At 34.0% G+C, this 102388-nt stretch overlaps 11 protein-coding genes and 1 long non-coding RNA gene across 16 annotated transcripts; 6 read left to right on the top strand and 6 right to left on the bottom strand.

Moving 5' to 3' along the window:
- Positions 1–14939: 14939 nt before the first annotated feature.
- LOC116132485 (serine/threonine-protein phosphatase PP1 isozyme 4) lies at positions 14940–17865 on the top strand. Its single transcript, XM_031418152.1, has 4 exons — positions 14940–15467; positions 16280–16839; positions 16928–17145; positions 17815–17865. Exons 1-3 carry the CDS (start codon positions 15266–15268, stop codon positions 17114–17116), a joined length of 951 nt encoding a protein of 316 aa, XP_031274012.1. The 5' UTR covers positions 14940–15265; the 3' UTR covers positions 17117–17145; positions 17815–17865.
- Positions 17866–18927: 1062 nt separating this feature from the next.
- Positions 18928–25158, top strand: LOC116132474 (protein NEDD1). Its single transcript, XM_031418135.1, has 10 exons — positions 18928–19268; positions 19612–19724; positions 20067–20327; positions 20428–20532; positions 21265–21330; positions 21487–21708; positions 22820–23398; positions 23686–24291; positions 24415–24591; positions 24672–25158. The coding sequence occupies exons 1-10, from the start codon at positions 19112–19114 to the stop codon at positions 24777–24779; spliced, it is 2394 nt and encodes a 797-aa protein (XP_031273995.1). The 5' UTR covers positions 18928–19111; the 3' UTR covers positions 24780–25158.
- Positions 25159–25308: 150 nt separating this feature from the next.
- LOC116132477 (folylpolyglutamate synthase) lies at positions 25309–60951 on the bottom strand. Of its 3 annotated transcripts, none has more exons than XM_031418140.1 (16): positions 60817–60951; positions 60613–60743; positions 60463–60528; positions 59799–59908; positions 59388–59448; positions 32874–32957; positions 32694–32750; positions 28993–29053; positions 28681–28727; positions 28471–28548; positions 27699–27863; positions 27323–27607; positions 26794–26872; positions 26407–26559; positions 25983–26143; positions 25309–25743 (listed from the first exon to the last, which is right to left on the bottom strand). In XM_031418140.1, the coding sequence occupies exons 1-16, from the start codon at positions 60845–60847 to the stop codon at positions 25684–25686; spliced, it is 1629 nt and encodes a 542-aa protein (XP_031274000.1). In that variant the 5' UTR covers positions 60848–60951; the 3' UTR covers positions 25309–25683. The 3 variants fall into 3 exon arrangements, with proteins under 3 accessions (XP_031274000.1, XP_031274001.1, XP_031274002.1); XM_031418141.1 differs by having other exon boundaries at positions 60838–60936; XM_031418142.1 differs by lacking the exons at positions 59388–59448; positions 59799–59908; positions 60463–60528; positions 60613–60743; positions 60817–60951 and adding an exon at positions 33367–33501 and having other exon boundaries at positions 25310–25743.
- LOC116132486 lies at positions 31077–31680 on the bottom strand. The gene is made up of 3 exons (XR_004128421.1): positions 31427–31680; positions 31223–31353; positions 31077–31138 (listed from the first exon to the last, which is right to left on the bottom strand). It is a non-coding gene; the product is annotated as an uncharacterized LOC116132486 (long non-coding RNA).
- Positions 39807–41024, bottom strand: LOC116132482 (probable glycosyltransferase At5g11130). The gene has a single exon (XM_031418147.1). It carries the CDS (start codon positions 40961–40963, stop codon positions 39908–39910), a length of 1056 nt encoding a protein of 351 aa, XP_031274007.1. The 5' UTR covers positions 40964–41024; the 3' UTR covers positions 39807–39907.
- Positions 60952–66178: 5227 nt separating the features above from the next.
- LOC116132515 (probable glycosyltransferase At5g25310) lies at positions 66179–67234 on the bottom strand. The gene has a single exon (XM_031418179.1). The coding sequence runs from the start codon at positions 67232–67234 to the stop codon at positions 66179–66181; it is 1056 nt and encodes a 351-aa protein (XP_031274039.1).
- A 6665-nt stretch (positions 67235–73899) lies between these two features.
- Positions 73900–78288, top strand: LOC116132505 (protein YIPF1 homolog). Its single transcript, XM_031418172.1, has 6 exons — positions 73900–74207; positions 74749–74788; positions 74900–74992; positions 76261–76426; positions 77355–77628; positions 77922–78288. The coding sequence occupies exons 1-6, from the start codon at positions 74154–74156 to the stop codon at positions 78111–78113; spliced, it is 819 nt and encodes a 272-aa protein (XP_031274032.1). The 5' UTR covers positions 73900–74153; the 3' UTR covers positions 78114–78288.
- A 1103-nt stretch (positions 78289–79391) lies between these two features.
- LOC116132462 (delta-1-pyrroline-5-carboxylate synthase-like) lies at positions 79392–85589 on the top strand. The gene is made up of 20 exons (XM_031418120.1): positions 79392–79632; positions 80187–80258; positions 80341–80444; positions 80620–80722; positions 80833–80994; positions 81641–81918; positions 82133–82283; positions 82449–82613; positions 82803–82880; positions 83179–83268; positions 83386–83472; positions 83554–83640; positions 83732–83828; positions 83915–84018; positions 84159–84234; positions 84323–84473; positions 84602–84670; positions 84818–84884; positions 84979–85049; positions 85244–85589. Exons 1-20 carry the CDS (start codon positions 79513–79515, stop codon positions 85335–85337), a joined length of 2226 nt encoding a protein of 741 aa, XP_031273980.1. The 5' UTR covers positions 79392–79512; the 3' UTR covers positions 85338–85589.
- On the top strand, positions 85371–90386 carry LOC116132514 (delta-1-pyrroline-5-carboxylate synthase-like). The gene is made up of 17 exons (XM_031418177.1): positions 85371–85374; positions 85613–85791; positions 86438–86715; positions 86930–87080; positions 87246–87410; positions 87600–87677; positions 87976–88065; positions 88183–88269; positions 88351–88437; positions 88529–88625; positions 88712–88815; positions 88956–89031; positions 89120–89270; positions 89399–89467; positions 89615–89681; positions 89776–89846; positions 90041–90386. The coding sequence occupies exons 1-17, from the start codon at positions 85371–85373 to the stop codon at positions 90132–90134; spliced, it is 1848 nt and encodes a 615-aa protein (XP_031274037.1). The 3' UTR covers positions 90135–90386.
- Positions 90387–90507: 121 nt separating this feature from the next.
- LOC116132461 (uncharacterized protein At2g39795, mitochondrial-like) lies at positions 90508–92404 on the bottom strand. The gene is made up of 3 exons (XM_031418118.1): positions 92114–92404; positions 91074–91426; positions 90508–90981 (listed from the first exon to the last, which is right to left on the bottom strand). Exons 1-3 carry the CDS (start codon positions 92375–92377, stop codon positions 90822–90824), a joined length of 777 nt encoding a protein of 258 aa, XP_031273978.1. The 5' UTR covers positions 92378–92404; the 3' UTR covers positions 90508–90821.
- Positions 92405–92838: 434 nt separating this feature from the next.
- On the top strand, positions 92839–96702 carry LOC116132501 (CASP-like protein 5B2). Its single transcript, XM_031418167.1, has 3 exons — positions 92839–93328; positions 94532–94664; positions 95875–96702. The coding sequence occupies exons 1-3, from the start codon at positions 93204–93206 to the stop codon at positions 96079–96081; spliced, it is 465 nt and encodes a 154-aa protein (XP_031274027.1). The 5' UTR covers positions 92839–93203; the 3' UTR covers positions 96082–96702.
- A 1476-nt stretch (positions 96703–98178) lies between these two features.
- On the bottom strand, positions 98179–101902 carry LOC116132472 (mannose-1-phosphate guanylyltransferase 1). Of its 3 annotated transcripts, none has more exons than XM_031418133.1 (5): positions 101710–101902; positions 100389–100512; positions 99669–99731; positions 99313–99552; positions 98179–99213 (listed from the first exon to the last, which is right to left on the bottom strand). In XM_031418133.1, exons 2-5 carry the CDS (start codon positions 100497–100499, stop codon positions 98542–98544), a joined length of 1086 nt encoding a protein of 361 aa, XP_031273993.1. In that variant the 5' UTR covers positions 100500–100512; positions 101710–101902; the 3' UTR covers positions 98179–98541. The 3 variants fall into 3 exon arrangements, with proteins under 3 accessions (XP_031273993.1, XP_031273992.1, XP_031273994.1); XM_031418132.1 differs by having other exon boundaries at positions 100389–100521; positions 101710–101901; XM_031418134.1 differs by lacking the exon at positions 101710–101902 and having other exon boundaries at positions 99669–99778; positions 100389–100523.
- Positions 101903–102388: the final 486 nt, after the last annotated feature.

The raw sequence follows: 102388 nt of genomic DNA, 5'->3' as shown, positions 1-102388 counted from the left end.
TTACACCCGCTTTGGCAGCCTTAAACCCATATCCTCAATCTTAAATTCTACATTTATTGCGTTGAAAAAAGATAGGTTGTTGGTTGGCTTAGAATATGGAAAGCAGCTACAATGAGCAACGAGATGAAAGTGGAAATATTCCTTTGCGTGTTGCCTAATATTATCGCGTTGCTTTCGAAAAGCAGGTTACATCAGTTGGTAGCTTAATAAACAGTTCTTTTTTTGTTTTTTTATCTGTGGATTGAGTGAGAGTCAGTTCCTTTCTTTCCATTTAATCTTTTTAGTCAGACACGATCATCATGACTCTTTTAACTTCAGATTTAGACGCCTTTTAAGCGATCCAGAATCACATTTCCACAAAATTTCACCTGCCACCACCATCAAATTTATTTAATTTCTTCTCAATTATGTTTTCTGAAACAGTTCATTTCTTGACAAATGGAAACCATTAAAGGAAAATGTTCCATATGTGCATGAATCCATCCACCTATAAAACGATTGTCAAAGACAAAAAGAACCCATTGCAAAGATTCTTAACAAATATCTTAATCTTTTTTTTTTTTTTTTTTTTTTTGTGACAGCAACAAATCTCTCGGGGCTTGAGGTTTAACGATCAAGTAAATTCCTCAATCGTCACCCTTACTAGGTAGAGGTGTGTGTTTTCCAAGTACTCAGATTTTTGAAGGAATCGAAACCGGAACCGATGGTTTCTTAAAATTGGAAACATCACTACAACAAAAAGGCTTTTAGCTACGATTTTGTTAGCGCGGTTTCAAAAATTGTCGCCAAAGGTAACTTTAGCGACGAAATATGAAATTGGTTGCCAATAGTTTTGCGGACTTTCTAATCCTCCCACGTATGGCGGGAAGCAAATTGGCGACGGACTTAGCGACGACATAATTCGCCATACAATGTTTTTGCCGTCGAAAATAAAAAAAGCGACGCCTAGTTTTTTCGCAATGAACTATATGTCATCGTGGATACTTTTAAGAGACGAAAATAATACCAAACGTAGCCAAAAGTATTAACTGGAACCAGAAAGTTTCAGTTTCGGTTTTGGGTACCCTATAAAATTACGACCCCCCAAAAGTTTTTAAAATGGTAAAAAAAACCTTAAAAACTTACAAAACCCCCTGACACTTGTTAACAAAAATAAAATTACAAACTCATTACTTTGTAAGGTAGATTCTCAAAAGTCAAACCAAATTACTTAAATATTATGAAATAAATATAAATGTATTCACATTACTTTTTTTACAAAAGTTTTTATTAACCCCTACTCTTTAATTTTATTTATATTAGTCTCGGTCCTCGGTTCTGGTTCTGGTTCTTAACTATAGGAACCAAAACCGAAACCGAAATCGCACAGTAACGGTTCCAAAAATTTGGAAACGGACCTACCCATGACTCTGGTTTGGGTAAAAACCAGAACCAAACCCAGGTACCCACCGATTCTAGTTTCAATCGGTTCTTTGAACACCCTTACTAAGGTCTATGGGGACTCGAACTCAAGAGTTTATGAAACATTTTTGCTCTTTATTATCAAGTCACCCAATAGTGGTTTCAAGCCACCCAATGGTGGTTAAATATAATATGCACTTGTTAATTTATGAGTATTCTTGGTTTTTATACTTTGGGCATGCATTTTTCAGGATAAAACCAAGACATTACACTTTCTCTATGATGACACATACACTTAATTAAATCTCAAATAACCTTAAATAATCAGAGACTTCCCTTTTCGGATATTTTCTTTTTTTTCTACATGGGAAGATGAGATTAAGAAGCAATAATGTAAGAAATTCTAATCAAAATAAGAATCTAATACTAACACTCATCTACTTAGAAAAACTAATCTAAATAAAATAAATAAACATGTTTAGTTTAATTCTAACAAATAAAAGGTTATCACTAATATTTCTCTAATCTAGCAACAAAAATAAAGCATATTAATTAAGCATGCAACAATAATTAAATAAAGTTCTCTTTTGTTTAAGTCGTAATAACAATTATTTTTTTTTTTTTTTTTTTAACTGAGGGTGTTTAGTCCATTTTCGTGTACATCAACTAATTTTCAAAAAAAATTATCTTACACAATCCACCGACACCCCTCCAGATAGCTAATGGACAAATGTAATAGTGTTGCGTCTAACGGAGAATCGAACCTAGTACTGTAGGTAATACATTCTTATGATCATTCGTTTTAGAATTTTCTTACTTGGAAACTAAAATTAAAGACACAAGTGTCAAATAAACATAAAGTTTTGTCACTCGAGGACAAAAAATAGTGGATTAGATGAGGTGAGATCAAATTATCCATAATTATAAATATATTAAGGGCTAATCTGATTCTCATTCATTTTTCTTCAAGTTTAATTAAAATATATATGTCTCGTTGATTAAGTTTTGTCAATAACTTCTTTGGCAATGATTTTTGAAATTTTATAATTAATTTTAGAATTTCAAAGTAAACTTGGACTAACTTTTTTTTTTTTTTTTTATAATCAAGGTGTTCAAGAATTTAGTTTGGACTAACTAAGTCAACACTTAGAATAACTATCTGTGACAAATTTGAGATAGAAATTAAAATAATAATATTGTATTATGATCCAGTTTGTTGATTACTGATTTCAATGATTCAAAATATAAAAAAAAAATTATTTATTTCAATATTATTATCCAAATAGGAATTGGGTCCATGGGCAATGGATCGGTCACTTTAAGATGGGCTTTGTTTGCTCAAGCGGAAACGACGTCGCTTCAAATACCCATTCCCACTCTAACAGGAAGAAGAAAAAAAAATCTTCATAGGCAGCTCCGTCGCATAGGAGATGCAGCCATCTCCATCTCATGTTGGTGAGCAAAGGTATCAGGTAGAACAGGAACTGGGGGTAAGAACGGAATCTACCCAGAACTGCATTGTGCGGGTAGGTTCTGGTTCCAATTTTTGGAACCGTTACTGTGTGGTTCCGATTCCGGTTCTTGCATGTGGAGAAACCGGAACCTGTAAAAAGGGTACTTGTTTGGAACCTGTAGGGGGCACCCGATTTGGAGCCTGTTTTGGAACCTGTTTGGAACCGTTTTAGAACATGTTTTGAATCTGTTTGGAATCTGTTTTGGAACCTGTTGGAACCTGTTTTGGAACCTGTTTTGGAACCTGTTTAGAACATTTTGGAACTGGACTATAATAAATATTTATAAAATGTAAATAATGGGGGAGTTTCTATTATTTAAATATAAAAAAATTTAAATAGAAAAAATTAAATTTTTAAAATAACCTAATTAAATAAATATATGAATACAATTATACTTATTACATATAAATTACATCATATTAAAAGCTTTAATATATTATTACATTATTAAAGTTTTGATCAATTAAGTGAATAATTGGAATTATGATCCAATTAAAAGTGTTTACATTTAATGTTATAAAAGAATATTTTTGAATAAAATAGTATATTGATTGAGTAATAATATATTTAGTTATTTACTTCAATTATCAAGTTCTAAGTATATCAAATAAATTAGTAATAATTAATTATATATGATAAATTGATAAACATTAATAAATTTATTTACTAGTTAAATATCATACTTAATCAATTATAACATTACATATAGTTAAATGATTACTTAATTAATTATAATTTTATAACATTACTTAATTGATTATAGATAAATTATTATGCATTACATTAATTGATTACTACTTAATTAATTGACTTATAAATTAAACATAATTAAATAGTTAATTAATTGATTTATAATTAGAAATTTTTTAATTATAGCATTACATTATAGATTTATAGTATAATTACATATCAATTATAAATTTTATTATAAACATTAATACAAACTTATTAAATGATTAAAAATTATAATTTAATATTACATTAAAAATTTATAGTATGATTACTTAATAGTTAATTCACTATAACATTACATTATAGTATGATTATATAATTAATTATAACATTACATAATTAAATAATTACTTAATTGATTATGTCATTATATTATAAATTTAGTAATTACTAATTTACTACATAAACATAGCATAATACTTAATTAAATGATAAGAAATTTAATTAATATAACATTACCTTATAAACATTTCATTATAAACATTAATTAAGCATTACATTATAGTTAAATAATTACTCAATTAAATTATAAAATTATATTTACATTATATATTATGATCACTTACTTAATATAGCATTATATAGTTAAATGATTACATAATTACATAATTAGTTATGAATTTATAACATACATTATAAACATAGTAATTACTATATATTATATACTTAATTAAACGATTAAAAATAATAAATATACATTACCTTATATATTTATAATATAATTACTTAATCAATTATAACATTCCATTATAAACATTAGTATATTAATCAAAGATTTGAAATAATTATTATATATTAAATTATAGATTTATAGTATGATTACTTAATCATTATAACATTACATTATACATTATAGTATGATCATAATTAATATAACATTACATAATTAATGATTACTTATTGATTATGAGTTTGATATATGTTTTAAACATTAGTAATTACTAATTTACTACATAAACATTAGCACAATACTTTAATTAAATGATAAAAAAATTAATTAATTAAACATTACCTTATAAACATTTCATTATAAATATTAATTAATATTACATTATAGTTAAATAATACTCAATTAAAATAATATTATTATTACATTATATATTATGATCACTTATTAATTTTATAGCATTACATAGTTAAATGATTATTAATTACTTAATTAGTTATGAATTTATAACATACATTATAAACATTAGTAATTTACTATATATTACATTACTTAATTAAACGATTAAAAATTTAATTAATTATAACATTACTTATATATTTATAATATGATTATTTAATCAATTATAACATTCCATTATAAACATTAGTATATATCAAATGATTTGAAATTAATTAATTATATATTAATTATAGATTTTAGTATGATTACTTAATTCATTATGACATACATTATACTATTCTAGGATGATCAATATAATTAACATTACATAATTAAATGATTACTAATTGATTATGAGTTATGATATTATGTTTTAAACATTAGTATTACTAATTTACTACATAAACATTGCACAATATTTAATTAAATGATAAAAAATTTAATTAATTATAACATTTCATTATAAACATTAATTAAGCATTACATATAAAATAATTACTCAATAAATTATATTTATTATATTAAATTATATTTATGATCACTACTTAATTATAGCATTACATAGTTAATGATACATAATTATATAATTAATTATGAATTTATAACATTACATTATAAACATTAGTAATTTACTAATTTATTATATTTATTATACTTAATTAAGGATTAAAATTTAATTAATTATAAAATTACCTTATATATTATAATATGATACTTAATCAATTATAACATTCCATTATAAACATTAGCATATTAATAAATGATTTGAAATTTAATTAATTTAATACAAATTATAAATTTATATTATGATTACTTAATTCATTATAACATTACATACTATTATAGTATGATCATATAATTAATTTAACATTACATAATTAAATGATTACTTAATTGATTATGATTTGAATATGTTTTAACATTAGTAATTATTAATTTACTACATAAACATTAGCACAATACTTAATTAATAATAAGAAATTTAATAATTATAACATTACCTATAACATTTCATTATAGACATTAATTAAACATTAATTATAGTTAATAATTACTCAATTAATTATAATATTATTATATTACATTATTAATTTTATAACACTTAATATAATTATATAGTTAAATGATAATAATACTTAATTAGTTATGAATTTATAACATTACATTACAACATTAGTAATTTACTATACTATTACATTACTTAATTAAACGATTAAAAATTTAATTAATTATAACATTACTTTATATATTTGTATATGATTACTAATCAATTATAACTTCCATTATAAACATTAGTATATTAATTAAAGATTTAAAAATTAATTAATTATAATATTAAATTAGATTATAGTATGAACTTAATTCATTATAACATTACATTATACTATATAGTATGATATTATATCAATATAAACATACATAATTAAATGATTACTTAATGTTATGACATTATATTAATAACATTAATAATTTACTAATTTACACAATACTTATATCAAATTATTAAATTTTATTAATTGTAACATTATATTATAATTATGGTATGACTATTTAATTAATTAAACATTCTATTATAAATAATTTACAACTTAATTAAATGATTAACAATTTAATTAATTATAATATACATATAATTAAATAGTATATTACTTAATTAATTATAACTAAATTCAAAAACCCCCGGGAAGGAGATAATAGAAACTTCAACAAATTCACCAACTTTAGGAAATTCAAAAACAACTTCAACAACCCTTTATCACACAAAATATGTTAAACCATTTTGAACCCTTTGACATTCCAAGAGAAGAATATTAAACTCAATAATCACAATACTATTCTAGAAAATATAGTAAAAAACTTAGTGAAATTCATCTTCCAAATCCAACATAATGTCCTTTCTAAATCCCCAATCAAAGAACAAAAGTATAGGAAAAGAAAATTTTCTTATCATAATAATAAAAATAAAAGAATAAAAAAATGTTGGAAATGTAAACAAGAAGGACACGATGTTTTAAATGTCCCACTAAAAAAAAAAGTAAAAACTTATATAGAATTCCAACATAATTAACACCAAAAGTACCTTTGAAACACTACCACCTCAACGATGTTTTACCCCTCAATTAATAAGCCTAAGTCAAGACAATTCTAACAAAAACTTTAACACAAACTTCAATAAATCTTTAAAAGATCCTCTATATATTAAGAGTCGGTCTTTACTAAATTGCAATAATAGTACCCCAATGAAATCAATAAATATGATATCAACATAGACCTAAGTCAATAAATGTTATCACCAAATCAAAAGAATTTTTATTAGATATTATTGACAAATTCAGGAAGAAGACATTAAAAGGAATATTTATTAAAACTCAAAGAATTAATTTTATCCGAAGAAAAACAAAAGGAGTAGATTCTTATAACTTAAAAGAAATAAAAAGATTTGATAAACCCACACAAGTTCTTTAAGTGATTTACAAGAAGAAATCAATATTCTGAAACATCAAGTTAAAGAATTACAAAACGATAATATTGAAATCAAGACAGAGTTATTATGTTTAAAAGCTCCAAAGAAACTGTAGGACAATCATCAACCTCAAAATCAGGATTACAGATTAAAGAAAATGAAGAGCATTTATTAATGAAATTTCTAGAATTCAATTTAAAAAATGACATGTTTACTTAGGATCAATATAATCATGAATTAGATATATTACACAAGCTTAGTAGACACTGGAGCAGATCAAAACTGTATAAGAGAATGATTAATTCTAACAAAATATTATGAAAAAACAAAAGAGAGATATATGGAGCAAATGGTCAACAATTAAACATTAATTACAAATTATCTAATGCTCATATTTGTATACAAAATTTTTGTATTTAAAGTACTTTTATTTTAGCAAAAGATCTTGATCAAGATGTTATATTAGGTACACCTTTTATTACTCAAATTTATTTTAGTGTAACCAATCAGGAATTACAACAAATATTTAGGAAGTAATATTTGAATTTGTTAATCCTCCACTAATAAAAGATATAATAATTTAAAAGACTTAACAATATCAAAATAAATCTCATTAATTATAGAAAAAGCAAATTCATTTCTTAAAAGAGAATTGAAACATGAAAGGATAAAACAACAATTAGAAACTCCAAAAATTCAAGAAATTATTAATTTAGAAAAGCGATTTTTACAAGACATATGCTCAACAATTCCAAACGCTTTTTTGGATAGAAACAAACATGTAGTCGTCTTCCTATATTAAAAATTTTGATGAAAAAATATACCAACAAAAGCAGACCCATACAGATGAATAAGGAATTACTCGAACATGTCAAAAGAAATCAAAATTTACAAGCCAAAAAATTAATTAGACCAAGTAAATCTCCATGGAGTGTTCTGCCTTCTATGTCAATAATGCGGCAGAAAAAGAATGAGGAGTTCCAAGATCAGTGATCAATTATAAACCATTAAACAAAGTATTGCAATGGATTTATATCCCATTCCAACAAAAAAGATTTAATTAATAGACTATATAATGCAACAATATTTTCAAAATGATATGAAGTCAGGATTTTGGCAAGTCCAAATAGACGAATTAAATATATACAAAACAGCATAATGTTCCTTTTGGTCCATATGAATGGAACGTTATGCCTTTCAGATTAAAAAATGCACCATCAGAATTTCAAAACATTATGAATGATATCTTTAACCCTATATACACTTTACAATAGATATATGACAGATGTCTAGTTTATTCAGAATCAATAGATCAAAATTTAAAATATTTAAAAATATTTAAAGAAATATTAAAAGAAATGGATTAGTTGTTTCAGCCACAAAAATGAAATTTTTCAAGCAAAAATCAGATTTTTAGGCATGAAATTTATAAGGAACTATTAAACCAATGATAGGACAATAGAATTCGCAAATAATTTCCCTGATGAATTAAGAGACAAAACACAATTACAAAGATTTTTAGGATGTCTTAATTATATAGCAGAGTTTTTCCAAGACCTTAGAAAATTAGTGAACCGTTATCAAAGACTTAGAAAAAATCCTCCTGCATGGTCTGAAACCCATAATCAAATAGTTAGAGAAATCAAATCGAAAATTAAATTCCTTCCTTGTCTTAGTATATTAGATCCATCAGCTTATCCTATTATAGAAACGGATGCCTGATATAGGTTACGGTGGAATATTAAACAAAAATTAGATAATAAAGAAAGTCTAGTTAGTTTCCATTCTGGAGTCTGGCTCGGTGCTCAAAAAAATATCAACCATCAAAAAAAAAGTTTTATCAATTGTTTTATGCATTACAAAATTTCAAGATGATTTGATTATAAAAGATTTTTGATTCGAACAGATTCTTCTACATCAAAATTTATTTTTGAAAAAGATGTAAAAAATTTAGTTTCAAAACAAATTTTTGCTAGATGGCAAGCAATACTGTCTTGTTTGATCTTTGAAATTGAACACATCAAAGGACACAATAATTTTTTACCGATTTTCTTTTCGTGAATTCTACAGGGAAAGAAAAAATAAATGATAAAGAGGTAAGTGAATTTGTAATACTATTTAATTAAATAGTTATAATTAATTAAGTAATATATTATTTAATTATAATATAAAATTATAATTAATTAAATTATAATTATTTAATTAAGTATTGTAATATTATAAGGAGGATACGAAGGTATCAGACAATTCTGAACTCCAAGCAAAATCTTCATCATTATATCGCTGCCGTCTTTGTCCTGAGAAATACACTCATCAAAATGTTACCATAATCTCTTTATATGTTGCGATCTTTTAGAATTATATCCGAAAATAATTTCTGAAAAAATTCAATTAAAACTGACCATTTGGTCTCTTGATTCTTCACCAAGAGAGAGTGCAATTGCACGGTCTAATATCTTTATCTCTTTCATTCTAGAACGGTCATCCTGATGACAATAGAAAAAACTAGTTAATTAACCATCAACTGAACCACAGTAATAATCTAGCCATTACCTTTATTCTGCATTAAAAAAAAATATATAACTGTAGATAACTTGCTACTGTAAAAGAGAATCCCAAAAGAGGGCATTTATTATTTGATTTTTTTTTTCCAAAAAGAAAAGATAACTTTCATGCAAGAATATTAAAATGTGATTTTCAAAAACCCCTGGAAGATCAATGAAATTATTTATATTTGCAGAGGAAGAAAAGAACCAGTGATTTTGATCACGTAACATGGTTGCCGGCTTGCAGCGCTATAAAGCACTAAGTTAATTACCTTAATTAAACTTAAACCAGCTTTTCCATTTTAATTTGGGCTCTTTACAGTCTGTAAAGATTTAATTTGTTAATATGGTAATATTTTAAAAAGTGATTAATAAAATAATATCAAAATTTTTAAAGAAATAAGTTCAAAAATTGTTTACCACGGATCGACGTGGTGTATGCCAACCATGCTTTCTTCTCCGAGAAACTGTGGTTGACGGCCATCGCTACTAATACTTCCCGCCACCAGCACCGCCGCCGCCGCCGCTGCTGCGAGCTGAACCACTGCTCTAAAAAGCTTACTCAGCCATTTCATAAAGCGAGACTCTCTCTGCGTGTGAAGAAACAAAGTCCCGCTTACCATAAAACATTGAATCCAATTAACCCCCCCCACCCCACCAAGCAAAAAATTTATCTCAATATATAATCAAAGTTCTCCAAAATCAAGTATTATTTAAATAACTACAATCTTTAAATATTATCATTACTTATAAGTACTTAAACATTTACATTATCATTATCAACATATTAAAAATTAGCCTATGTTACATTATGCGACATATATAAATATACGCTTTTTTTTTTTTTTTTTTTTTTTTTTGTTACCAAAAGTGTCCGAGCCAGCTTACGTCACCTCAACTAGTCATCAACCCTGAACAAGACTCCGAAACAAGGCAACTACTAGTCTATGACTAACAAATTAATAACCGTTTGTTATTTGAACCTAAAACTTTTTTTTTTTTTTTTTGTTACCAGGGGTGTCCAGGCTAGTTTACACTCACCTTGACTAGTCCCCGATCCTAAACAATTTTCAAAATAGGGTAAGTCCTATGGTCGTAATCAATAATATTAACAATTGTTCTTGTGATTCGAACCTAAGACTATAAGGGGAACAAATCCCTTGGCCCAAGTCTTCACCATTGGCCAACCCATTGTGGTTTTATGCTTGATATTTGAACATGCATATAATATTATACGATATATAAATATAATAATTCCAAATTCAATGAAACCTATATGTGTGGAACTACATGTAGAGTATGGTTGACAGATGAAGAAGGAGGAGCCATGAAGGTACGTGGAATGAGAGGTATTATAGGTTTCGCCGGAATACAGAAACGAAAACGATAGAAAGATAGAGACAGAGAGGGAATGAATGGAAATGAGTGGAGAGAAAGAGAGAGAGAGAAGAGAACAATGCAATAGGCATCGTTAAATGAGGGAGTTGAAAAAAGCAAGAGAGAGGAATCAACAGGAGAGAAAGGAAGTGAAGAGAAAGAGATTCTTGGCTTGAGAAAGGAAGGAAGAGAAAGTAGAAAAGAGGGAAAAAGAACGAAAACGATCACCACACACACAACAAACAAAGAAAGTTAATGTGGGCAGAGAATCTGCTGAGATGGAGAGGTTTATATTAAAGTAACCTGGGACGGCTGGTCATATTCTAAAGAAATTTTCAAAACACCCCATCACCAATCGGCTTCAGTATCGAGCTGGATAGAATTTTCACGTCCCCTTTAATCGGCGAGTAAAAGAGAAAGAGGGGGGTCGAGATTATTTCAAATGATCAAAATATTCTCTTAAATTACAAGCCAACAGTGAGATTTTGCAACAAGAGGACTGTGTATAGGATTCTTGCAAAGTCAAAATACTTGACCTGTGGACAATGGATTTTCCTTTTTGATACCAATACAAATTTTATTAAGTTTCGGATTCACATATATATATTTTCATGGAAAGTCTATCGTTGAATTATGCTCCAGGTTTATTCTCTTTTTGCTGAGTGCATGGAACATGATTATTGGGAGAGAGACAAGAATTTCTCATTGGAATAAATTGGTAAAGTGATCAAGATGTGATCATAAAGTGTCCTGCATGATGGTGATCAGTGAGTAAACTTGAGGTTCCAAACTTTCCAAAAGGTTTATATGCGTTTAAGTTTACATAAAACATTCACTTGATCTTTCATCTTCTTAATTAACAGACCAAAAGCTTCAAGCAAACTCTACACATATAGCTTTCATTAAGCTGACAGATTTCTCCAGAATAATAACATGTTTTAAAAATTCTCTTGTGGAAGACAGAATAAAGTGCTGCATTAATTTTAGACATTAAAGGAGGAAAACTTGAGATCTGAATTAAAGAAGTTCACCATTTTCAGAACTATAAAAAGCTTTATTTTCATTTTCCCAGTAATTAACTCTGATCTATCTGTACCATCTAAAGGGGGAACTATACCTAAACACAGGAAGCTCCAACTTTCAAGAATAAAGCCACACATTTTTTTTTTTTTTTTTTTTTATACCAATATAATAACACCAGCTTGGCAGCCTTAAACCCATATCTAATCTTAAATTCTACATTTATTGCGTTGAAAAAAGATAGGTTGTTGGTTGGCTTAGAATATGGAAAGCAGCTACAATGAGCAAGACGAGATGAAAGTGGAAATATTCCTTTGCGTGTTGCTAATATTATCCGCCGTTGCTTTCGAAAAGCAAGGTTACATCAGTTGGTGCTTTAATAAACAGTTCTTTTTTTTTTTTGTTTTTTATCTGTGGATTGAGTGAGAGTCAGTTCCTTCTTTCCATTTAATCTTTTTAGTCAGACACGATCATCATGGTCTTTTAACTTCAGATTTAGATGCCTTTTAAGCGATCCAGAATACATTCTTTCACAAAATTTCCATATCCACCACATAATTATTTAATTTCTTCTGCTAATTATGTTTTCTGAAACAGTTCGTTTCTGACAAATGGAAACCATTAAAGAAAAATGTTCCATATCTGCATGAATCCATCAACCATATAAACAGATTGTCAAAGATAAAAAAGAACCCACCTATAAAGATTCTATAACGAATATCTTATATCTTTTTTTTTTTTTTTTTTTTTTTCAACCTTCGGGACCAACTTGTACATACTTCAACAAATATCTTAGGGTTTGAGATTGACCATCAAGTAAATCTCTCAATCGTCACCCTTATTAGGGCCTAGGGAACTCGAAGTCAAGAGTTGTGAAACATCTTTTGTTCTTTATCATTAAGCACCTAATAGTGGTTTCAAGCCACCCAATGGTGGTTAATACCTAATATCGGACTTGTTAATTTACGAGTATTCTGGTTTTATTTTTTAGCCATGCATTTTTCAGGATAAAACCAAGACATTACACTTTCTCTTATGATGACACATACACTTAATTAAATCTCAAAGAACCTTACATTAACTAGAGATTTCCCTTTTCGGATATTTTCTTTTTTTCTACATGGGAAGGTGAGATTAAGAAGTTAATAATACTATATTTACAAAGATTTTCATATAAAGTGAGGTGGCAAAAAATGAATGAAAGGGTTTCACTCTCTTCCATTCATTTTTTGTCACATCACTTTATATGGAAATATTTGTAAAATTTATTTGTAAGTGTAGTATTACTCTTAACAAGCAAGCATCATGATTGAAATCTAGATGAGTAATGCCACATTTACACCACTCTTTTATACCATTTTTATTACATCATGATGTGGCATATGCCACAACCACACAAATTTTATTATAATATTAAAATAATTAAAAATTTGTGTGATTGTGACATATGACACATCATAATGTAATGAAAATGATGTAAAAATGTGATGTAAATGTAGGATTACTCAATCTAGATAGACAATAATGTAAGAAATTCTAATCAAACTAAGATTCCTAATACTGAAACTCTTCCATTCATTTTTTGCCACCTCACTTTGTATGAAAATCTTTGTAAAATTTCTTTGTAAGTGTAGTATTACTCTTAAAAAGCAAACATCTGGATCGAAATCTAGATAGAAAATAATGTAAGAAATTCTAATCAAACTAAGAATCCTAATACTAACACTCATCTACTTAGATAACACTAATCTAAATAGAATAACTAAACATGCTTGGTTTAATTCCTAACAAATATAAAGGTTTATCACTAATATTATCTCTAATCTTAGCCAACAAAAATAAAGCATATCTTGTTTTACAGTTAAATGCATACATATCTTGTACTTGCTTATTTGATAGCTAAGTACTGAAAAAAAATAAAGCATTAATTAAGCATGCAACTAATTAAATAAAGTTCTCTTTTGTTTAAGTCGTAATACCAATTACATTTTTTTTTTTTTTTTCAACTGAGGTGTTTAGTCAATTTTCGTGTACATCAACTAATTTTCAAAAAAAATTATCTTACAACAATCCACCGACACTCCCTCCAGATAGCTAATGGACAAATGTAATACGTTTGCGTCTAACGGAGAATTGAACCTAGTACGGTAGGTAATTACATTCTTATGATCATTCGTTTTAGAATTTTCTTTACTTGGAAACTAAAATTAACGACACAAGTGTCAAATAAACATAAAGTTTTGTCACTAAGTAGATGGATTAGATGAGGTGAGATGTCAAATTATCACTATATTATAAATATAATTAAGGGCTAATCTGATTCTCATTCATTTTTCTTCAAGTTTAATTAAAATATATATGTCTCGTTGATTAAGTTTTTAGTCAATAACTTCTTCTCGTGGGAATGATTTTTGAAATTTTTATAATTAATTTTAGAATTTCAGAGTAAAATTTGGACTAATTTTTTTTTTTTTTTTTTAATAATCAAGGTGTTCAAGAATTTAGAGTTTGGACTAACTTAAGTCAACACTTAGAATAACTATCTGTTGAAAAATTTTGAGATAGAAATTAAAATACTAAATAATATTGTATTATGATCCAGTTTGCTGATTACTAATTTACTTCAATGATTCAAAATATAAAAAATTATTTATTTTCAATATTATCTATCCAAATAAGGAATTGGGTCCATGGGCAATGGATCGGTCACTTTAAGATGGGCTTTGTTTGCTCAACGGAAACGACGTCGCTTCAAATACCCCATTCCCACTCTCAACTGGAAGAAAGAAAAAATATCTTTATAGGCAGCTCCGTCGCATTGGAGTTGCAGGCTTGCAGCCATCTCCATCTTCTATATTTTAAACAATAAACCTTCTCTCAGAGAATTAAAAAATTATTTTCAATTTCTCTCTCTTTTCCCCCCTCTTTTTTTCCAAGAAAATATTATATATTTATTCTTTTTTTAACTTTAATTTGTATTAGTCATTACCCCACCAACACAAAAAACACAGCAACGCCAAAAGCTATACAAAACTTTGAACTAAAAAATCTCTCTTTGTGATCATCATCATTATTTAATCACGGCCCTTTGAAGGAGGATCTGATGGCAGCACAAGGGCAAGCAACCATGGACCCTAACGTTCTGGATGACATAATCAATCGGCTCACGGAGGTCCGATTAGCCCGACCCGGCAAGCAGGTCCAGCTCTCAGAGACCGAGATCAAACATCTTTGTGTTGCCTCTAGAGACATCTTTATTCGACAACCTAACTTGCTTGAACTTGAAGCCCCGATGAAGATTTGCGGTAATCTGTTTAAACAAATTAAAAAAGTTTCAATTCTTATTTCTTTTTGCTGCTTTTTTCTTAAGTGGGTGTGTTGGTTTTGTTTTAATATTATCGCATTGGTGTTTGATATGGACTTATTGTGTTATAGTGGAATCGTAATTTGTTAGCATAATGGGTACTTTTTTTAAGGAAAGAAAAAAAAGAATTGACTCTATGAAGGGTAGGGATTTTGTAGACAAGTAATATAGCCTACATTGTTATATAATGCACTATGGATATGGTTAGGGTTTTCGTTTTCAGCTGAATGAGCCATGTGTTAGTGGGATATTGTTGTTTTTTGTATTTTTAGTTTTAATGTTAACTTGTGATTTAATATTCTTGAATCTTTCTATGTGCACTGTTTGATTTGTGAGAGACACCGAATGATTTGGAGCTGAAAATCTTGGAATCATAAGCATTTAGTACAAATATGTGCTTTTGGTGTAGATAACTAAGATTGTGTAGATAAAAGTTGTAAATTTGGGTGTGGTGGAATGGGGTTTTTGATGATCTGATAAGTTCTTATGAAGTTAGGGGATATTGATATGCTCTACTAGTGAGTAATTGTACCAACAATCATTTTCATTTATTTTTGCTTGGACTCTCGCGAGTGTTGGGTGCAAGACAATCTCTATTTCAAGTTTCAAATCTGTTAGTTGTAAGAATACCATCCAACAAATTGAATTTTAGTAGACATGTCAGTTAGCCCCAGATTATATTGATAATTCATAACTATATACAGGTTATGTGGCTTATTTGATTGTCCCTGATATTTCTTTCAAAATCTGCAGGTGACATACATGGGCAATACAGTGACTTATTGAGGCTTTTTGAATACGGAGGCTTTCCTCCTAAAGCCAATTATTTGTTTTTAGGGGACTATGTGGATCGTGGCAAGCAGAGTTTGGAAACAATATGTCTTTTGCTTGCATATAAGATTAAGTATCCGGAGAACTTTTTTCTTCTACGAGGAAACCATGAATGTGCTTCTATTAATAGGATATATGGATTTTACGATGAGTGCAAACGGCGGTTTAATGTGAGACTTTGGAAAGCCTTTACTGACTGTTTCAACTGCCTTCCTGTGGCGGCTCTTATAGATGAAAAAATATTGTGCATGCATGGTGGTCTTTCTCCTGACCTGTCAAACTTGGATCAAATTAGAAACCTTACTCGTCCTACTGCTGTTCCTGACAATGGTTTACTTTGTGATTTGCTCTGGTCGGATCCTGGAAGAGATGTTCAGGGATGGGGAATGAACGACAGAGGAGTTTCATACACCTTCGGAGCTGACAAGGTGTCAGAATTCTTGAAAAAGCATGATTTGGACCTGGTCTGTCGTGCACATCAGGTGGTTGGCTTTTCCACTCATTCTTTTCAGTTTCTTTTTGGGTAAAAAGGTTGCATTGCCTTATGCTAATTATTTTTTCTTATTATAGGTTGTGGAGGATGGATACGAATTCTTTGCCGACAGGCAACTTGTTACCATATTTTCAGCTCCTAACTATTGTGGTGAGTTTGATAATGCTGGTGCAATGATGAGTATTGATGAAGAATTGGTGTGTTCTTTCCAGATTCTTAAGCCAGCCGAGAAAAAAGCTAAGTTCTTGATGTCAACAAAAATGTGATGTTTGGTAGCTTCTCAGGCTTAACCAAGGTTAGCTGAACATTTCTAATTATTGCATTTGTTCCTTTATCTTATTTTTGATGTAGTTGATCATGGGTTAATACATTTCTTATTAAGTTAGTTCCAGTGGTTGCTCATACTTTCGTATGGGTTAATCTCATAGCCCTGCTTTTTTGTATCAGTATTGGCATTTACTCTTTCTTATTAGTGGGGTGGAAGGAGGAATTTGGAATTATTAATTTTTTTTAAGTTGATTACTTGATTTCTATCTGAAGTAATGATATCAGTTTCCGTGTGTAATGCCTTCCTGAAAGCACATACTGAAGTAGAAATGCAGATAGGAACTTGGAGAAATCATGTATCATCATCTCCTTAATTTCAATATATTGTCTGATTAACATCATTGTATCACAGTTGGCACTTCAGTTAAAAATTATAATGATACTCTAATATATTACTTTCTTCTATGAAAATGCAAATTTAGTTAAATAAAACAGATTACTTGAATGACTCATTTTTGCTCAAAGTACCACATTTCGCTCTTGATTTGTTCTAGGTGCCTCATTTATTTCAAGATTTTGAGGAGGATCATGATTTAATGTTAATGAGAATGTATGGCTTTCTTTAGCTCATAAATTTGATGCTAATTAATCCCTCAGTGCTTCTAACTGCCGGTTCTTCTCTTTTGCATGGAAAAAGAGTTGAAAGTAAAGAATACCAGCTTCTGAACATAACACTTGAGAGTTGAGGGGAGGTACGTGGATGTGGTGCTTGGCTTTATAGGCAGGGAAATCATCTACAACTCCAGCAACAAATGCTTTTTGTATGGGTGGGGCAGGGGAGGGTGGGTTGTGTAGAAGCCAAGAAACTTTTAACGTTTATTTTTTCTCCCTTCATTATGGTAGTAAACTTATTTGCAGTGCTTGTATATATAAAATCTAAAGATGGCAGCATTTGCCTCCTCAAGAAACTTTAGCTATTCAAGACATCTTCAATAGTACATTGACCTGTTTGTATCTATTAGTTTACGACATTTTCAGATGTATAGTCGATTGCATATTTTGTTTCCATGATGGTAATTCTTTGAGTCCGCGAAGTGAACGGCGACCTCAGAAGTTGGGATTATAGGCATGACAATCATAAGCCTTGGATGCCAAATTGAAATCCAGATGCTTTGGACATTTCCATTTTGTCTGTTTGCTGCTACTGAATCTAAGTCGGCCAACAGGCCAGAGGTTCAAAAGTTCTCAAGTGATGTCTTCTAAGCTTCTTTTGTTGCATTTGTTCTGCATTTTCCAAAAATTTTCAATTATATTCTTTGATAGAACAGTGTCACATCTTTGGCCAAATAACTCCAAAGAGACATGACGAATTGCCTTTCACCATTAAATATTTAATGTTGATCAAACTGACCAACACAGTGCCGTATTGCTCTACGTCATTGTCCAAATTTTGGCTATGAAGCACAAAATTTCTGAAAATATTGTGCCTTTTCGGCTATTGGTTTGGCGAAGTTGTTTCATGGTGGTAGACCGTTAAACAGAATAAATAATTTTTCATGAGCCTCCATCGAAGTTTAACCCGATTTCCCTTCGGAGCTTACTAAAGTGCTATCAAAGGGACTTGATCTGATCTCTAAATTGATTATGAGATAGTTAATTTTGAGAATATAAAGTTTAATCTCTAATGAAAATTATAAAATTTCTAAAATAGTGAACAAAATAATAATTTTGAAGGAGGAGTATATAAAGGAGAGTGGTGAAGGGCTCATAATTAAAAGGCGCCCACATTGATTGCCTCTTTAGTCTTTACTCAACTCAATTTAAATTTTTTGGCTCTCTTTCTCTCTCTTTCAGGTAGGGTTTTGTTTCCATTTTTAGATAAGCAAAAAAATTACGAAACGAAATAGAATTATTTGTCAAATACCTATTTCTGTTCAAAATTTCCAATCCTACTAATTTCCGAGAAAATTTTGTAAATATTTCTCTAAAAAACGATGAACTTAGCGGATCCATCAATGGCACTGCTAGCGGCGAGCGGCGGCGACACTGTCAAGCTCTTCGATGTATCGCTTGAGCCCGGCGATCCCTTCATTTTCAGTTACACGCCCTCTCCTGGTTGCCTTGTCAACTCTGTCAACTGGAACCACACCAGTGAGTCACTTACTCGCCTTTGATTTCGCTTCCGGATTACATTTCTTACAAATAATAATATAGTCAGATTTAGAGGTTTGCGCGTTTAGCTTTAGCTAAATTTCGCGAGTTTATTTTATTACTATGTCGTTTTGAGTCGAATTTACATTCCTTTTTTTTTTTTTTTTTAATTGAACTCAATGGAGCATATACTAGTATATTAGACTTATACTAGTAATGTTTTAGGATTTCAATCTAAGTATGATATTTGGATTAGTTTCTATATTCGTGATTTTAAATGGAGGACTAGCTTTTTTTAGTTTATTATTGTTATTTAATTTTAATTGGGGAATGATTCTTGCAGATTTAGTTGTTGCAAGTGCTGGAGAGGATAAGAAGATATCGTTGTGGAGGAAAAATGGGCAGAGCATGGGGACAATTCCTGTCTCTGGGACTGATAGTGGAGACAATATTGAGGTAATCGACTTTTAGGTTGGATGTGCTTTTGATCTTGATGCTTAACTAGGATCTACTAGACTTGTTATTCACAAATTGGATATCTTCATTTCTCACTTCTAGAAGAACCAAAGTTGACACTGGAGGGTTTTATATTTATACTTCTACTTGCAAATATTTTGTTTATTCAAACAGAAAACAAAATATGACCCAATATTATGTAATGCTCCTGGATTTGGAACGACCATTGAATTTTTATTTTTTGATTTCCTTAAATTTATCTTCCATTAGCTGCCAGTTTAAGCTTTTCATGATACATTGATGAATCAATTTATTGCTGTATTCTTTTTTTTAAATTTCCAGGAATCTATATTAGCTATTAGCTTTAGCAACAAGGGATCCAGATATATTTGTTCTGGTGGAAGCAGTCAAGTTGTAAGAATATGGGATTTGCAGCGGAAACGTTGCATCAAGTGGTTGAAGGGCCATAATAATACTATAACAGGAGTGATGTACAATTGCAAAGATGAGCACTTGGCTTCTATCAGTCTAAGTGGGGATCTTATTCTTCATAACCTTGCTTCTGGAGCAAGGGCTGCTGAATTAAAGGACCCTAATGAACAGGTTGTTTAGCTTCTTGCAGCTGGGTTCCTTTTTTATCTGGTGTTTGTGATTTAGTCTCTGGTTTCCAAGCTAATTTTTTGTCTGATGATTTTAAGGCCAGGTACTGAGGGTGCTTGATTATTCACGGATTAGTCGACACCTTTTGGTGACTGCAGGTGATGATGGGACTGTGAATTTGTGGGATACAACTGGCCGTAGCCCAAAGGTTTGCTATGTTACTTTCTTATTGGATTGGATAACAAGTGATACATTGGAAATTCGTTATGGTTAATAAGTTGTATGCTTCAGAAGGATATCATGTCTAAACTTAAACAATGTTGGAGCTACTTTCATCAAAAAAGAAAAAAGAAAAATCCCAACTACTGTGCTGGAAAATTCTTCTTGATACTGTGCCTTTACTGATTAAAGAATGGCAATTTTAGTTGATTGGAGATTGTGCTGTATGGAAATATTAAATATATAATAAAGAACATCTAGAGGCAAAAGAAATACATTTTATTCTTTTTGGAACTAGCAATTAAATAGAATATATTGATCTTCTGATGCTGAATTAGGTGGCCTGTTGATTTGGAAGAATTCTCATGTGGCCACCAGCTTTCCTGAAATAAGGGGAGATTCATTGTTTAATGCTCACGGATCCATCCAATGCAGACTATAGTCAAGTCGTCAATATATATTTATGCTTTCCTTTTCTTCTATTCATCCCATTTGGCTTTGATCAAATCATGGTCAAAAAATGGGGTGGCTATAAATTGGAGGTTAAAAGGATAGCTTTGAGCTCACTTCTGCTTTTTATTTTTTATTTTTTAAATGGTGGCATGACTTTTTTGTTTACTGATACTGAGTATTCATTAGATTCTTGTTTCAGCAGTGCTATATTTTTATTTCAGGTAGTAAAAGACAATTTATGTAATAATGATCACATTTCTGTTTGCAGGCTTCTTGGCTGAAACAGCATTCTGCTCCAACTGCTGGGATTAGCTTCTCACCATCTACTGATAAGGTCTTGTCTTATTTTATTTGTTTGGCCTATTTGACATTAACTATTGCAGAGATACAATTTTTTTTGCAAACTTTGGAACTGTAAATCATTTTTGGGGTCAGAACTCAGTTAAATTAAAAAAATATACTAATTTCTCAAATGTTCTCCTTGCAACAGATAATTGCTAGTGTTGGGCTGGATAAAAAGCTATACACTTATGACTCAGGGTCTAGAAGACCATCGTCTTGCATTACTTATGAGGCACCTTTCTCTTCATTGGCCTTTAGAGATGATGGTTTGGTACTGGCAGCTGGAACTAGTAATGGTCGAGTGGTGTTCTATGATATTCGTAGCAAACCACAGCCTTTTACCGTTCTTCGCGCTTATGGTGTTTCAGAGGTAGGCTTCTTTCCTATATATGTTCTAACTAAAGCCGTAAAATTGGGAAATGGATCTCTATTCAGTTGTTTGCATTGGCTTGCAAGATGTCATTCATAATCACTTTAAACTTGTGTGTATGATTTAAGTGCATAAGTTATGTGTATGGGCAATGTTGCTCAAATTCTTCTTTTGTAAACTAAAGTTTGCTCTTACCTTGGTGAATGTATGAATTGTAGATTTTCTTCTTTCTTGTTGTACATCAACATTTTGATTGTTGGTGTTGAATCCTTCCTTATCATTGACAAGCAGTAATGCCTTCTAAGTCATTTTGGTTATGCAGAGAGTTGAATCCTCTTGTGTGAGTCAAAAGTAACAAGATGAGTAGAACTAAATTGTATGTACTGACTCATCACAGTGCAATGCTTCTCTCTAAGAGATTCATGTTTTTCATTTTTCATTTCTATGCATTCTTTCCTTAATATGTATTAAAAATGAGGAACCAAAAAAAAAAAGGTAATCAAAAGAAAAAGATAAAGAAACATAACTAAAGCATAATATGTTTTAAAAATGTTATTAAAATGTTATCTCATGGATGATTTTCAATAAGTTTAAGAATGTTATTAATATCATCATAGACAATCAGTGGTGGGGAGTTTATTCCTTGGGAGAGAAAGCAAGAAAGGGGAGAAGTCATAGAATAATAGAAATGGGAGAAAATTAGAAGAATCAAGGAAGCGAGATAGACCCCCTATAGGAGAAAGAGAAGAAACTGTGGGAGAAATCTTTATTTACAATTCATATTTTCAAGTCATCCAACAATAATGACTTTGGCCTTTATTTATAGAGCCAAATCATAAATAAAATAAGGAAACAAATAACCAGTAGATAAAATAAATCTATTGGAGGATATAAAATCTTCGAAGTAAGATCAATCCAAACAAGGAAGTCTTCTTTTATTTAAACTAGGAAAGAAAATAAAAACAAATCCTAGAGATTGCAATAAGTCCCTAATATCTCTAGGTCGTCCTACATCTCATGGTTAACCAAAGATCCAGGTTACTGATGTAATTATTGTTGCTTGTTGAGTTTGTAATCTCTGTTAATACTAATTATTTGCAGTATTTATCAGGCTGTTTCTAGTTTATGCTGGCAAAGATCAAAGCCGGTTATTGTTAATGAGAGCACTTGTACCACCGAGACTGCTCTTTTGGGGGGTGCTGCTGAAGATTCAATTCTTATGCCTGACCCACTTCCTTCAGTGACATCATCAAGCCTTTCATTGTCCACAGCAGTACCGGGTTCTCGTCTTATTGGCCGTTCAGGCACAACTGCAGAATCATCTTTGCTTTCAGTGAATAGTAGTGGTTCTGTATCTAGCACATTCAGCTTCTCTTCAACAGAGGATACACCACAACGTGGCCATCTCAGGGCAGGTGGACCATTGGCAAGATTACATGCTCCTCGTTCTAGTTATAACTTTAAGGATGATATGGAGGTATTTTCCCCTCTTGTGGATGTTCAGCCAATTACACCCTCACTTGATAAGCTGTGGGATAATCATGAGGGACTGAAGAAAGATCATCTACCTGTTGATAAGAAGCCCTCATCCCTTTTGTTTCCTTCATCCAGTAGGAGATTCCCTTTTGCAGAGGATGGGGCTAATGATCATCCAATTTTTGATTGGAAATCCAGTTCAACCTCTAAACAGGTTTAGTACTCTTTTGCATTTTGTACTTGATACATGCAATGTGTGATATTTTTTTCTTTCTTCTGGGTGTAAATAGTTAATATCAATCTTGATGTTCATAGAGCTAATTCAGTGTAACATTGATTAGTAATTGACACATACTTTAAGAACACGGCATCTTTTTTCTATCTCTCCTTGATGTTTACTTGCATTTTCCAATATCATACCTCTAAACAGGTTTAGTACTTGTTTGCATTTTGTACTAGATCTGGTGTCATTCATGTTTCTTTATTCACAATTTTGTGCAGGATGACACCAGATCTTCCTTTGCTGAATCAGTGTCTACACCTTCTCCATCTTCCAAGGTTGAAGACTCCTCCATCACACCTCCAGAAGCTTGGGGTGGTGAAAAATTACCTGATAAATTTACCAACCTACGTCTGCCAGCTCGGTTTGGGACATTGACTTCTGGGGGTTTGACATCAGGGTCAGCATATTCTGATCTGTCCTCATCACTTAGTCAGACAAATATGAGCTTATTGACAAGTTCTAACCTGAGCTATGAAAACTTGCGCCCCAAGGATGTCTCTTCAAATCAGGAGCCCTCTTCATTAGGATTTCCAGAAAACTTTTCCTCTAGTACAACATCCTTGTCTCTTGGTGCAAAAGGCTTTGTGGGACCAGCTAACCTTGACTTACCCAGAACAACATCTTTGACTCTACCGCGAAGATTTTCAACCTATGCTGAGAGAATCAGCACTACTTCCGCTTTCAGTGATGGCACATCTCCTATAAGTGGTTCACCAAAAACAAAGAAAACAGGAGCTGAAACCAGGGAAGAAATATTGAGTAGCTTGTTGTCAAGATGTGATACATCAGCTGCAACAGAACCAGGAGCTCTTCCAGCTATAAATGTAAGAACGCAAGTTGGCCAGCATTTGTTTTTGGTTCACATTAGAACAGCTTATTTGCTTTTAGACAAAACTGCTAGCTCTCTGCTTCTATTACGTCATAATGGTCCATTGATTCATTAACAGGGAGGAATCTCACAAACTCTAAAGGCTTCACTGCCAGATCCACAGCAGGGAAGTAATTTTACTCTTCAGCTCTTTCAGCGCACTCTTGAAGAAACTCTTGATTCATTTCAGAAATCCGTACATGAAGATATGAGGAACCTTCATATTGAAATTTTAAGACAATTCCATATGCAGGAGGTATGCATGTGTTTAATACTCTCTCCCTTCAGCTTTCAATAAAACAATTTCTGAGCTATATTTATGGAATATTTAAACAGATGGAAACATCGAGTGTGATGAGCTCAATTCTAGAAAACCAAGCCGAGCTGATGAAAGAAATCAAGTCTCTCAGGAAAGAAAACCAACACCTGCGCCAACTTCTGTGAGCACTGGTGAAGATGCCTTGGTTGGTAGTGTGGTTATTTGTTGAAGGTTTCCATGATTTTACGCTCTTCTTAATTGGTGTTATATTATATATAGTTAACTACGATTGTTTTTCTGGGCAATGTTAGTAGCGCAAGGTTGAAAAAAAGAAAGATTGTTTAAAAAGAATGACAAAAATGCAAAAATATTATTAGAGGTAGGATTTATGAATCTGTACAGATGTTTTTAGCCTAATGAAATGAAGCTTATAATTTGGTGCGCAGCAATATTCAGATTATGTACCATCTCGAGTTCATGGAATGTTATGATGGTTTCATCGATTATATTGTTGAGGCTCTTAATATCACTGGGTTGGTTTTGATTTTTGGGTTTATTGCAACGTCAAATTGAAAAGGATTGGGAGTTGAGGATTTTGATTATTCTCTGTGGATTTTCCCAAACCTTGTTGATAATTATTGACTTCAAATTAAGGTCACATATTAGTCTTTCAAGTTGCAATCAAAATCGACAGTATATAGTTTTATTCATTGATATACCTAGGCAAGTAGTCGTAGCAATGTTATGTTAAAATTCCCATTGGCTAAGTTTCTATGTAGCAAAAATGTAATAAAAATAAATTACAGTTTTCTTGGATTGCTAATTTGTAGTACCAAATACATAATTTGTGGTACTATTCATTTTTGCACTGATTTCAACAACAATGAAAATTTTTTGCTTAACAGAACAGAAAATATGTATGTCAGATGCTCAATGATGCTGACATGAATTCGCCAATATCTTCACCGATGCAGCATTCTAAGATAAGTGAAGTTTCTTTATTTATTTTTTTTGGCCATTCTGCCTTTTCAGTTACAGCATGTTACAGGTATCCAAAGCACGTCAAATTAATGAACTTTGACCGTGACCTTACTTCTTGACTAATTTCAGCACATCACCCACGAGATGTAAGGAGCCAGTTACAAGGACCTAGGAAATTAAATAGAAAATTTGTAATATAATCGCATAAATGCAGAAGTGAGAAAATCAAATCCTGACTACAGAGATTTGGACGTGAATGAGAAGCAGATACCTAAAATTTCACAACTGTTAAAGGTTAGAAAAAATTGCTTTCTTTTTCAAATATATTTCAAAAGAAAACACATTGTTTAGTTTCCCAGGCAGGTCGTAAATTTCAAGAAACAAAACATCTGAAAACCTAAAATTACCTGTAAACGAACGGACTGATTCTTTTGAACACTGTCTCTGAGCCACTTAATAGCCAATGGGAGAGAAGAAAAGACTGCACTGTTTTCACAATTCCTGGCAATCATTTCCGTATCCTCACTAATGTCTTCAGCAACATTATCGGCATTCTTGGCCTCCCCTCCTAGAGAGTCAAAAGTAAAAGTTTTATATATAAAGAGCTGCCTTGAATACAATCCCATTTTTTATGCACTTATGTGAACGTATATCGAAGACAAAAAATTAAAAACTGTATATCAGATTTAGAAAACTTAATTGTCAGGTAATCGAAACTTCTAAAGAATTCCAGCCGTTTACAGAAACAAATTCACTAATTATTTATAGTTACAACATGTAACCTATCAATATGCTGTAATGAAAATTGCATTACACAAATCAAATCAATACCTTTATCACCCTGCAAGAGGTTTTCCCATACTCTTTGAAGAGTAAACTGCCACGACAAATCAACTTGAGACTCAGTCGGTGGTAAGGCATGGGATCCGACCTTGTGATAAACTGATATATTTGGTACAAAGAGTGCCTTCTTAAAATAGACACCTAAAATTTCAAAAAAAAAAAAAACATTAAATATACGATCAACATCAAAGGTTAAATTTTTTGCTCCAAATCACTTCTAATTTCTGTTCCTATGGACTTCCCGAATTTCACACATTGGAAGCTTGAGTCCATTTTCTGATCCATCAATTAAGATCTTGAAAAGACTATCATTATTGGTAATCTAGTTCAACAAAAACTTATAAGAATATATCTAATAAAATGCCATACACTAACCATGACTAGCACACGTTTTCATCAGGCGCGGAAAAAGCAGCTGAGGATCTCGCACTGACATACAATTGAACAACAAAATCTGCAAGGATTTTTCAGCAGCTTCTGTTCAGCATTACTGATATGTAACCCAATCAAGCAATAAATTCAAGAAGTAAAATTCATGATGCAACCAGAAAACCACATGATAAAATACACACCATCACAAGCATGTGTATGCATACATGTACCATTGAGGTAATATAATTTCTGGTCTAATAACAGAGGTAAACATACTTCTACAACAAATCACATATTACTAGGAAGAGCAAAGCTCAACTCATATATTAGCTATTTAACAGAACTTGTAGTTTAGCAATTAAAAGGCATGTGATCCACCATCATTGTAAAAGTAACGTGATTTGCAGTCAAACACCTATGTTGTTTCTAAAATTTGAAGCTGAACACCTATGTTGTTCCTAAATTTTAAAGAATATTTTTCTTTTTGCGCTATTGGAATATCCTTGACTGGATGGCCAAATTGTTGCTCTACCTGTGCAGAGTTTTTCCTGGATCTTCCATAATGGACCTGGTGATTCTGAGCTAATTCATGTGAAGATGGTTGAAAGTCCAAGGCTGGTTGTTGATTGTCCTCCTTAATTGCCAGAGAAAACCATTTTCCACATACTTCCATGCTTTCAGGACTATGAGCTCCATCCAAATAGAATACCAGCTCTCCAGTGGTTTCAATGTTCATAAATCGATCAGGGACAATCTGTGCCCGTCCTTGCAAACTAGCCATTGTAAGCCCTTTGATAAACTGTTCAGGCAGCGGACTCTGCTCCATGTAAATAAATAGAAAAGGGGCAAACAAATCAATATAACAGAAAACAAATATGTAGAGGTAATCTTCAACACAAAGAACTTACCGTCTGTTCCAGGTTGCCGAACTCAAGATGACCAGTCCTCTGAAGCCAAGTAGACGATAGTGCAATGGCAAGACCAGCATTAAAATATTGATGCTCGCCTTCAAGTGCAAGTTTTAAGCCATTCAGCAAGCTTGCATCCAATGGTTGAGCTACTTGAAGGGATACCTGTCATCAGTTTGATTTTTTAAGCACTCCACTAAAGGTTGAAACTTCTAATTGTTTTCTATTTGGCACAAAACAACTTAACCTGCTTCTAACAGGATAACCAAGTACAATACTTGACTGGGTAAAGTGTTCTGATCCACTTTGTTAAGGACCCTGAATAAACGGAGGGGCATCACTGGGTTAAGGCAAGACAACTGATAATATGTAGTTGAAAATACTGTGGTAGCATATATAGCAGGGGCGCCTTTCATTAAATAACAAGCCCAAAGTCTCATCTATAATATTGTATATAACTTAGCCATTCATGAAAGTCCTAAATGAATCCCTCACAAGTCACAACAACATAGGATTGATTAAGAATGCAATTATATTTGTGATTTCAACCACTAGGCAGGTCAGCGAACATCTAAAGAAATGCCATTACCGAATCAGTTGCTGTAAACCATCATAACCAGTAGTTTTGCGTTTATGATCCAAAATAGACAACTCGGTTTAGGGTTAGCATCATAGCATGGTTCATCGAATCAATCTTCAATAATTTGGAGCTGAGTTTTAGGTCATACATATTCCATTTCTCCAGCCAAAAGCAGTATCAAAGAATACTTACATCCAGCTTGGCGGCCGTCTCTTCAAGTACACGCATTGCTTCTTCAGGTTGGGACACAGTAAAGGCAGGAACACCATGCTGTATCAGGAAATGCAAAGCCATATTTACAAAGAAATGCAACACAAAGACTCCACGATTGTGGTATGGGAAAAAACATATTCTATTTGCATGTAAGTTATATGCTTTGAGTATAATTTAAATAAAGAACACCTTAAAAATACCAGCCTTCTCCCCAGCAATTTGTCCCAGTGTATTCCCTGTTGATAGCAGCCAGAAAAAGGAAAATGAATTGAAAATACTGTGGACCCAATTATACTTCTAGTAGGAAGATATTTGTTAGCTTAAAAATTTCAAGAATGATTCTATATATACTTTCATGCCACCATTGAAACATGGTTTCATCTCAGAAGTTACAACTTCAAATATTTCCATTTATCCTTACAACAGCAACAGCTGAAACAGATACAGGACATGATGACCACCAGTGCATATTGACTGAAAGTAAGGAAATATATAACAAACCTAAAATCTCCATGTGGTCATACCCAAGGGCAGTTACACCGCATACTACAGGTGTCCGTACCTGTGAAATTACACAACCATATTAGGAAATTCTAGCAATGATAATGCACCCTAGCACAAAGATTCCCATAGCAGATAAGCATATTTCAAAAGAAAATGTTAGCAGCAGTTACACCGCGTACTACAGGTGTCCGTACCTGTGAAATTACACAACCATATTAGGAAATTCTAGCAATGATAATGCACCCTAGCACAAAGATTCCCATAGCAGATAAGCATATTTCAAAAGAAAATGTTAGCTTCACAGAAAATCTACAACAAAACCATTTAAAATATCAGATTAATGTATAAATTCCATCCCCAGCCAGAACTTAAACATACCACATTTGTTGCATCGAGTTTTCCACCTATTCCAACCTCTAATATAGCGACATCTACCTGCACAGAGATTGTTGTAAATATAATCTTTCTCATTCCTCGTATCAGTACAAATAACATTCAGTACTAGTGAACTGACATGGCGAATAAGTGCGTATAGGTTTTTAAATTAAACATACAAACCTGTTCTTCTGCAAATATCTTGAAGGCAAGTAGGGCAAGAACCGAATAAGTAGGCATTGGGCCTCCTCGTAGCTTTTTCCTGCTAAAAAGATAAAACCACCAGAATAAACGCATTAGCAAACCCATTTTCCCAACGAAAAAAAAAGTGAAATATGAATAACATTTTCATTCAGCAATCAATGTATATTGTAACACATAAAACTTAATCCAAGAATGGAATTTATTATTAATTCCACAATGTCATCATGAAATTTTATAACTCCTAAAGAAGCAGCTATTCTCCACCAAAATGCTAATGCTATAAATACACAAGTAATGTATTCAGATTTAATAACATAACCCCCAAAAAAAAAGCATTAATTAACTAAGTGCAGTTTCCTTTTTCTTTGATGTATGCTGAATGTAATAGCCTAAGTAGCTAATAGCGCTAAAATAAAAAAATCAACATGTGGAGAAACAACCTTTGTCTATCATACACCCACCAAAATATGCCAAAATTTCTCTTCACATATGTCAACACTGCAGCATCCAACGCACACACAAAAATTAACTTGTAACCAAATGTTACATTACATTACACAGAACTTAAATACAAATTAGTCTCTGCTTTGGGGAATCACTAACACTGAACAACATAATCCAATGATTTGTGAACTGAAATGAACCATCAGTCAGAGATGAAATGGAAACAGATAACGAGAGTAATCCAGTTCATCAAAATAACCGAACAATAAATTTCTAGTATAAACTGACAGTCAAAAGTAGAAAATTAGGTACTAGGTCAAAAAAAAACCTGCATCTAGGATACAACTAACCATAATAAAAGAAGATACTACTTAGGGAATGGAAAACTCACCCATCCAAACGAAATCTTTCTCGGACATCGATGAGGTGAGAGATGTGAAAAGCCCAGTCCGGAAGCCACATGTCGCAATATAGATTCTGTAAATGGCATGTGGATCCCTAAGAAGCCCCAAGGCAAGAAGAACAGTCTCAAACATCATTACAAAAAAAAAAAAAAAAAAAAAGTTTCACAATTATAAATTTATTCTCTGATCAACTTCTCCAAGAATTTCAGAAAACAACTAAACAGAGGTAAATCATAAGTAATTAAAAAGAAATCCTCCATCAATGCCTATAAGTCACTAATATAGTCATATTCCTCACTTAACCATTTATGTATCTGATATTCATAACTATAACTAATAGAAAAGAGCGCAAAAAAAGAGTCTAGTTTAGGCTTTCCAATTTAATAATTGTACAAAATTTCGATAAGGATACTCCGTTTCTTATTGCTCTACTAAACTAAATATGAATAAAGCAAGATTTCAAAAAAGATTCATCACTTCAAGAAAGCCAAAATGTTAAGGTTGCTCTCAACTCTTAACCTGTAAACTAAATACCAGTAAACACATTTCTTATTTACACAACACAAAACAATTTCAGAACACGAATCAAAACTAGAAAATACACATAAGCTTCAACTAAAAAAAATAATTGAAGAAGAATTCATTTATACCTTTCCTTTAGTGCCAGCAACATGAATAACACTCATTTTTGAAATTGCTTCCTCTAAGTCCAACATCTACACATATAAAAAAACATCACTATAATTTGAAAAAATGAATTTAAACATACAAATTTACAATCAAATGTTTCACCTGATTACCTTGACATACTCGCGAATGAGATCAAGCGAATAAGATCTGTCGCCTGGTTCAATACGATTGCGTTTTGTGATGAGAGAAGATAAAGCATCCAATGCTTCTTCATACGCTGTCGCTTTTCTATTTTCGTTTCCTAAAACAAAATCACTACTAAGCTTCACTAACAAACTGGCCGAGTTAAATTATGAAGTTAGTGATAGTTTTACCTTCTTCCATTTTAGTTTTACCTTCTTCCATTTCGATTTGAACCTGAATAGAATTTGCTTGCAGTTACCAAACAAAACAAATATGTGAAACGTATATATGTAAGTGCGTATGAATGAAAGGTCGGAAGAAATAAAAAGATTGTGTTGAGCTTGTTGTGATAAAACAGATAGAGAGAGAAAGCGGTGGTTGGTTTTGTAGGAGAAGAAGATGACGGGATGAGGGATGGAGGGCTAAAGTTGAAAGTGAAGGTGAAAGTGTGAGGACTTTTAGAATTAGAAATAAGAATACGACGAAGATGAATTTATAGTGTTTGCATTTTTTAAATTTTGAAAAATTTCAAAGTTCTATAAAACCTAATTTTATTTTTTGAAAATTAATTTATTTTTATTTCAAATATGTATAAAATAGGTTAGGTAAGATTGATTTTATTCGTGAAATGAATTATATATTTATGGGTTTATACTAAAGTTAATTTATATGTAAACTTTGGAAAATTAACTTACAATGTTAACCCTTTATGATGTGTTTGGTTCAGAAAATATTGTATTACTAAAAATGTTATATTAATTTAAAGATAGATTACCTTAAAGATTGCTGGGAATGTTTAAAGAAATGAGTTTGGTTGAATAAATTGGTGGATATGTTGTATTAATATGTTTGGTTGAGAGAAATAAATTGATGGGTATGTTATTTAAATTATTAAATTGTCCTCTTATTCAATATTATTATTTGGATTAAATATAACCCCTCTAAAAAAGAAGATAAATCTACTTAGGGAATGGAAAAACTCACCCATCCAAACGAAATCTTTCTCGGACATCGATGAGGTGAGGAGATGTGAAAAGCCCAGTCGGAAGCCACAATGTCGCAATATAGATCTGTAATGTGCATGTGGATCCCTAAGAGACCCAAGGCAAGAAACAAGTCTCAAACATCATTAACAAAAAAAAAAAAAAAAAAAAAAGGTTTCACAATTATAAATTATTCTCTGACAAACTTCTCAAGAATTTCAGAAAACAACTAAAACAGAGGTAATCATAGTAAATTAAAAAAGAAAAACTCTCAATGCCTAAAGTCACTAATATAGTCATATTCCTCACTAACCATTTAGTATCTGATAATTCATAACTATAACTAATAAAAAGATCCATAGCAGATAAGCATATTTCAAAAGAAAATGTTAGCTTCACAGAAAATCTACAACAAAACCATTTAAAATATCAGATTAATGTATAAATTCCATCCCCAACCAGAACTTAAACATACCACATTTGTTGCATCGAGTTTTCCACCTATTCCAACCTCTAATATAGCGACATCTACCTGCACAGAGATTGTTGTAAATATAATCTTTCTCATTCCTCGTATCAGTACAAATAACATTCAGTACTAGTGAACTGACATGGCGAATAAGTGCGTATAGGTTTTTAAATTAAACATACAAACCTGCTCTTCTGCAAATATCTTGAAGGCAAGTAGGGCAAGGAAACGAAATAAAGTAGGCATTGGTGCCTCCTCGGTAGCTTTTTCCTGCATAAAAAGATAAAACCACCAGAATAAACGCATTAAGCAAACCCATTTTCCCAACGGAAAAAAAAAGTGAAATATGAATAACATTTTCATTCAGCAATCAATATGATATTGTAACACATAAAAACTTAATCCAAGAATGGCATTTATTTATTAATTCCACAATGTCATCATGAAATTTTATAACTCCTAAAGAAGCAGCTATTCTCCACCAAAATGCTAATGCTATAAATACACAAGTAAATGTATTCAGATTTAATAAACATAACCCCCCCAAAAAAAAAAAGCATTAATTTAACTAAGTTGCAGGTTTTCCTTTTTTCATTTTGGATGTATGCTTTGAAATGTAAATAGCCTAAGTAGCTAATAGCGCTAAAAATAAAAAAATCAAACATGTGGAGAAACATACCTTTAGTCTATCATAACACCACCAAAAATATGCCAAAAATTTCTCTTCACATATGTCAACACTGCAGCATCCAACACAAACAGCAACAAATGAACTTGTAACCAAAATGTTACATTACATTACACAGAACTTAAATACAAATTTAGTCTCTGCTTTGGGGAATTACTAATACTGAACAACAATAATCCAATGATTTGTGAACTGAAATGAACCATCAGTTAGAGATGAAATGGATACAGATAACGAGAGTAGTCCAGTTCATCAAAATAACCGAACAATAAATTTCTAGTATAAACTGACAGTCAAGAAGTAGAAAATTAGGTACTAGGTCTAAAAAAAAAAACCTGCATCTAGGATACAACTAACCATAATTAAATGAAGATAAATCTATAGGGAATGGAAAACTCACCATCCAAACGAAACTTTCCGGACATCGATGAGGTGAGGAGATGTGAAAAGCCCAGTCCGGAAGCCACAATGTCGCAATAGATTCTGTAAATGTGCATGGGATCCCTAAGAAGACCCAAGGCAAGAAGAACAATCTCAAACATCATTAACAAAAAAGAAAAAAAAAAAAAAAGGTTTCACAATTATAAATTTATTCTCTGGCACAACTTCTCCAAGAATTTCAGAAAACAACTAAAACAGAGGTAATCATAAGTAAATTAAAAAAGAAAATCTCCATCAATGCCTATAAGTCACTAATATAGTCATATCCTCACTTAACCATTATGTATCTGATAATTAAACTATACTAATAAAAAGCGCAAAAAAAGAGTCTAGTTTAGGCTTTCCAATTTAATAATTGTACAAATTTCGATAAGGATACTCCGTTTCTTATTGCTCTACAAACTAAATATGAATAAAGCAAGATTTCAAAAAAGATTCATCACTTCAAGAAAGCCAAAATGTTAAGGTTGCTCTCAACTCTTAACCTGTAAACTAAATACCAGTAAACACATTTCTATTTACACAACAAAAACAATTTCAGAACACGAATCAAAACTAGAAAATACACATAAGCTTCAACTAAAAAAATAATTGAAGAAGAATTCATTATACCTTTCCTTTGGTGCCAGCAACATGAATAACACTCATTTTTGAAATTGCTTCCTCTAAGTCCAACATCTCACATATAAAAAAACATCACTATAATTTGAAAAATGAATATAAACATACAAATTTACAATCAAATGCTGCACCTGATTACCTTGACATACTCGCGAATGAGATCAAGCGAAAAGATCTGTCGCCTGGTTCAATACGATTGCGTTTTGTGATGAGAGAGAGAAAGCATCCAATGCTTCTTCATACGCTGTCGCTTTTCTATTTTCGTTTCCTAAAACAAAATCACTACTAAGCTTCACTAACAAACTGGCCGAGTTAATTATGAAGTTAGTGATAGTTTTACCTTCTTCCATTTTAGTTTTACCTTCTTCCATTTCGATTTGAACCTGAATAGAATTTGCTTGCAGTTACCAAACAAAACAAATAGTGAAACGTATATATGTAAGTGCGTATGAATGAAAGGTCGGAGAAATAAAAGTTGTGTTGAGCTGTTTGTGATAAAACAGATAAGAGAGAAAGCGGTGGTTGGTTTTGTAGGAGAAGAAGATGACGGGATGAGGGATGGAGGGCTAAAGTTGAAAGTGAAGGTGAAAGTGTGGAGTTTTAGAATTAGAAAAAAAGATACGACGAAGATGAATTTATAGTGTTTGGCATTTTTGAAATTTTGAAAAATTTCAAAGTTCTATAAAACCAATTTTATTTTTTGAAATTAATTATTTTATTTCAAATATGTATAAAATAGTTAGGTAAGATTGATTTTATTCGTGACATGAATTATATATTTATGGGTTTATACTAAAGTAATTTATATGTAAATTTGGAAAGTTAACTTATAGTATTAACCCTTTATGGTGCATTTGGTTCAGGAAATATTGTATATAAAAATGTTATATTAATTTAAAGATAGATTACCTTAAAGTTGTTGGAATGTTTAAGAAATGAGTTTGGTTGAATAAATTGTGGATATGTTGTATTAATATGTTTGGTTGGAGAAATAAATTGATGGGTATGTTATTTAAATATTAAATTGTCCTCTTATTCAATATTATATTTGGATTAAATAAACCCCTACATTCAAAAACTTAGCAAAAACAACCCCATAATACAATTTTGAAAATCAACGAATACATCCCCACCGGCCACCATCCCAACCAGCAGCCGTCGACAACCACCCCTGGCCACTAGCATTTGGTAACCCAACAGCACACGGTCAGCAAGTAATGGCCTCTGTGCACTGCTCTGGCCATTTTCGGCTAGATCGTGAAGATCTGGCTAGAAAACGGCAAATCTAATCTGGGTTTAGTCAATGGTTGTTATAGGTAGATCCGTGATTGGTCGTCAATGACCAGATCAATGGTCGTTAAAGACCATATCGAAAATGGCCAGAATAGATCTCGTCATTTTCGACTAGATCTACAGCCATCTAGCCGTTTTCGGCCATCAATATGGCCAAAACGGCCATATCAGAGACCCCTAGCGACTCCCAACACTTCCGACGGTGGTGGTTTGCAATTTATTTTAAATATAAGGCATTATTATCTAAAAATTTAATTAAATAGGGTCAAATTGTACTGGCAGATTAATGTAAATTATTTTTAAACAAGGGCATTATTGCCTAAAATTTTTATTAATAAGGGTAAATTGTAACAAATTAAGATTATCAGGTAATACTGACAACCAATCGTAGTAATCGAGCATATAAGACGACATTACCTCAATCCAACATTACCTCCAAAAACCACATAAGGGGTTAGCCTAACACTCAGAGGTTTGCTCATTTTCTTAAGTTTTTGGGTTCAAACCTTGGGACCATTTACCACAAAATAATACGGCTTATCTAGTCCTGTGGACTTATAGAGTGTTTAATGGACCCTGAAGATTAATTAAGATGCGTGCAAACTGACTCGGATACCCCCAAATTACAAAAAAATAATAATAATAAAAAAACTTGCGATGTTGATGTATATTATAGCATAACAGCATTATTTTATCTCGTGGATTTCCAAATATTTTATGCTTCAACTTTTGTTTGTTCTTCTTTATTATTGGTAATGGTTTATCTTTTCGAAAGAATAAGAATAAGAAATTGGTGGATATGTTGTATTAATATGTTTGGTTGGAAGAAATAGATTGATGGGTATGTTATTTTAATTATTAAATTGTCCTCTTATTCAATATTATTATTTGGATTAGATATAACCCCTACATTCAAAAACTTAGCAAAAACAACCCCATAATACAATTTTGGAAAATCAACGAATACATCCCCACCGGCCACCATCCCAACCACTGCCAGCCGTTGACAACCACCCCTGGCCACCAGCATTTGGTAACCCAACGGCACACGGTCAGCAAGTAATGGCCTCTATGCACTGCGCTGGCCATTTTCGGCCAGATCGTGACAGATCTGGCTAGAAAACGGCCAAATCTAATTTGGTCGTTTCTGTTGATGGCTGTTAATATAGACCAGATCCGTCGATCTGGTCGTCAATGACCAGATCAATGGTCATTAAAGACCATATCGAAAATGGTCAGAATAAATCTGGTCATTTTCGACTAGATCTACAGCCATCTAGCCATTTTCGACAATCAACATGGCCAAAAACGGCCATATTAGAGACTCCTAGCGACCCCAGTACTTCCGACGGTGGTGGTTTGCAATTTATTTTAAATATAAGGGCATTATTATCCAAAAATTTAATTAAATAGGGGTCAAATTGTACTGGCAGATTAATGTAAATTATTTTTTAAACAAGGGCATTATTGCCTAAAATTTTTATTAATAAAGGGTAAAATTGTAACAAAATTAAGATTATCAGGTAATACTGACAACCAATCGTAGTAATCGAGCAATATAAGACGACATTACCTCAATAATCCAACATTACCTCTAACCAAACACACCATAAGGGGTTAGCCTAACGGTCAATGAGGTTTGCTCATTTTCTTAAGTTTTTGGGTTCAAACCTTGGGACCATTTACCACAATAACAATACAGCTTATCTAGTCCTGTGGACTTATAGAGTGTTTAATGGACCCTGAAGATTAATTAAGATGCGTGCAAACTGACTCGGATACCCCAATTACAAAAAAATAATAATAATAAAAAAACTTGCGATGTTGATGTATATTATAGCATAACAGCATTATTTCATCTCGTGGATTTCCAAATATTTTATGCTTCAACTTTTGTTTGTTCTTCTTTATTATTGGTAATGGTTTATCTTTTCGAAAGAATAAGAATAAGAAATTGGTGGATATGTTGTATTAATATGTTTGGTTGGGAGAAATAGATTGATGGGTATGTTATTTAAATTATTGAATTGTCCTCTTATTCAATATTATTATTTGGATTAAATATAATCCCTACATTCAAAAACTTAGCAAAAACAACCCCATAATACAATTTTGGAAAATCAACGAATACATCCCCACCGGCCACCATCCCAACCACAGCCAGCCGTCGACAACCACCCCTGGCCACCAGCATTTGGTAACCCAACGGCACACGGTCAGCAAGTAATGGCCTCTGTGCATTGCTCTGGCCATTTTCGGCCAGATCGTGACAGATCTGGCTAGAAAACGGCCAAATCTAATCTGGTCGTTTCTATCGATGGTTGTTATAGGCTAGATCAGTCGATCTGGTCGTCAATGACTAGATCAATGGTCGTTAAAGACCATATCGAAAATGGCCAGAATAGATCTGGTCATTTTCGACTAGATCTACAGCCATCTAGCCGTTTTTGGCCATCAATATAGCCAAAAACGGCCATATCAAAGACTCCTAGCGACTCCCAACACTTCCGACGGTGGTGGTTTGCAATTTATTTTAAATATAAGGGCATTATTATCCAAAAATTTAATTAAATAGGGCTCAAATTGTACTGGCAAATTAATGTAAATTATTTTTAAAACAAGGGCATTATTGCCTAAAATTTTTATTAATAAGGGGTAAAATTATAACAAAATTAAGATTACTAGGTAATACTGAAAAATTAAGATTACTAGGTAATACTGACAACCAATCATAGTAATCGAGCAATATAAGACGACATTATCTCAATAATCTAACATTACCTCCAACTAAACACACCATAAGGAGTTAGTTTGATGGTCAATGAGGTTTGCTCATTTTCTTAAGTTTTTGGGTTCAAACCTTGAGACCACTTACCACAATAATAATACGGCTTATCTAGTCCTGTGGACTTATAAAGTATTTAATGGACCCTAAAGATTAATTGAGATGCGTGTAAATTGACTCGGATACCTCAATTACAAAAAAATAAAATAAAATAAAAAATCTTGCGATGTTGATGCATATTATAGCATAACAGCATTATTTTATCTCGTGGATTTCCAAATATTTTATGCTTCAACTTTTGTTTGCTCTTCTTTATTATTGGTATTGGTTTATCTTTTCGAAAGAATAAGAATATAGGTTTATATCTCTAATATTTTATAAAGTTAAAATTGAATAAATAATAATATAAACATAATCAAATCTTCCATGGCAATGAAAAGGAACTTATTTATAATCTTAAGAGCACTTCTTACAGTGGTTGGGTGGCAGTGGTGATTAACAATTTGTTTTAAATATAAGTGCTTTATTATCAAAAAATTTAATTAAATATGGGTCAAATTGTAATGTCAGATTAATGTAAATTATTTTTAAAATAAGGGTATTATTGCCTAAATTTTTTATTAATAAGAGGTAAAATTATAACAAAAATAAGATTATCAAGTAATTTTAAAATACCTAAGAAAATTGAAGTAATCAGAATATCTCATATATTACCCACGGTAACTACTATTGATTTTAGAAAATTACCATAATCTTATATTACTGACAATCAATCGTAGTAATCGAGCATTATAAGACGACATTACCTCCAACCAAACACACCATAAGCAGTTAGCTTGACGGTTAATGAGGTTTGCTCATTTTCTTAAGTTTTTTTATTCAACCCTTGGTACCACTTACCACAATAATAGTATAACTTATCTGGTCTTGTGGACTTATAGAGTGTTTAATGGATCCTGAAGATTAATTAAGATACATGTAAACTGATCTGAACACCCCAATTACAAAAAAAATAAAAAAATAAAAAAACTTGCGATGTCGATGTAGATTATAGCATAACAGCATTATTTTATCTCGTGGATTTCCAAATATTTTACGCTTCAACTTTTGTTTGTTCTTCTTTATTATTGGTAATGGTTTATCTTTTCCAAAGAATAAGAATATAAGTTTATATCTCTAATATTTTATAAAGTTAAAATTGAATAAATAATAATGTAAACATAATCAAATCTTCCATGGCAATGAAAAGGAACTTATTTATAATTTTAAGATAGAATAATTTTCCGTTCTAATTTTCAAGAACAAAATTACTTCTAAAAACAGTAGATACCATTTGGTTCTTACACAAAGTCAAATAGTCAACAAAAAAATAAACAATAAGACAGATATTCTTTATGCCACTTCCCTACGCGCGTATCTAATGGTGTGGCGTCTCAGCCACAGCTGATATATCACCATATGAAAAGCATCGTACGGCTGCGGTTCCTCATTCCATACAAAGTGCAGACCCGCCGTCACACACAATCGTCTGACCTCCTCGTACTTCTCATCCCCACACGTGCGATGCAACACCCTCTTCAGTGAGTTGACCTTGACCCCATCTTTACCTTTATTCCACCCAACAAAAACTGCGATCTCTTGCCACCTCAGCACGTCCAACAGCGGCAGATCTTGAATCGGACGGTCAGTAATCACCACAGGCACGCATCCGAAACGCACCGCATCACTAATCCCGGAAACATCCCCCTCCCCGTACTCGAACAAACAAAACTTACTATGTTCTAACATCTCCTCAAAAGTCAGCTCATCGGACGGTCCAGATTCCACCAAAAAGTCAGGATCATCCCTTAGTTCACTGAGCAAACTTGACTCCTTAACCGCGCCGAATCTAACAAAGCCCAGATGCCGTTTTGTCTTGTTGGTTGGCCCGTTTGACGCATGAGGATCCGCGAGTGGGGGCAAGGTGATATCCTTTTGTGGGACAAACTCGGTTCGTGATGTCGGAAAACACGAGATCTGAACCGAGTTTTTCTTCAACTCGAGGACGTTTCTGTTCGAGTTAAAGCCCAAACCTTCACACGAGATATAAAAATGGTCGGCGCCAAGAGTGCGATTCCAAAACGGGAAGTCGTTTCGGAGGCCAGCGATGACTCGGCCAAGGGAACGCGTGGAGGTATGGGATGAGAAGGGGACGAAGAAGAGGTGGGCTTGTTCTGGGTCTTTAGTGATGAAGGGGCTTTCGAGGAGAGAAGAGAAGAAGAGGGACTCGGGTGTTGTGGAGAAGATTAGTGGTCGGGGAGGGGAGTAAGTGAAAATTTTGAAAGATTTGAGCATGTTTTGGTAATTTGGGAAAAGTGTGGTGGGTGAGAGGTAAGGGGTGGCGGAGAGAAGAGGGAGGGAAAATGAGAGAAAAAAGGAGAGCAAGAGGGAGAAGTGAGTTAGAGACATTTTTGCAGGTGAATGAAGAGAAGTAGAGAGGAGGGAGACTAAATAGAAGCAATGGGAGTGTGTCTGATTGTTAGAGCTTAAAGAAACAGAAAGGTTTTTCGTTTTTCGTTTTCTTTTTTCTTTATTTCTATTGGTAGTTATCAAGCCTTAACTACCTGAACCAATGCTGTTTCCAGTCAATATACGTGTTCCATGCTTATGTTTTTCTCAAGAAAGAATGTTGCAACCGTGTGAATTCAAGGCTAACACTGTGATAAAGAAAGAAAGGAATAGTGATAAGGATGGTACTTAAATTCAACTGCATAATGAACAATCTATGAGGTTTAGATGTTATCTTCTCTTCCTTAAACCAATTTGCATAGTTAAATAACATTTTTAAGTTGTAGTTATGCACTTTTTAAGATGTGTCAACAGTTCAGTAGTTTACTGTCAAGGAATTCCACCTGCTCCTTTCGGCCGGGATATATTTCCAACGATGTCGTCGGAACCTTTGCTTCACTTTATTGGCAAGATGTCAAAGATTAAAGGTAAAAACTAATTGCTAAGTGGATATCGAGGTTGTGTTTACACACTACGGCATGTCGGTCCTTTGAGCCTTTGACGTTATATTGGAAGCAAACTTTTATGGAAAATTCTACACTCACAATTTTTTCTTATAAACTTATTTTCACAACTTTAATATGATAGTTAATAATTAGTCAATTCATAATAGATCTCATTTGATAAATCACAGTTAATTAATTATGAGCTATTACATTGAAATTATGAGAAAAAATTTATGAAAAAAAGTCGTGAGTATAATATTACTCTGCTCAGCTTTTGTTCTGAATGATAGGAGTGTGTTTAATTAGTTAAATATATTCAGGAGCGTTGCTGTTGCTTTTAAGAAATTTAGTTATCCAAAATCTTTCATCAATCGTCCGGCTGGGGTAGTTCCAACACATTTTTCAGATTCAAGCAATTTTGGTCGATATCTTAATGGTGATGCTGCAATTTTTATGTTTAGAATTAGAATCTTTAGATCTCTCATGCTTAGAGCTATATAATACAACTACAATTTTGGTCAATGTCTAATTGTTGATGCTGCAATTTTGTTGTTTAGATCTCTCATATTTGGGGGTATATAATAATACAACTATACAATCAGGGATCTTGAGAGCTTAATAATAGCTTTTCTCCTTTTTTTTTTTTTTTTTTTTCAGCGTGATCAATGTTCACAATCACAATGAAGTCACTGTAGAACTCGTCAACTTGTGGAAAGTAACAGCACCAACAACCATACATGCCTTTTAATTCTTTAATTGATTTAACAAATGGAATATTATTATTATTATTGTTGTTGTTGATGCATGATTTTAACACCAACTAATTACACGTGAGAAATGCTGAGCTGACTCAAAAGACACACATGTATATGAGATATTGGGTTGAATAAGAGATGAAAAACAATGTTTAAACTTTAAAATGGTTCGGATGCTCAAACAAGCAAGTCATTCGTCCACTGATATTGTATTAATATGTGAGATCAGGTCACGTCTAGCGAGCTGATTTATAGTGTAAAAAGTATAAGTGAATACAAGAGAGAGAGAGAGAGAGAATGCTATTACACAATGAAATTAGCTAATTTCACAAACAGGAGAAGAGTCTTCTATTTATAGTGGGATGAATTAAGGTAATGATTACTAAATCTGGGAGTGGGTTAGATTGCCGTGTAAATCCTTTTTTATGACCCGTTGCTCATAGATTTTAAACTTGAAAGTCCGGAGGGTACAATGGAGTGGATTAGTTTTATGCATAAATTGATTTAAATCAATGTAAGTAACAAGTATTAAATATTGTATACATATTTAATTTTTAATCGGGGATGGCATGTCTTTCTCCTAATTCCTATTTCCTGCCTTTATCCAGGCGTCCAATATTACATTTGTTGATGCTTGATTTTGACACCAACGACTTCGCATGTGTAAAGTACTAACAAGTTACATGTGAGTTGATTATAGTGAATAGGTAAGGTATTGTGAGCACAGTAACATGCAAAGACGTAAATATAAAGTTGATAAAATGATTTTGATAGTAGTTCAGATGCTTAAAGAGAATCATACCTCCACTGTGAAATAGAATTTAAGGTGGGTCTGATTCCTCATCCAATAAGACCTTGTTGCATGGGAGGATTACCCTCTCTTATAAATTAGTATGCTTGAGCGTGCCTAGTCAGTGTGAGACTGCAATACTCCCACTTAAAATTCTATCATTGTTTAATATAAATTACTTTCTGATCGCTAGACAAGCTTACAAGAGGTCGCGAGCTGCGACCTAGGATTACAAGTGTTTGGTGTTCTAAGTGTTCTTAGAGAATGTCAAGCCAATCTCTTTCTAGTCGTATATCTTTGCTATTTTCTTTGTTGAATGTGTGAATATCTGATCCTGATTTTATAAGGGGGAGCTACCTTTTTATACCCGTTTAGCTCAAGGTAGTGATTACACTTTTGCAAGTGGCCTGATGTCGTGAAGATCCCTCCTACCTTTCCATTCGTTGAGAACTAAAAAAATATCCTTAAATTAAATAAGGCTTGGATAGGTGTTTGAATCAAATTCACCCAAGCACAAATTCTTGATCAAGTTGGTTTGGGTCTGTGATAGCTATATGCCTTTTACCTGTAGAGATGTGTCATGTTTTGGACTGTGGAATGCTTTCCTAGATTTTGATTGGTGCTTGATGTCGTCAACATATTTCAGCCCTTATTTTAGGCATAATAACATTGCTGTGTGATTAATATTACATAAGTGGGGGCTTACATCATAGCAAATGATTCACCAACAATCAGTAGTAATTTCAAATCTATTTTGCAGCATTTGGTGACCTTCCCCTGCTCACTTGAGAACAATAGGCACTTTTACATACAAAACTTGTCTTCAAAGAACTTCAATCGTGAATAATAAAAATTTTTATTACAATGAAATTGATCAAACTATGCTTTTTTATTCATTACAGTAAAGAAATTTAATAGCACTTCAGTTTTTCAACCAATAATTTGTGCATAAATCTGTTTAATCTTCAGATTCAAAGAGATAATAAGCAACAACTGGGCTCCTCACTTGATGCACCCCATCATCCCAAACCAAAGAACCAGAGCTCCTATTCAACGATTTCGACACCTCTGCTGTAACTGTGACAACAAAGGATTTGGTCTCCCCAACATACTTGAAAGACAGAACACTTGGTTGAACTTGGATCCCTAATCCAGGCTGAGTCACAACAGCTGCCTTGTAAGTGGACACTGGTGATCCAACATTTGTAACATTTCTATGGAAGACGCGAGTAATTTATTGCGTAGAATTGGTTGATACAGCAAAGGAAGGGTAGTTCAAGTCCCACACAGCTCCCGTGTTTGCCGCGGAACAACTGCTATTGTCCCCAGTCACAATCCTTAGAAGTGTAGTATTGTAACCTTGTCCACACAACAATTTAACATAATCAAGCACCCNAAAAAAAAAAAAAAAAACACTCTTGCAAAGATCAATTAAAGATAATAATAATAGGAAAATTAAATCGCCTTAACTTGAGGAATTAGATGGTTTATTTATCAACTTATTTCATACAAAAATTCCAGTGGCGTTACTCAAAAGAGGATAAATTAAAAGTCGCATGCATGATGATACTTTCAACTCATGTTTAAAGTTGTCCAGCAACTGAAGGATCATCTTATCTTAATTATACATATATGTTAATATTTAAAATAATTGTTGTTATGCAAAAATGCAACAACCAGCCGTGCCCAATCGACTTTGTTGAGATTGGATATGATGTGTACATGATTACGAATAACCAGTTAGAACAAATTAGAAAATCCACAACGAAAAATCAAAGAAGGTTTTTAAAGTGGTTTGACGAGTTATAATCAAGTCTACGTTCACTGTTATCTTATTGCTTTTATAATTGGCTTACTATTAGAGTGATTACAGAGGAAAACGCGTAAAAACGAGAATAAACTCTCTCTCTGTCTCTCTAAATGGGTTTTCTGTTTGAGTGTGAATAATCCATCCCCAAAACAGAGGTGGTTTCTCCCTTTTACACACCACTTGACAGTGGTTGGGAGTTGTTATGGAGTGAATTACACGCATAATCCTCCAATCTGAGTCAAACTCCCCATGCTTAAATATGAACATCCATACTTGAGACAGATAATCTTGCTGGAGAAGTAATCTTCTGTGGTAGTGACACAGGCAAGTTTGACCATTAGATCTTGACATGGTGTAGAGGACGGCTGACACGAATTTGATCGTCCAAAAGACTTGCACAATGGAAAATGTCACACCCATAATCTCTTCTCATAAATTTTCTCTTACAACTTTGATGTGGCAGCTCGCAATTTGTCAGCTCATAATAGGTCCTACCTAGATCCCATATAATAAATTATATCTAACCAATTGCGAGTTGTCATGTCGAGATTGTAAGAAAAAATTATGGGCGTAACATTACTCTAATAATAATATCTTAGGGTGCATTTGGTTCAGTATTTATATCCATATTCCCAGTCCTATTCCCCAAATATTGTTTGGCACATTATTCCAGAAATATTACTATATTTTTTAATTACTTTTAGACCCCTTAAGCTTATTAATTTCATTAAATACCCCCCCAAAAAAAGTTCAAAAATTAACAAAAACACCCCCATCAACCCATGCTTGCCTAGGGCTGTAAAAATCCGATTAACCGAACCGGATTCATACATTTTGTAACCGAACCGGTTTTTCGGTTCAAGCCATATGGCAAACCGAAACCGGTCCGGTTTTTTGCATTAACCGGTTTGCAAACCGAACCGAATTTTCGATTTGCAATCCGGTTAACCGGTTTTATTAATAATTTTTTTTTGTCTTTTTTTTTATATGTTATGATAAAAAATTCCTATTTTTGGTTGCCAATTTCAAGAAACCAAATGATCCACAATAATTTAACCAATTAATCACCAATTAATGCTATTGAATTCTTCTCATCTAAGCATAATAACTAATAATCACCAATTACATTATCATAAAATACAAACTGTTCCTTTAAATTTTAATGGTCAAGTACAAAAGTGATTAAGAAACAGAAAACAACTAAACAGAGGTAATCATAAGTAAATTAAAAAAGAAATCCTCCTCAATGCCTATAAGTCACAATATAGTCATATTCCTCACTTAACCATTTATGTATCTGATAATTCATAACTATAAATAAAAAGAGCGCAAAAAAAGAGTCTAGTTTAGGCTTTCCAATTTAATAATTGTACAAATTTCGATAAGATACTCCGTTTCTTATTGCTCTACTAAACTAAATATGAATAAAGCAAGATTTCAAAAAAGATTCTCACTTCAAGAAGCCAAAATGTTAGGTTGCTCTCAACTCTTACCCTGTAAACTAAATACCAGTAACACATTTCTTATTTACACAACACAAAACAATTTCGAACACGAATCAAACTAAAAATACTTAAGCTTCAACTAAAAAAATAATTGAAGAAGAATCTATTTATACCTTTCCTTTGTGCCAGCACATGAATAACACTCATTTTTGAAATTGCTTCCTCTAAGTCCACATCTACACATATAAAAAAACTCACTATAATTTGAAAAAATGATATAAACATACAAATTTACAATCAAATGCTGCACCTGATTACCTTGACATACTCGCGATGAGATCAAGCGAATAAGATCTGTCGCCTGGTTCAATACGATTGCGTTTTGTGATGGAGAAGATAAGCATCCATGCTTCTTCATACGCTGTCGCTTTTCTATTTTCGTTTCCTAAAACAAAATCACTACTAAGCTTCACTAACAAACTGGCCGAGTTAAATTATGAAGTTAGTGATAGTTTTATCCTTCTTCCATTTTAGTTTTACCTTCTTCCCATTTCGATTGAACCTGAATAGAATTTGCTTGCAGTTACCAAACAAAACAAATATGTGAAACGTATATATGTAGTGCGTATGAATGAAGGCGGAGAAAATAAAAGATTGTGTTGAGCTTGTTGTGATAAAACAGATAGAGAGAGAAAGCGGTGGTTGGTTTTGTAGGGAAGAAGATGACGGGATGGGGATGGAGGGCTAAAGTTGAAAGTGAAGGAAAGTGTGGATTTTAGAATTAGAATAAAATACACGAAGATAATTTATAGTGTTTGGCATTTTTGAAATTTTGAAAAATTTCAAAGTTCTATAAACCTAATTTTATTTTTTGAAAATTAATTTATTTTATTTCAAATATGTATAAAATAGTTAGGTAAGATTGATTTTATTCGTGAAAGAATTAGTATTTATGGGTTTTACTAAAGTTAATTTATCTGTAACTTTGGAAAGTTAACTTATATATTAACCCTTTATGGTGTTTGGTTCAGGAAATATATTTATACTAAAAATGTTATATTAATTTAAAGATAGATTACCTTAAGATTGCTGGGAATGTTTAGAAATGATTTTGGTTGAATAAATTGGTGATATGTTGTATTAATATGTTTGGTTAGAGAATAAATTGATGGTATGTTATTTAAATTATTAATTGTCCTCTATTCAAATTATTATTTGGATTAAATTACCCCCTACATTCAAAACTTAGCAAAAAAACCCCATAAAACAATTTTGGAAAATCAACGAATACATCCCCACCGCCACCATCCCAACCACTGCCAGCCGTCGACAACCACCCCGGCCACAGCTTTGGTAACCCAACGCACACGTCAGCAAGTAATGGCCTCTGTGCACTGCTCTGCCATTTTCGGCTAGAATGCGTGACAGATCTGGCTAGAAAACGGCCAAATCTAATCTGGTCGTTTATGTCAATGTTTGTAGCTAGTATCCGTCGATCTGTCGTCAATGACCAGATCAATGGTCGTTAAAGCCATATCGAATGGCCAGATGATCTCGTCTTTTCGACAGATCTACACCATCTAGCCGTTTTCGGCCATCAATATGGCCAAAACGGCCATATCAGAGACCCCTAGCGACTCCCAACACTTCCGACGGTGGTGGTTTGCAATTTTTTAAATATAAGGCATTATTATCTAAAAATTTAATTAAAAGGGTCAAATTGTACTGGCAATTAATGTAAATTATTTTTTAAACAGGGCATTATTGCCTAAAATTTTATTAATAGGGGTAAAATTGTAACAAAATTAGATTCATGTAATACTGACAACCAATCGTAGTAATCGAGCATATAAAGACACATTACCTCAATAATCCAACATTCCCTCCAACCAAAACAACCATAAGGGGTTAGCCTAACACTCAAGAGGTTTGCTCATTTTCTTAAGTTTTTGGGTTCAAACCTTGGGACCATTACCACAATAATAATACGGCTTATCTTCCTGTGGACTTATAGAGTGTTTAATGGACCCTGAAGATTAATTAGATGCGTGCCACACTCGGATACCCCAATTACAAAAAAATAATAATAAAAAAACTTGCGATGTTGATGTATATTTAAGCATACAGCATATTTTTATCTCGTGGATTTCCAATATTTTATGCTTCAACTTTTGTTTGTTCTTCTTTATTATTGGTAATGGTTTATCTTTCGAAAGAATAAGAATAAGAATTGGTGGATATGTTGTATAATATGTTTGGTTGGAGAAATAGATTGATGTGTATGTTATTTTAATTATAAATTGTCCTCTTATTCAATATTATTATTTGGATTAGATATCCCCTACATTCAAAAACTTAGCAAAAACAACCCCATAATACAATTTTGGAAAATCAACGAATACATCCCCACCGGCCACCATCCCAACCCTGCCACCTTTGACAACCACCCCTGGCCACCAGCATTGGTAACCCAACGCAGCACACTTCAGCAAATGGCCTCTATGCACTGCGCTGGCCATTTTCGTCCAGATCGTGACAGATCTGGCTAGAAAACGGCCAAATCTAATTTGGTCGTTTCTGTTGTGGCTGTTAATATAGACCAATCCGTCGATCTGGTCGTCAATGACCAGATCAATGGTCATTAAAGACCATATCGAAATGGTCAAATAAATCTGGTCATTTTCGACTAGATCTACAGCCATCTAGCCATTTTTCGACATCAACATGCCAAAAACGGCCATATTAGAGCTCCTACGACCCAGTACTTCCGACGGTGGTGGTTTGCAATTTATTTTAAAATAAGGCATTATTTCCAAAAATTTAATTAAATAGGGTCAAATTGTACTGGCAATTAATGTAATTATTTTTTTAAACAAGGGCATTATTGCCTAAAATTTTATTATAAAGGGTAAAATTGTAACAAAATTAAGATTAGCAGTATACTGACAACCAATCGTAGTAATCGAGCAATATAAGACGACATTACCTCAATATATCCAACATTACCTCTAACCAAACACACCATAAGGGGTTAGCCTAACGTCAATGAGGTTTGCTCATTTTCTTATTTTTTTGGGTTCAAACCTTGGGACCATTTACCACAATAACAATACAGCTTATCTAGTCCTGTGGACTTATAGAGTGTTTAATGGACCCTGAAGATTAATTAAGATGCGTGCAAACTGACCCGGATATCCCAATTACAAAAAATAATAATATAAAAAACTGCGATGTGGTGATATATAGCTAACAGCATTATTTCATCTCGTGATTTCCAATATTTTATGCTTCAACTTTTGTTTGTTCTTCTTTATTATTGGTAATGGTTTATCTTTTCGAAAGAATAAGAATAAGAATTGGTGGATAGTTGTATTAATTGTTTGGTTTGGGAGAAATAGATTGATGGGTATGTTATTTAAATTATTGAATTGTCCTCTTATTCAATTATTATTTGGATTAAATATAATCCCTACATTCAAAACTAGCAAAACAACCCCATAATACAATTTTGGAAAATCAACGAATACATCCCCACCGGCCACCTCCAAACCACAGCCAGCCGTCACACCCCCCCTGGCCACCAGCTTTGGTAACCCAACGGCACACGGTCAGCAAGTAATGGCCTCTGTGCATTGCTCTGGCCATTTTCGGCCAGATCGTGACAGATCTGGCTAGAAAACGCCAAATCTAATCTGGTCGTCTTCTATCGATGTTGTTTAGGCTAGATCAGTCGATCTGGTCTGTCAATACTAGATCAATGGTCGTTAAAGACCATATCGAAATGGCCAGAATAGATCTGGTCATTTTCGACTAGATCTACACAGCCATCTAGCCGTTTTTGGCCATCAATAGCCAAAAACGGCCAATATCAAAGACTCCTAGCGACTCCCACACTTCCGACGTGGTGGTTTGCAATTTATTTTAAATATAAGGGCTTATTATCCAAAAATTTAATTAAATAGGGCTCAAATTGTACTGGCAAATAATTGTAAATTATTTTAAAAACAAGGGCTTTATTGCCTAAAATTTTATTAATAAGAGGTAAAATTATAACAAAAGTTAAGATTACTAGGTAATACTGAAAAATTAAGATTCAGGTAATCTGACAAACCAATCATAGTAATCGAGCAATATAAGACGAATTATCTCAATAATCTACTTACCTCAACTAAACCCACCATAAGGAGTTAGTTGATGGTCAATGAGGTTTGCTCATTTTCTTAAGTTTTGGTTCAAACCTTGAGACCACTTACACAATAATAGTCGGTTATCTGTCCTGTGGACTTATAGAAGGTTTAATGGACCTAAGATTATTAGATCGTGCAAATGACTCGATACCTCAATTACAAAAAAAAAAAAAAAAAAAAAACCATGCGATGTGTGATGATTATAGTATAACAGCATTATTTTATCTCGTGGATTTCCAATATTTTATGCTTCAACTTTGTTTGTCTTCTTTATTATTGGTATGGTTTATCTTTTCAAAGAATAAGAATATAGTTTATATCTCTAAATTTTATAAAGTTAAAATTGAATAAATATAATATAAACATAATCAAATCTTCCATGGCAATGAAAAGGAACTTTTATAATCTTAAGAGCACTTCACAGTGGTTGGGTGCAGTGTGTTATGTTTAAGGCTTTATCAATTTATTAATATGGTAAATTGTAATGTCAGTTAATGAAATTTTAAAAATAAGGTATTATTTGCTAAATTTTTTAATTAAAAGTAAAAAAAAAAAATAGATTATCAAGTAATCTTAAAATACCTAAAAAATGGAAGTAATCAAACTATCTATATATCCAGGTAACTACTATTGTTTTAGAAGAATACCAATCTTATATTACTGACAATCAATCTAGTAATCGAGCTTATAAGACGACATTATCCATCCAACCAACACACCATAGAGTTAGCCTGACGTCTAAGGTTTCTCATTTTCTTAAGTTTTTAGTTCAACCTTGAGACCACTTTAACACAATAATAGTGCGGTTATCTGGTCCTGTGGACTTATAGAAGTGTTTAATGGACTCGAAGATTAATTAAGAGCTGAAACTGACTCTGAACACACCAATTACAAAAAAAAAAAAAAAAAAAACCATGCGATGTGTGTAATTATAGATAACAGCATTATTTTACTCGTGGATTTCCAAATTTTATGCTTCAACTTTTGTTTGTTCTTCTTTATTATTGGTAATGGTTATCTTTTCCAAAGAATAAGAATATAAGTTTATATCTCTAATATTTTATAAAGTTAAAATTGAATAAATAATAGTAAACATGATCAAATCTTCCATGGCAATGAAAAGGAACTTATTTATAATTTAAGATAGAATAATTTTCCGTTCTAATTTTCATGAACAAAATTACTTCTAAAAACAGTAGATACCATTTGGTTTCTACACAAAGTCAAATAGTCAAACAAAAAAAATAAACAATAAGACAGATATTCTTTATGCACTTCCCCTACGACGCGTATCTAATGGTGTGGCGTCTCAGCCACATCTGATATATCACCATATAAAAGCATCGTACGGCTGGTTCCTCATTCCATACAAAGTGCAGACCCGCCGTCACACACAATCTCTGACCTCTCGTACTCTCCTCCCCACACTGCGATGCAACACCTCTTCAGTGAGTTGACCTTGACCCCATCTTACCTTTATTCCACCCAACAAAAACTGCGATCTCTTGCCACCTCAGCACGTCCAACAGCGGCAGATCTTGAATCGGACGGTCAGTAATCACCACAGGCACGCATCCGAAACGCACCGCATCACTAATCCCGGAAACATCCCCTCCCCGTACTCGAACAAACAAAACTTACTATGTTCTACAATCTCCTCAAAAGTCAGCTCATCGGACGGCCCAGATTCCACCAAAAATCGGATCATCCCTTAGTTCACTGAGCAAACTTGACTCCTAACCGCGCCGAATCTAACAAAGCCCAGATGCCGTTTTGTCTTGTTGGTTGGCCCTTTGACGCATGAGGATCCGCGAGTGGGGGCAAGGTGATATCCTTTATGTGGGACAAACTCGGTTCGTGATGTCGGAAAACACGAGATCTGAACCGAGTTTTTCTTCAACTCGAGGACATTTCTGTTCGAGTTAAAGCCCAAACCTTCACACGAGATATAAAAATGGTCGGCGCCAAGAGTGCGATTCCAAAACGGGAAGTCGTTTCGGAGGCCAGCGATGACTCGGCCAAGGGAACGCGTGGAGGTATGGATGAGAAGGGGACGAAGAAGAGGTGGGCTTGTTCTGGGTCTTTAGTGATGAAGGGGCTTTGAGGAGAGAAGAGAAAAGAGGGACTCGGGTGTTGTGGAGAAGATTAGTGGTCGGGGGGAGGGAGTAAGTGAAAATTTTGAAAGATTTGAGCATGTTTTGGTAATTTGGGAAAAGTGTGGTGGGTGAGAGGTAAGGGGTGGCGGAGAGAAGAGGGAGGGAAAATGAGAGAAAAAAGGAGAGCAAAGGGAGAAGTGAGTTAGAGACATTTTTGCAGGTGAATGAAGAGAAGTAGAGAGGAGGGAGACTAAATAGAAGCAATGGGAGTGTGTCTGATTGTTAGAGCTTAAAGAAACAGAAAGGTTTTTCGTTTTCTTTTTTCTTTATTTCTATTGGTATTATCAAGCCTTAATACCTGAACCAATGCTGTTTCCAGTCAATATACGTTTCCATGCTTATGTTTTTTCCAAGAAAGAATGTTGCAAACGTGAATTCAAGGCTAACACTGTGATAAGAAGAAACGAATAGTGATAAGGATGGTACTTAAATTCAACTGCATAATGAACAATCTATGAGGTTTAGATGTTTATCTTCTCTGCCTTAAACCAATTCATAGTTAAATAACATTTTTAAGTCGTATTATGCACTTTTTAAGATGTGCAACAGTTCAGTAGTTTACTGTCAAGGATTCCACGCTCTTTCGGCCGGGTATATTTCCAACGATGTCGTCGGAACCTTTGCTTCACTTTATTGGCAAGATGTCAAAGATTAAAGGTAAAAACTAATTGCTAAGTGGATATCGAGGTTGTGTTACACACTACGGCATGTCGGTCCTTGAGCTTTGACGTTATTGGAAGCAAACTTTTATAAAATTTACACCTCACAATTTTTTCTTAAAATTTTTTCAAACTTTAAGATATTATAATTATTCAATCATAAATCTCATTGATAAATCACAGTTAAAATTGTGACTGATTTGAAAAAAATTTATGAAAAAAAGTTTGAGTATAATATTACTTACTCTGCTCACTTTTGTTGAATGAATGGTGTGTTTATTAGTTAAATATATACGGAGCGTTGCTTTTAAGAAATTTAGTTATCCAAATCTTTCATCAATCGTCCGGTGGGTAGTTCCAACACATTTTTCAGATTCAAGCAATTTGGTCGATATCTTGGTGATGCTGCAATTTTTATGTTTAGATTAAACTTTAGATCTCTCATCTTAGAGCTATATATACAACTACAATTTTGGTCAATGTCTAATTGCTGATGCTGCAATTTTGTTGTTTAGATCTCTCATATTGGGGGTATATAATAATACAACTATACAATCAGGGATCTGAGAGCTTAATATAGCTTTTCTCCTTTTTTTTTTTTTTTTTTTTTATTCAGCGTGATCAATGTTCACAATCACAATGACTCAGCTGTAGAACTCGTCAACTTGTGGAAAGTAACGGCACCAACAACCAACATACATGCCTATTTAATTCTAATTGATTTAACAAATGGATTTTTTTTTTTTTTTTATGACAAGGTTGTTTAGACCATTTTATGCGTACTCAATTAATCTTTCAAGACCTTGAAAACTACCGTCAGATAAGAACTCTAGTACCACTCTATTAGCAACTATGAGAGAGACTCAGAATTCAAAACCTCTTAAGTAATACACTAAGAATCTCTACGAGTCACTCATATTTAGAATATTCAAACTTATGCTTATATATATATTCAAACTACTAATTTCAGATTATCTTATGGCTAGTGGTTCATTGGTACCATCTAAGTAACGTATTAGAACGTAATCCCTGGTCAGAAAAAACAAAAATCATAAATATGCCAAGCCAATCATTTACAAATTAATTTGACAACAAAAATGCATATTAACTTCAACCTAAATTTAAACTGAGTCGGTGTTTACCAGTCAACTCTCACGGTCTAAACATTTGTATGAAAGAGGCTGCACTATCATTACTTCTCACAGATCAATGCCTTGATAACTTTAACAATCCATGCCATCCCAAGTCTTTACCCGGTTGATCTAAATGCAGAATTGTTTATGCAATGGCTATGGAAGAAACTACTGGCAACAATGCGACTAACTAGCGCATGCACGAATGTTGCGCCACGGGTCCTCAATATCTCCAATCACACGTCCACCCAAGCACAAACTGTCCCTCATGTGCCTCCCGGTGGCCGCGGCCCTGCAAACTAGGCGCGATTTCGTCTGGGCTCGCTTGCCTGCCAAAAATGTACTTTCTAGTGCATCCACTTTGCACCCAATTGCCAAAAGAATAATGCAGATGATTCACCCATTTCATGCTTTGACACTTAGGATTCGAAGCCTAGTGTTTGTTTGGTTTGCCGATACCCTTGTTTAGCGTGGCGATACTCTTGCAAGAAGTGTGACGTGCACATCCATATGAGTGTGTTAATTATTCTGCAAACTTTTGCGATCTAAAGAACAACCGGTAGGCCCTTCGTGGGCTTCTCCGTCGCCATATGTGTACTATCCCGTGGAAGTGCCTCCTTTTCATACCAGCAGGCTCAAAGCAGTGAAGCAATGGAGGGTATTTGGAAGAAGATATACTCGGTTGTGGCTGGCCTTGCAGCTATGTGATTGTTGCTTCTGTCACTGGAATTCCTGCATTTCCGTTCTTTGAAAGTTCTTGTGTTTGTAAGCGTTTGATTATTTGTAGTGTTATGCCTCAAAAGTCAAGCCTATGTCAGCACAATTAATGTCTCTTTATACCAGTTGCTAACCCCATATCTCCAGGATATTCTCACAAACTTTATCTCATTTCAAGAGATGAAAAGACAGAGCCTTCCATGGTGTTAAGGCAGCTTGCAAAACACTCATTGCATTGAGTGCAAATGTGAATAAACGGGCATTTCTCTTCCTGACGAGAGAGGCTGGAGGCTGGCCTAAGATTTGCTTCAATTCTTTCTCTCTGTAAAAACACTGTATTTCTTCATCTTTGTATGCCTTACGGCAATTCATAGAAATAGTCAGAGATCAATAAATAACAGTGGATGTGAGTCGCTTGTTGCATCCGAACCACTATAAAACCCCTCTTGCCATCTTTTATTTTTTTTTCTGCAAAATATATAATCTCAGCTCCATATTCAATCTCATAGATCCATCACGTGTGTCTCCTGAGTTAGCTCAGCGTTTCCCACGTGCGAGTCGTTGGCGTCCAAAATCAAGCGTCAACAGTTTGGCGGCCCATGTAGGTCCGATTCTCAACCTGCATCAAAGTTCCTTGATGGCGTGCTCAGATCTCAAACCCGCGTCAGAGTTTTCCGATCGCGTGGCCAGATCGTAGTCGCACGTGTTTAGAATTCTCGATTGCGCATCAGAATTCTCCAATCGCGGGTGCCAGATCGTAGATCGCACGCATCAGTTCCTCGATCGCGTGGCTAATCGCAGATCGCACGCCCATGCATCCTGATCCTCAGCTTCATCGCGATCTTTAGCTTCAAATCGCGTGTTCAGATCGCTGATCTCTTGTGCTCTTAGGTAGAGCTCGTTTTGACCTCTCAAGTTGAGGTCGTTTTGCTCATTGAGCTCGTTTTGACCTCTCAAGTTAGTCGTTTTGCTCATTCAGGTCTTTTTGACCTCAAAAATTGAGGTCGTTTTTGTTTTTTAAGCTCGTTTTGACCTCTCAGGTCGGAGTCGTTTTGCTCTCAATTGAGCTCGTTTTGCTCAGATTGAGCTCGTTTGACCTCTAAAATTGAGGTTGTTTTGTTTTTTGAGCTCGTTTTGACCTTTGGGTCGAGGTCGTTTTGCTCTCAAGTTGAGCTCGTTTTGCTCAGATTGAGCTCGTTTTGACCTCTAAAATTGAGTGTCGTTTTGCTTTTTGAGCTCGTTGCTCTCAGGTCAGGTCGTTTACTCTCAAGTTGAGCTCGTTTTGCTCAGATTGAGCTCGTTACGACCTTTCAGGTCGTTCTCCCTACCAGATTTCAGGTCGAGCTCCTACTAGATTTCTGCTCATTTTCCTAACAATTTCTGGTCGCTCCTAACAGATTTCTGGTCGTTTTCCTAACAGATTTCTGTAACTCCTAACAGATTTCTGGTCGTTTTCCTAACAGATTTCTGGTCGCTTCCTAACAGATTTCTGGTCGTTTTTCTAACAGATTTCTGATCATCTTCCTAACGATTTCAGTTCGAGCTCTTCATTTGAGACGGCAGCCAGTCAGATCAAGACTTTAGTTTCTAAAGTGCAACGCACTTCAAAAACTAGGGGCTTCTGTTATGCCTCAAAAGTCAAGCCTATTCAGCACAATTAATGTCTCTTTGTACCAGCTGCCAAGCCCATATCTCCAAAGATATTCTCACCAACTTTATCTCATTTCAAGAGATGAATGGACAAGAGCCTTCCATGTGTCAAGACAGCTTGCAAAACACTCATTGCATTGAGTGCAATGTGAATAAACGGGCATTTCTCTTCCCGAAGAGAGAAGGCTGGAGGCTGGGCTGAGATTTAGCTTCAATTCTTTCTCTCTGTAAAACACTGTATTTCTTCATCTTTGTTGCCTTACGGGCAATTCATAGAAATATCAGAGATCAATAAAATAACAGTGGATGTAGGAGTCGCTTGTTGCATCCGAACCACTATAAAACCCCTCTTGCCAACTTTTACTTTTTTTTCTGCAAATATATAATCTCAGCTCCTATTCAAATCTCATGGATCCATCACGTGTGTCTCCTAAGTCAGCTCAGCTGTTTCCCACGTGCGAGTCATTGCGTCCAAAATCAAGCGTCAACATATGCAATTTGTCTTTTAATGTGAGCTGAAATATGAATGCTACTGAGATGTAAACTCAGAAGATGAATCATATATAGTTCTTGTCAACTCTTGAAAGATGGCGCAACATGGGTTTTGACTTCTGAGTTCGAGTACCCCTTGGGGTAATTTACCCAGTTGTTTACTCAGAGGTACGCGCAAACTGCTTTGAACATCTTAGTCACCAAAAAGAAAAAAAAAGACTTAACCTGCTTCTAATAGGATAACCAAGTACAATACTTGACTGGGTAAAGTGTTCTGATCCACTTTGTTAAGGACCCTGAATAAATGGAGGGGCATCACTGGGTTAAGGCAAGACAACTGATAACTGCGGTAGCACATATAGCAGGGGCGCCTTTCATTAAATAAGAAGCCCAAAGTCTCATCTATAATATTGTATATAACCTAGCCATTCATGAAAGTCCTAAATGAATCCCTCACAAGTCACAACAACATAGGATTGATTAAGAATGCAATTATATTTGTGATTTCAACCACTAAGCAGGTCAACGAACATCTAAAGAAATGCCATTACTGAATCAGTTGCTGTAAACCAGCATAACCAGTAGTTTTGCATTTATGATCCAAAATAGACAACTCAGTTTAGGGTTAGCATCATAGCATCGTTCATCGAATCAATCTTCAATAATCTGGAGCTGAGTTCTAGGTCATAAATATTCCATTTCTCCAGCCAAAAGAAGTATCAGAGAATACTTACATCCAGCTTGGCGGCCGTCTCTTCAAGTACACGCATTGCTTCTTCAGGTTGGGACACAGTAAAGGCAGGAACACCATGCTGCATCAGGAAATGCAAAGCCATATTTACAAAGAAATGCAACACAAAGACTCCACGATTGTGGTATGGGAAAAAACATATTCTACGTGCATGTAAGTTATATGCTTTGAGTATAATTTAAATAAAGAACACCTTAAAGATACCAGCCTTCTCCCCAGCAATTTGCCCCAGTGTATTCCCTGTTAGTAGCAGCCAGAAAAAGGAAAATGAATTGAAAATACAATAGACCCAATTATACTTCTAGTAGGAAGATATTTGTTAGCTTAAAAATTTCAAGAATGATTCTATATTGACTTCCATGCCACCATTGAAACATGGTTTCATCTCAGAAGTTACAACTTCAAATATTTCCATTTATCCTTACAACAGCAACAGCTGAAACAGATACAGGACATGATGACCACCAGTGCATATTAACTGAAATTAAGGAAATATATAACAAACCTAAAATCTCCATGTGGTCATACCCAAGGGCAGTTACACCGCATACTACAGGTGTCCGTACCTGTGAAATTAAACAACCATATTAGGAAATTCTAGCAATAATAATGCACCCTAGCACAAAGATTCCCATAGCAGATAAGCATATTTCAAAAGAAAATGTTAGCTTCACAGAAAATCTACAACAAAACCATTTAAAATATCAGATTAATGTATAAATTCCATCCCCAGCCAGAATTTAAACATACCACATTTGTTGCATCAAGTTTTCCACCTATTCCAACCTCTAATATAGCGACATCTACCTGCACAGAGATTGTTGTAAATATAATCTTTCTCATTCCTTGTATCAGTACAAATAACATTCAGTACTAGTAAACTGACATGGCGAATAAGTGCGTATAGGTTTTTAAATTAAACATACAAACCTGTTCTTCTGCAAATATCTTGAAGGCAAGTAGGGCAAGGAAGCGAAATAAAGTAGGCATTGGTGCCTCCTCAGTAGCTTTTTCCTGCATAAAAAGATAAAACCACCAGAATAAACACATTAAGCGAACCCATTTTCCCAACAAAAAAATAAAAAATAAAAAAGTGAAATATGAATAACATTTTCATTCAGCAATCAATGTGATATTGTAATACATAAAAGCTTAATCCAAGAATGGATTTATTAATTCCACAATGTCATCATGAAATTTTATAACTCCTAAAGAAGCAGCTATTCTCCACCAAAATGCTAATGCTATAAAGTGTATTCAGATTTAATAAACAGAACCAAAAAATAGCCTAAGTAGCTGATAGCGCTAAAAATAAAACATGTGGAGAAACATACCTTTAGTCTATCATAACACCACCAAAAATATGCCAAAAATTTCTCTTCACATATGTCAACACTGCAGCATCCAACACAAACAGCAACAAATGAACTTGTAACCAAAATGTTACATTACATTACACAGAACTTAAATACAAATTTAGTCTCTGCTTTGGGGAATTACTAATACTGAACAACAATAATCCAATGATTTGTGAACTGAAATGAACCATCAGTTAGAGATGAAATGGATACAGATAACGAGAGTAGTCCAGTTCATCAAAATAACCGAACAATAAATTTCTAGTATAAACTGACAGTCAAGAAGTAGAAAATTAGGTACTAGGTCTAAAAAAAAAAACCTGCATCTAGGATACAACTAACCATAATAAAAGAAGATAAATCTACTTAGGGAATGGAAAAACTCACCCATCCAAACGAAATCTTTCTCGGACATCGATGAGGTGAGGAGAGGTGAAAAGCCCAGTCCGGAAGCCACAATGTCGCAATATAGATTCTGTGAATGTGCATGTGGATCCCTAAGAAGACCCAAAGGCAAGAAGAGCAAGTCTCAAACATCATTAACAAAAAAAAAAAAAATAAGTTTCACAATTATAAATTTATTCTCTGGATCAACTTCTCCAAGAATTTCAGAAAACAACTAAAACAGAGGTAAATCATAAGTAAATTGAAAAAGAAAATTCTCCGTCAATGCCTATACGTCACTAATATAGTCATATTCCTCACTTAACCATTTATGTATCTGATAATTCATAACTAATAAAAAAAGCGCAAAAAAAGAGTCTAGTTTAGGCTTTCCAATTTAATAATTGTACAAAATTTCGATAAGGATACTCCGTTTCTTATTGCTCTACTAAACTAAATATGAATAAAGCAAGATTTCAAAAAAGATTCATCACTTCAAGAAAGCCAAAATGTTAAGGTTGCTCTCAACTCTTAACCTGTAAACTAAATACCAGTAAACACATTTCTTATTTACACAACACAAAACAATTTCAGAACACGAATCAAAACTAGAAAATACACATAAGCTTCAACTAAAGAAAATAATTGAAGAAGAATTCATTTATACCTTTCCTTTGGTGCCAGCAACATGAATAACACTCATTTTTGAAATTGCTTCCTCTAAGTCCAACATCTACACATATAAAAAAACATCACTATAATTTGAAAAAATGAATATAAACATACAAATTTACAATCAAATGTTGCACCTGATTACCTTGACATACTCGCGAATGAGATCAAGCGAATAAGATCTGTCGCCTGGTTCAATACGATTGCGTTTTGTGATGAGAGAAGATAAAGCATCCAATGCTTCTTCATACGCTGTCGCTTTTCTATTTTCGTTTCCTAAAACAAAATCACTACTAAGCTTCACTAACAAACTGGCCGAGTTAAATTATGAAGTTAGTGATAGTTTTACCTTCTTCCATTTTAGTTTTACCTTCTTCCATTTCGATTTGAACCTGAATAGAATTTGCTTGCAGTTACCAAACAAAACAAATATGTGAAACGTATATATGTAAGTGCGTATGAATGAAAGGACGGAAGAAATAAAAAGATTGTGTTGAGCTTGTTGTGATAAAACAGATAGAGAGAGAAAGCGGTGGTTGGTTTTGTAGGAGAAGAAGATGACGGGATGGGGGATGGAGGGCTAAAGTTGAAAGTGAAGGTGAAAGTGTGAGGACTTTTAGAATTAGAAATAAGAATACGACGAAGATGAATTTATAGTGTTTGCATTTTTTAAATTTTGAAAAATTTCAAAGTTCCATAAAACCTAATTTTATTTTTTGAAAATTAATTTATTTTTATCTCAAATATGTATAAAATAAGTTAGGTAAGATTGATTTTATTCGTGACATGAATTATATATTTATGGGTTTATACTAAAGTTAATTTATACGTAAACTTTGGAAAATTAACTTACAATGTTAACCCTTTATGATGTGTTTGGTTCAGAAAATATTATATTACTGAAAATGTTATATTAATTTAAAGATAGATTACCTTAAAGATTGTTAGGAATGTTTAGAGAAATGAGTTTGGTTGAACAAATTGATGGATATGCTGTATTAATATGTTTGATTGGGAGAAATAGATTGATGAGTATGTTATTTAAATTACTAAATTGTCCTCTTATTCAATATTATTATTTAGATTAAATATAACCCCTACATTCAAAAACTTAGCAAAAAAAACCCATAAAACAATTTTGGAAAATCAACGAATACATCCCCATCAGCCACCATCCCAACCACTGTCGGTCGTCAACAACCACCCCCGGCCAACAGCACTCAGCAACCCAATGACACACGGTCAGCAAGTAATGGCCTTTGTGCACTGCTCTGACCATTTTCGGCTAGAAATGGCCAGATTGTGACAGATCTAGCTAGAAAACGGCCAAATCTAATCTGGCCGTTTCTGTCAATGGCTGTTAAATGCCAAATCCTTTGATCTGGCCTTTAAAGGCCATATCGAAAATGGTCAGAATAGATATCGTTATTTTCGACCAGATCTACAACCATCTAGCCATTTTCGGCCTTCACTATGGCCAGAAACGGCCATATCAGAGACTTCTGACGACTCCCAGCACTTCCGACGGTGGTTGGGCGATGGTGGTGGTTTGCAAATTGTTTTAAATATAAGGGCATTATTATCCAAAAATTTAATTAAACAAGGGTCAAATTGTAATGGCAAATTAATGTAAATTATTTTTAAAACAAGGGCATTATTGCCTAAAAATTTTATTAATATGGGGTAAAATTGTAATAAAAATAAGATTACTAAGTAATCTTAAAATACCTAAGAAAATTTAGGTAATCATAATATCTCCTATATTACCAACAGTAACTACTATTGGTTTTGGAATATTATCAGAATTCTATATTACTGACAACCAATTGTAGTAATCGAGCAATATAAGACGACATTACCTCAATAATCGAACATTACCTCCAACCAAACACACCTTAAGGAGTTAGTCTGACGGTCAATGAGGTTTGCTCATTTTTTTAAGTTTTTTTGTTCAAACCTTGGGACTACTTACCATAATAATAGTGTGGCTTATTTAATCCTATGGACTTATAAAGTGTTTAATAGACCCCAGAGATTAATTGAGATGCGTTTAAACCAACCCCAATACCCCAATTACAAAAAAAAAAAAAAAAAAGTTGCCATGTTGAGATATATTATAGCATAACAGCATTATTTTATCTCGTGGATTTCCAAATATTTTATGCTTCAACTTTTGTTTGTTCTTCTTTATTATTGGTAATGGTTTATCTTTTCAAAAGAATACGAGTATAAATTTATATCTCTAAATGACTCTTTATATGACCTAAACTCTTTATTATGAAGAGTCTATCCAAAAAAATAAAAGTTTAATAGACTCTTTATCTTTAAAATATAAATTAAAGAGTGAGTTTGACTCTCCATATTTAGAGAGTCAAATTTCACTATCTATCATAATTTTAATTAATAAACTACAAGTTCCTAGACATTTTATTTATTAATTCTCTCTCTCATTAAGTCTCTTTTTTAAAAATAAAGAGCATATTCGTTAAATTTAAAGAGTCTATTGGACTTGAATAAAAATTGTGTTTTTTATATTTAAAAATTAATGAAGATGCTCTTTATTTATATCAAAGATGTTTTTCAAAATAAAGAGTATCATTAGAGATGCTCTAAGACTCTTTATATGACCTAAACTCTTTATTATAAAGAGTATATTCATAAAAATAAGAGTCCAACAAACTTTTTATCTTTAAAATATAAATTACAGAGTGAGTTTGACTCTCTACATTTAGAGAGTCAAATTTCACTCTCTATCATAATTTTAATTAATAAACTACAAGTTCATATGCATTTTATTTATTAATTCTCTCTTTCATTAAGTTTATTTCTTAAAAATAAAGAGCATATTTGTTAAATTTAAAGAGTCTATTGGATTTAAATAAAAATTGTGCTTTTTATATTTAAAAATTAATGAAGATGCTCTTTATTTATATAAAAGATGCTCTTCAAAATAAAGAACACCGTTGGAGATGCTCTAATATTTTATAAAGTTAAAATTGAATAAAAAATAAAGTAAACATAATCAAATCTTCCATGGCAATGAAAAGGAACTTATTTATAATTTTAAGAGCACTTCCGACGGTGGTTGAGTGATGGTGGTGGTTTACAATTTATTTTAAATATAAGAGTATTATTATCTAAAAATTTAATTAAAAATGGGTCAAATTATAATGGCAGATTAATGTAAATTATTTTTAAAACAAGGGCATTATTGCCTAAAAATTTTATTGATAAAGGGTAAAATTGTAACAAAAATAAAATTACCAAGTAATCTTAAAACACCTAAGAAAATAGAGATGATCAGAATACTTTCTATATTACCAACGGTAACTACTATTGGTTTTGGAAGATTACCAGAATCTTATATTACTGACAACCAATCGTAGTAATCGAGCAATATAAGACGGCATTACCTCAATAATCCAACATTACCTTCAACCAAACACACCCTAAGGAGTTAGCCTGACGGTCAATGAGGTTTGAACATTTTCTTAAGTTTTTTTATTCAAACCTTGGAACCACTTACCACAATAATAGTGCGACTTATATAGTCCTATAGACTTATAGAGTATTTAATGGATCCCGATGACTAATTGAGATACGTGCAAATTAACTTGAACAACCCAATTACAAAAAAAAAAAAAAAAAAAAAAAAAAACAAACTTGCGATGTGGATTTAATTTATAGCATACAACTATTTTATCCGTGGATTTTAATATTTATGCTTCAACTTTTGTTTGTTCTTCTTTATTATTGGTAATGGTTTATCTTTTCCAAAGAATAAGAATATAAGTTTATATCTCTAATATTTTATAAAGTTAAAATTGAATAAATAATAACGTAAACAAATCAAATCTTCCATGGCAATGAAAAGGAATTATTTATTTTTAAGAGCACTTCCGACGGTGGTTGAGTGGTGGTGATGGTTTGCAATTGTTTTAAATATAAGGACATTATTGCTAAAAATTTTATTAATAAGGGATAAAATTGTAAAAAAAAAAAAATAAGATTATCAAGTAATCTTAAAATACCTAAGAAAAGGAGGTAATTAGAAAACCTTCTATATACCAATGGTAACTACTATTAGTTTTAGAAGATTACCAGAATATATATACTGATAACAATCATAGTAATCGAGCATTATAAGACGACATTGTTTTAATCCAACATTATCTCAACCAAATACACCCTAAGGAGTTAGCCTGACAGTCAATAAGGTTTACTCATTTTTTAAGTTTTTAGGTTCAAATCTTGAGACACTTATTATAATAATAGTGCGGTTTATCTGGTCCTGTGGACTATAGAAGGTTTAATGGACCTCAAAGATTAATTAAGATCCGTGCAAACTGACTGAATACTCCAATTCAAAAAATCAATACAAAAAAAAAAAAAAAAAGGAACCATGCGTGGTGGTGTATATTATAGTATAACAGCATTATTTTATCTCGTGGATTTCCTAATATTTTATGCTTCAACTTTTGTTTGTTCTTCTTTATTATTGGTAATGGTTTATCTTTTCCAAAGAATAAGAATATAAGTTTATATCTCTAATATTTTATAAAGTTAAAATTGAATAAATAATAATGTAAACATGATCAAATCTTCCATGGCAATGAAAAGGAACTTATTTATAATTTTAAGAGCACTTCCGACGGTGGTTGAGTGGTGGTGATGGTTTGCAATTTGTTTTAAATATAAGGACATTATTGTCTAAAAATTTTATTAATAAGGAATAAAATTGTAAAAAAAAAAAAATAAGATTATCAAGTAATCTTAAAATACCTAAGAAAATGGAGGTAATTAGAACACCTTCTATATTACCAATGGTAACTATTATTAGTTTTAGAAGATTACCAGAATCTTATATTACTGATAACCAATCATAGTAATCGAGCATTATAAGACGACATTGTCTTAATAATCCAACATTATCTCCAACCAAATACACCCTAAGGAGTTAGCCTGACAGTCAATAAGGTTTACTCATTTTCTTAAGTTTTTAGGTTCAAATCTTGAGACCACTTATTATAATAATAGTGCGGTTTATCTGGTCCTGTGGACTTATAGAAGGTTTAATGGACCTCAAAGATTAATTAAGATCCGTGCAAACTGACTCGAATACTCCAATTACAAAATATCCAATTACAAAAAAAAAAAAAAAAAAAACCATGCCATGGTGGTGTATATTATAGTATAACAGCATTATTTTATCTCGTGGATTTCCTAATATTTTATGCTTCAACTTTTGTTTGTTCTTCTTTATTATTGGTAATGGTTTATCTTTTCCAAAGAATAAGAATATAAGTTTATATCTCTAATATTTTATAAAGTTAAAATTGAATAAATAATAATGTAAACATGATCAAATCTTCCATGGCAATGAAAAGGAACTTATTTATAATTTTAAGATAGAATAATTTTCCGTTCTAATTTTCATGAACAAAATTACTTCTAAAAATAGTAGATACCATTTGGTTCTTACACAGAGTCAAATAGTCAACAAAAAAATAAACAATAAGACAGATATTCTTTAAGAAAATGATAGAGTTATCGAAAAGTTTACACCGAATTTGTGCATCGAATAACGTGACAAAATCATGATCGTTGATTAATATTAACTGATAATAAATTAACGGTTAGGATTTTATCATGTCATTCGGTGCATAAATTCGATACACACCCGTCGATAACTGTAGCATTACACCTTTAGTTTATGCAACTTCCCTACGAGCGTATCTAATGGTGTGGCGTCTCAGCCACAGCTGATATATCACCATATGAAACGCATCGTACGGCTGTGGTTCCTCATTCCATACAAAGTGCAGACCCGCCGTCACACACAATCCTCTGACCTTCTCGTACTTCTCACCCCTGCACGTGCGATGCAACACCCTCTTCAGTGAGTTGACCTTGACCCCATCTTCACCTTTATTCCACCCAACAAAAACTGCGATCTCTTGCCACCTCAGCACGTCCAACAGCGGCAGATCTTGAATCGGACGGTCAGTAATCACCACAGGCACGCATCCGAAACGCACCGCATCACTAATCCCGGAAACATCCCCCTCCCCGTACTCGAACAAACAAAACTTACTATGTTCTAACATCTCCTCAAAAGTCAGCTCATCGGACGGCCCAGATTCCACCAAAAAGTCAGGATCATCCCTTAGTTCACTGAGCAAACTTGACTCCTTAACCGCGCCGAATCTAACAAAGCCCAGATGCCGTTTTGTCTTGTTGGTTGGCCCGTTTGACGCATGAGGATCCGCGAGCGGGGGCAAGGTGATATCCTTATGTGGGACAAACTCGGTTCGTGATGTCGGAAAACACGAGATCTGAACCGAGTTTTTCTTCAACTCGAGGACATTTCTGTTCGAGTTAAAGCCCAAACCTTCACACGAGATATAAAAATGGTCGGCGCCAAGAGTGCGATTCCAAAACGGGAAGTCGTTTCGGAGGCCAGCGATGACTCGGCCAAGGGAACGCGTGGAGGTATGGGATGAGAAGGGGACGAAGAAGAGGTGGGCTTGTTCTGGGTCTTTAGTGATGAAGGGGCTTTTGAGGAGAGAAGAGAAGAAGAGGGACTCGGGTGTTGTGGAGAAGATTAGTGGTCGGGGAGGGGAGTAAGTGAAAATTTTGAAAGATTTGAGCATGTTTTGGTAATTTGGGAAAAGTGTGGTGGGTGAGAGGTAAGGGGTGGCGGAGAGAAGAGGGAGGGAAAATGAGAGAAAAAAGGAGAGCAAGAAGGAGAAGTGAGTTAGAGACATTTTTGCAGGTGAATGAAGAGAAGTAGAGAGGAGGGAGACTAAATAGAAGCAATGGGAGTGTGTCTGATTGTTAGAGCTTAAAGAAACAGAAAGGTTTTTCGTTTTTCGTTTTCTTTTTTCTTTATTTCTATTGGTAGTTATCAAGCCTTAACTACCTGAACCAATGCTGTTTCCAGTCAATATACGTGTTCCATGCTTATGTTTTTCTCAAGAAAGAATGTTGCAACCATGTGAATTCAAGGCTAACACTGTGATCAAGAAAGAAACGAATAGTGATAAGGATGGTACTTAAATTCAACTGCATAATGAACAATCTATGAGGTTTAGATGTTATCTTATCTCTGCCTTAAACCGATCTACGTAGTTAAATAACATTTTTAAGTCGTAATTATGCACTTTTTAAGATGTGTCAACAGTTCAGTAGTTTACTGTCAAGGAATTCCACCTGCTTCTTTCGGCCGGGATATATTTCCAACGATTTCGTCGGAACCTTTGCTTCACTTTATTGGCAAGATGTCAAAGATTAAAGGTAAAAACTAATTGCTAAGTGGATATCGAGGTTGTGTTTACACACTACGGCATGTCGGTCCTTCGAGTCTTTGACGTTATATTGGAAGCAAACTTTTATACAAAATATTATACCCATAATCCCTTCTCACAAATTTTTTCTTATAACCCTAATATAATAATTTATTTGATAAATCCTGATTAACCAATAAATCCCGATTAACCAATTGTGACTATTTAAAAAAGTTTGTGAAAAAAAGATTATGAGTGTAATATTATTCTACTCAATTTTTGTTTTGAATGATATTGGTGTGTTTGATTAGTTAAATATATTCAGGGGCGTTGCTTTTAAGAAATTTAGTTTATCCAAAATCTTTCATCAATCGTCCGGCTGGTGTAGTTCCAAACACATTTTTCAGATTCAAGCAATTTTGGTCAATATCTTCTTGGTGATGCTGCAATTTTTATGTTTTAGACTTTAGATCTCTCATGCTTAGAGCTATATAATACAATTACAATTTTGGTCAATGTCTAATTGCTGATGCTGCAATTTTGTTGTTTAGATCTCTCATACTTGGGGGTATATAATAATACAACTATACAATCAGGGATCTCGAGAGCTTAATAATATGTAACAAAGCTATTCTACAAAGCTATTCTTCTTTTTTTTGTTTTTTTTTTTTTCAGCGTGATCAATGTTCACAATCACAATGAAGTCAGCTGTAGAACTCGTCAACTTGTGGAAAGTAAAAGCACCAACAGCCATACATGCCTATTTAATTCTTTAATTGATTTAACAAATGGAATATTATTATTATTATTATTATTGTTGTTGATATATGATTTTGACACCAACTAATCACACGTGAGAAATGCTAAACTGACTCAAAAGATACACGTGTATATGAGATATTGGGTTGAATAAGAGATGAAGAATAATGTTTAAAGTGGTTCGGATGCTCAAACAAGCAAGTCTTATGTCCACTGATATTGTATTAATATGTGAGATCAGGTCACGTCTAGCGAGCTGATTTATAGTGTTGAAAGTATAAGTGAATACAAGAGAGAGAGAGAGAGAGAGAGAGAGGATGCTATTACACAGTGAAATTAGCTAAATCCACAAACAGGAGAGGAGTCCTCTATTTATAGTGGGATGAATTAAGGTAATGATTACTGAATTTGGGAGTGGGTTAGATTGCCGTGTAAACCCTTCTTTATGTCCCGTTGCTCACCTGCTCGAGTGATTTCCTCAACTTGTATAGGGATTGAACACGTGGAACAATTCCAGCATTTCGCAATTTTGGCGTATACCCACTGCACTGACAGGAGCATGCCGCTCACATCATCATGTGACGTGACTGTGTCTGAACGGTTGCAGAACTTACCTAAGCTCTGACCACCCATGCTGACAAGACTTGGCGTCAGTCCTACTTTTTTAGGCATAACAATTATTTTTTTAGATCAGGGTGTCTAGGCCAGTTTATGCGCATCTCAATTAATTTTTCGGGACCTTGAAAATACCGATCAGATAAGAGCTCTGATGACCACCCTTATTAGCAACTAGTGAGAGACTCGAATTCAGATACACCTCAGCGTCTCTGTCAAGTCACTCGCATTTGGAATATTCAAACTTATGCTTATATATATATTCCAACTACTTAATTTCAGATTATCTTATGGCTAGTGGTTCATTTGTACCATCTAAGTAACGTATTAAGACGTAATCCCTGGTCGAAGAGAAAACAAAAATCATAAATATGCACAAGCCAATCATTTACAAATTAATTTGACAACAAAAATGCATATTAAACTTCAACCTAAATTTAAACTGAGCGGTGTTTACCAGTCAACTCTCACGGTCTAAACATTTGTATGAAAGAGGCTGCACTATCCATTACTTCTCACAGATCAATGTCCTTGATAAACTTTACAAATCCATGCCATCCTCTTTACCCGGTTGATCTAAATGCAGAATTGTTATGCAATGGCTATGGAAGAAACTACCGGTGCAACATATGCGACTAACTAGCGCATGCACGAATGTTGCGCCACGGGTCCTCAATATCTCCAATCACACGTCCACCCCAAGCACAAATTGTCCCTCATATGCCTCCCGGTGGCCGGGCGGCCCTGCAAACTATGCGGCGATTTCGTCTAGGGGCTCTGCTGTGCCTGCCAAAAATGTACTTTCTATGTGCATCCACTTTGCACCCAATTGCCAAAAGAAATAATGCAGATGATTCACCCATTTCATGCTTTGACACTTGAGGATTCGAAGCCTAGTGTTTGTTTGGTTTGCCGACACCCTTGTTTAGCGTGGCGATACACTTGCAAGAAGTGTGACGTGCACATCCATATGGAGTGTGTTAATTATTCTGCAAACTTTTGCGATCTAAAGAAACAACCGGTAGGCCCTTCGTGGGCTTCTCCGTCGCCATATGTGTACTATCCCAGTGGAACGATGCCTCCTTTTCATAACCAGCAGGCTGAAAGCAGTGGAAGTAATGGAGGGTACTTTGGGAAGAAGATATACTCTGTTGTGGCTGGCCTTGCGGCTAATGTGATTGTTGCTTCTGTCACTGGAATTCCTGCATTTCCGTTTCTTTGAAAGTTCTTGGTGTTTGTAAGCGTTTGATGATTCGTATGCAATTTGTTTTTTAATCCGACTTTTAATGTGAGCTGAAATATGAATTGCTACTGAGATGTAAACTCAAAAGATGAATCATATTTGGCTTCGTTTGGTTCAAAATTTTGGGTTTTTGGGAAAAGTTTTTTGAAAAAAGTAAAAAAAAAGTTGAATTGGGCGGGTATTATGACGTAAGATTTATAAATTAATAAAATACCCCTTATGTTTATTTTTTTACAAAATACCCTATATAATAAAACATTAAAAGTTAACAAAAACACCCCCAACCCACCCTCAAATACAGACAGTCGGCCACCAACACCGGAGGGTGACCGGAGTCGTCGTATCGGCGCATGACTGGCTGGATTTTGCCGGTCGTGCGCCGATATGGCCTTTTTCGGCCAGATCTGGCCGTATTTGCTCGTCAATGACGACCAACAAACGGTTGTCGTTGATGAACGACGACCGTTTGTTGGCCATCGTTACAGACTGTTACGGCCAAAGATCTAGCCGTCAACAGCCAGATCTTTGGCCTTAGATCTGGCCTTTTCTGGCCAGATCTACCGTGGATCTGCCCGAAAAAGGCTAGATCGGTGCACTACCGGCCAGATTCAGCCGGTAGTGCCCCATCCTACCAGATTCCGGCCATTTTCCGACAGTGGTGGCCGGAATCTGGTAAATGTGGATTACTGCGGTGTTTTTGCAATTTTTTAAAAAATATTTAGGGGTATTTAATTAAATTAACAAATTTAAGAGGTTTAAAAAAAGTTGAATAATATTGAGAGTAGTATTCCCAAAAACTATAGTTCTTATCAACTCTTGGAAAGATGGTCCAACATGGCCTTTGACTTCTGAGTTCGAGTACCCCTATACATTAATAAGGGTAGTCATTAGGGGGATTTACCCAGTTGTTTACTCAGGATCCTCAAAGATTAGTTGAGGTGCACACAAACTGGTTTGGACATCCTAGTCACCAAAAAGAAAAAAAAAACTCTTGCAAAGATCAATTAAATATAATAATAATAGGAAAATTAAATCGCCTTAACTTGACAAATTAGATGGTTTATTTATCAACTTATTTCATACAAAAAAATCAAGTGGTGTTACTCAAAAGAGGTTAAATTAAAAGTCGCATGCATGATGATACTTTCAACTCATGTTTAAAGTTGTCCAACAACTGAAGGATTATCTTATCTTAATTATACATATATGTTAATATTTAAAATAATTGTTGTTATGCAAAAATGCAACAACCAGTCGTGCCCAATCGACTTTGTCAGGACTGGATATGATGTGTGCATGATTACGAATAATCAGTTAGAAAATCCACAACGAAAAAACAAAGAAGATTTTTAAAGTGGTTTGACGAGTTATAATCAAGTCTACGTTCACTATTATCTTATTGCTTTATAATTGGCTTACTATTAGAGTGATTACAGAGGAAAATGTGTAAAAACGAGAATAAACTCTCTCTCTCTCTCTCTCTATAAATGGGTTTTCTGTTTGAGTGTGAATAATCCATCCCCAAAACAGAGGCGGTTTCTCCCTTTTACACACCACTTGACAGTGGTTGGGAGTTGTTATGGAGTGAATTACACGCATAATCCTCCAATCTAAGTCAAACTCCCCATGCTTAAATCTGAACACCCATGCTTGAGACAGATAATCTTGCTAGAGAAGTCATCTACTGTGGGAGTGACACAGGCAAGTTTGACCATTAGATCTTGACATGGTGTAGAGGACGGGTGACACGAATTTGATTGTCCAAAAGACTTGCACAATGGAAAATGTCACACCCACAATCTCTTCTCATAAATTTTCTCTTACAACTTTGATGTGGCAGCTCGCAATTGGTCAACTCATAATAGGTCCTACTTAGGTCCCATATAATAAATTATAGCTAACCAATTACGAATTGTCATGTCGAGATTGTAAGAAAAAATAGTGGGTGTAACATTACTCTAATAATAATATCTTAGGGTGCATTTGGTTCAATATTTGTATCCATATTCCCAGTCCTATTCCCCAAATATTGTTTACCACATTATTCTAGAAATATTACTATATTTTTTTAATTACTTTTAGACCCCTTAAGTTTATTAATTTCATAAATACCCTCAGAAAAAAAGTTTAAAAATTAACAAAAACATCCCCATCAACCCATGCTTGCCAGATTCTAGCAGCCACCGTTGGTGGTAGCCGGAATCTGTACAACGGCCTACCTGCCGACCAGAATCCAGAAATGGCCTGTAGTTCACCGATTTGGCCGTCGTTGACGGTCAACAACAGCCAAATCTTGGTCATCGTTGATAAAAAACGATGACCATATCTTTGGCCATCGCTGACGGCCAAAGATGGACTTCTTTAGCCTTTTCCAGTCGTCAACGACCACATTTGGCTGTAGATCTGGCCTTTTCCGGCCAGATTCGTGGTGGATCTGGCCAGAAAAGGCCATAGCGAGGCGTTACGACACAGATCCGACTGGTCTGTGTCGTAATGAAATTTTTTGATCAGATTCTGACGGTGGTGGCTGAAATCTGACACTGCGGGTGATGAGGGTGTTTTTGTCATTTTATATATTAAGGTCTTTAATTAAATTAGCAAATCTAAGGGCTTTTTCATAAATTTTTAAAGTTTATCTCGTAATACTCTTCTATCCAATTACTTAATATTATTCCTAAAATTCTATCCAAAATAATCATTCAAACGCACCCTGAAATAGCTCGAATCAGGTTCTTTGAAACAATATTTTTATATGCTATCAACTAGTATTTAGAAATTTCGACAAAGGATTAATAATTAAAAAAGAAAAACAATATATAACCCAAACACGGTTGTATTAGGTGAACGAGAAGCATTTAATGGCTACTGCACTTTTTGACTTTGTTGATTTCAACAGTTATATATTTATTAATTATTAGTCCTATATCGGTAAACTTTATGATACGTCATAAACATGTCATATAATAATAAGAACCATATAACTTAATGTTACATAAATATTATATAAACTTTCATATCACATCACGTAATACTCATATAATATGTTATGTAACTTTGTACAAATTCTTACGTAACATTATAAATAGCATTACCCTTTTGCCTATTTATTTTAATTAGGGTTTTCAGTTTTCTTAACCCCAATGTATAATTTTTAATTATAAAGAATTTTATTCATATAAATATTAAAATATATATATATATTCGATATCATCAAAGTTTTGCATATGATTATATATATACTTACACTTTTACATGTTGATTATCCTCACTATTATAGTATTATAATTCTTGGATTTTGGATTCAAAGCATTATAATATTTAAGCAAAAACTAATTTTATATTTTTATGTACAGTATTTAATATTTATCCATTTATTTATTCTAAAAAATATCTTATACAAGCCACTGAGATGTAGCCACCTCTAACAAAGATGTCATGGCCTATGAAAAGCCCATCCATTGAGTCCAAGAGGCCCATATTAACTGTAAAGTAACAAACCCGTGTGCCCATTCTCAATCGTGGCGTAAAAGCTTCTCATTTTTCTTTACTTTATCAGAGGCAGCACCAACACCAAAACCGGTCTGTCAGTAGGTCAGCTTCTCTCTCTTTCGTCTTCTCTGTTAACTTCCACACTACGAAAAACCTAACGCCTCTCGAAAAACCTCAACCTCAACATCAACCTCACTCGAATCTCGATCCACTTCATTTCTCAAATCCACAATGCATCTCTGAACTATACCTTCAACAACAACACTAACAAATTCTTCTTCGATCTCTCTCTCCATGGACGACTCCTATAGTAACATCTCTTCAACCCAGTTGCTCGGTTCAGTTCCCGTAAGCACTCTTAAATTTCATTGTTATAACTATTATTACTTGTTTTCTTATTTTTTTACATTTTCTGCTTTTTATCTTTTTTCAAAATTTTTGTAATTCGATAAATTCAAAGTGATCTAGAGTAATCTAGTTATTGGTCTAATTTATTTTGAGTATTAATTAGTTGTTTTAGTAATTAACTAATTCAATTGTATATATTACGGTTTGGGGCTATTTCTGGAAAGTATTAATGGCGTACTGTTAGTAAGTTATGTCCTGTAGTAGCTAGACAATTTTGTTTTATAAATAAGGTAATAAAGTTTAAGTTTCATTTTGTCTTCTCTGAAGTTTAGTCTAGGTATTGAGGACCTCCTAAACGGAAGGTCTCTAATGAATTTCGGGACTTTTACGACTTCAGCAGAGGTTGATGAAGTTTCTCGTTTAAATTGCTATTATTGTGATGTCGGATGAGGATCTTGATTTCAGTGCTTTGCTTGTTAAAGTTTCAAAATGGGTTTTGTAAGTGCTTAATTCTGATTGTTTCTGTTTTTCGTGTTTGTAGGCCGTTGTTGGTGAAGAAAATAAAAACACAAACTATGAGGGTATGGTATATCATATGTGAATTTTTTGGGTTGCAATTTGAATTGCTTTTTGTTTATATATGCAGTTAAATTGATATGGATTGAGAAAACAATCTTGTTATTCATTTGCAGTCCCTGAAGCAAATATGCAGACATTTCCCCCAAATAATGGAGGAGCAGGAGGAGGAAGTAGGCAAGGTTATCAAACTCTTGGAAGTCCAACTGGTATGTTTTTCTTGTAGTTGATTTCATTATATGGAAGTTTTAATGATAAGATCTAGCTAAGTTTCCTGACATGAATGATTAGAAGCTTTCTTGCGACCTTTCTGAAAAATGTGTTTTTTTTATACTCATAAAGGCAATTTGGTGGTTGATACTAAAATGCAGCTCTTGCTTGTCATAGTATCACAAAAATTGAATATTCGTGACAATTGTTTTGGAGCATACTAAGAAACTTACAAAAAGAATTATGTTTTAGTTACCTATATTTTTACTAGTTCTTTGTAATTTGAAGCTACTGAAAATTTGGAGGATCATTTTCATGTTTTTATCTTCCAATTACGTAAAATAAATGTTTTGTGGGTATGATGGTGGATAAATGTTTTGTGTTTTGCTGTAGTCTTAACATTTGAATTCATTGTTTTAAATCGCATAGTTATTGATAGGATGAAATTGGACTTCTATGACTAATTATAGTGATGCATATAATTTTAACTTCTATCTTTTAATTGTTATGAGGAATAGAAGCTTGGTTGTGGAGCTTATTAGTTGTTAGATTCAAATTGGTTGTTGTAGTTTTTAACATGGAACTGGTTCTGTTGTGTATAGTGAACCAACAAAGTTTACATTGTAGATATAAGGGATTGACTTGTGTGAAAGGATTTTACAATGTAAGATGGTGAAAGGAAAACTAGCTCAATGACAAAACCTATGTTTCTTGGTTCTTAATATCAATAGATCACAACCTTTTGTATGTTTCTCTGAGTCTCTTAGATTTCTACTAAACTTTGTTTAAGTAGTTATTTAGCTGCATATGCCCTGTGAACATGGGATTTCTTGTGAGGGTTATTGGCTACAGCCAGCATATATTTCAGTTTTCTTGGATTAATGGACAGACTGAATTATGTTATTTTGTGTGAGACTAGAGGCTGGATAAAATCCTCTTATCTGACTGTATGGTTGCATTAAATGGGAACATGGAAGGGCTATTCTGAAGTTTCTATATGGCATGGGTTAGGAGGGCATTGGAAGAAGATGAAAGTGGTCAATTTTCCATAGTTTCTTGTCGTTGTTAGTAGTTAGTGTGTCCCAGGATTATCCTTTCAGGTGGGTTTTGATATTTTCTGAAATCATTATCAGAAGTGTTTAATTTTTGTTACAGTTACATGCAAATCAGTGATTGTATATGTTACCATGGGTTTATTAATTCTTACAGACAATGATACTATGTCACCTTCCCATTTAACAATCTATCTGTCCTTGTGCCCATGCAGAAGGATTTGAGCAACAACCAGCAAACAATTGGAGGGGAGTATTTAATGTCGCATCATACCAGCAATATTTTAATGTGGATACAGACATTGTTGTAAACAGATTGATGAGTTCTTTGTACCCTTTTACTGGAGATTTTTTCAGCAAGATCGACGCTAACCCTGATCTGTGAGTTATGCAATTTTCACTTTCTATTTCTATCCTAATGTTGAAACAGATGGTCAATCTTTTGTTAGATCCATTGCAGTGGAGCTAGAGGTCTAGGGATCAGGGCCTCATACCAACCCTGGCAGTGAATCATTTAATTTGTTCTTCTCTATGGGGAAGGGTGGGGTATGGTGCATGGATAAAAAAAGATGGTCAATGGTTTGCTGTTATTACAAAAACATATTTTCCGGAGAGAAGTTTATTAAATTGTATACGTGTAAAATTTTCAGGGGTAAGGTAGTACATTGAGGGTATGCATGACAAAGTTGGGAGAGTGTGAAAGCAAAAAAAACTAGGAGCTTATGGATCAACACTAAAATCTGGTTATTAAACTTCGTACAACTGCGGTGTTTCTCCAAATATGAAACATAATATTGCAAAGAGTAATGCTACATTTACATCACTCTTTTACACCATTTTCATTACATCATGATATGACATATGCCACAACCACACAAATTCTATTATAATATTAAAAATTAAAAATAATTAAAAATTTGTGTGATGAAAATAGTGTAAAAGAGTGGTGTAAATATAGTATTACTCTATTGCAAATCACATATTACTAGTCAGGATATTGTGGCAGTACCTTTTTTCTGCATATGCAAAATAAGAGGTTGTGAATCATCAATTGGTTTGTTTGTATTAGTCTTTGTTGTCATCGACAATTCGACATATAGAGAAATCAATCTCTGTCAGCTTTCATAGTGGAACAAACAATTTGGCACTTAAAGAAGGACATAAATTAGAACTATGGAGGAAACATTGTATCTATTTTTTTTTTTTTTTCGTTTGTTGACAATCTAATGTCTGATGACTGATATTGCATTGGAATCTAATATGATGGTTCACTGTGTATCAAATTTTTTTTTTTTGTTTGATATGTTAGATATGGGCTTATCTGGATCTCCACTACATTGGTATTTGTGCTAGCTTCACTTGGAAACTGTGGCACGTACCTCATGGAAAAACATACTAGCAGCAGTACTTCTTGGAGCTTTGATGTCAACTATATAAATGTGGCAGCAAGTGTAATCTACGGTTATGCAATTTTGGTGCCACTTGCATATTACTTTTTGATTCAGTATATGGGTTCACATGCTAGCCTTGTTCGATTTTGGTGCCTGTGGGGATATTCTCTCTTTGTCTTTATTGTGAGCTCTGTGAGTATTTGCATTTTGCTGAAAAGTCCTCTCTCTCTCTTTTAAATAAAACATTCTCTTTCACTCTCTTCAAAAGGACAACAACCTGAGAACAGAGTTTTCTTGTATAATGTTAACACTGGAATTATCATTCATTCTTTCAACAAATTACCTTTAGAAATATTACTTACAACATTAGGCCCTTTCTTGTTATGTTGAAACCATTTAAATTCTGCTAGTACATTAAAAAAAAAAATTGTTGTTTTTCAATATCACTACAATTGTCTAACGTATACTTTATGCTATATTTTCAGTTTTTACTTCTTGTCCCCGTTGAGTTTCTCCGGTGGGTGATCATACTGATCGCTGGTACCGTCTCATCTTGCTTTGTTGCCTTGAACCTGAGATCTTATATAGAGGGGAATGATCTCACAATACTGGTGGTTGCTTCCTTCTTTTTGCAAATGGCTCTGGCAGTCTTCATCAAGGCCTGGTTCTTTCCATAGCCTCGTCTCTGAGATCTAATTTTGAACCCGCTGTTTGCTTGTTCGTGGGAATTAACTGTATGATAGCCTTGGAGGAATCTGGATTTTGTTTGGAAGCGTAATTTCTATATGTTTTGAGATTGGTGATTTGGAATGGTCACACTATAGTTCAGTTAAAATAGTTTGAAACATGGTACATGAATTGTGAATAAGAAAAAAGGAAAATCCTCCTAGGAGAAGTGCTTCTGAATGAGTAAAGTTAAAGTACTAGTTCTAATTTTGCTTGGGTGGTGTTGGACTACAGCTTTTAGAAGACCAACATCATCTCAAACAAAAGGAAAGACCAAATTTTACGTAGGAGTAATGGTAGATCTTCCTCGTCTGAACTTTAGTTGTGTAATATGGTAAACTTTTAGTTAGTAATTGCTCTCAGAGTTCTTTCTAATATGGTAATAATATAATGTTAGTTTCTTTTTAACATGGTAACAGTGAATTTGTAAGTGCCCCGTTGAATTCAATAATGTTAGATGTATAAAGAAATCTCACTCAAATTTCTATACAAAAAGTGACGTGGAAGAAAATAGTATTGCTCTTTTGAATTTGGCCGTGGGAAGTTCGAAAGGGTAAATGATCATGGAAAATATTCTTAATTCTGATTTATTATTTTTACTTTATTATCTTAATCTTATCCCCAGTGATAAAATATTAATAATTTTAAACGTGAATATGGTGGATGAGGTTACAATAATTGAGTCTGAAGTAAAAATTGTGTCCACACGAGCGGATATAGCCAACAAAACGAACTTGCCAAGTAAAATTCTACACCACTAACTGGTCTTATGAATTATAACATTAAACTATTGAGAAGAAAAAAACCATTCAATAAAAACTCAATCACGTTGATCACAAAACTATTCGGTCACAGTCATAACATGATTGATTGATTGAATTTTTATTGTTTAGCAACAGCCAATTGACCAATGAACTACCTGACACATGTCACTTAAAAAAAAAATCCACTATCCGCTGACCAGCCGCACAACACGGATCTCAACCTCTGCCTTAAATAATTCCATACCTTTTTGTCGTGTTTCCAAACCTACATCTACATACGCCGCGTATCATTTTAAGTGTTGTACAAACTCCTGCCTCCGGTCCCATCCCTCCTGTTACTTAAGCTTAACCAATCATTGCCTTCCACATTCTTCAGTCTCTTTCACCAGCTGCCTTACGTGGCATTGTCTTATTTGGGATAAAAAGCAGATTGTATCCTCCACGTTTTGGTGTCTGTACTCTGTACTGCTCGGTCTTGTTTCCAGGTGAAAGAGCGTTTGGCATCTTTGTGGTTGATCTTAAAAGGATCTTCCCTTGAAAGTTAAAAAATAAAAAAAAGAAAAAAAAGAAAAAAAACCCTCCCTGAATGCCAACTCCTCTTGTATCCACGATGAGTTGCAACGGTTATGCTCTAGACATGGACAACACTGATAACATGGATTCCTCTCGAGTATTTGTCAAAGATGTTAAGCGAATTGTTGTAAAGGTGTGTAAATATTCTCTTTCTTTCATCTTATTTGGTTCCATCAATGCACACCAGCTTCAGGGAAAAGCAACTTTTGTTTATGATAAAACTTTTAGTTATGCTAGTGGAATCTTTGGTTCATTAAAGGAAAGATTCCAGATTCTGAACTTTTGTTTGAATCGCGTCAGTGCTTTTAATCTTGATTATGAGATCAGTATTTTGTTAATTTTTTAAGCTTAACTGCCGATTCATATATTATATGAAACGACAAAAGATTGTCTTTCTATTTCTTAGTGTTTAGTCTTTGGTAATTTATGGATATGAGTGATATAAAATATGTTTCCAGATCGTGAATCATAAGTCTTAAGGGTTAGTTTCATAATTCCTGTATGTTAATGACAATCTAATGCGACAGAAATGATATATAATGAATGAAAGAGTGTACTAAAAAAAAGTTTAATTTATTTAACAAGGATAAACAGTATACTACAATAAAATAATTTGTATGTACGGTATGTATGTGTTACTTTTGTTTATTAAAATGTTAACTAGCTTTTTTGTTCAATTTATTGAAGGTTGGAACTGCTGTTGTTACTCGAGGTGATGGAAGATTAGCGCTCGGAAGACTAGGAGCGCTTTGTGAGCAAGTGAGATTGTAGATTTCTGTTCTTTGTTTGTCAATCTTGAAATTCGGGTATTTTTATTTTATAACTCGAAACGAAACTGCAGATTAAAGAGTTGAACTCACAAGGATATGAGATTGTTTTGGTGTCGTCAGGTGCTGTTGGCCTGGGTCGCCAGAGGCTTAAATACAGAAGACTAATCAACAGCAGGTCTTCATTTTGTCCTCTTTAATGTTCTTTTGTTAACATGTTGATATATGACTTTGAGGCTTTTGAATTTCAACATTGCCGGCAGTGTTGTCTCTTCACAAAATTAGTATTTTGCTTAAGTATATTGTGAATTCAGTGACATGCTTATGATGCAATAGCTTTTCATCTCTTACAGTTTTGCTGATCTTCAAAAACCACAAGTTGAGCTTGATGGGAAGGCCTGTGCAGCTGTTGGCCAAAACAGTATCATGGCTCTCTATGACACATTGTTTAGCGAGGTCCTTAAGAGATTTATATACTTTTTCTCTGTTTTGTAACTATGTTACAGCCTAATTAATTTGTTTCTTGGACCTTTGATCTAATTATGTAGGCTTTTTTTTTTTTTCAGCTGGATATGACATCTGCGCAACTTCTTGTGACAGATAATGACTTTAGGGATAAAGATTTCAGAAGGCAACTTAATGAAACTGTGAAATCTTTGTTATCTCTGAGGGTTGTTCCTGTATTTAATGAAAATGATGCTGTCAGTACAAGGAAAGCTCCATACGAGGCATTTTACTCTTCTTTATTTGCTGTTCATTGTGGGAATACTTCATTTACTTAATGACTAGGATTCATCTTTCCTTAATGTTTAAATTTTTTATTTTGTACTAACCTAATATAAAAATTGATATGATCTTTCTCATTCTTATAAATTGAGAGACAAAGGTTCTCTAATGTAGTACTCAATAATCCTTCAGCTATTATGGAAAAAGAAGCCCTGATAAGTGGATTATGACATTCCACGTTTTGAGAGGGGAAAGCTAAAGGAAGATAATTCTCTGTTTTTCAGAGAATAAGGAAAAATGTTGTTATTCATGCAATGAACTAGCATTTAGTCAACAACCAAAAAGTGAAACTGATTTGTATTTGCAATCACTTTTTGGAAAGTTTCATTTGGTTGTGGATATTAAATGTTGGGGTGCTTTCTTCTAGTTTGTGAACAAACCAGTAAATGGAAGAAACTTTACTGAGAGGTTCCTTCCTGAACTATATAATCTTTTATGAGGCTACCTTTAGATTATTGTAGGTTTTCAGATATATCTTTCATAGCTTTAAAGAGGACCTGTACTGTTTTATCCCTTTCTACTTTCCGCTAATTCCTTAATTGATGCATTTACTACTGTTACAGTTCTGATGATTTGCACTCTTTGCAGGACTCTTCTGGTATATTCTGGGATAATGATAGCTTAGCAGCCCTACTGGCTTTGGAGTTGAAAGCTGATCTTCTTGTTCTATTGAGTGATGTAGAGGGTCTTTACAGTGGCCCCCCAGCTGACCCAGAGTCAGAGCTCATTCAGACATACGTTAGGGAAAAGCATCAGTGTGAAATAACTTTTGGAGACAAGTCTAGAGTGGGAAGAGGAGGCATGACTGCCAAGGTAAAAGCTGCTGTCAATGCAGCTTATGCAGGCATCCCTGTGGTTATCACCAGGTATACTCCCCCTCTTATATCCTAAAATATACTTCAAAACTTAGTCATTTGCAAATTAAGGAACCAGAGTGACAATTATTTGGTGGATATTGTTGATATTTACCATGTGGATGTACTTTACAGGCTCCATACATTATATAATGTTTTACTTACAGGTTTCCACAAGTTAGCTAGTGCATGATAGTGCAATAATTTCCTTATATTTCTTTTGAAGTGGGTTTTCTGCTGAAAACATAATCAAAGTTCTGCAAGGAGAGGCTATTGGTACCCTTTTCCACCAAGATGCACATTTGTTGGTTGGAGACAATGAAGTAGGTGCTCGTGAGATGGCAGTTGCAGCGAGGGATTGTTCTAGACGACTTCAGGTAACATCGATTTGCATCATGCTTGAGAAGCTTGATAAGTTTATGTTAATTGGAAATCTCACATTTCTTCTGCAAGTAGAGAGGGCAGTATCTTCTACCCTTATAACTTCGTGCAAGACTTATGCTCTTGGTTTGCAACATTAATTACTGTGTAATACTCTACAGGCCTTGTCTTCGGAAGAGAGGAAAAAGATTTTGCTGGATATAGCTGATGCCTTGGAAGCTAATGAAAGCAAGATCATGGCTGAAAATGATGCTGATGTTGCAGCTGCACAAGAGGCTGGATATGATAAATCCCTGATATCTCGCCTGGCTCTGAAGCCAGAGAAGGCAAGACACTGCTGATGTATTTAACTATTTCTAATTTTTGTAGCTGCTTATTGCCGTTTATTCTGTCAATTTTTATTTTTTATTTTTAATTTTAAACTAATTCCCTATGTCTGATGTTAATTTGAAAATTTTCTCTATTTCTCAAATTGCACAAATTATGTTTTGAATGAAGTGTACTGTACTTGACAGATTTTAAGCCTTGCAAATAATATTCGTGTGCTTGCAAACATGGAGGACCCAATTGGTCATATATTGAAGAGAACCGAGGTAAAGAAAATACTCTTTCAAATATATTAATTATAGGTCTCTAGTACTGTGATGATTTACCAAGAGATGGAAAGTATTTGCTTCAAATCTTGACTTCTGCACTTAGTAAACAACTTGTTAAGTCTAATCGGGAAATTTTGAGACATATAAACTGCAGTCTGTACCTGAAACTATTCCTTGGCTATAAAAGGAAAATGTTATTACTTCTTGGACTAATTGTATAGAGATCTTCTGGACTATCAATATATCCTGGGTGTTGAATGTTAATCTGAGATGTTTCTGATGGATTTTGCATCAGCTTGCGGATGGACTTATCTTGGAGAAAACTTCATGTCCCTTGGGTGTTCTCCTGATTGTTTTTGAGTCTCGACCTGATGCACTAGTACAGGTAAATGTGATCCATTATTACAAATATCATTTATTACCAATGTTGTGTATCTGCTTTGTATTTTCCGTTTTATTTATTCATTATAATACCATTACTTTTTACTCATGATTTTAATAGATAGCTTCATTGGCAATCCGAAGTGGGAATGGGCTTTTGCTGAAAGGAGGAAAAGAGGCCAAGAAATCAAATGAAATATTGCATCAGGTTTGATATCTTAGTGTTAAATGATTGTTATGCAATATTCCGAGTGAAGTCATATCTAAAGTTCTGTCATTCATGTTTTAGATTATCACTGAAGCCATACCAGAAAAAGTTGGTGGAAGACTGATTGGACTCGTGACTTCAAGAGATGAGATTCCTGATCTGCTTAAGGTGGATGGATTTTTATTGATTAAAGCATGTCAATTTTGAGAATGATAGTTGATACCTTTAAGTTAACTCTGTGTCTTCCTTTATGTGCCAGCTTGATGATGTGATTGATCTTGTAATCCCAAGAGGAAGCAACAGACTTGTTACTCAAATCAAGGGATCAACTAAAATTCCTGTTCTAGGCCATGCTGGTGAGATATATAATCCATGGAATCTAGTTCATTGAATAGATGATTGCTCAATAGGAATCAACTAAAGATGCAATTTTGCTACTCAGATGGAATTTGCCATGTATATGTTGATAAATCTGCTAATATGGAGATGGTGAAGCAAATAGTTTTGGATGCAAAAATAGATTACCCTGCAGCCTGTAATGCAATGGTAATTTGTTTTGGTTATCGGCCACTGATATTTTTGATATGCTCTTTATAGTATTAGTTCAAGTTTAGATCTTAAGGTGTCAATGTTTTTGGCTCAAAATGTCAACTTGTCAGTGCTCCATCCTTTTTTTATGTTACCAGGAAACACTTCTTGTTCACAAGGATTTGGTGCCAACAGATGGGCTCAATGACCTTATCGTTAAACTCCGCATTGAAGGTATGGCTCCACATGCAAAAAGTAACATCTTGTGCTGATACCATTAGACTGAGATTTATCGAAAGGTACTGATGAACATCTCCTGCAGGTGTCACTTTATTTGGTGGCCCAAAGGCCAGCACCTTGCTTGGTGTTCCAGAGGCAAATTCATTACATTATGAGTACAACTCACTGGCATGCACCATTGAAGTTGTGGATGATGTATATGCAGCCATTGATCATATACATGAACATGGGAGGTATGTTCCTTTTTCCTTTCAGATCTAATGAATCATTATATTTCTCTCTATTTCTCACAAATTTGCACATGGCTATTTGAAAAACTTACATGGAGATGAATAATCAATCTTTTCTCTTTATTTCACAGTGGTCATACAGAATGCATCATAGCAGAAGACAAGGAAGCCGCCAAAGTTTTTCTACGCCGAGTAGACAGGTGAGCCAACTTCAATTTTCTTAGTTTTAAGACATTGGTTACCAGTCTTATTATTTGTTTCCCTTGGTGTTTTCTGTTTTTTCAGGTCATTGGCAGTAGGGTTTAATATGATATCAAAATAATAATTTGTTGTTGCTTATTTGGCAGCGCTGCTGTTTTCCATAATGCAAGCACAAGATTCTGTGATGGGGCTCGTTTTGGCCTTGGTGCTGAGGTATCATATCATCTAGCAGGTTACTCAATAAGTTTGATCAATTTGTTAAGAGTTCCTGTTCTCTCATAGTTGATTCTCTTTGGTATCTGACTAGGTTGGCATAAGCACAAGCCGGATTCATGCTCGTGGTCCAGTTGGAGTTGAAGGATTGTTAACTACTAGATGGTATGAATTTTTTGCTTACGACGTTAGTGCCATCATATAAGGTTTCTTGATGAGAGTATTTCCTCTTGGGATTGTTATTCTATTAATTATCACGTATTATATTGTTCATTTATTTCCAGAAGATTGTGCAGGGTCAGAAAATCTTGAATTAGTCTGTACAGGGTCTTAGTTATTATTGGATTTTGCATCTGCAGGATTCTTAAAGGAAGCGGACAAGTGGTGGATGGTGACAAGGGAGTGGATTATATTCACAAGGACATAGCTATTGAATCCGAAATTTACACTTAAAGATTTGCATCCCGCATACCAGTAGTAGTCTTTATGGGCTTTTGATATTGCTACGTCTTTTTTATTCATGTAGCAGCATTATTTTATAAGGTGCTGAAATATATTAGTCCTGATTCTGTATCCTTAGATTTGCTGTCCAATTCAATAAGCATTTTGTATCAGATTAGCAATATTAGCTACTTTACATTCTCATTCCCTTATCGGGACATATAATAAATTTAGCAGTTTAATGAATGATTTATATATTTTTTATGTGTAACCCTATTGCTTGGTAGGTTTTTTTTTTTTTCAGCTGGATATGACATCTGCGCAACTTCTTGTGACAGATAATGACTTTAGGGATAAAGATTTCAGAAGGCAACTTAATGAAACTGTGAAATCTTTGTTATCTCTGAGGGTTGTTCCTGTATTTAATGAAAATGATGCTGTCAGTACAAGGAAAGCTCCATACGAGGCATTTTACTCTTCTTTATTTGCTGTTCATTGTGGGAATACTTCATTTACTTAATGACTAGGATTCATCTTTCCTTAATGTTTAAATTTTTTATTTTGTACTAACCTAATATAAAAATTGATATGATCTTTCTCATTCTTATAAATTGAGAGACAAAGGTTCTCTAATGTAGTACTCAATAATCCTTCAGCTATTATGGAAAAAGAAGCCCTGATAAGTGGATTATGACATTCCACGTTTTGAGAGGGGAAAGCTAAAGGAAGATAATTCTCTGTTTTTCAGAGAATAAGGAAAAATGTTGTTATTCATGCAATGAACTAGCATTTAGTCAACAACCAAAAAGTGAAACTGATTTGTATTTGCAATCACTTTTTGGAAAGTTTCATTTGGTTGTGGATATTAAATGTTGGGGTGCTTTCTTCTAGTTTGTGAACAAACCAGTAAATGGAAGAAACTTTACTGAGAGGTTCCTTCCTGAACTATATAATCTTTTATGAGGCTACCTTTAGATTATTGTAGGTTTTCAGATATATCTTTCATAGCTTTAAAGAGGACCTGTACTGTTTTATCCCTTTCTACTTTCCGCTAATTCCTTAATTGATGCATTTACTACTGTTACAGTTCTGATGATTTGCACTCTTTGCAGGACTCTTCTGGTATATTCTGGGATAATGATAGCTTAGCAGCCCTACTGGCTTTGGAGTTGAAAGCTGATCTTCTTGTTCTATTGAGTGATGTAGAGGGTCTTTACAGTGGCCCCCCAGCTGACCCAGAGTCAGAGCTCATTCAGACATACGTTAGGGAAAAGCATCAGTGTGAAATAACTTTTGGAGACAAGTCTAGAGTGGGAAGAGGAGGCATGACTGCCAAGGTAAAAGCTGCTGTCAATGCAGCTTATGCAGGCATCCCTGTGGTTATCACCAGGTATACTCCCCCTCTTATATCCTAAAATATACTTCAAAACTTAGTCATTTGCAAATTAAGGAACCAGAGTGACAATTATTTGGTGGATATTGTTGATATTTACCATGTGGATGCACTTTACAGGCTCCATACATTATATAATGTTTTACTTACAGGTTTCCACAAGTTAGCTAGTGCATGATAGTGCAATAATTTCCTTATATTTCTTTTGAAGTGGGTTTTCTGCTGAAAACATAATCAAAGTTCTGCAAGGAGAGGCTATTGGTACCCTTTTCCACCAAGATGCACATTTGTTGGTTGGAGACAATGAAGTAGGTGCTCGTGAGATGGCAGTTGCAGCGAGGGATTGTTCTAGACGACTTCAGGTAACATCGATTTGCATCATGCTTGAGAAGCTTGATAAGTTTATGTTAATTGGAAATCTCACATTTCTTCTGCAAGTAGAGAGGGCAGTATCTTCTACCCTTATAACTTCGTGCAAGACTTATGCTCTTGGTTTGCAACATTAATTACTGTGTAATACTCTACAGGCCTTGTCTTCGGAAGAGAGGAAAAAGATTTTGCTGGATATAGCTGATGCCTTGGAAGCTAATGAAAGCAAGATCATGGCTGAAAATGATGCTGATGTTGCAGCTGCACAAGAGGCTGGATATGATAAATCCCTGATATCTCGCCTGGCTCTGAAGCCAGAGAAGGCAAGACACTGCTGATGTATTTAACTATTTCTAATTTTTGTAGCTGCTTATTGCCGTTTATTCTGTCAATTTTTATTTTTTATTTTTAATTTTAAACTAATTCCCTATGTCTGATGTTAATTTGAAAATTTTCTCTATTTCTCAAATTGCACAAATTATGTTTTGAATGAAGTGTACTGTACTTGACAGATTTTAAGCCTTGCAAATAATATTCGTGTGCTTGCAAACATGGAGGACCCAATTGGTCACGTATTGAAGAGAACCGAGGTAAAGAAAATACTCTTTCAAATATATTAATTATAGGTCTCTAGTACAGTGATGATTTACCAAGAGATGGAAAGTATTTGCTTCAAATCTTGACTTCTGCACTTAGTAAACAACTTTTTAAGTCTAATCGGGAAATTTTGAGACATATAAACTGCAGTCTGTACCTGAAACTATTCCTTGGCTATAAAAGAAAAATGTTATTACGTCTTGGACTAATTGTATAGAGATCTTCTGGACTATCAATATATCCTGGGTGTTGAATGTTAATCTGAGATGTTTCTGATGGATTTTGCATCAGCTTGCGGATGGACTTATCTTGGAGAAAACTTCATGTCCCTTGGGTGTTCTCCTGATTGTTTTTGAGTCTCGACCTGATGCACTAGTACAGGTAAATGTGATCCATTATTACAAATATCATTTATTACCAATGTTGTGTATCTGCTTTGTATTTTCCGTTTTATTTATTCATTATAATACCATTACTTTTTACTCATGATTTTAATAGATAGCTTCATTGGCAATCCGAAGTGGGAATGGGCTTTTGCTGAAAGGAGGAAAAGAGGCCAAGAAATCAAATGAAATATTGCATCAGGTTTGATATCTTAGTGTTAAATGATTGTTATGCAATATTCCGAGTGAAGTCATATCTAAAGTTCTGTCATTCATGTTTTAGATTATCACTGAAGCCATACCAGAAAAAGTTGGTGGAAGACTGATTGGACTCGTGACTTCAAGAGATGAGATTCCTGATCTGCTTAAGGTGGATGGATTTTTATTGATTAAAGCATGTCAATTTTGAGAATGATAGTTGATACCTTTAAGTTAACTCTGTGTCTTCCTTTATGTGCCAGCTTGATGATGTGATTGATCTTGTAATCCCAAGAGGAAGCAACAGACTTGTTACTCAAATCAAGGGATCAACTAAAATTCCTGTTCTAGGCCATGCTGGTGAGATATATAATCCATGGAATCTAGTTCATTGAATAGATGATTGCTCAATAGGAATCAACTAAAGATGCAATTTTGCTACTCAGATGGAATTTGCCATGTATATGTTGATAAATCTGCTAATATGGAGATGGTGAAGCAAATAGTTTTGGATGCAAAAATAGATTACCCTGCAGCCTGTAATGCAATGGTAATTTGTTTTGGTTATCGGCCACTGATATTTTTGATATGCTCTTTATAGTATTAGTTCAAGTTTAGATCTTAAGGTGTCAATGTTTTTGGCTCAAAATGTCAACTTGTCAGTGCTCCATCCTTTTTTTATGTTACCAGGAAACACTTCTTGTTCACAAGGATTTGGTGCCAACAGATGGGCTCAATGACCTTATCGTTAAACTCCGCATTGAAGGTATGGCTCCACATGCAAAAAGTAACATCTTGTGCTGATACCATTAGACTGAGATTTATCGAAAGGTACTGATGAACATCTCCTGCAGGTGTCACTTTATTTGGTGGCCCAAAGGCCAGCACCTTGCTTGGTGTTCCAGAGGCAAATTCATTACATTATGAGTACAACTCACTGGCATGCACCATTGAAGTTGTGGATGATGTATATGCAGCCATTGATCATATACATGAACATGGGAGGTATGTTCCTTTTTCCTTTCAGATCTAATGAATCATTATATTTCTCTCTATTTCTCACAAATTTGCACATGGCTATTTGAAAAACTTACATGGAGATGAATAATCAATCTTTTCTCTTTATTTCACAGTGGTCATACAGAATGCATCATAGCAGAAGACAAGGAAGCCGCCAAAGTTTTTCTACGCCGAGTAGACAGGTGAGCCAACTTCAATTTTCTTAGTTTTAAGACATTGGTTACCAGTCTTATTATTTGTTTCCCTTGGTGTTTTCTGTTTTTTCAGGTCATTGGCAGTAGGGTTTAATATGATATCAAAATAATAATTTGTTGTTGCTTATTTGGCAGCGCTGCTGTTTTCCATAATGCAAGCACAAGATTCTGTGATGGGGCTCGTTTTGGCCTTGGTGCTGAGGTATCATATCATCTAGCAGGTTACTCAATAAGTTTGATCAATTTGTTAAGAGTTCCTGTTCTCTCATAGTTGATTCTCTTTGGTATCTGACTAGGTTGGCATAAGCACAAGCCGGATTCATGCTCGTGGTCCAGTTGGAGTTGAAGGATTGTTAACTACTAGATGGTATGAATTTTTTGCTTACGACGTTAGTGCCATCATATAAGGTTTCTTGATGAGAGTATTTCCTCTTGGGATTGTTATTCTATTAATTATCACGTATTATATTGTTCATTTATTTCCAGAAGATTGTGCAGGGTCAGAAAATCTTGAATTAGTCTGTACAGGGTCTTAGTTATTATTGGATTTTGCATCTGCAGGATTCTTAAAGGAAGCGGACAAGTGGTGGATGGTGACAAGGGAGTGGATTATATTCACAAGGACATAGCTATTGAATCCGAAATTTACACTTAAAGATTTGCATCCCGCATACCAGTAGTAGTCTTTATGGGCTTTTGATATTGCTACGTCTTTTTTATTCATGTAGCAGCATTATTTTATAAGGTGCTGAAATATATTAGTCCTGATTCTGTATCCTTAGATTTTCTGTCCAATTCAATAAGCATTTTGTATCAGATTAGCAATATTAGCTACTTTACATTCTCATTCCCTTATCGGGACATATAATAAATTTAGCAGTTTAATGAATGATTTATATATTTTTTATGTGTAACCCTATTGCTTGGTATGTTGTGACTGTACATTATAGCATTTTGTAATTAGAAATCTTAAACTACACTTCGAACATCAAGGGCTACTATTACCCAAAAAAAAAATTAGATGGGAGAGTTGACAGAGACTCCATTCTTTAGCATGTCTTTCCTGTTGTAACTTGGGAGAAAGATGTAGCCCAGAAGGACAAAGCCAATGTGAAATAAACACCAGTAACAGTATGACAAAATACTGCATTCTTCTTGATAACAAATCTTGCATTAAGTAACAATTCTGGGCATACCTCAAAACTACACTGTTGTGTGCTTAACACAACACGTTAATACTCCTTACATGAAATAGTATGCAAATGAACATTAAGAGAAGAACTGAAGAAGAAAACCTAACACCACTCGACCTGGCCTCCATAAAAATTGTCGATGCAAAAAGCTATGCTTCAATGAAGTTCTTAAGGTTGTTCAACCAATTCAAGTATTCTCGGCTGTCTTTGTTGATCATGTACTCGAACAAGAAATTTATGCTGCTAGGCTTTATTCCTCTAATCTCCAAGTACTTGTGGAAAGCTTTCTTCAACTTCTCATCCAGATCACTGAGGAAGATGAATAGGTGAAACATGTTACATATACAGATAATGAAATGATGGATTATAAATGAATCAGCCATGGAAAGTAAGCATCTTACTGGAACTCAGGCCCCTCGTAGGCAACATCATCCTCTGACTTTTCTGATTTCCTAACTGCCAAGCTGTCAATCGCAATCTCATCAGGGTAAGCAACACAACTAAACTCAAGTGAGGTTCCACTACTCTTGGAGACAGTAACAACTAGTGGGAGGCTAGTTCGACTGGGTTTTTCGATATCATCATCATCATCATCATTATCATGAACAGCCTCAGGTTTGTCACCAGTAACAAGATCAGGCATATAAACTTCAACTTTTACAAGTTCACCCTGATACTCTCTCGTCAATGTTACAGTTTGGTGTCCACGATTATCCTCAATTTTGAAAGGGAAGCTGCTTGGAATCTCTTCCACCTATTCATCAGAACAAAAGAATTTACCAGAGTTATTGAGTGGTTAGGACATAATAATAAATATATCTTTATCCTTACACTCTGATGGCAGAAACATACATATCTAATAACTTCCATCAATGGGATTTTTTTAATTTACAGTAACATGTGGGCATCATGTAAACCAGCATCCATATCTTGATGCTTCAGACCAGGAGAGAAACCTCAAAAACAGCAAGTCTGTTCTTAATATAATCTACTAGTAATCTATTAAAGAAGAGTTACAGCATAACAGGTAATTAATCGGGATGAGCCTATTATTCACTGAAAGGAAAAATAACATCCAGAACTTAATTCCCTTCTATTTTCCATCCTTTTTACTAGCTTAAAACACTTGGTAAAACAAAAGAAACCAAAAATCTGAATGCCAAAACTAAACTCATCTTCGCTAAACAAAAACAAGAGTATTTTATTCTGAAACAATAAACAAAAACCCTTAATTTTCTTCACTTTCCCTCAATCATCTCAACGAGCAAAATATAAGCAAACAGAAACTCAGCAAACCAAACCAACCTTTTTCATCATTTAAAATAAAAAATAAAATACAACCACCCAAATTTCTTTCAATTTTCCAGGATTGTATCGCAAACAAACAGCCATAAACCAACCACCCAAAAAAATAAAAAAGGAAAAGAAAATTTTTCATTACCCGATCGTGATCATCAGTCTCCGTAGCACACTTGATTTCCGAATCAATAACCCGTAGCAGAGACTCATCAGAACTAGGCTTTTTAGTCCCAACAGCTGAAGAGAAGTGAAGTTGAGGCACAAAAGGGCTCAAAGTTGGTTTCTGACACAGGTTATTCGAGGCAATGAAGATGGCAGAACGGTAACATCTGTTGACTCGAATGAATCGATTAGCCATTGGAGCCAAAGAAGAGGCCGATTTACGAATATATGCACTGAAAGCCATCGAGTTGCAGTGAAGGGGGGGAAAAAAAAAACTTTCACTTTCTAGCAGGGTTTTGCAAAAGTTAGGGTTTTAGAGGGATTAAGAACTTTGCAATGTGATGATGACATGTCAGCATCTTTAAAAACGTGGTGATTTTTGGTAGAACTGATGATTATTTTTCAAAAGATCCAAGGTCAAAATAGGCATTCCAAGAATCTGGTTAGTTTTGAAGTTTAGTGGTTATTTTAATGAAAGTAACGGTTATTTTTTCAAAATAGTCCATCTTTTACAATTATAGCATTGTATTCTCTACAGTGGTTTTGGTAATTTGTGTAAAAGTGACCACTAAGATGATGACATGTCAGCTAATTTGACAGCAGTTTCTTGTGGTTGAAACTGATTTTTAACCTCAAGGCAACTTTTTGTTTTCGTTTTCTCCATCTGTATAATGCAAAGCAGGAAACAACATGATGAACACCTTGTTCACGTTAAAGTTAATGTTATAATAGTTTTTCAGAAAAGTTAAACAAGGTGTACCAGTCTTTGACTCTTTGTTTGGAGTAAAATAATAAAAGATTGTTTGGGGGAAGAATTAGAATTAGAATTAGAGCCCAGAAAGCTTAAAGAATATTTCTTTATTCTTCAAATAAAGGTTCTTTAGCTTCATTGCAAAGTTGTTGGATTCATGAGAATCTCCTGAAATCTAGGCATTGATTGATCTCTTGGCTCCCTTCTCTCTCAGTTTCTGAAGAGAATTGGGCCCTTTGAGCAAACACAGAGAGGTGTAAATTTGAGAGAGAGAGAAAGGGAAAGATTTTTTTTTTTTTTTCTTTTCTGTAAGAGAGAGATGTTGTTTGGGTGTCCAGGGCAGGTGAGTGGTTTAATCTTGCGAGTGGGGCAGTGTTTTTTTGCCGCTGCTTCAGTTGGGGTGATGCTTTCAGCTCATGGCTTCTACAATTCTACTGCTTTCTGGTATTTTCATTTATTTCTTCTGGTACTGCTGTAATTTTGTTTTACTTGTGAGAATTGATTGTTTTTCAAATGAAAGTTTGGTTCTTGCGCCCTGTTTTCATTTGGGTTTAGCTTCATTTCTTTGCTTCTTTGTCTTGTTTCAGTATTAACAATGATTTAGTTGCTAATTATGTGTGTTTGGGTGTAAATGTGTAAATGACTTCGGATTACACCTGGAGAAAGCTATATCGGGAAAGCTTTAAAATTTACCTGCACTAATTAAGAGTGAAAGATAATTGTAGGGGAAATTTCGGGTACCTGGTTTATATTAATGACCAGGGTGGATTAGGGTGGGGGTTGGTAACTTCAGGAGATACATGTGGGTTTGAGGCATCAATAGACTTCGGTGGAGCCGAAGAATATAGCATAAATTTGACAATGACTCAGCTAAGAAATGAGGACTACAATGTTTAAACTTCTGAACTTGGAAGAATGCACTCTGTAAAAACCATCGGAAACGGAGAGAAGATTGCAAAGACATTCTAAGCCAGTGGTTGCTCTGATGCTCTCTCAGTTTCTTGTTCCTTTCCCCTCTGGAGAGGTATCCTAGAGTACCTTAGTAATTTCCACTTCCCATATGTCTCAATCACCTATACTAGTGCTTTCCTCAACTAAGAGGCATGATGAAATCAAATAAGAGCGCATGTGGCTCTTGTTGCCCCACTATCATTTGATGAAAGAAATCAGCGAGTACATTTTGTATGTTGTTTCTGCTGTTAAGGATTAGTGTTTCTTCTAACTTGAGCATACTTTTCACCATAGTTATGAGAAGCCTAGGAACTAGATTGTAGACACCAGAAAACATATTGTCAACTTTGCATTAGTAATCTAGCCAAGCAACAGTGAGCAGAGGGTTTTAGGAATCAGGAATGTGCTCATAAATTGTGTCCATGTATAATGCATGGGGCCATGAACTTGAATGTCCAGCTGACCATGAGTTGGAGGATTATTTGTGCCTATTAACTTACATTAGCAGGTGACAGATCAATTTGGAGGATTATGATTGACCATGAACTTACATGTCCAGGTGCAGTTGTCCTGTGCTTGCATGAATACAAATTGGTGCATATGTGCTTTTTTTTACTAATAGCATTAGTATCTGCTGTTATATATGCGGGTATATTGCCACTTATTTAAGTTCTGATTCATGTTTATTGGATTCAGCTATCTAATTGCATCAATGGGACTTCAAGTTCTGTGGAGTTTTGGACTAGCTTGTCTAGATTTGCATGCTTTGAGATCAAAGAAAAATCTGCGAAATCCCGTCTTAGTGAGCCTATTTGTTGTTGGTGACTGGGTAAGTTTCCTAAACTAACTCATGATTCTATAAATGCATGAGCTTTACTTCTCAGAATCACGAGGCATATTCTAAGTTGATTTTTGACTGGCTGGAGCTCATAGATGTATGAAAACAAATAGAAAAAGAAATAAATTTGTTATAGTTAACTAAAATATGTAAGCTTTGACAATATATAAGGGCTCTGAAGAAAAGGGACTTTTTTTAATGATAAATTGGGACTAAGGGGACATTTACTCTGTGATACAAAACAATTTTCAAAATTAGAAGAATTTTGAATTTTGAATATAATGTTGAAGCAAGTCTTATAGAAAATATTAGTAAAAATCTTTTTATCATCTCTAGATTTTAAGCTATTTTTCAGAATTGAAAACTATCTACAAAATGCTTTATTTTCAAACAAAAGAATTATATCCTGATTCTAGTTGATAATAGGATGGCCTACTAAACTCAAACCAGACCATAGCAATGAATTGTACAAATCAAAGTGTTATTTTCATTTATCTTTTCAGAGTTGTACCTTGAATAGGAGCAAGGATTTTTGGAATAGTTACATGAATCAGTTTCTTGCCGTTCAAGCGACAGTATATTAAGATGCAGCTATATCTTTACCTTTATCTTGTTCTTCGTCTTTGTTCCTTTCAAGATAGAAGAAATTAGAAGAAAACTTTTAGGTAGTGGCTTTGTGCCAGTGGGTGTGTCCGGAGTCTGAATTTTGTGACCACATCAAGGCCACTGTACGGCTGTGCATGTTTTTCCATTCCTTCAGGAAATGAAATTTTGCAAGTTACTAACATAGAGAGCTTTAAGGTGAGATATAACTTGCTCAGAACTGTTTCTTGGCCATTTTTCTTTCCTCAGAGATATATGGTTGGTCAATGTAATACCTTGGCAATCTTGGTCTAAGATATCTGCCATGTATATAATCTTTAGTCTAACCTGACATTCTAAATCAAGCAAATGTTTCCATCATCATACTTCCCCATTAAGAAGGAAATATTCTTACTGATTTTGTTGTTTCACACGTAAGCGATTTCTGACCACATTTCTGCATCATATATAATGTTTCAAACAAGGAAATATATACTAGTCCATGTTTGCTTTTATAAATCTAAAAATATCTGATCTCCTGTAGTGTTTGTGTGTTGAAATTATCCATTTTGATTTCATCTGAAACTTAACTAGTATGCTATCAATATTTAAAATGCAGGTGACAGCAATTCTATCACTTGCAGGTGCATGCTCGGCAGCTGGGGTCACAGTTCTGTATACAAAAGACCTAACTTTGAATTACTGCCAGTCACCATCCCATTTCTCATGCAACAGATTCCAAATTTCTGTGGTTTTGGCTTTTATCTCCTGGTTCCTCCTTGCCATATCTTCTCATGTCATGTTTTGGCTTTTGGCCGCAGTCTAGGGGATTTATCTAACAATTAACATGACTGAACTAGATTAAAATGCTATATCTGTAAATATTGTTATTTCTGAGGCGTATCCATTTTCTCGGAAATGCTCAAGATATCTCATTATATAAGCATGCCATTTCTGATAGTGTACCCTTGTTTTTTTAACTTCAAGAATTTAGATATGAACAAAGATTGACAGTGGTAGTCCATAGCCCTGCTCTAGATTACTTTTCACTGCAGAGGCGTTTGTTTCGCATCGATATTTTTGAACTTGAAACTTGATTTAGCTTGTCTATTCATTCAGTTCGTCAAGAATGACAAAATGGGTGAAACGTGTGTGATGCGTCTCCTCCACCATAGTTGTGAAACTGTTATCAAGCTGCACAGACTATTGCTGTTCAACCATCATGCCATAAACACAGCGCAAATGAGGCTTGTTTTCTTAATGGTTGGGTCCTCATTTGCTTGGTTTTCCAAATGGACACGACCCTGCAATATTAGTGGTTATAGTAAGATGTTTATATGGCTTTTTAGGATCCTCAAAAGCTGGAGTAGTGAGTAATCGCAAATGCAATGGAATTCATGTTTTTTTTCTTTCCGAAAACAGCTGCTCCAATTTCAAAATGTTAAATGAAATAACTTACTACTCCCATACCTTTTTTTTAAAAAAAAAAAAAAAAAAAAGAGTAAGGGTGTTTGGGTCAATTTGCATGTACTTTAACTAATCTTCGAAACCCTGAAACTACTGGTCGGATAAGAGTTTCAGTGGTTATCTTTATCAGTAATCGTAGGGACTCAAACTCGACAGACTATATTAGATCCTCTTCTTACTCTTTTATCATCGTGGGGACTCGAATTGAGGAGATCATGTTAAATCCTCCTCTTGGAATACCATGTTAGATCTTCTTCTTTCTCTTTTATTATCAATAAGACTCGAACTTTGAAAATCATGTTACATCCTTCTTTTATTCTTTTACCATCTAGTGATAGTTTACTACTCTCATACTTGATACTGGGGTTTAACTTCTGTTACAGGATGGGTAACGTTATCCCTTCACTTGGACCATCTCTTGGATCATGATGTATTTAGGTTAAGTGGATAATATTGCCTTCAATAATGCAATCTAACTCTGACAAATATGTGGAAATTAAATATTCATTTTTAGAGCCCGGATTCCCTTGTCATTAAGGAATCTATGACTAACAACAATGAAAGCATTCATTATCGAATCTTGGGCGATTTGGATAATTAAATATACGATAAGCTGCTAATAAGTCATAAGGCAATAGATACTTCACCAATCACTATCTTAATTCTTATTTTTAATACACGCCAAAGCAATAGAGGTTTGGAAAAAGATTGAAGGTATTAATTCAGCAAGTTTGAACTATTATAAATTCTACAGCCTGGAAAAAATAAAAATCATTAGAGGTTTGGAAATGCAAGTAATTGATCATGGTATACCTACTACAGCTGAGCTGAGTGCTAATATATACTATAATAATAACCCAACGTAATTATCATTTAGTCCCATCAGCATATAATAAGGTTTAATAAATGATAATTCCGCAATCTATGGGAATCCCAAATTAATTAAGCGAAATGACAGGGAAAGGTCCACAATTTAGAAAAGCAAAATAAAAATGCACAACCCCCACATGCTTTGCTTTGAATAATGAAAACTTAATATTTAGTGTGTGGATTTTGCACCACGAGAAGCGACCATGTTGTCAGTTTTGGACCCAGGGGTTGTACCTTCTGCATATATTTATATCTGCATAATTGTTTTTTGTTATATTGGTACCCACATCTTTGGTTGATGATTCATGATAAGGGATTTACAGTAAGATACGAATCATGTGATAAGAGCGTCATTTGGGTCCGCATATGTACCTGTTGCTCTACTTATCCACTTTTCTTTTCTGCAATTGAATATGATGGCCCATCTTTAATTGTAAATATGGTGGTCCGCAATGTGGAAAAAGAAGAAAAAAAAATGGCAACAAGTAGAGATAAGATAAGTAGCCAAGTTTCTTTATGAGTTGGGCATGTTTCACAAGTAATCTCAATAATGTTACTTTGTGGCAATACAATATCAACAACTGTAGATCCAAATAATAGTAAATATATCGGGCTCGCCAAAAGCAAGAGAAAAGAAAAGTTGCCGACAAATGATCGGGGTCTTAGAGATAACATTACAGGTCATGGGCAATCCATTTGAACAAATTGAAATGAAATTTACATTAAAGAAACATTCTTTGAAAATTACAATAGCCAACTGATGACTTATTACAATCTATACACAAAGTTACACTTCTCACGCCAATCATCATTTGCTTTTCACAAGAGAAACTGAGCATTCAACTTACGTGTACGAGATGAGATGAGAAGAGAAAAAAGAACGAAAGAACCAACACGTTACAATTACTGGGAAAAATAACTTAAACTACTTGCTAACAGCATCAGTGGCTCACATGACTATCTCTGGCTTCAAAATGCTTGATTTTATCTCTTTGTGGGGCAAAACCACACCCCCGTTACTGTAAATTTCATCACACACATGAACATCTTCTCCAAGGATGGTCATGTTTTCTACTCGAGCCCATTGCCCTACAGTGGAGTGCCATCCAATGATACTACTGGATATGCATGCATGCTTTTTGATGCGGACTCCACGCATCACAGTGCAACGAGAGAGTCTAACTCCTGACTCAACAACACAACCAGGACCAATTGCAACATCAGGTCCAATCAAACATCCCTCTCCAATCTTGGCACTCTCATGAATCAAAACATTTCCTACAACGTGAGAGCCAGTGGCCAACTTAGATGAAGATTTCTTCCTCAGAGAGTCTAGATAGAGTCTCAGACCTGTAATATAGTCCCTTGGTTGTCCAATGTCCATCCAAAAACCTGGAAGGACCATAGCATATAGCTTTTGCTCAGCTGCAATTTTTGGGAAGACCTCTTTTTCAATTGAGGTGGGCCTCAGTTCAATGCGATCAAGAACTGACGGGTTCAAAAGATAAATTCCAGCATTGATTTTATTACCAACAAATAACTTTGGCTTTTCAACAAATTTCTCAACTTTTCCAGTCGACTCTTCCATAACCACCACACCATATTTTGATGGCTCATCCACCTATGTAATGATAATACAAAATGTTTATCAATCATTTGACCTTACAACAATGTCTCCAATGAAGAGGAATGAAAATAATCACAAGAGCTGAAGTTTTACCTTGGTTACCATAATGGATGCCTCTCCTCCGTGGGCTTTATGGAATTCAATCATTTCTTTGAATGGGTACTCACTAATAACATCACTGTTGAGGACAAAAAATGGCTCACCAGAATCATCAATCAGTTTGTCCCTAGCCAGAGCCAGAGGACCAGCAGTGCCCAATGGCTCAGTCTCTTGTGAGCAGGTGATCTTGACATCAAGCTTGGTCTCAAAGTCTTTCAAAAAGTTCAACATCACCTGCATAAACAAGAAACAACACCATAAACATTAGAACCGATATCTTGCAGCATTACATCAATCGCTAGGATCATTAAATAAGGTTCAGTATATAAGAAAAGGCATTATTCTTTTACCTCTGGTTGGTAGTTAATAGCCAAAACCACTTCAGTAACTCCAACTGCCTTAAGAGCCTCTATCTGTGAAAAATTTGGTGATATGTGTCAACCCAAGGTTAGGGCACACACTATTATAAAGAAAGAGAAAGAGAAGAGAGACAAAGAGAAAACAGACTATATTAAAGTACCATAACAGGAACTAGTACTCTGTAATAAAATCCATGGTGATATTGATGACATTTTTATTTCTATTTGAGGAAGAAAAGAAAAACAATTTCTTCATTTTTCTTGAGAAATAGTTTTGATCTGTCACAAGATCAGAAGTAAGAAGGAACATACACACATATGCTCACAGACTCCTCTAATCCAATGAAGAGAGATGTTAGCAAACCAATTCAAAAGGTGAATTTCAAAATTTTGGAAACTGGAGCCAACAAAGTGCATGAAAACTAATTCAACACATTACACTAGGTCAAATGGTTCAATATATCTTGGCACCTATTTTTTGACAGGTTCTCAGCAGTGAATTGCTTGTCCATTGTGGATCTCAAATACAGAAATCAAGGAAAACATCCTTTATTATTATTTAAGAACAAATGTGGAAATCCCGACAACAAACAATGTTATGTTAAGAAAACCTTACTGAAATGACAACTAACCAAGAAATGACTGCTACCAGAAAGGAGGCTTCCAGTTGAGATGTAAATTTAAAAAAAGGTCATGCTTACAAAATCATACCTGATGCAGGATCATAGGCTTGTTAGCAAATTCAACAAGGGGCTTTGGGAAGCTGAGTGTCAACGGCCTCAACCGTGTTCCAAAACCTCCAACAAGAATAAGTGCCTTCATCGTGGTATGCAACCTGCTTTTCCTGCAGAAGACTGAGTCAGTATCTTTGGTAACTAATAACACAAGCTAGCAGAGAACAGAATCTAATATATTGTTAAAATAAGAACCACAGCCTCTCTCATATTTATCCACACAAGTGAAAAATAAAATTCCTCACGAATTCTGCATTGACATTTGTGGATCTGAAAGAATAATAAAGAGTCTGAGCTCATCTTTGGAGGCAAGGCTGGCAAACCTGAACTAACAGGTACAAAATTGAGCTTGACACGAATTCAACACTTACAAGGAAGAAGAAACCCCCAAAGTTTAAAGCTGATCTCTACGGAACACAACAAAAAGACTGCAACACGTGTCATAAGATGAAACATAACGCTTACAGGTTAAGTGAAAATCCGTCCAAAACGAGTAGCTGGTGACACAAATTCCAGCTATACCACAGGTTGGATTCTTGAATGAGTACGACAAAATCAATTCTTATTTTACTATCAGTTACTCCATACCAGACATGGAAATTAAAACGGAATATAGATTCAAGATAACTACTGCTTCAAGTAAACAACAACCGTCACAAACTACATTTCCCTCTTCCTGGACATTAGTAGATCAAGTGTCGCCAAAAATATTTCCCTTTCTAAACCCATCATTCATAAAACATTTAAATTGCCACATTCTACCAAATCCAAGACTTAACAACACCATATTCCATCATTTGGAGTCGGCTATGTAGCTATGTGACATCAAGTAATTACCACCCTTTATATTTATTTGACAGAAAGATAGAACCCAAGATACTGAAGAGTATTAATGATAATATATATTTTATCTTAGGCAACAACAATATCATCCAAAACAAAGTTTATTCTAAAAATTGAATCATGGATCAGAATCAACAAATCTGAAAATATATATAACTTGAATAATAATTATCAAATAAAGTGTTACCACACACTCCATATCAATCAAAAAATGGAGGCAGTAACAGTAAAATTACGTTCAATGAAACAAAAATGACCGATTCAATAACCAGATCTAACAAAATACACGAAATTAAACATCAAAAACCTCTTTTCCACCATCATTAACAACAATTAAATCATAATTAAACCAACAAAAAACTGAAATTTGGATAAGCCATATCCACATTGTGAAAATTCATGAAAGATCCAAAACGAAAACAACTTCAGACGGACACAACTCGAAACACAATTACCTTGAGACTCAATTAAAAGATCCAGAAGAGAATGAATTCGAACCGAGTAGAAAACTCAATTCAATTCGTGTGAATAACTCAGGACCGACAGGTGAGATGAGTCCTGAGCCGACACGGGCGGGTTACGCCTGTTGTTTGTTATATGTCTGAGCTGTGCATAGTTCGTTGGTTGAGAGAAAAGTTGATCTGTTATTTATATAGATAGGGGGTATCTGAACATGAATGAAGTGTGGGTTCATAATTTGACGGATTTGAAATTAAATATTAAATTGAATTTTAATTAGGTTTGGGGTTTCTTTAATTATTTATTAATTTTGAGCGGGTGACGTCCGCTTGTAGTTAGGCTTTATTTGGAGGGTAATTTCGGGGTTGTTTCGGGATTTGGAATTGTTCACTTTCTGGATAAATTAGTACTTTTGTACTGTAAGATTTGGCAATTTCCACGTACTTCACGAATAAGGATAGGACAGTCTTTTCACTGTTTCTCCAAATCATAATTATTAATTGGTAATCCTTGTTAAGAGTAAAAACATGTTTCCACCCAAGTTTGGCGATATGACAAGTTTCTACCACTGGTTTCAAAAATTTCAGATTTCCACCCTTAAATTAACAAAAAATCATTCAACATAATTGCCAAAGAGTGAAGTGGTCATTTTTACTACATTAAGACTAGTGGGAG

The sequence above is a fragment of the Pistacia vera genome, unplaced genomic scaffold (genome assembly GCF_008641045.1).
Source record: "Pistacia vera cultivar Batoury unplaced genomic scaffold, PisVer_v2 Contig254, whole genome shotgun sequence".
In the NCBI taxonomy this organism is placed as follows: domain Eukaryota; kingdom Viridiplantae; phylum Streptophyta; class Magnoliopsida; order Sapindales; family Anacardiaceae; genus Pistacia; species Pistacia vera.
Note: the sequence above shows the minus strand (reverse complement) of the source record. Positions and strands in the feature narration are given on the sequence as shown.

What these genes read in the sequence shown, in the direction of transcription:
- LOC116132472 (XM_031418133.1), bottom strand. Translation starts at nt 100,499, where the DNA reads ATGAAGGCACTTATTCTTGTTGGAGGTTTTGGAACACGGTTGAGGCCG. An exon ending in AGCCTATGATCCTGCATCAG is followed by an intron (nt 99,732 to 100,388) that starts GTATGATTTTGT and finishes AATTTTTCACAG; the next exon opens with ATAGAGGCTCTTAAGGCAGT. An exon ending in CATCCATTATGGTAACCAAG is followed by an intron (nt 99,214 to 99,312) that starts GTAAAACTTCAG and finishes ATCATTACATAG; the next exon opens with GTGGATGAGCCATCAAAATA.
- LOC116132485 (XM_031418152.1), top strand. Translation starts at nt 15,266, where the DNA reads ATGGCAGCACAAGGGCAAGCAACCATGGACCCTAACGTTCTGGATGAC. An exon ending in AGCCCCGATGAAGATTTGCG is followed by an intron (nt 15,468 to 16,279) that starts GTAATCTGTTTA and finishes CAAAATCTGCAG; the next exon opens with GTGACATACATGGGCAATAC. An exon ending in TGGTCTGTCGTGCACATCAG is followed by an intron (nt 16,840 to 16,927) that starts GTGGTTGGCTTT and finishes TTCTTATTATAG; the next exon opens with GTTGTGGAGGATGGATACGA.
- LOC116132462 (XM_031418120.1), top strand. Translation starts at nt 79,513, where the DNA reads ATGCCAACTCCTCTTGTATCCACGATGAGTTGCAACGGTTATGCTCTA. An exon ending in TAGGAGCGCTTTGTGAGCAA is followed by an intron (nt 80,259 to 80,340) that starts GTGAGATTGTAG and finishes ACGAAACTGCAG; the next exon opens with ATTAAAGAGTTGAACTCACA. An exon ending in CGTTAAACTCCGCATTGAAG is followed by an intron (nt 84,235 to 84,322) that starts GTATGGCTCCAC and finishes CATCTCCTGCAG; the next exon opens with GTGTCACTTTATTTGGTGGC.
- LOC116132515 (XM_031418179.1), bottom strand. Translation starts at nt 67,234, where the DNA reads ATGTCTCTAACTCACTTCTCCTTCTTGCTCTCCTTTTTTCTCTCATTT.
- LOC116132461 (XM_031418118.1), bottom strand. Translation starts at nt 92,377, where the DNA reads ATGGCTTTCAGTGCATATATTCGTAAATCGGCCTCTTCTTTGGCTCCA. An exon ending in AGACTGATGATCACGATCGG is followed by an intron (nt 91,427 to 92,113) that starts GTAATGAAAAAT and finishes TCTGATGAATAG; the next exon opens with GTGGAAGAGATTCCAAGCAG. An exon ending in TACGAGGGGCCTGAGTTCCA is followed by an intron (nt 90,982 to 91,073) that starts GTAAGATGCTTA and finishes CATCTTCCTCAG; the next exon opens with TGATCTGGATGAGAAGTTGA.
- LOC116132477 (XM_031418140.1), bottom strand. Translation starts at nt 60,847, where the DNA reads ATGGAAGAAGGTAAAACTAAAATGGAAGAAG. An exon ending in TCATTCGCGAGTATGTCAAG is followed by an intron (nt 60,529 to 60,612) that starts GTAATCAGGTGC and finishes TTATATGTGTAG; the next exon opens with ATGTTGGACTTAGAGGAAGC. An exon ending in AGATATTTGCAGAAGAGCAG is followed by an intron (nt 32,751 to 32,873) that starts GTTTGTATGTTT and finishes ATCTCTGTGCAG; the next exon opens with GTAGATGTCGCTATATTAGA.
- LOC116132505 (XM_031418172.1), top strand. Translation starts at nt 74,154, where the DNA reads ATGGACGACTCCTATAGTAACATCTCTTCAACCCAGTTGCTCGGTTCA. An exon ending in ATCGACGCTAACCCTGATCT is followed by an intron (nt 76,427 to 77,354) that starts GTGAGTTATGCA and finishes TTGATATGTTAG; the next exon opens with ATATGGGCTTATCTGGATCT. An exon ending in TTGTCTTTATTGTGAGCTCT is followed by an intron (nt 77,629 to 77,921) that starts GTGAGTATTTGC and finishes CTATATTTTCAG; the next exon opens with TTTTTACTTCTTGTCCCCGT.
- LOC116132501 (XM_031418167.1), top strand. Translation starts at nt 93,204, where the DNA reads ATGTTGTTTGGGTGTCCAGGGCAGGTGAGTGGTTTAATCTTGCGAGTG. An exon ending in TACAATTCTACTGCTTTCTG is followed by an intron (nt 93,329 to 94,531) that starts GTATTTTCATTT and finishes TATTGGATTCAG; the next exon opens with CTATCTAATTGCATCAATGG. An exon ending in TATTTGTTGTTGGTGACTGG is followed by an intron (nt 94,665 to 95,874) that starts GTAAGTTTCCTA and finishes TTTAAAATGCAG; the next exon opens with GTGACAGCAATTCTATCACT.
- LOC116132514 (XM_031418177.1), top strand. An exon ending in TGGCTCTGAAGCCAGAGAAG is followed by an intron (nt 87,411 to 87,599) that starts GCAAGACACTGC and finishes TGTACTTGACAG; the next exon opens with ATTTTAAGCCTTGCAAATAA. An exon ending in GACCTGATGCACTAGTACAG is followed by an intron (nt 88,066 to 88,182) that starts GTAAATGTGATC and finishes TGATTTTAATAG; the next exon opens with ATAGCTTCATTGGCAATCCG.
- LOC116132474 (XM_031418135.1), top strand. Translation starts at nt 19,112, where the DNA reads ATGAACTTAGCGGATCCATCAATGGCACTGCTAGCGGCGAGCGGCGGC. An exon ending in TCTCACCATCTACTGATAAG is followed by an intron (nt 21,331 to 21,486) that starts GTCTTGTCTTAT and finishes TCCTTGCAACAG; the next exon opens with ATAATTGCTAGTGTTGGGCT. An exon ending in GACAATTCCATATGCAGGAG is followed by an intron (nt 24,592 to 24,671) that starts GTATGCATGTGT and finishes ATATTTAAACAG; the next exon opens with ATGGAAACATCGAGTGTGAT.
- LOC116132482 (XM_031418147.1), bottom strand. Translation starts at nt 40,963, where the DNA reads ATGTCTCTAACTCACTTCTCCCTCTTGCTCTCCTTTTTTCTCTCATTT.